The sequence below is a fragment of the Toxorhynchites rutilus genome, chromosome 3 (genome assembly GCF_029784135.1).
Source record: "Toxorhynchites rutilus septentrionalis strain SRP chromosome 3, ASM2978413v1, whole genome shotgun sequence".
Lineage (NCBI taxonomy): Eukaryota > Metazoa > Arthropoda > Insecta > Diptera > Culicidae > Toxorhynchites > Toxorhynchites rutilus.
This window is the reverse complement of record NC_073746.1, coordinates 207,988,420-208,110,644: the sequence shown is the minus strand read 5'-3', so window position 1 is coordinate 208,110,644 and position 122,225 is coordinate 207,988,420. Positions and strand designations below refer to the sequence as shown.

The 122,225-nt window shown below is 38.7% G+C and overlaps 2 protein-coding genes across 3 annotated transcripts; one reads left to right on the top strand and one right to left on the bottom strand.

The window, feature by feature from the left end:
• Positions 1-12,353: 12,353 nt before the first annotated feature.
• LOC129773885 (uncharacterized) lies at positions 12,354-59,696 on the top strand. The gene is made up of 10 exons (XM_055777545.1): positions 12,354-12,372; positions 13,839-14,002; positions 25,262-26,092; positions 27,766-27,903; positions 44,759-44,939; positions 57,969-58,340; positions 58,399-58,843; positions 58,912-58,987; positions 59,064-59,148; positions 59,204-59,696. The coding sequence occupies exons 1-10, from the start codon at positions 12,369-12,371 to the stop codon at positions 59,644-59,646; spliced, it is 2,739 nt and encodes a 912-aa protein (XP_055633520.1). The 5' UTR covers positions 12,354-12,368; the 3' UTR covers positions 59,647-59,696.
• Positions 59,697-59,780: 84 nt separating this feature from the next.
• Positions 59,781-110,049, bottom strand: LOC129775322 (NGFI-A-binding protein homolog). 2 transcript variants are annotated; one of them, XM_055779937.1, is made up of 7 exons: positions 109,122-110,049; positions 67,820-67,921; positions 66,959-67,757; positions 66,800-66,893; positions 60,887-60,981; positions 60,628-60,700; positions 59,781-60,567 (listed from the first exon to the last, which is right to left on the bottom strand). In XM_055779937.1, the coding sequence occupies exons 1-7, from the start codon at positions 109,471-109,473 to the stop codon at positions 60,346-60,348; spliced, it is 1,737 nt and encodes a 578-aa protein (XP_055635912.1). In that variant the 5' UTR covers positions 109,474-110,049; the 3' UTR covers positions 59,781-60,345. The 2 variants fall into 2 exon arrangements, with proteins under 2 accessions (XP_055635912.1, XP_055635913.1); XM_055779938.1 differs by having other exon boundaries at positions 60,415-60,567; positions 60,897-60,981.
• Positions 110,050-122,225: the final 12,176 nt, after the last annotated feature.

Genomic DNA, 122,225 nt, shown 5'->3' with positions numbered 1-122,225 from the left:
ATTACTTGCGTCATTTTTATTAGTAGTATTTATTTGAGATTTCTATGCCGAAGAACACGCCTTGAATGTATTCAGGAGTGTAAAGCTCTGGAATACGCGTGACCCCAGTGCAAGTCGAACTCGAACCCCCAGCATGATAATCACCCCGATTCTGCATTTCACCGGATTTGCATTTCGTTCGAGTTATAATTTCGTTTCCCTATTTCGAATGTTTTGCCAATTTATTTTTCGAAGAGAAGCAGATCGAACGAAATGCAAAAACAACTCGAACGGAATACAGCATGAAATTCTATCAAGTCGTTCGAAACATTTCGAATCGATCGAAATGCAGAATAGGGGTGAATGTGAGGTAGGTGAAACGCTAATCGGCCACGGGAGCCCAAAAATACATATTTGTAGAAATTGTGAAGAGCAAATCATTCACAATAAGGTTGAGTTAAAAAATATTGGACAAGTGAATATAGTCCCGAAGCAGGTTCTCTGGGTCTGGTAGGACTGGAAGAAAATCTGCATTATGAGCTTCTACCAAGCAACTAGTCTCGATGAATTCCAACAAGTACTGCTCGCAGCTGAACGTATTAAGTTCAGCTGCGAGCAGTAACGATTTAGAACGCTTCAAGAGCGCTTCTAAAACTCCATCTGCCTTACTCACCAGATATTGATTATCAACTGTTAAGATTTATGTAAGATGAGAGAATATTTCGCAATCCGCGATCATGAATGTACATGAATGGATTCTGAGACATATTACGTTCATGTTGGAAATTAGAAAAAATGAATGGAAATTTTGACTTATTATTTGATTACTTGAAACCCGTAGTCCTAACCTCGACTGAACTACTATGATATTACCGCCAAAACAGATTATTATAATATAAAATCATTTTTAGACATAACCTTCCTTGAAAATTTTTCACTCCTCAAAAATTAATATAATTTTAAATTACATAGAATACATATTTGATGCGGAGAAGTAAGTTTTAATTAACAGTTTTTATTTCCAAAGTGTGTTCAATCCACCAATTCATTGTGATTATCCCTTCCCAATAACGAAGCACAAAGTTTAATGTAGTCAATACAAATAACGTTTATTCGTTTGAGAAGACAATTCGGGTGTGTTGAACGATCCAAAACTAGCAATACATTACAGAATTTAGACGGTTTGAACAGCACGATGATAACAACATCGGTGAATTCAAAACATATCGTTACTAATAAGGCTATCAATCCTATTAAGGAACCATGTAATAGAAAATTGAAACAAACTTGAAATTAGATTTGAGCGAAAAATATGGGATTCTCTTGATATTCTTCCAAAAACTGGAGAAATGTCCACGTGGCCAACAGGGGGAGGGGTATAAGGAATGTCCACGCTTGTCCACGGAGGGAGAGGGGGGTGTCTAAAATAATGCTTTTCCTGTCCACGTCGTATGTGGACAGGCCCGAAGCAGTTCTAGTCGAAGCGAAGCCGCTGAGAGTAGAGTCGTTGTCATTGTTGTAGTATTTACAAAATCTCTCCCGTATTGTTTTGCCATCCGCCCCGTAGTTTCTGGTGGAGGTACTTTGTAAGTTGACTAGATTGTTGTCAGTTATTTCCACAGTGTCGCTGAATAAATGTTGGAGTACAACTTCTGGCAACACTGATGTGCCCTATAGTAGCCGACGCTACTGTAGCCGATTGTTTTCTCCCCATATCATTATTGTAATCTCAAACAAGAAAGCAAATACACGTTAATATGTTCGATCTTTAATTACTTGCATTTTCCGTTGTCGACGGGTGTGAACATAATTGAAAGTGATTTCGCGAGTTATGGAAGAGGAAAGTAGAATTAAACGTTACCATCTGGCGATGTTTGATGGCACAAATTTCACAGCTTGGAAGTTCCGAATGCGGATGCTCTTAGAAGATGAGCTGCTCGAGTGTATAGAGTTTGAAGCCGCTGATTACCATCAAAGCTGTCTGGGACGCGTTGGTGAAGGTATTTGAACGACGTAGCATAGCAAGTCGCATGCATTTGAAACGTCAGATTTTGAGTCTCAAGTTGGATAGTGGTTCACTGAAAGAACATTTCCTGCATTTCGATAGACTTGTGAGGGATTATCGTGAAACAGGAGCCGATATGGAGGAGCTAGATGTGATATGTCACCTGTTACTCACATTAGGACCGTCCTAAATACATGAAGATAGTACATGTTCGGGATGTTGACTTTGTGGAGTGTGAACGTTTTCGTATGGAAACTGAGAAAACGAATGTTGACGATTCGTTTTTGCGTACTGTGGCTAATGAGAAATTTATCTGCAGTGACGATGAAGAATACGTTGGAGCGGAAACGGATGAAGACTTTAACAGCTTTTATGACAAAGATCAACCGGATTTAGTGGAATACTCCGATGCAAATGGACGACCTCAACGTGAGAGAAACGTTCCTAAGTGGCATTTTGATTTTGAGATGGACTATGTGGCATATGCACTGAATGCGACGAGTTATGTGGAAAATTTGCCGAATTCGATTGCCGAGGCAAGGAAGAGAAGCGGCTGGGATAAATGGGAGCTAGAAATCAACGAAGAAATGGAAAGTTTGCTGAAGAATAAAACTTCAAACTAAAACATCACGAGTAAATGGGTGTTTAAAGTTAAAAGAGGTTTGAATGGCGAACCCGATCGATACAAAGCTCGTTTGGTTGCGAGAGGATTTAGTCAGGAATACGGATTCGACTACAATGAAAAATACTCGCCGGTTGCAAAGATGAACACGTTGCGTACAGTGGTACATCAAATGGATGTAAAAACGGCCTTCTTGAAAGGAAGTTTGACAGAAGAGATTTTCATGGTTCAACCGGAGGGTTTCATGAAAGGAAAAGACTTAGTGTGTCGTTTAGAGAAGTCTTTGTACTGATTAAAACAGGCATCACGTGCTTGGAATGATTTTTTTCACTGTTTTGTTGAAGATCGTCTGCATCTTAAGCGTAGTTTGAGTGATCAGTGTAGGTATGTATACTCGAAAAATTGGAGCAGACAGGGTGATTTTGGTACTGTATGTAGATGACGTTATGCTCGCAGGTGATTCAGTGGAAACTGTCAAGCGTTGTCTCCATCGAGAGTTTTGAATGACGGTTATGGGTGAAATCAAATCCTTTCTCGGGTTAAAGATTGTTCATGTTGTGAAATCTGGATCGATGATGATTAGTCAGCAATAATACCTGGAATATCTACTGAAGAGTTTCGACATGCAGGACTGCAAACCGGTATGTACTCCGATGGAGGCTCATCTGAAAGAACAAAACGGCATATTTGACATAAATTGGATAATTTTAAGTATGTTACATAAGGCGTCAAATTTCGATCAGAAACACGACATTTCTTTTTCCCCAACCCTGTATTATGAAGTCAATCAGTCGACCATACGACTAGCAGAGGACTCGAAGGATCTTGGACGTTTAAAACATGTTGATGTGAAATTTCATTTCCTTGGGTCTTCTTCAAGAGACACATAGGATTAGCATGTTGCAGTAGTTGAAGGGGGATGTTGGAGTACAACTTCTGACAACAAATGTGCCCTATAGTAGCTGACGCTACTGTAACTTATTCTTTTCTTCACACATCATTATTGAAAACTCAAACAAGAAAGCAAATACACGATAATATCTTCGATCTCTAACTACTTGTATTTTCTGTGTTTTGCTCGTGGAACCCATTCTGAAAACACTTTAGAAAAATACGATTGTTGGGATTCCTTCACCACAAAATTGTACAAATAGCAGCATGCCATTGTTATCGTTGATGCCGAGCTCTTGATAACCTTTTATTGAATTACAATCGTTCTGGAGATGATCTTTTTTTTTCTTCAGAAAATGGTTTCATTAGACAAACACGTAATGCAAACGCTTCATCGCCAATGAACATGTATAGGAAACGCTCAGTAGTATTAAGTAATTCTGTAGATTCCAAAATATTTAAATCACCGTGTTGTAAAAGGGCTCCAATTTTTTAGTGGTACAAAACACCACCATCAGATATTCGTCCATTCATCCCTGAATCAACCATGATGAACCCTTTAAAAAGCCTTACCCTAACAAAAGTATATTTATGTAGACTAACTTTTTGACGTAGAACTACGTCTTTCATTAAGGGTGTCAAATCAGAAAACAGGTCACGTTTTTATGAAATAAAGTTAACGTTAATAACTATTTTTGCCGCGAATGGATTTTGGCGATTCACATACTAAACGAATCGGAAATTCCCTAAGATTTGTTTAATACGTTATACATTAGAATCCCCTGGTTTGTAAATGGTTAAAATTCATGAAAACTCTAAGCGTTTCCATTTTCCCATACATTTGTTCTGTCCATTTGTGTGCTTTCCCGAATAGAGCTGGCAATAACGAGCAACTTATCGACGACCACCGAAGGGGAAATCGTAGGATTTCAAGTCTCCGTGAATAAAGGAAAAGTAGAAGAATGAAGGGGAATACTTGCCTAGAGTATAAACAGTGGATCTCGCCGAGGCAAACTTTCATTCGGCATCGGACTGTTGAGCAATCCAGTTCACTTTGCTTTCGCTGCGCTTCGATCTAAGATTGGACCCCACCAGTGGTAATTGGATATCGTCTTTTGCTTATTCTGTTCGTTAGTCGTTATTCGAATCGTGTGTTTTTCTTGCCGCGTCATAAATTAGACGCTTCGCGTAGTGTGTGATGAGCAAGAAGACGAGGAAGGCCAGCTCGAGCTCTGCAAAAAACGAACGCATTGCCAGGGGCAATGAAATTTCGAGGCAAGCGTGATCTAATGATGCACGCGATGCTGGTGCAGTGAAAAGCGCTCGCACTGAACCGAGCCTTCGCGAGTGTGACACCGCATCGAACAACAGCGAAGTATGCGATTTCGGCGCGTCGGTTGAAAATGTAAACGCCGTTACCCAGGCAGCAACCAAAACCAAGCTCCCCCCGCTGGGGGTGAAGGCGGTCGCTCTTGACAAACTCATCAGCGAATTCGCATCGATGGGTGTTACAGCAGAGTACAAGCTGTGTGGCATAATTCAGTCTTTTTCCAAGCAGCTTCTTTGGTGCCTTTGAGAATGCATCAATGCATTAAACTGACGTTATGGCGAAGCAGGCGTTAAAGATGTGCTCCAAAAAAATATTTGGGGAATACCAAGCAACTTGAATGTCTTACTGGAATGTTATAAGTTATTTGGGTTCGCGTGCTTGATTAGCCACCAACAAAGTAAATTTCGTTCTGGAATTGCTAGTAACAAAACTTCCTCTACTAAAGGTTACAGCTGCGCTTCTCTCGAGCATGAGAAAGTAATGCAACTTTTTTGAGGCCATTAATATTAACAGAAGCGTTTTTTAGAATAGCGCAAAATGATGAGAAGTGTTCATATTCCTAGTAGTTTCAAGCCACCAATGTATGGCTCTGTATGCATGCTATGGCGAACGCTTGTTTGGGGCTTGGTTTACGAACGATGCCTAGAGGTGCGATTCCACTGATGCAATACTAAATAACATGTAGCATGATATTTGATACTTGCAAGTGTTGTCATTGTTGTTGTTTCCATGCGGCGCCAAAGATATATTGATGTAGTTATGAGATGTGGAATAATGGTGCTGGTGTAACATGTATATAATCGACTGTAGCCGAGTCTATGTCAATTGCGAAAAAGGCCACTGGAATAGCGTTCGAGGTAAATTTTCAATGCATTGACATGACATAAATTGCGACATACGATCAGCTTGTGTATTGTTTTACGAGGGCAACAATGAATCATCAATCAATTATCGTCAACTGATTCTACAATGAAAAAACTATTTCAGAGATTATTCTACTAAGCAGTTGTTTCGAAAATTTCACAGCATTATAGAATAATATCCGAAGGTATAAACAAGCGACTTATATAAAATAACAGCGTAGTTCTACGTCAACAATGCGGTCGTATCTTGGACACAACCTCCTATAATTTTTATAATAGTACTCTTATCATACAAACATAGAAAAATTAGATACATTAAATTACTACACACGACGCACACTTCAACTCCCGTTCGTAGTTCTAGGCAGAAAGAATGGCCATCACCTTTGCCGAGTATTCACGCCTATTGTTGGAGTGAAGCGGAAAAAACCCAACTGCGCCAATGGGTTCATACCTTCACTATCCGACTGAGAACCCTGCCCATTGAGCGGTGCGTAGAACACTTCAAATGTCAAATTGCTCAAGCCGACGCTGCCGTTTGTCATCGATGATTTGTATTGTGATGTGGGTGTGTGATAATGTGTCGAAGACACATGTGGGATTGAACCTACCAGTTATAAGTTTAGGAGGTTCCTCACCGGTGAGCAGCGTGGACAATACATGTGGGACGATTGGCATACTCCCGAAAAAAAAAACGAAGCGAAAGAAGACGCATCATCGTTTTTGTTAAAATTTTATATTCAATAAAGTTAATGTTCATATTTCTCAACAGCCTCCTGTTCTGGAAATTATAAACTACTGTTCATCTACCCCAATTATGAATAGCCGGGAAAATATTGAAATGTTAATCAATGAACCAATGGCCGTAGCTGATTTGAAGACTGAATCGATAAGTTTTTGACTGACTAATGAAAATTACCAAGAACCAATGCTACACACTGGATAACAAAAGTGCTACGAATTTTATTTTGTGAGGCGCCCAAATTCTATATTTTCCAATACGGTGGTAAATAACTCAGCAGAAGTATAATATAAGCTCATAAGCTGATTCTCTCAGCGACTATGAAGCTCAGTGAAACAGTTTGTATGAATGAGAGGAGAGCCCACCAGCGAAGAGAAAAAATCGTTTCTCCGGTAAGCGTGTTCTCCCAGTATTTGTGCATTAATTCTTCAGTCGGTGCTCTTTTTTTCTACTTTCTCTGAGCCAACAATATAGATGCGAGATGTGAAGACATGTTTGCGTTTTGAAGACATTTAATTTTGTGAAAACATACTGAGGCCATTTCAAAGTATGTGAAACAATTCACGCTTAACTTTTCAATAGGATCTATCTGTTTTGATCAACTCTCTTTACTGACTTTCTCTTTCAATTACCACGGCCTGGCATACATATTTTGCACCAGTTTGGCCACATAGTTTGATAAACGAGGATCCCTTCTACACTCCTTAGGGAATGCTTTTCCCGCTGAGTTATTAGCGATAGAGAATGTCGATGAAGAGAATCGATCAAAACAGATAGGTCCTATTGAAAAGTTAAACGTGAATTGTGTTTGTGTGATTTATCGAACATGATTTAGAAATATCGTGATGGTTTGCTCATTTTTGTTCATTATGATTTGAAGACATTTATTCGTATCAGGCAGAGATATTTAAAAAAAATCATCTGGCATCCCTCACACACAAGCGATTTCTCTGGTGAGAATGTTATGCGGCCGAAAGCGAGTAAATTGCCCCGATCGAGGAAATGCCGTACTGCCCGATGGTAAGCTGATGTGGAAAATATCAAATTGAGATGGAAATTAATCCTTTCTTACCGTTTTCTTCATCTGAGATGTACACTGGGAACCCGACTCAATAAATATGACTCACAGTTATCGCCTCTGAATCGGTTTCAAACAACAAAAACCTTATAGAAATGATGTAGAAAATTAAATCGAAAATCGCTTCGAAAGAAAATTATTTTTTAAATTTTTTTTTAAAGTATGTTACAAATGTAAAACTTGGATGGTAGGATTCTATCATTGACTAGCACGATTGCCTATAACCATCGCATTTCTATTCTTGCTGGCTTACGAGAAAATCAAGCGGATCAAATTGCCTGGCAGGCGCGTTTTAGACACATCTCACCTACGGTATTTTGGATGGGCGTCTAATAATTTTTTGTCCAAAGAAGGTAGATTGTCATCTGGTATTTCTGTTTCCGATGCGTTATGTGCTATTTACGCTATATAAATTCTGTTTAGCATCGAGATCAGATATTAAAATGCAATGTTATAACGGTATTTGCACTCAGAGGTGTAGCGTGGTCATGATTTACTGATTTACATTATGATTTACAATATAATGGTGATTATTGGTATTGCAATAGTTGCAAGTATTTAGCTAGGATATTTTGATAAGGCAATTAAAAAAAATATTTTCGCTAGCATGTATGAAAGTTATTATGGATATGCTTCCGTCGTTTCTGTCTAAAACCATTTGAGCGGTAAATTTTTTTTTGAAATTATAGAGCTTTTGGACGTTCTACCATGTCCTAATCCAATGTTCACTATTCTACATGTTGCAATGTTCTGTGTTTAAACACTAAACCTACCGATATTTAATGTAGACCTATTCCTACCACAGCGGGTCAAATGACCCGTCTTTCAATTGTCATCTACTTTGCTATGTACAGCGAAACATACACTATTTAGCTCAATTTGGTAAGAATAAATAATTAAAAATGCACTGATGTATTTTTTTTAGAGAGTAGTAAAGGCAAATGACAATGCGATAATATTGTTTGTAAAGCAGTTTTGACAAAATTTCAAAACGGGTCATCTGACCCCGACGTGGTAGGTTTAGCGTTGAGCAACCATAGTTGTGGCGAAAACGAACCTGATTGATACTTTTGAACCGATGGAACGACAAGCAGCTACAACAAAGTATCCGATAAACACGTCTAGCATTCTGTCCACATTTCATATCCACAAAGTGCGTGGTCTTCGTCCACTGTAAATGTTTCTGCTGAAAATTCATCATCGCTTGTTGCTCGTACGTTATCCGTACTAGATAGTCATTCTAATACAGGTCGGACTCGATTATATATGTTACCAACGGATCCACCAGCATGACCCCAGTTGGCAACGATACCGAGCCATCGTCAAACATCATACATTCATTATTTGGACCCCGTCAGCAGTTAGCACTTTATTGACACCGGAACAACGGGCATTACCCTCAAGCAGCATCAGCAGAATTCCACCGATGGACAACAACTTTAACTAGGTCACGCAATTCAGCAATAAACATCCGGGCAACGACAACGACGGCGAACGACCCTTGGACTGGCATCGACAGGTATCATATTGATAGGTCAGCAGATTCATTTAGGAAGTGTAGGGTAGAATTAAGTATCGGAAAATAAAGACGATCATTATTGGTCTGAAAGTTGAACAGTGAAGTTCGTTTTCATTTTTTAAAAACTCGGCCGTAGTCCGCGATTCGTTAACTGGCGCAGTCGTGTAGTGCTGGAGTGAAGTAAAGTGTAATTTCAACGGCGGCTTACCGGAGAAGTGCAACATCTCATAAACTTCACCTCATCCAGCAGGAAAACCGAGGGAATATCGGTATCATTTTCATTAGAGTCAACGGATTATTGACTCCAAGAGAAATTAGGTAAGCGTTCTTTTTTATTATTTTTACCAAAAAAAGTGAATTATTTATAAGAGATAAGGTGAATTACCAATAGAAAACAGAGTGAATTATTAACAAAACACAAAGTGAACTATCAACAGAAAAAAGTGAATTATCAACAGAAAAAATAAATGAACCATTAATAAGGAATTAAATGTAAAACGAAAAATAAATTCGATGCGGTTCAAGTCGTTGAGGATAGAATCAAGACATTCATAGATGATTCGAGCCGTAGATTACATAAATCAAATCTAAAGAGAATTAGAAAGTAACATAATCTTCTTATTCATTTCAGAATCATGCAGCCGATTCCATATGTCATCATCTCATTTACCCTCACGTCGATGATCCTATCCCAATCCATACAAATACAGGACCTTTCGACTAACCCTGGACTTTTGACAATACGGACTAAATCCACTCTTATAAAAAACGGACACTATCATGTTTATCATGAAATAGACCTTAGACAATACCAACCACTACTTGACCGACTACAGACTATCATAACTGGACTAAAATCATTTTCAAACATTCAAGATATTGCCCAAATGTTGGTCGTTAAGTACGATGAAATTACAAACATTTATGAAAATCTTTTTCCAAAAAATAGAAATAGAAGAGGAGCTTTTAATTTCTTAGGTTCTACTTTAAAATTGATAACAGGAAATTTAGATCAGGATGATTTAGATAGGATTCATTCAGAAATTGAGCAACTCAAATCAGGTAATAGAGCACTAAACAATGAAAACAACCTACAAGCCACAATAAATGAAAAACTTCAAAATAAACTCAACAGAATTATCCAGTCAATAAACGACCAACAAACAAAAATTATGAAACAAATAATTTCAAACAGACAAACAATGTTAGACATACAAAATCATAATCAAAACTTCACATCAATTGTAAAAATTTTAAAAATATCATTCCACTTAGATCAAATTCATTACCACCTAGACAGTATTTTCGAAACTATACAACTCGCAAAACTCAACACAATATCAAGAAGATTCCTAGAACCAGAAGAACTGAAGTTTATCGTAAAACAGTTAGAAAAACAAAACATAACTCTTTTAAATTCAGAACAAGCTTACGAATTTTTAAGCATCAGGACTCTATTCAGAAATTCTAAACTATATTTTGTAATCTTGATACCGATTGTCGAACCAGAGCTTTTCAACGAGTTACTTTTGGAGGCACTTCCAATCAACAACACATCACTGAAACTTCAATCAAACACGGCGATAGTAGGTGTCAACTCCACATTTCTTCACAAAGGTACATGTCAACTTGTAGAGCAGAACACCCTTTGTGATCGTAGAGACCTCATTGACGTATCCAAAGATGAATGTTACTCCCGAATTTTAAGAGGATTTTCTGGCAAATGCGTTTTTACGAACTATTCAGATACAGATGTCAAACGTATAACTGAGAATGATGTGCTCAAAGATGTTAAAGCAGCAATCATGCATACAGATTGTCAACTCTCAGACAGAGTACTTCAAGGAACTTTCCTAATTTACTTCTCTAATTGCACAGTTACCATAAATGATGTGAGCTACAGCAGTAGAGAATCATACAGCAAACAAACCCCACTTATATTACCCCTAGATGGATTAAATATTGAGAAGACCGCCTTCGAGTCTAACATAACTTTGGAGAAGTTACAAGAACTTTACCTCCGAAACCGTCAACGAATGGAATCCATGGAAGATACAACTAAAATCCAGATATCATCAAATATTGGACTGTTTTTGATAATTATCGTTTCAGCGATAGCTGTGGGTGTTTCGAAATACTGTAAACGAACCGAAAGCACTTTCCAACGGAAATGGTACCCTAGTATCAACATAAGTAGTATCCTGGAGGATTCATCAGCCGAAAGAATCGAACCGGGACGGCTCGATCTTCAGGGGGGAGCAGTTACCAACGGATCCACCAGCATGACCCCAGTTGGCAACGATACCGAGCCATCGTCAAACATCATACATTCATTATTTGGACCCCGTCAGCAGTTAGCACTTTATTGACAACGGAACAACAGGCATTACCCTCAAGCAGCATCAGCAGAATTCCACCGATGGACAACAACGTTAACTAGGTCACGCAATTCAGCAATAAACATCCGGGCAACGACAACGACGGCGAACGACCCTTGGACTGGCATCGACAGGTATCATATTGATAGGTCAGCAGATTCATTTAGGAAGTGTAGGGTAGAATTGAGTATCGGAAAATAAAGACGATCATTATTGGTCTGAAAGTTGAACAGTGAAGTTCGTTTTCATTTTTTAAAAACTCGGCCGTAGTCCGCGATTCGTTAACTTATATAGTCGACCATTTTTTTCAACAATTATTTTCAAATCCTATACATAATCGAATCTCAAGAAAACAATTTTTTCATTAATGTATGAATGTCAAACATTAATAGAAAAATAGCTTTTTTGTGATTCGATTATGTATTGGATTCTAAAATTAACGTTGAAAGTGAAATTGCGATTATACATAATCGAGTCCGACCTGTAATTGTTTTGATAAAGAGTTATCTAACGACGATTTTTTTCTTTATTCTTTTATTCTTTATTCCTTTAAGACTTTAAGATTGAGTTAAGAAGAGTCCTGCTGGAGATATCTCTTCGGTGTCGATAATTGACAGTCATGTTAAAGACGTAATGCGAAAATTGTTATGACTGAAATAGATTGCACATTTTATTTGCACAATTTATTCACACTTCAACCCGCAAAAACAATCATGTTTTTTGCTTCAATAGCGGTGTATGTAATTACTTGTATTTTATTGTAACGCAGGCATATTTGCAGAAATATTTGAGCACAACAACAGGTAACAACTGTGTCACGACTCAGTTTGAATTGAGTTGCGTATTAGTGTAGATCATTTCGATTCTAATCCTATTTCTGCATACATAATTATTCAATATGATTAGGATTCTCGTTGTAGGGTTGGTATTACTGTTTCTAAGAGAAATAGTTTCAATAAACATGTGTAAGTGGTGCAATAAATTTCAAAATACTCCTGATACTGCAAAAAAAATAGTGAGATGTCAATGTCGAAATTATGTTTCAAACGACGAATTGTTGATAAATCGTCGTAAACCGCCTTTTTTATGAAAAACGTTGCACTAACACAACCTCTAGTATCCGAAGTGTTATACACTAATTTATTTTCGTTTGCCGGTGTCCAATTTTCGAGTCCAACCGATTGTATGTTTATCTAAATAGTTATCCGGTAATTGATCGTAACATGCACTTGACATTCATTGTGTGAACAATTCAGAACAAAAGGTGTCTGCAGGCGTGAATGCCATAAACGAATGGTAGCGGCATATCAATTGGAGTAAATCTGTTGCATTCGTCATTGATGTTGGTTATGAGTTTCTTTCGTGAGTTTTTAGCATACATTGTTCAGTAGGGCAAAACGAATGAATATGATGTATTTATAAAGTGCTATGTAAAAGATGGAGTTAGTTGAACATAGTCTGTAGTGCAGTAGCGATAGTACGTGAAGAATATAGTGCCTGTTTTGTGCTATGTTACTGGAAGAAATTTGTTGGAAGTTAATTATTTTTCCATGGATTTCTAATCTGGACAAATGGAAAGGGATATGTGCATTGCATTCCAAAACAACAACTCCATTTCCATTCATCACATTACCAAATGGTTTTACATTTCCATCATCAACAACAACATCACCGTTTACATTTATTCCACTAACGTCTACACCCATAACATCTCAAACAACATTCATTTTCAGTACTGGAACTACTCCAATACCCACATCCACTAGTATTCCCAGTACAACAGAGACTATTCCATATAGCACAATTCCTACCACGTATCCTGCACTCACATCAACAACATTTTTAACAACACAATCGAGCACACCGATCACGGTCACTACATCTCCAAATACTCAAACAAGTACTCCACCTTCATTAACAAGTACCTTTGTGCCATCGACTGGTAGTACTTATACCAATCCTCCATTGACAACGCAGACAATAACGTTCCCTCCCTTTACATCTACTTTAATTTCATCGCTTATCCCAACTGCAACCTTCACATTCCCAATCGCTACCAGTACCCTGCCCGTTCCGACACTGAGTTCACTTCCGCCTATAATCACGTTGACTGATATTTCACCCTTGCCTACCTTCCCGACCTTCCTGTCTACGATCAATCCTCCAACGATCACAAGCTCTATCCCAACCCCGAGTACCTGTCCCCCAATACCACCCGTGTGTCCACCGACTGTTCCATCATCGTCTCCAACTGCATCACCATCTCCCAGCATTGATCCGAGACCACTCTCGCGACAGTTGTATAATGATTGTCCTTGCATCGACCCGAGAGGACAGCTTTTGGGTTTAGAAATCATTCTATAACATAGGTAGATTCAACGACGTTGACAAATATGATCTATTAAATGTACCGTTTTTATCAAATGTACAGACGATCCCTGCAATACTCCCGACGGACAGAACGGCATTTGCGTTGACTACACGGAATGTGGCATCATTATGCAGCTATTAGAACAAAACGCGAAGAAACAGGATCCGGCTATAGAGAAATACGTTCTTCTAAGCATCTGTGGAGATCAAGATCGATCAAGATTGGTAAGATTACAGAAAGTTACTATTAATTAGATTGAATTTGAAACGTTGAGAGGTATAACAGTTGAATAGTTGTTATCATTAACTACGTTTTCAGTTATACAGGTGTAATTAGTTTCGAGCAGAAATGACAAAAAGATTGTGGGAAAATCAATAAAAAGGCGTTTGAACGCGAACAGTTTATCGTTTAATGCTACAAAACACAAATATAATGAACATGAATGAAAAGTGCTAGATTCGTCGAATGAGGTCTAGCATTCGAAGAGTGTCATGGGTCATTCTGATGCTCTTGATCACGTGGTTCGTCATGTCGCTTCTAAAGAGAGACGACATTTTTTCTCTCTGTATTCACTACAACACAACACTTTCAACACTGTTTGGCTGGTTCGTCACTTTACTTCCATTTTGGGAGAATGTCAGGAGTGAGAATTGAACTCGTGCTTTCAGCGTGAGAGGTACGGATGTTATCATTGTGCCAGATCGCCTCCTCTAAGAAACGACCTGCATTTCCCGGTGAAAGCAATTCAGGCTGCACAGTTTTTGACGTAAGACTACGTATTTCAGTAAGAGTGCCAAATCACGTTTTTATGAAAAAAAGTTAACGTTAATAACTATTTTTGCATCGAACGAATTCGAATTTGTTGAATTTGGTATCCATTACGATTTAATAATTAGTAAATGAAGAAAACTAACGAAAATTGAAAGCATTCCCATTCTCATGCATTCCTTTTGCACAATTGTGTTGTTACCTAGCCTGTTACTTAGTTGAAAATAAGATTCTATTCATGCATCTGAGAATTACAATATTCATATACCACTGTGAATCAAATGCAGTCTTCTTCATTATTCATTATTTGACTCTAATAAATTAAATGGAGCGTTCGCTCCATGGAGAAAGGAAATATTACAGCTTAAGTTCTTCCCGTTGAAAGCCTATTCGGAATAACAGTAACGATTAGCAATTTCTAGCACGTAGTCTTCTTTAAGCCAGCGCTCAGTCAACTGCTTTTATCAATAGCATTCCCTCTTGTATGTGTTTTGTGCATTTCAACTTTATATCACTGCGGATCAGTAACTTTGTTGAGCATGCAATGATTCCTCTACGAACACTGAGGAGAAAGTAAATATTGCTGCTCTAACTTCTTCTTTTTTCATGTAATACGAAGGCAAGAATCCATTATTGACAATGTTTTATATAAGGGGCTCAAAAAGAAAGGGGCGTAAGTAACATATTTGATTTTCTCATTTTCTCTTCGTTGAAACTCTCTTTTGGTCATAACATAGCTGCAAACGTATTCCTAGCTGTATTAGACAATTTGGACAATAGGTTAGAATCTCATCTATCGGTTTCTACAGTAAACTCAAATTGGAATATTCTGTTTCCTGTTAATTTCAGCTAGTAAAAAATACCACCATACGTTGCGGTTTATCACCGCAATACATTTGCACTATGTGAAACCTCACAACTTGCAACATATTCTGATCTACACTAGGATTGGGTGATTTTTTCAAAAAGATCGATCTTGTCGAATCGATTTTCCTAACGGCGTGGGGATCGATCCACTGATTAAATCGGTACCAAAGAATCGATCTTTGCCGAATCGATTTTTGCTGAATCGAAAAAAAAAAATGTTTATCTGCTTATTCTATATGAATGTCGTTTTTTCTTCAAACAGGGAATACAAATTTCATATTTCTATTCAAACATCAAAAGCATTTTGTTTTGGTCCTCAGCATAAAGGACATAATGCATTCATCTTGTCCCGTCAGGCAGTCGTTTTAATAAATAAATTAATTGAAAAAAGCATTATTAGATTCAACAACCGCTATTCAACAGCAGCCCCAAACGATAAACGTCCCGTCAGGCAGTCGTTTTAATAAATAAATTAATTGAAAAAAGCATTATTAGATTCAACAACCGCTATTCAACAACAGCCCCAAACGATACCGCTCAGAACTCAGGTTAGACTGATCCCATAAAAACCAATCGTACCATACATCTGTCATTTAGTCGAAGCCGATTCTTGATTTTGACGCCAGTTCTTGAAAAACAACCTTTCGGCTGTAATTGATGTCAACATCAAGTTCAGTGATCCTATGTGTACCAGTTGCGCATAGGATCACTGTACTTGATGCATAGGATCAATGAACCCCTCAATAGCTGCCGCTAGTTTTGTCTCTGTCAGCATTTGTACAGAAATAAATCGTAGAAGAAGTGATCCAAATGTTGACATTATGTTTCAAAAAATGTTAGTTGGCCTTTGGTGAGATAAAAAATCGATGTATACTGAAAAACAAATCTACAAAAAGATCGAAAAGATCGAAGGCAAAAAAATCGATTTTCTCGATTTTCTCGAGTACAGAAGATTGATCCAAAAAATCGGAAATCGGAATGGAAAAGATCGATCTTCTTAGAATCGATCCGAGATCGCCCAATCCTAATCTACACATCACTTTTTTCCTGCTTTTGGGCGGAATAGTGATGTTACATATCCATTATTTTTGTGTGAAATTCAAAACTTGATTTAATATGCTTCGGATTGTCAGATTTGGGTCAAATATGCACCGTTTTGTTGTCAGAGTGCTATATCTCTCCCGGGGAAGGCCTCGCGTGTCATTGAAGGCTTAGGTGTGCGTGTTAGAGACGGCGCCCCGAAAATGTTCCTCTGGGAAGGTGAGACTCTAATATACCTTACCACTCCGCTGTCTCCCGGGCAAAGGAGGTACACCCAAATAATGAAGCTTAGATCACGACAAATATTAAAAATGCCATCACCCGAGGAGGGTCCGAACTGAAGCTGGTCCTGGAACGGGCGTAGGAGAGAGCGGCCAGTGGCTAAAGGGCGATGTGCAAGAGCGGGTCACCAGTTGGGTTCAACCCGAAGAGCTACCGCCACACAGAAACAGCAGTCATCGACATCACCCAAGTAACGCTGCGCCCACGAGACGTGTAGCGACTGCCAGACGACAACCGTCCACACTTGTGGGTACCTCTAGGCGACGGATCATGTGGACACACGAAATGAATAAATTTGTGATTCGCGCCTATTACATCTGCACTGCTTTGGAGAAGGACATGAGCGGTCGCCCTCGAATACTGACAATGTTCGAGGGTGCGAATCCAGAGTTCGACGGGAAGGTTGATCAAAACGCGATGAACGCGATGCGTATAGCGATTGTACGCAACAATATGCTCCCCCAAACAGAAATCAACGAGATCAAGCAGCAGGGGCAGAGGGAACTAAGCTCCAGAACAAACAGAGCAAGGGATGTGTCGAGATGAAGTTCAGTACGGCTGAGCAATTCATTCGCGAGTGGGGCACGCGAATCTGTAGCACAAGTGGAGCCCACAGTACAACAACTCCTTGAACCGGAAACCCCACAGCCAGATCAACAACTACTACGCGAATCGGTAAAACTCGTGAACAAGCACGTTCTTCCACTGCATTTGATTGATGCTGAGAACAAGGAAGCTGCAACTGACAGTTTACTGTGCTGCGACCGCTAAAAGTTTAGGATACCGCGTAAGGCCAAGAGGCGGACTGGTCCAACATCTCCGTGAAAGGCGTGAGATGTTCAGCCAGCGGATCTTAAACAAGCTTGCTGCAATTGAAAGGCTGATGGCGTATAAAAGAGGCAGCAGATCGGCAAAATTATGTCGTCAAGTTGCTGTGATCATGCGGCCTACTGAACTTCACCAGCTGGGATCACACCAGTTGACGAAAAAACTCGACACACTGGTACAGCAGTTGAGCGTCCTAACAAAACGGCTGAAACGTTACTCTGACTCTGCAAAGCGCCAACAATGTTCAGAACATCTGGCACAAGAAACTGACCGTCGTACATCCAAATATAGGTGCTTCAACAAAATGCTACGTGACCCACACAGACCGATAACTTTCCTATCTAGTCTGTAAAAAATACTGAGCATAACCGCCAAAGTTTTTGTCCACTGCGAACAACATCACATCATAATAATCATCGCAGAAGAGCAGAAAGGATGCAAGAAAAATACGCATAGCTGCAAAGACCAGGCCATCATCGACGCAGCCATAGTCGGACGAGCGGTATATAATCAGTGGAACCTCAGTATGGAAGGCTTATGACTCCATACTTCATTCGTTTCTCGTCCGGGTATGGGAGATCTATAAAATTGATCCCACTGTCGTTAGGTTCCTGCAGCATGAGATGAGGCAGTGGATCACGTCTCTACACCTCAGTGATGGGAAAATGTGTTGCAATCTATAACGCTGCAGATGAATAGAGGGATATTCCAAGGTGACTCTTTCAGTCCGCTTTTGTTTTGTCGGGCATTGAACCCCCTCAGTTAGACGCTTAAAAACAAAAAAACGGTCATGGCTTTAAAATAAGGTATGGCGACGGTGTCTACGAAGAAGTGATCCATACCTTTTACATGGACGATCTCAAAGTCTACGCTGATTTACGTCAGCATCTAGGTGTAGCTATCCGGCTTGTCGAAGATGTAAGCACTGGGTCTTCGGAGCCTAATTGGTTGCGCGTCCGCTACTAAGCGAACGATCATGAGCTCATAACTCAGGGACCCTCAACTGATAATCTTTGGTGTGTTATTATAGCTACTATGTCCACGCAACAATCATCATGTGACGGTAATTCCAGTCCCTTACCGCCCATATTTTCGGTCTGTTGCATCAGTAATTGGCACTATTAATAACACAACAATGGAAGACTCATATCAATAGTTCCGCTGTGAACAGTCCAACCCAACTGTGAACTTTCGAATAATAGGAATATTCTTACGCCGAAAAAGGCGACATGTGTTGTGTATCGATAGAATAGGAATACTCCTACGCCTGAACGGCTACTGTGTAATATATAAAACAAATGTTTATCGATGGATAGGAATACTCTTACGCCTAAAAAAATGGTAACAGTGTAATATATACAATAAAAGTTATCTTAAGGGAGTATTCTAGTCTAGAAATTTGAGAAAAATAAAAAAAAAATTCTTCATATTTCTGAAGTTTAGGCATTCAAGAATATACCGTAGAATGGACATTTTGAAAATGCTATTATTTACCGAGTTATAGCGATTTTAGTGATGCGGTATCTAATCTACTACGGCCATAACTATTAAATTCAAATTCGTTTCTCTCGTAACTAGTTTTTTTTTAATCTGACGTACACGGTATCCTTAGTTCTACTGAACCGGTTTATGTCGAATTTATATGAATACAATCTGTATGCATCTCTCTATCGCATGAATCAATAAAAAACGATTTTTTTAATTTCACTATTTTAAAAAGAAACAGCACTTTTTTGTTCATGCGGTAGCGGCATCTTTACTGATTCAGAATCTGTTCGATTTTTTTGTTTCAGCTAACAAGAAGGGCTGGAATTGTGTACGCCATGGCACAACTTTTTTTTAACTCCCTCACTTCATCAGCTTGTGACTATTCTAATTATGAATATTTTTTTCCATTCAATTTTTGTTTTATTGTTAAAAGATAGGTAAACAAATAATGATATAATAGATAGTTCAAATATTCTTTGTTTTATTTTTTAGGAGCTCGAAAAAACGTCCGAAATTCGTGCCTCTACACTAGAATACCCTCTTAACATAAAAATGTGCACGAATGAATTCGGCTTTGTTACAGCTGAATTGCTTAATGAGCCGAATAAAATAAACTAGACCTCGTAGCCTCCGGATTCAGTAAGTTGTCCTTTCAGCAGATGGACACAGCGGCACTTGTCGAGGCTGAACTCCATGCAGATGTCCCTACTTATATCACGAGGTCTATGACGGCTAGTTGATAAGATATATGGTTCGTGGCAAATCCTATAAATATCTGGGATTCTGACAGCTCACCGGGATTCGCCACTCCGACTTCAAGACGGAGCTGCGAAACAAGTTCTTGAGTCGAGTGAACTGTGTCCTAAGGACTTTCCTGAACCGACCTTCAGCTTTGGAGTAGTCAAGTGGAACAAAACTGACCTAGAAGTCCTTGAGAGGAAGATGAGGCATTCAAAGAGGCCGGATTGTACCATCTTTAATCGGCACTGGAGAGAGTATCACTACCATGCAAAGACTAGGAATCGTCGACATTCTTCACTGTGTGTTGCCCAGGTACGACAACAAGGGAGTACTTCGCAGAACGCGCCAACCAAATCGCGCTATACCGGGCTGTCGGCTGTTGACCGGCATCCAAAAGTCGGCTTCACCGGGCTTCAACCATAAGACAGTATCACTCAGAATCGACAGTTTTTGCATATTATCATTTTTTCTACATTATTCACCACTTCAGGCAGTTGAGGAGGTGCTACTTCATTATGGCCCAGTATTTTTCTTGCGCAGTTCCGGAGTGTTTGGGGGGTTCAGATCTTTCGGCACTAAGTCGACATAATTCGGCTCATACTACTCTAGCACGTCCTTCGTGCAAGAGTAGCAAGAAGAAGCAAGAAGATCGTCGGACCGTCGTGAACCTTCGGGAGAGGGAGAAGCCACTTTTCAAGACAATTTTCCAAATACACAATCTTGGTACTTGCGGTAACGAAAGGTGTACTCTGCTTTCCGCAAGTACAAGTCGCTTGCCAAATTAAAAACTTCTCGGTGAACTTCGACATCTTCTGAGTCTGGAAGTTTTCGGGAACATCCAACTTATCCTTGGAAGCAGTCTTCCGAAAAACACTTACACATGTCCACGCGATTCGAAAATTCCATGTTTTTGTTTGAATTCGAACATGATTTTCGCTAGTGTTGAATGTCTATCCCAAACACGAACAATGATACACAAACATAAACATGTGAAAACAAACACGATGTTTATAATTCAAGAACATCATGTACAAACATATCACCCGAAGTCGCAGTATTCATTGTTTTCGTTTCGTTTCTTTTCATACACGGAAAGAAATTATTCATCCCAAAACATTTCTTCGTAGTACTTTTTCACAGAAACGAACTTGAGATTTAGTTCGCATTACAAAAATTGCACGAACTAAGAGGCTATGAGTTCATGCACATTTTGAAAGTCTGATTAAATAATCCTTGGTTTCGTGCAAACAAAACATTCTCTAAATAGAAAGAAGCTTTCTATGAGAATTTTTTTGCGTGCATGTTGGCAATTAAAGTCTGGGGGACCGACTGCACAGCGGGCGACGTCGTACAAATGCTGGCCAAATAAATAAATACCCAAAAATTAGTTTCAGATGCAATCTTCGGCGGCACACAGCAGAACCAGCAGAGAAATTTCAGCGGCTAAAACACAACATTAATTTCTCGATGTTCTCACAAACTGAATGAAGGAAAAAACTAAAAGCTACACTTACACTGCACTACATATGCTATGTGTGCATGCGATTGCATCATCCTTTCTTCTCCTCTTTTATAGCTCGTTTTATAGCTCGGGTCGCGTTCGTCGCGAACAAGCAGTATTGGCCATTTGTTTTCAAAGATCCAGCCAAAATTGTTGCCCCCGAGGTCGAGTGGTTAGCGTCACGCCTAACATGTCACTGCTGAATAATTCTGGTACTTTATATTCGATTAAAATTATAGAAATATTGTAATCAAAATTTGTTGTGGGTATCTAAACATCTCCGCCACGCTCTATTCAATTTTAGTACTTGTTCAAATAGCTAATAATAGCGAATGTTACATGAATTCAATATATAAATTGATGCATGCACTAAATAATGATATCAATTGTGAAAAACTCTGATATCAATCGACATTTATTTTGTTCAGAACAGATAAAGAGGTTTATTTGCCCAATATTTTAGACGAAGCACCCATTGTCATGATAGGAAAGCATTTTTTCCATGTCAACATACCAACACACCATGTATTGAGTGGTGGTGGTGTGGTATCCGATTCGCTTCTTCTACTGTACGCACTGCCTGTGCTTGGAGTGAAAATGCAAGAGAAACTGTACACCATGTTCGAACATCATGTGAAAATGGGATTAAACATCGTATGTCCACACATACTACGAATACAAACATGTTACATTTTCAAACATAGGTACGAAAAAATCATGTTTGTGTTCAAACACAAAACTGCGAACAGCAGCGTGGACATGTTTATCCCGGACGCAGTGTTTTTTGTGAAACATGGAAGACTGCTTGACAGTCACATCCAAGTTTCCTGGAATCTGGTTGAAGTTCGCCTTCACATATGTTTCGTCATCCATTACACAGCAGTGTGGTTCCGTTAATTTCTAGTCGTACAATTTCCAGGCACAGCTTTTTGCGACCGTATTCTGTTTCTCGTGGCGGTTTGTTGACTTCTAAGCATTAAACGTACGTAGTCCAGCTTGAGTTTTGGTATTCGACACAAAAGTATTGCTCTCATGAAACCTTTTTGCTTTTTTCGAACTGAGGTGTTCGCTTTCCGTTTATAGGCCACCACGCGTTCTCGTTAACCTGAGGGCTTTATTTCTGGATCTTCGCTTCCGATCAACAGTCAGACGTTCCTCGAACCGTTTTATTATACCAGACACCGTGGAATTCGCGATTCCCAACTTTTTTTCCGATGGCACGATGAGACAAATCTTTATTTTCGAAGTACTCGTGCAAAACTTTATTGCGCACGCACTGTCTTTCGTCGCCATTTTGAAAAATTTTTTGGCACCTGATGAAATCAACTCACAGAGTGTAAATAATACCCTTTGAAATATGTCTACGCAAAATTTCAATTAATTTTACCCAACGGATTGAAAGTTAGCGCAATTTGAGTGTGTGTGGATTTTAAACGGTACACCCTTTACTTGGTAATATTAGGAGATAACTGTAAATTTATGATTATTAAGGCAAATATGTAAGGCCTGTTTTTTTTTCGCAGTTTTTTTTTATTAAATCGTTTATTTTTACAGGCTCAGTTACATAAGTTTAAAGGAACCAAACTCCTGACTGTATTGTTACAAGTATATATAAACATTTTTCCTTAATTCTAATGTTAATGGTGTAGAAAACCGATTACTCGCGGTCTACTCGAGTTTAGAAGGGTGACATATTTTCTTCAGGAAAAGGAAGGGATAAAAGGATATGTTGACAATGTTCACTCTCACATTCACACTCACATTCATTACACTCAATTTTTAAGCCTATCTTATATCTAATATGTTTTTACATTTCACCTTATTCTATTGTTAATAAGAAGGGATTTGATTTCTCGCGAAGGAAAAGGAAAAGGAGAATATAAGGATATAAGGACAATCAGACACGAAGATCGATAACTTTTAGGAAGACATATATTTGGGACATGTAATCAAGGTCTAAACCAGCCAACACATCTCTCACCGGCACATTGGGCTGCCTTCCTCTAGCCCGAAGAGAGTTTTCTAAATTCGATCTGGCAACAAGATACTCCTCGCACGACCAAACAACGTATTCGACGTCGTGGTAACCTTGGCCGCAGGCACAGATATTGCTGTCGGCAAGATCAAAACGAAAGAGTAGCGCGTTTAACGAACAGTGATTGGACATGAGTCGGGAGAAGGTGCGAATAAAGTCCCGACTCAAGTCCAGACTTTTGAACCATGGTTTGAGGCTAACCTTAGGGATAATTGAGTGGAGCCACCGGCCCAATTCATCTTCGTTCCATTTGCGTTGCCAGTTAACGATGGTATTTTTACGAACTAAAGAATCAAATTCATTGAAGGCGATTTGACGCTGATAAATTTCGCCTTCAATTGCACCTACCTTTGCTAATGAGTCAGCCCTCTCATTACCCGGAATTGAGCAATGTGAAGGGACCCAGACAAAGGTAATGACATAACAGCGTCTGGTTAAAGCACTCAAAATTTCTCGTATTCTCTCAAGGAAGTACGGCGAGTGCTTTTCCGGCCTCACTGAACGGATAGCTTCGACAGAGCTAAGACTATCCGTTACAATGTAATAGTGTTCAACAGGTCGTGAGGCGACGCTGTTCAGCGCCCAGTGTATTGCTGCCAATTCAGCAATATACACTGAGCAAGGATTCTGAAGACTGTGGGAGGGGCTAAAAAATTCGTTGAACACTCCAAATCCTGTGGACTCATTCATAGAGGACCCATCAGTGAAGTACATATTATCACAATTGATACCCCCATACTTTGCATTGAAGATCGTAGGAACGATCCCCGATCGATGATAATCTGGAATTCCATGGATTTTCTCCTTCATGAACAGATAAAAAAATACAGAGGAATTGATGTAGTCAGGAAAACAAACACGGTTGGGAATATACAAAGAAGGATCAACCTGCATGGAGATGAATTCATGATATGAAGTCATGAATCCAGAATGAAAATTTAACCCGATCAGCTGCTCAAAATTTCCGATCACCAATGGGTTCATAACCTTACACCGGATGAGTAACCGAAGAGATATTAAATTGAAGCGATCTTTTAGTGGGAGTACGCCTGCCAAAACCTCGAGGCTCATGGTATGCGTTGAGGGCATACATCCCAACGCAATACGGAGACAAAGATACTGAATTCGCTCGAGTTTATTGAGGTGTGTTTTGGCAGCTGATTGAAAACAGAAACTACCATACTCCATCACTGAGAGAATAGTTGTTCGATACAACACTATAAGATCTTCGGGATGGGCTCCCCACCAGGTGCCGGTAATTGTACGGAGAAAGTTTATTCTTTGTTGACATTTTTTACTCAGATACCTAATATGGGCCCCCCAAGTACATTTGGAGTCGAACCAGACCCCAAGATACTTGAATGACATAGCATGAGTGATCGGTTTACCCAAAAGTTGAAGCTTTGGTTTTGCTGGTCTATGCTTCCTAGAAAAAACCACCATCTCTGTTTTCTCCGTGGAGAATTCGATCCCTAGCCCAATGGCCCAGGTTGAAAAATTGTTCAAAGTATCTTGTAAGGGTCGTAAGGCCTGTTAACATTTGTTAAATAAATGAAACGAATCTGCCATTTTTTTTGTTTTTGATTTAATGGCGCATCCAGATGGCAATGTCGCCAAAGCAGTTTTTTGGCTCCGCGATACATTCCGCTTGATATCCAAAGAAAATGCTGCTTTCCATGATTTTCTTGACTTCTTTTAATACGTATGCGCGGAATATTACGTGTCACTTCGAGAAACGCGTAGTTTCGATAACGGATTAGAACGTTGAATGATGGTGAATGTGCAATTTGTGTATTATATCCATGTGTATTATATTCCAGAGTCGCAATTAAAGGAATAAACGATAGACAGAAAAAAGTTCTTATTATAGTTGATTGTAGCACAAAATATCTAGAAAACTTCATTCGAAAGATAATCTTAAATGTATTGCAGGTTTGCTGTTCAGCTTTAAGGTTTTCACAAAGAACCACTGCTACATCCGGAATATTCTTTTTCACCCCGAAGCCTTCAACGACAACTGCGGGTGGAAGCACCTTAACCATAACTGATAGACCGGAACGAACAACCACTATTTTGCGACCGCTGGGACCATACAGACTTCCCACGAATGCTATCGATCGTTGCGGAATGTCCAATGCTTCGCATTCACGTGTTGTTGGAGGAATGAATGCCCAACCTGGCGCATGGCCTTGGATGGCTGCATTGGGATACCGTGCCAGTAGTTTCGACCTCACTACGGGACCCAAATTTCTGTGTGGAGGAGCATTAATCACGGTTAGACACGTGCTCACTGCTGCCCATTGCGTACAAAACTCACTTTACTTCGTTCGGCTTGGTGAGCATGATATCACTTCCAGCAACGATCCTGTCAATCCTGTTGACATATACATCGCAAACACAATTATGCATGAGCAATACAACGAAAAAACCATCCAAAATGATGTTGCGCTCATTCGCATGCTGCAAAGTGCTCCTCTCTCGGAAATGATTAAACCCATCTGCCTGCCGGTGGAGAACACACGCGACTGGACTTACTATTCACCGTTCGTTGCTGGCTGGGGTACGACGTCATTTCGAGGCCCAACATCAAATGTACTACAGGAAGTTCAAGTTGTAGTTTTGCCAACGGACCAATGCGCCTTCAACTATAGGTTGTATTTTCCCGACCAAGTATTCGATGCCAAAGTACTCTGTGCTGGATTTCCCCAAGGGGGAAAAGATTCTTGTCAAGGTGACAGCGGAGGGCCGCTGATGTTGCCCCAGGTAATTGAACGGAAATTGAAACTATTAGCTCAAATGACCTTCGTTTTACTTATATAGGTATTATTAAAGGAAAAACTGAAAGTATTTTTTGTGTTTTTTTTTTCAAATCATAGTAGGATGAATCACAGAAGAAAAAAAAAAGTAGTGTTGTTAAGGGCGATGTGAACGAAACGTGAGATGATGTAGTTGGGACCAATTTATTTTTCATGCACCGGCTGTTTTGCATTTGTAATTTAAAATTAACTATAGCATGATATACATGTCATAGATGGTGTTCGTGATACGAAAAAATGCAACGTTGGGGTTGTGATATTTGGTTTTTTTTTCCAAAATATATATTTTTATCGATGCTCATTTGGCGTTAGCCTCACGGGGCCGGGAGTTCAATACTTTGACAATTTTTCTTATTATCTATGTTAGTAAAATGTAACCGATTACTCGCGGTTGGCTCGAGGTTAGTATTACAAGTGTTTTCGTAATTGGGATGTTGCTATCTCCAATGCTCTATACGTGTGCCCGACACGGGATACTTCCTATTGGGATGCAGCTGACCATTAATCAGCAACGTCCCCCTAGTCTGTACCTCATATCTAGCGTGGTGATTTTTCGTTTTGTTCACATTCTTTTATATAGCAGCCAAATTATCCATGCTAGATTTTGTTTTGTAATGAATATTTTGAATCGAGCTGTCAGTGGCGTCGGACCACCCCCGGGCGCACAGTTTTAGGGGCGCAGAAACACCTTTACATTAACGAATACTTCACAATTCGACATACATCATATACATATAGCCAAGAGGGAGGGGGTGCAATCAAACACTTCCGCCCGGGTGCGAAAGCTCTACTCGACGCCACTTCGAGGTGTATAACTGGGATTGTCTTGTGAGATTCTTTCAATATTTCCAATGGATAGTAAATGAATAAAACAAAAATACTGTGATCTACAACACTAACACTATTACAAATATCGTCTGACTACTGTATTGTTTACATCCTCTAGACATGGCATAATGTATAGTTTATTGATCCTTCGTTGTCTTTGAATTAAAAAAAACTTCACCCGGTTCTTTGTCAGCATGACTATCATATATTTTCTTATGCATTCAGTTTCACACAGAACGATCATTTCCTCCATACGAATCAATACAGAATATGATATACTAGCCGGGATATTATATTAATGCTGTATAAACAATTTTTGTTGATTAGTAATACTTCAAAGTAATCAATCAAAGTAATCAAGTACAACAAAACCATTCACAGGGTAATAACCAGCATAATTTGCTTTGCACTCAATTCAAATTCAACTTTTAGTTATAAAACGAAATTACCAATGTTTCTATCTTGATTCAAATTGATTGTCTTTCATCTTTGAATGAACAGGATTAGATTTCTCGATTCGATAATGCGGAAGTGCGAACTCCATTACTCATGGGATTCACCGAGCTTTCACGTGAATAGTGATCAATGAATCTGAATGGGGCACGTGAAATAAATGCGTGTTGAGATCATGTGTTGACACTTCATGCAAGTTATTTAGTTCCGTAAAAAGTTATCACCAATGTGATAGATTTCTGCAATGCTGCCGGATATAGACAGATGAATCATCTAGAATCAATCTAGACATGGAACATACAACTTATGATCTATTTTACGTTCCCTTTCTCCCAACAGCTTGCGTCGAACGGTCAGTACTACTATTTCAACCTGATTGGAATCGTTTCATACGGATACGAGTGCGCGAAAGCCGGCTTCCCAGGAGTGTACGTGAATGTTAGTGCATACATTTCGTGGATCGAGTCTAAACTGAATTCATAATGGCGACAATTAATATTAAATACACAGTTGGATGAGTAATGCACTGGCGGTCATCAACTTCCAGTAGCCTTCAACATTTTTTGCTATGTTTTGTCAACTTAATCTGAATGGGTTTTCCAGCGGATACAAATAACAATCTATTCACTCAACAGTTCGGGTGACGTGATGCTGCTAAGTTGTAATATATTATAGTGAGATAGTAATAATTCAAATGAATATATGTGTATTTTAATCAAATAAAATTACCACGCAAATGAGCTTCTATTTTTTTCTTTCCTTTCAATGAAACAAAAAATATATTGTGATACGTTCCACGTGCAGTTTGTTGATGCTAAGTATGAAACACAATATATTACATTTAGTTTCGTATTTGCTATAGATTGATGTGTTTTTTTTCAGTTTTATATTTTTATTGTTTATATTTTATTTTAGTTTATAGTATTTTTTTAGTTCTAGTGACTAAATAGAAAAAACTTTCGATGTGAAAAGGCCATCCGATCTGAGTAATGTTTAAAATATAATTGATAAAATATTCTTATCACAATATCATGAATAAGCGATAATTGGTATTAGCGATAATAGGCATTTGAAACTGGAATTCACACATTAATAATTACACATAATAATGTAAAAGGTTAAAAGTGATTTCGATTGAAATTTTTCATGTTTTTGACATCTGTCAACAATATTCAAATAAAATAAATAAGAAGTTTCGTGAAGCCACAAAATTCTCTTGGCATTAAAATTGGTTAATTTACTGCCTATGAGCTACGATCTACGGATATCACTGATTCTTCGCTGTAAAACAAAAAACCACATCCAATTCGCATGGAATATTGATGGGAACTTACGGCGAGTGTGCTCTCAGTAATTCGAAATGTTATGAGTGGTTCAAAAAGAAGTTTGGCTGTGAGGAACGCAGAATGTAGAAAACCTCCGAAAGTATTTGGAAACACCGAATTGCGAATTTTATCGGACGAAGACGATGGCCAAACCTGTAGGTTGGGAGTTGAGGTCCACTTGCTCTTTGAACTGAAAATCGCTTCAAAACATCCAACGGTTTGAATTTCCGAATTGTTCTTGTACGGAAAGTCCTTCATACAACCCGCGAGTTATATTTTTCGAAAATGAATTAAAAAAGGACACTACGGCTTAACGGTAGAATTAGGAATGAATTCTGCAATCCTCCAAACGGGGTCGTTACTGCCAAATGTGGCCAAGTGTAAACATGCAACGACAGAAATTCTGATATCATTCGCTATGAACATCACCAAATGTAACTACAGGTCGGACTTGACCTGCATTTACAATTATATATAGACATATCGATTAGATAGGGGGTCTCGTATCTACTTGGTTGCGCGTTGGCTTACTAAGCGATCGATCGTGAGTTCAGACTCAGGGCCCTCAATTGACCATCTTTGTGTGTTTTTTTTTTTTTATAAATTCGTTTAGTTACATAAGTTTAAAGGAGCCGAAATCTTAAATATATTTTTAAAACTATATATATGAACAATTTTCTTAAATCTATGGTTAGTAATGTGGGAAACCGATTACTCGCGGTGGACTCGAGATTAGAAGGGTGACATATTTTTCTCAGGAAAAGGATGGGGTATAAGGAAATTATTACAATGTTGATAATCACACACACTCAATTCTTAAATCTATTCGTACATCTGTTGTGAATTTACATTTCATTCTCCTGTTTATAGCAAGCGGACCAATTACTCACAAAGGAAAAAATGGAGGGTATAAGGATATAAGGATAATCACACACGAACATCGATAGATTTAAGGAAAACATATATTTGGGACATGTAATCAAGGTCTAACCGAGCCAACACATCTCTCACCGGCACATTGGGCTGCCTTCCTCTAGCCCGAAGGGAGTTCTCTAAATTCGATCTGGCAACAAGATACACCTCACACGACCAAACAACGTGTTCGATGTCGTGGTAACCTCGGCCACAAACGCAGATATTGCTGCCGGCCAGATTGAAACGAAAGAGTAGCGCGTCTAACGAACAGTGATTGGACATGAGTCGGGAGAAGGTGCGAATAAAGTCCCGACTCAAGTCCAGACTTTTGAACCATGGTTTGAGGCTAACCTTAGGGATAATCTAGTGAAGCCACCGGCCTAATTCATCTTCGTTCCATTTGCGTTGCCAGTTAGCGATGGTATTTTTACGGACTAAAGAGTAAAATTCATTGAAGGCGATTTGACGCTGATAAATATCGCCTTCAATCGCACCTACCTTTGCTAATGAGTCAGCCCTCTCATTACCCGGAATTGAGCAATGAGAAGGGACCCACACAAAGGTAATGACATAACAGCGTCTGGATAAAGCACTCAAAATTTCTCGTATTCTCTCAAGGAAGTACGGCGAGTGCTTTTCCGGCCTAACTGAACGGATAGCTTCGACGGAGCTAAGACTATCCGTTACAATGTAATAGTGTTCAACAGGTCGTGAGGCGACGCTGTCCAGCGCCCAGTGTATCGCTGCCAATTCAGCAATATACACTGAGCAAGGAAACTGAAGACTATGGGAGGTGCTAAAAATTTTGTTGAACACTCCAAATCCTGTGAACTCGTTTATAGTGGACCCATCAGTAAAGTACATATTATCACAATTGATACCCCCATACTTTGCATCGAAGATCGTTGGAGCGATCCTCGATCGTTGATAATCTGAATATTCATGGATATCTTGCTTCATGGACAGATCAAAATGTACAGAGGAATTGATGTAGTCAGGAAAACAAACACGTTTGGGACTATACGAAGAAGGATCAACCTGCATGGAGATGAATTCATGATATGGGCTCATGAATCCAGAGTGAGAATTTAGCTCGATCAGCTGCTCAAAATTTCCGATCACCAATGGGTTCATAACCTTACATAAGATAATAAATTGAAGCGATCTTTTAGTGGGAGTACGCCTGCCAAAACCTCGAGGCTCATGGTATGCGTTGAGGGCATACATCCCAACGCAATACGGAGACAAAGATACTGAATTCGCTCGAGTTTATTGAGGTGTGTTTTGGCAGCTGATTGAAAACAGAAACTACCATACTCCATCACTGAGAGAATAGTTGTTCGATACAACATTATAAGATCTTCGGGATGGGCTCCCCACCAGGTGCCGGTAATTGTACGGAGAAAGTTTATTCTTTGTTGACATTTTTTACTCAGATACCTAATATGGGCCCCCCAAGTACATTTGGAGTCGAACCAAACCCCAAGATACTTGAATGACATAGCATGAGTGATCGGTTTACCCAAAAGTTGAAGCTTTGGTTTTGCTGGTCTATGCTTCCTAGAAAAAACCACCATCTCTGTTTTCTCCGTGGAGAATTCGATCCCTAGCCTAATGGCCCAGGTTGAAAAATTGTTCTAAGTATCTTGTAAGGGTTCTTGTAGGTCGGATTCTGTTGATCCTACGACAGAGACCACTCCATCATCTGCAAGTTGTCTTAGGCTGCAATTTTGTGTAAGGCAATTGTCGATGTCGCTTACATAGAAGTTGTACAAAAGGGGGCTTAAACATGAGCCCTGGGGGAGGCCCATGTAAGAGACCCGACTTACTGCCGAATCTCCGTGAGAAAAGTTCAAATGCTTCTCACAAAGCAAGTTATATAACATATTATTCAATAGAGGCGGCAGACCCTAAGAGTGTAATTTGTCTGTCAAAACCTCTATTGAAACAGAATCAAAGGCCCCCTTTATGTCCAAGAATACTGAAGCCATTTGTTTTTTTCCGGCGTAAGGCATTTGAATTTCTGAAGAAAGCAACGCAAGACAATCATTCGTCCCCTTGCCCCTGCGGAACCCATATTGTGTATCTGAGAGTAGGCCATTCGTTTCAACCCATCGATCAAGGCGAAACCAGATCATTTTCTCCAACAATTTCCGTATACAAGACAGCATTGCTATTGGGCGGTACGAATTGAAGTCGGACGCGGGTTTTCCGGGTTTTTGAATAGCTATAACTCGTATTTGTCTCCAATCATCTGGAACAATATTATGCTCCAGAAACCGATTGAATAAATTCAACAAGCGATGTTTCGCCACATCAGGGAGGTTTTTCAACAAGTTGAACTTAATTCTATCCGATCCCGGAGCAGAATTGTTACATGAAAGGAGAGCAAGAGAGAATTCTACCATCGAAAACTCGGAATCAAGATCGCACCTATCTTGTGGTATATCTCGAACAATTTTTTGCACAGGAGCGGAATCAGGACAAACCTTCCGTGCAAAATTAAAAATCCATCGATGCGAATATTCTTCGCTTTCATTTGTTGAAGAGCGATTTCTCATGTTTCGAGCCACTTTCCATAATTTTTTCATTGACGTTTCTCGTGACAAACCTCCCACGAAATTTCGCCAATAAGCACGTTTTTTCCCTTTGATCAAGTTTTTAAATTGATTTTCAAGGTCCAAATACGATTGAAAATTTTCAATGGTTCCACGTTTCCGAAAAGCTTTGAATGCGTTCGATTTATCCTGATAAAGCTTGGAACATTGGCTATCCCACCATGGATTGGGAGGCCTTCGACGAATAGTGGAGCCTGGGATGGGTTTCGTTTGAGCGCGAACCGCGCTGTCATAGATCAAACGAGAAAGGAAGTTATACTCCTCCAATGGAGGTAAACCATCTCTGGAATTGATGGCTAGAGCAATCGCGTCCGCATATTTTTTCCAGTCAATGTGTCTTGTGAGGTCATATGCCATGTTTATAGATTCAGAAGAATTCGACCCAATGGTGATGTAAATTTTGATTGGCAAGTGATCACTACCGTTGGGGTTCTGGATTACATTCCACTTGCAATCTAACGATAGTGAATTCGAGCAAAGCGAGAGGTCAAGAGCACTTGGGTTAGCAGGAGGTTTAGGTACACGTGTTGTTTCCCCAGTGTTCAAAAGTGTCATATTGAAGCTGTTACAAAGATCATATATCAACAGTGAACGATTGTCGTCGTACTGTTCCCCCCAGGCAGTTCCGTGAGAGTTGAAGTCTCCCAAGATCAATCGTGGCTCAGGAAGGAGTGAGCACATGTCAACAAGTTGCTTGCGGCTAACCGCAGCTCTCGGAGGCCAATACAAGCTGACAATACAGAGGTCTTTTCCTCTGATGTTTGCATGACAAGCAACAGCTTCAATCCCTCCTATAGGTGGAAGGTCAATTCTAAAAAATGAGTGGCACTTATTGATCCCCAATAGCACCCCTCCGTATCTGTCATCACGGTCCAAGCGTATAATATTAAAATCGTGGAAAGAGAGATCATCTCGCGAAGAAAGCCAAGTTTCGGACAGAGCAAAAACATCACAATTGAACTTATGAATTAAAAATTTGAATGTATCCAATTTAGGGATAAGACTACGACAATTCCACTGTAAAACAGTGATATCTCCGACCTCTCTATTTGAATTAGACATCAAGAGAGATAATCATTGCAAGGAGGGGCCATGTTTGCATCAATTGTTGCAAAATTGTCTTTAATACTGGAAGCATTGATATGACAATGGTTCTGATGGAGTCGGAAACATTAAAGCATGTGAAGATTTGAGCCACAAGGTCAGTCAACTTTATAAATCCCGATTGGGAAGTTGAACTTGACGGTAAAATAGGGACAGTTGGGGTTTTTGATGTCCCTTCGAGTGCTGGGTCGTTCGAAGGTGAATTATTCCCACGGAAGACAGGAGGAACCTGATTTTGCTTGTCCGCTGCACTCGATTTTTTAGGCATGCTAACAGAGGGTATAACCGGAGAGGCTTGTCCTTGAACTTTGGGAGTGGTCACATTTTTGCGCCGGGGATTCCCTTGGAAGATGTACGGTGTGCCCTCGTTAGCTGTATCCGCTTCCATTTCGTCAACTGGCAGCGAAGCGAAGGCATTGTTTGCGGTTAAAGGTTGTTGCTGTTGGGCCAATGGAGAAGCGCCCTTCAAAACATCCGCAAAAGTGCGCTTCGAGCGTTCCTTTAAAGAGCGCTTCTGCTTCTCCCAGCGACTCTTGTAAGTTTCACAAGAGCACGTGCGCAATATGGACACTTTTGCTCAATCGCACCGCAGGATTTGTCCACATGTTGCTCTCCGCAAGTGGCACAGCGCTCCTTGTTGGCGCAGTAAGCTGCTGTGTGACCAACTGACTTGCATTTCAGGGAAGTCATGGGCTTTGGCACGAAGAGTCGCAGCGGTAGCCTCAATTTGTCCACCATAACGTAGTCAGGGAGGAACAGCAAAAGTGACTCTAAACGAGTCGGACGGCGTAAATTTCGATTCTTTCCCTTCCTGGGAGACTTTGCCGAGTTGTCGGCATTCTAAGATTTTAACCTTAATCAAAGGCAGCTTTTTAAATCTGCCATCTCCTTCCATAATTGATTTGCACGTCAGACTCGTTTCGGTTATCACCCCCGAGATTTCTACGTCATGGGAAGGCACGTAGACACGATATTCCAGGGTAAACCTCTGGTCGACGACAATACCGTTTGCGTCTTTCCGATCAGCCACGACAACACGCAGTTTGGTCGGTCTAACCTTCGTAATTTCTGTCACGGAGGAGTATCTTGCCAGACCTTTCATGATCTGAATAACATTAAGTGCTTTTCCGTTTGGCTTAGGCCTGAAGAAAACAACCCACGGACCAGTTCCAGGTGCATCTTCAGGATAGACCTTGACACGTGGAGAGAAGATAACAGGAGGAGGAGATGACGAGGATTGAAGGGGATCGGGGACAACAGGATGGGGAGGCGAAATCTGAGCTGGGGTAGGAGCGAGGGGGGTTGGAGAGGAGATATTTGCAGGTTTTTTAGAGGGGGGCTTGCTAGAGTTAGCAGACTCGTCCCCGGACGAAACATCCTCTGATGTAGGAACGCGTTTAAGTGTCTTCGCTGTTCCTTTATTAGTTTTTTCAACCAGAGGGGAGTCATCATCAGAGATCTCCATATCTGGAGATCCTCCCCCTCCTTCTGCCATTCTGTAATTGGTACTTATAATCTAATATTTTGTTTTAATAATAATAATAATTAAAAAAAAAAAATAAATAAATAAATCTTATATCTTATTTATTTCTATTCACCACAATGCACCCCAGTGCTGATGAACTGGCAACCACTGCTTGCTTCTCAATCGGAGCGCTTGAGCGCTCGGTACTATCACACACCACTAAGAAGTGATGCTCTCCTTCACACTGCTGTAAGTGAGTAGCGAATCGCGCTGGTATTGTGTGCGTGCAACTGACCACTGATGTCCGACTTCGATTGCGATGGCGACAAATCGGCGAAAACTGAAAGCCGGCTGGCCTTGCCAGGCTTTGATGATTCTGCTTTTCTCACTAATTCCGAGTTCACACTGCGTTTTACGATATCTCGAACAGTTTGAAAACGCGCGAAAAAAGCACACCCGGGCGATAAAAAAAAATAACAGCCAACGGTAACCGAAAACAATGCTTTAACGGAGACGCTCACAGCACATGACCGGTTACTCGAAGTTTCAAAGTTATGGGTCTTTGTGTTGTTATAGAATAACTACGTCCACACAACAATCATCAGCGATGGAGATCGATCCACGGTCGAATTTATCGATTATAGACTCGATTGTATACAGTTTGAAACAAATATTTTGTTCTACATTCTGTCAAATTTATACCGACAATTTGTGTTTTAAAAACAAAATGCTTTTTTTATCATCTATGTTTATATGTATTTCGGCATAGTTGAGTTACCAAATTTTAAAATTTATTTGACATAAATTTTAATTGCAATGCAAATTTTCACACAGTATATTTGACCAATAGAATTATCCATATCGAAAATAGCCGAGAAAAAAATAAGTTAACAAGTTTTAAAAAAATCTCCTCAACGACGCTGTATTACAAACTAAATGACAGATCGCGCCTAAAATTGGCCACTGATAGTATGACAGTACACCCATACCTCGCTATACGGCCGCTCTCTATACGACATTTCGTTGAACAAAGTTGGAACCAATCCGACATAATTTGTATGCATCCGTATTAGAATAATTGATTCGTTTTACGGTTTTTTCTTAGCGACCAAGTACGGATGTATGTACTTAAGAAACAATCATTTTAAAAATCCCTAGTATATTTTTGAAAGAATATAAGTTTCAAATATTACTTATTTCAAGTCAAAATATAATGTTTTAACATTCAGGTGAAATTTCATTGACTACTATATACACACGACTAAATACAGGGGAAGGGAAATGGTGATTATCGCAGATTGAAAGCACAGCAAAAAATTGTTCAAAATGATGTTGCAATGGAACTTGAGTGTGAAAGAACTAATTGTAGAGCGGTTAGAGTGCATCAATTAGGTTGATAGATACAATCATGTTCATTGTGCGTTTTTGGAATAAAATTGATAATAACATCTTAAAAACCACCAGTTTTTTGTTTCAAAAATGTTACTTAAATTAACTAGATGTTTCATTTCTGCATCTGTTATGAAATTTCCTCACCTATTCAATGTAAGGAACATAATCGTCCTACGTAGCGTAATTGAACAGTGAACAGAGCCCGAAACAACAAAAAAGTGAAATAACTCTGTCGTTGTTGAAATTTAACTATATGCGTAGAACGATTTTCTATCAAAGATGATCTCGTATAACCCCTGAAAGATTAAGGAGAAATGTATTTTTTTAATGTGAGAAAGGTGATTTCCGACTTTGGTGGGATGAATCAAAATTCTTCTTTTCTGTTCAAAAAACAAAAAAAAATAAACGTTGGAGACTGTATATAATCGAGTCCACCCTGTATGCTCTAAATATGTCGCTCGTAGTTTTGCCACAAATGGCCAATCAGCAAATCGATCATGTGGTTCCGATGTCGACTAGCGTTCAACAGAATGTCCGATATTTGCTTCATACTTCAATCAAAACAGCTTTTGATTCTCCAATGTCGAATAAATCAGAACAGACCGTCCAATATCGTTGTTGTACCCTCATCACAGACCTCCTCACATGTTCAAGGAATGATTTCTAGAGAAGATCCGGATGCTTAAGTAGAATGTAGTAGTGCTATGTCATGATCAGAAACTATTCCGAAAAAATGGCCACAACTCAGTTGAATTTTGACCGATTCGGGATATTTTGATGTCAATTGATTCTTTTATTGATGTTGAAATAGAGATTTCAAACCGGCTTTCTAAATTCAAATTCACCACAAGATATGCATGTTAGGGAGTGAAATAACTTTTGATGTAGTTAATGGGGACCTAATGGTTCCCACAGCCTCCGCAATCTTTTGGCATTCATTGAGCAAGCAGCAAACTGGTATTCTTGTGAAATGATACAAGATTATGATGAAATGCTGCCAATGTTCTTGTGCAATGCTTGAAAGAGAAAAAAAAACAAAAACAAAATATAGACAAAACACATGAAAAACAAGACGGAAACACTGTTGCATTTTTTATTTGACACACCTTGTAGATGAAGTTATAGCATCTTTTCCTCATTCCATTTGTTTCTTTCAGGCTCATTGGCATTTTGGCTGTAACAGAGCCGAATTTTAATCGTGTACATGTCACCTGTTTATCATATCTATAATAAGCACATTACACAGTTGGCATTTTTCGGCGTAATAGTATTTATTCTATACAATTGCATATGGTACATTACATTTCACACTAGCCATTTAGGCGTAAGAGTATTCGTTCTGTTCTTCCATTGTCCAGTTAGACCGGACAGCGGAGACAGTTGATATGATCATTGTTGAGTTATTAATAGAATAGCAGCCCGATGTTTCTTGCAGAGCAGAGCAGTTGTTGTATGGCTGAATCGATCTTATTTCGACCGTGGATCGATCTCCATCGCTGATGATTGTTGCGTGGACGTAGTTATTCTGTAACAACACAAAGATGGTCAATGAGGGCCCTGAGTTTTGAATTCACGATCGATCGCTTACTAAGCGAACGCGCAACCAATGTGGCTACGGAGACCTCCTAGTTATAGCATCTTGATCAGGTGCATTCATGAGGAAAATGGGTTTATACGAAGTGTCTATTCGCAGTTGGCTTCTCTAGTTTCGGTAACAGTGCCTCTGCCTGTCTCTACCTCTTTCAAATATATGGAGAGCATTCCAAATATCTGGCCAGGCACTTTTGCATAGTTGCCCTGAAAATGTTTGGGTTCGTTTGCACTGCGGCTTTGAGAGCCACATTGGGAATTCCGCCGAGGACAGATAATGTTAGTCTTTTGCAGCCACCATTGGCCCATGTTGCGGGAAAAGCCCTTCTACTATATTGTTCTAGTTCTGATATTCGTCACCAGTCACCAGTCTATATGCATTGCCCCAATGGTTTGCATCAGTAAGAACTTGAGGAGATGTGTCCAAAACGCGCCTGCCGGGCAATTTGTTCCGCTTGATTTTCTCCTTAACCAGCAAGAATAGTAATGCGATGATTATAGTCAATCGTGCTAGTCAATGATAGAATTATACCATCCAAGTTTTACATTTGTCACATGCTTTAAAAAAAAATTCTTTCGAAGCGATTTTCGATGTAACTTTCTACATTTCTATATAGTTTTTGTTGCTTGAAACCGATTCAGATGCGATAACTGTGGGTCATATTTATTCAGTCGAGTTCCCAGTGGATATCTCAGATGAAGAAAACCGTAAGAAAGGATTCATTTCCTTTTCAATTTGATATTTTCCGCATCAGCTTACCATCGGTCAATCGGAGCAATTTCCTCGCTTTCGGTCGGATAACATTCTCACGAGAGAAATCGCTTGTATGTGAGGGATGCCAGATGATTTTTTCAAATATCTCTGCATGACACGAATAAATGTCCTCAAATGTAATCATAACGAACAAAAATGAGCAAACCATCAAACCATGTTCGATAAATCACACAAACATTTGTTTCACATACTTAGAAATGACCTCAGTATGTTTTCACAAAATTAAATGTCTTCAAAACGAAAACATGTTTTCACACCTGGCATCTATATTATGTGCTCAGAGAAAGTAGGAAAAAAGAGCGCGGACTGGAGAATTAATGCACAAATACTAGGAGAACACGCTCACCGGAGAAACGGTTTCTTCGGTTCTTCATTGGTGGGCTCTCCTCTCATTCATACAAGCTGTTTCACTGAGCTTCATAGTCGCTGAGAGAATCAGCTTATGAGCATATTATACTTCTGCTGGGCCCTTTACCACCGTTTGATTGGAAAATATAGAATTTGGGTGCCTCACAAAATAGGATTCATAGCACTATTGTTATCCAGTATCTCAAATACAGAACGATTACAGGTGACTGAAGGTTAACTAATCTACGTACTGACGTAGCTTGTTACCTTAATTTTTAAGAGCACGGTCAAGATTCCCTTAGGGGGTGCGTATTGCACACTTCTCCAATTCATACGAAGATTCCGTGAATTCTCGCATTCCTGTGTTGGATACAAATTCATGTATGAGATATCTTCCCAACGTCATCATTGCGGCTCTTCATCCAATTTCCGTTATGAAGTTTTGAAGTTGCTTGACAAAGCTCTTGATTGATGCTATGATCGCCACAGTACATTTGGTTTCTCCTGAGGCTGGCTAGAGCAACTCTTAACTCGTTCTCTGTCGTGATCTCAACTAGATTTCTGAATTCGACCACTTTCTCTTGAGAAAAAAGCTCTTGTTTCCTCAGTTTTTCCCAAAGATTTCACGGCAAGTACTGCAAGGTTCTTTTTCAGTTCGAACATAATTTCACCGTTCTGTGTGCGTCTTATTCTGCCCACGTTCACTCCGAGTTTTTTTGGGGATGGACTTCCTTTTACCTTTTGTGAAATATCCCCTTTGAATTATGGCATTAGGTTAAGCTGGGTTAAGCGGATAGAATCAAATTGGTTGTCAAAAAGAATCCAATAGAAATTTCAAGAGAGATTCAATAATCAGGAGGTGGAAAAGTGTGACTTTTCCTATAATAATCCAATACATAGAAAAAGTGTTGTTATTAAAGGTGAAAATGATCGAAATAATGATAATGAACGAACTACATTTTTTTATCAAATTATGCTAGCGTTTCAAATCATGAGAGATATTGAAGTTTCAGTATTATTGACTTCTAAACATATATAAACTTAATCATAATTCAGTTTTATTTCACGCCAAACATTAGGTGCTTATTATTCTGTACGAGAGAATACGATAGAACGATAGAAACAATGCCTAAGTCGCGAAAACGTTTGCTCCTTTTACAGGAGAAACATCTGACAGCATGCGGAAAAAAGACAGCATGGGGAAAAACATGCAAGAAATTTATTTTTCAAGCTAAATGCACTTGAAAAAAAAATTATCGACTCCGCATGACCCAGGTGTTAACCATTCATATCTTTTTGGAAGCTTCGGGTTTGATACCTGTCCAAACCGAAACATTCTGAATTTGATCTGACAGAAGATGGCGAGGTGCATCTTGGAAAGATCGAATAAAAACCGAACTTTTGTTCGATTGTATCAACTATTTTGAAACAATGTTTTTGGAACACACAAAAATGTCATTCATTTATAGGCCGGTAAAATCATTGGTCCATTCCTCTTCAAAAATGATTCCGGACAAGACGTAATAGTTAACGGTGACTGCTACAGAGTTATGATCACCAACTTGTTTGTATCATCATTGAGTGCTTATTAGGTTTCAACAAGACCGTGCAACATGTTAAACTGCGCGACCCACTGTGTGAAGTCTTTGATCTACACCGATAAGCCGCAAACGATTAATGCCTTTAAGGACAATATTCGCTAAGCTATGGCTGATATCTGGCCTCCATTGCTGCAGAAAGTAATCGAAAATTGGCCTTCCTCAAAGCCACCTCTGACAAAATCTGGACCGGTGTTAGATTCTTATGTCCCGGGTCCTCAATAATTGGCGATCTTAGTAGTTCTTCAAGGTCTCCAGATCTAACCCTAACGGAGTTGTTTTAATAGTCATTTACTTCAGCCACTTAATTGATTCTCGGTCTATCAGACAGTATGCGCAAGTACTACATGGGCTGAAAAGTCCCGGGATTTTTCAACAGATGCCGCCACTAAAAAATGAACATGATTCATTTCAAGAGGTTCACTAGCTTATGTGTGAAGTTTCATGACATTTCGTTGATTTGTTCACAATCTACAGTTGCTTAAGTGTCACTACCTGAGCAAATGTAAAAAGAGGAATGTCGTATTTTGATCAAACATTGTTTTCTGATGGGAAAAACTCCTGAACAATCAATGCAGTGGTTGACGAAATCTTATTCCACTTCTGCTCCTTCGCGAACAACAGTTTATAGTTGGTTATGGAATTTAAGATGGGCCGTACAAGCACCGTAGATGCAAATCGCTCTGGAAGGCCAAAAGAGGCTTCGAATCCAGAAATCGTAAAACAAGTGCATCGACTTGCTTTGAACGATCGTAAAGTGGAGTTACGCGAATTGCCTGAGGCCGCAGGCATTTCAAAAGAATGAGTGGGATACATTTTGCACGACATTTTGGACATGAAAAACCTGCGCGATGGGTGTCGCGTTTGCTGACCGTCGACCATAAACAGCAACGCGTTGTTGATTCAACTGCTGGTTTAGCGTTGTTGAAGCGAAATCGAGTGGACTTCTTTCGACGTTTTGTGACAATGGATGAAACGTGGATTCATTACTATTGGACCATTCCTGAGTCCAATAAGCATTCTGCAGAGTGACTGACAAGCCACGAAAGCAGGCCAAAGCGGCCAAAAGACCAACGGTCGGCCGTGGAGAGTTTAGGCTCTGTTTTTTGGGATGCACATGTCATAATCTTCATCGATTACCTGCAGAAGGGAAAAACAATTACCGGAGAGTATTATGCAGTGTTATTGGACAAACTGATCGACGAAATTAGCTCACCCACACTATTCTCCAGACTTGGCCCCTAGCGACTATTATATTTCTCCAAATCTCAAGCGGTGGTTCAAGAGAAAGACATTCACATCGAATGAAGAAGTCATCGCATAAACTAAGGCATATTTCGAAGACTTAGACGTTTCGTACTACAGAAAGGGAATCGAAATGTTGGAAACTCGCTATACCATGTGTATTGACTTCGAAGGAAACTATGTTGAGGAATAAATGCAGCTCTGCCCAAAAACCATTTTTTTTATTTAAATCGTTTATTTTTACAGGCTCAGTTACATAGGTTTAAAGGAGCCGAAATCCTTACTGTATTGTTACTAGTATATATACATTTTTCCTTCATTCTAATGTTAATAATATAGGAACGGTCGGGCTCACGGTCGACTCGAGTTTAGAAGGGTGACATATTTTCTTCAGGAAAAGGAGGGGATATGAGGATATGTTGACAATGATCACACTCACTAAAAACCATTGTTTTCATTAAAATCTCGGGACTTTTCAGCCCACGTAGTACTTACCTTCCTTACCTTACTTCTCGTCATCTATGAAATCCATTGTGTAATCTATTATCTCAAACTCCACTTCTGTATCGTGAGTTCGCGTTGTTTTGGTGAAGAGCCGACGCTGAGGGGAATAATAGCCACTGAGCTAGTCGCTACTTACACAATCGAGATCCAGAGTGGTATCTACTGATCAGAGGACGGACCAGATTTTATCCTACGACAGATCCTCCAAAAGTTCCGCGAGTATCAGGCTTCTACGCACCATATCTTCGTCGAGTCCTCTATGGCTACGAGACATGGGCGATGCTTCGAACGATCCGAGTATTCAGAACAAAATACGGCGATGTTCAGGACTCCGAGTTCCTGGAGGGAGAATGAACCACGAACTGGCGCAACTGTACGATGAGCCCATGTTGAAAAGTTGTCCAAAATCCGTAACTTTAGCGTTACGTAATTTGTTAACAGCGTCTAAACAGAATTTCCGTTTTGAGTACTGAAAACACTCACACCATTCTCGAAACACCGTGCGTGACCAGGAAGTGACTGCTTGGGCCGGTGTTAGGTTGTAAAGCAATTTCAGAGACTTTTTGCGACGTATGTTGCTGGTATGAGCTGTGTCAAAAAATAGGGTGATATTGACAGGTTATCTTCATCATAATAGATCAAACTAAAGCTCACAGTGGTTCAAGCCGGGTTATCAAAGTATCTGGACTGAAGCTGGGATTCTTAAAGAGCAAAGGTCAGGCTAACAAACCGAAATCCATAGAAGGATTCAAAAAGAACATTTGATTCGAAATCGCAGCAATATCGCCCGAGTTTGTGTTGATGGTGATGCAGCAACTTCACCTGAAGGCACTCGTTTTGGTAATTTTCCTAGTTTATGGATGCATAAGTTACGAATGTGTCACTCATCAAACCGTGGCTACAGGTTGGTTGCCAAATGAGAGCCAGTCCCCTTCCTAGCTTTCTGGGCATAGTATTGCACAACTCCAACCATTTCCATCGGGTCTCTCCATGAAAACTTCTTGTGGCGTTTAAAACTTTTGAAAGATGTTTAGGGTCAGTGGACATTGATTTTCTCCCACTTCTGGGTTTTTCTGTCCATAGAAAGTCTATTTCAAAATCGTTTCAGGACATCACACACCGTGGAATTGAGATATGTCATAAGTTCAACAACTCATTAACAAACAATCCGTAATTTTCATTGCCAGCTTACAGGATCGTTCCGCGACGCGCATTACGGTGACGTCTTTATGTAAACATATGAAATTGTCTAAACAACAAATTTCTACTATGACTTTATACACTCCTCAGGTAATTTAGTGAATGTTTTACTCAAAAAAAAAAAGAAAAACTAAAAGCATTTTTCATGTTCAAACTTCCGGTTTGGGATAAGAATTGAAAAAAAAGTATAAGTTCAATAATAACGCATTCCAAAATACATTCATAATTGTCAAATTTATTCAATAATTCCTCTATTCAGATTGAGATGACTCATCCTGGGTACCGTCCGGACCAGATGATGTGTAGGGTTTAACCCTCCTATTTCGTATACTGTCTCACAGACAGAGAATCAATAATTTCGTTTTGAGGAGGCTGAATTCAATGGCTATTAATACTAAATGAAGCTGAACAAAAAATATTTTCCAGAGTTTATTCATTTAATGATACCTTTTTTCTTTAAATAAATACCAATAACGCCCAAAAATACACAGTAGCAATATTACAGAGACATACACAGTCTGTGATACCGTTCCCGTGTATACGAGTTTTGATTCTGCACGCGAGTACAGGAGGGTGAAGTGCGTTCATGATCCACCGAATAAGAATATTTGAATACTTAAACGATGAAATGTTTTGATCTCTGAAAGACAAAATTCACCTGTTTCAGCTTGTTTGCATTTCAACACGTTGCAAGGTTGTCATGTTCCAATTAAAAAATAATATTTAGTGTACTCTTGGCATTAGAACCATCTGAAACGTGCTTTGTTGTAGTACTGTTGTACGCTTTTTGTAGAACTGCCGTAGTCGCTTCTCGTCCCTTCTGTGGGATATTACACCTCATTAGAGATTAATTCAGTTGCACAACTGTTCGCCAATTCAATTCGTGCCATAGGTTGGATTTCTATCCCAAGAAAGCAAGAAAGCATATCCAATCTATTCATAGTTCACTCCTTGTTTACTATCGGTTCGATTATCTTATGCCAATCTCCATCACGACCGCTTGGATATCCTGGGATCAACATCGTGAACTAAGTCAGCTGTCCACCTATAGCTATTTTGCATTACTATCCTGTCCTGTCCTACAAGCGGACATGCTAATTAGCCGACTTAGAGTATATGTCGATAACAAGGTACGAGTTGTGGTTGGTTGTGGTGGTGTAAGTATAGCTTCCGATTTGTGATTCGCTCATAAGGTTTTGCTTAAAATTGTTATTGGAAGAACGGGTTCAAGTTAGTCTCGCGGCGTCTGCTAGACGCGGAAGAACGTTTCGCACTGTTCGGCAGTGATTTTTCGCGTGATATCGAAACGAACAAAAAAAACGGATAGTTCAAACAAATCGTTGTGTGAAAAGTGGAAGCACAAAAGAATAGTGATGCGGCTTTTTACATTGGCGATTAGTTTTGCGCTGCTTGTGTACAAAGTGTATTCGCAAGGTATTAGAAAAAAAAAAAGCACACGGATAGTGTTAATGCGATATTATATGTGATTTGTGTGAAATGCGTACGTGATTCACCATTGCATTCGCCTCTATAATTCAAGATCATGGAAACGCATGACATGGAATGGCAAGGTCAATGTATCGATATTCGGCTTCCATTTCGCGGTGAACCACTCAACCGTCACTGTCCATAGTGGTCACAACAACTAAAACAACTAATTGTGGTGGATTATGTTTACATTTCGAGCCGGTTCGTCTCTTCATGCTTGAGATGATGTCTTTCGTGTGCTCATGTGCTTGAATTGAACGCGCGTGATGAATGTTTGTGCATAACGTAATATTTCTGTGCATTGTTCGAACACACTTCAATTAATGGGATTTTTGCAGTTTTGGTTGAATTAACGTTTGGGAGGGAGTTTCTCTTGTGCCTGGGTTCAAAAGTTATATCTAATCCAATCGGCAGCAGTTAGATTTAAGTTCTCACTCAGTTCGTATAGATGATCTATCATATAAATCAAAAGTTTAACCCGGGCAGCACGAGACAATGCGACAAAGTCAATTTATTTCGTGATTACCATTACACTCTCCCATGTGGATGATTGTGTATATGAGTTTATTATTTCAGTATGCAAAGTGCATGAACTATAATTAACGGCGATTAAAACTTGTGTGTTTATAGCAATAAAAAAGGAATGAGCTTATTGTTTACTGTTTTACTTCAAGCGCAACAGTGGAAAGATACTATTTTCTCTCAATTTTTTTTTAAATAATAAATTTAACCTAAATTTTGCGATATATCTTAATCATGAATGCCATCGGGAATACTTTGACGAGATTATCAATAAACATGACAAATCATAGCCGAATCTTTTCTCGTGTCCACCAATCGTTCGTTTACCTATTTAGGTGTTTTCAGTAGAAATTGTCAACGGATTCAAAGTTCTTAAACTTAGCGATGCCAAACAAGTGATAAACGAAAACTGTTCTGCACGATCGAGAAATATCCCTCAATATCCATAAAATAAGTTTTTCTTTCTGGAGAATTCCATCTGAATATTAGGCATGTTTTTAGAATACTGGCAGTTAATTGGGATGTCCACTACACTATAAAGCTAAAGCTGGACTTAAAAACGTGGCCTTAGAGCTTGAGCTTGGGTAAGGCTGTACACTTCGTAATTGATTATCGTGATTTGCCTTAAACCGCGAAATTCGTGCAATTGAACAATGATGAAGACGCTGACACTTTGGAGTATCGGTCTATTCTCATTGTGCAAGTTCCGAAGTTTGGACATTAAAAATCTATAACGACACCGTTTATTTCCTTATATTTGCCAGGGGGCTGGTTAAATAGTGTAGTGTGATTATCATGGAATCAATGTTAGTGTGGAGAGATGAAAACCAGGATTCTCTGCGGTAAGTGGTGTAATTGCGCGAACTCTCAACCACTCGACGGAACGAATTCACGAAAATTTGAATGTATAGTAGGGCCCCGATCATCCGCGGAATGAAGTTACAAGGTCATTGCGACTAAAAATGAAAGTCAAAAAAAACTAAGAAAAAAATGTCTGCTTAGAATTATGTTTTATCAATAATCATTAATCTATTGTTCTATATACTATTGTTCTATATCTATATATTATATATAAAAATGGATTTCTGTCTGTCTGTCTGTCTGATTCTTACACAAATTTCTGCATTACTCGAGAATTAATCAAGCAAATGAGACCAAATTAGGCATTTTGAGGTTTTAGGGTGCAATAAATGTTTCTTTGATGGTTAGACTCTCTAAGGGGGGACTGCTATACAAATGAAACACAAATTTCTGAATTGCTCGAGAATTATTCAAGCAAACGTAACCAAATTTAGCATGTGGAGGTTTTAGGATGCAATAAATGTTTCTATGGTGGTTAGACACTCCTCCAGCTCTCTAACGGTGGGCTGTCATACAAATGAAACACAAATTTCTGCATAACTCGAAAACTAATCAAGCAAATGGAGCCAAATTTGGTATGCGAAGGTTTTACGGGGCACGAAACGTTTCTATGGTGAATACACTTCTCCCCCTGTCATACAAACGAAACAAAAACTTCTGCATAACTCGAGAACTTATCAAGCACAATTTGGGATGTGAGAGCTTTAGGGTATGATAAATGTTTCTATGATGGTATGACACCCCTCCCTCCTCTGGAATGGATCCCATAAAAATATTACACATATTTCAACCAAAAATATTCCAACCAAACATGGCAATTGAAAATTTTCGGAAAACTCTGAAGGAAAGAGGGAAAATTCGGAAGATTAAATTCCCACATGTTATACAATACACGTAGTGACAAATGCTGTTAGTCCATTTGATGTTTGCGCTAGCGAAATTGATCTTTGTTCTAAACTGGAAATGGAATTTAATGTGATGAAACGCACGCATCTTCTTCTATCTATACCAAAAAAAGGATCGCCGGATATGTTGATAAGAGCAGACCTCGAGGAAGGAACTGTCCGATTTAGGACTGTCTTTATTCTATCATATTTTCTGTATCAAACATTTATTCCATGTAACGGAGAAACATGTTATTTGCAAGTGGTTGAAAAATCTTAAACGAGAATTGTGTCTGAAAATAATTTTATGTTATAATGAAGAGTTTTGTTAGAAATTCTATTTCATAGTAGAAGGTAAATTCAGCGGGGTCGATTAGAAGATCAATCAATGAACAGTTCTGCGATTGGACCCATGAACTTGCTCATAGTAAGAAAACGTGAATGTTTGAAGGTATTGATAACAAAAAACAAATTTTGGGCGGGACGAAGTTTGCCGGGTCAGCTAGTATCATATAAAATTTTACAGGAAAGTTGATTTTCTGTGGCTTCATGTCAGAATGAGGTAGAAAATAAAGGGGATTTGGCTGGTTTTGCAGCACATCATGATTTTCGAACGCGTGTTTTATTGGGAATTGATCGATTTTGACGCTGTTTCTTACTGCCAATGAGTGGAACAATGTATCTAAGATTTAAACAGCAAAAAAAAACGAATTTCTCAAATTTTAGGAGCCGATTTTGCAACTAGACGACACATATACAATGTGTCAAATAGGGTTCAGAATTAATGAAGTTAATGAATGAGCTGAATGAGTTAGAGAATGAGGTTTTAAACAAGTTCCATTATTGTTGATTTTAAAATTTGAAATATAATTAAGTTTTATTTTCAACTTATAAAACTTTGATTTTATAGTTCAAAGTTCAGTTTCAACATACTTTTTACATCGTTCTGCGAGCTCTAGCTCATCTAGAGAAATGACGTTCGACGATTCAGTTGAAGTCGTCTGAAGCCGTACCTTTTTGATTCCATTTTTGATTCCATTATCTGAGCATCAAATGCTTTAAAACTCTAAAACTCTGAGATATTGTGGTGTGCAACTTAATTCAACCTCAAGATGGCTCAAGGTGCTTTAAATAGTCGACGGCGACAGCTGATTTGAGCTGAACCGAGAATTATCGACACCTTTCAATCAAATAATGTTTACAAATCTTTTTTCTCTGGAAGAAAAGTGCAGCTGGAGCGCATCGAAGGCTTGTGGAAGTTTATGGTGCTTGTACACCATCGGATAGATTTCAGAAGGAATGGTTTGGACGATTTAAAAATGGTGATTTCAGTGTTAAAGACAGAAAGTATCCGGGTCAACCAAAACAGTTTGAAGACGAAAAAAATTGTAAGGGGTTGTATCTAGGACACGACCGCAGTTTTCGACGTAGAACTTATATTATTCAATCCACTTATTTATCACTTTGGATGTTATTTTAGAATGCATCGAGATTTTTGTAAAATCTTTTTAGCTATTTAATTTTTTATTATTTCAGTAGACTCGAAACAGTCGAGTAGAGTCGAAAGCTATCAGCACTTCTCGTCTTCTCGTCTCGTCTTCTTTATCGATCACAAACTATGAACCGTTTTGCTCCTATATTCCGCTTGAGATGTGATCGCGGAATGTATAGCATCCTTAATGTTGATTTGCTTAATGTCATCGATCTCTCATTGGCGTCCAAGAAGCTCACGCATGAGCTTTCGCTTGTCGTTGGACTTGACCATTTTTTCTATGATTCGATTATCCGGAGAATTCGATTATTCGGAGTGAAAACAAAATCAACATTCCGGATTATTGAGTCCGACCTGTACAACCAATTGTCTATATAATTATGATATTTCATGATTTTTTTCATTTAAAGTGTTCATATGAAATCGAAAACCGCGACGCTACGCGATATAAAATACAATTTATGATGTTTCAGCCAAATCATATCATATAGATGCTGATACAAATGTTCTGACAGGTGGAAAAACAAGGTTTCGAGAAAAGCGTCTTTGACCTCACCTATACTGTGATGCCTTGACATTTTTTACGTTGAAATCTACTCGAAAATGTAGACGAACCAGCCCTGGAGACTAAACGTTTTTCAATTAAAGAATAAAAAATACCCGAAAATGTAGAAATAAAAAAAATCTTTCTTTTGGATTTTCCAAATCGGGGACCCCCTGATTGTTCGAATGTTCCACTCGTTTTTATGTGGGGTATTCTCAATTCTCATATCATAACTGAATATATAAGTATCAGTTGATGACATCACTCATTGCTTGGTTTCGATATGTACTCATAGATTGACTCAGACATGTATTGGATAGCGTACGATGATAGCATCTAGATATCACGACATCTGAAGATTCTTCTAAAATGGGTCATGCGAAACATTTAACGAAAAGAATTTCTTCACTTCAAAGGGGGTATATACATACACACTATAATCATTTCGTTTGTTCGTTCACGTATGAATAATAAATTGAACGTTTTTAAAGTAATTAAAAATCCATCAATAACGTCGTTCGTATGGTAAACCAGGATGTTTAATATTCATACTTTCGAACTTTGCATTGCGTTGATGTGGTAATATTATTAAACCGGATCAATAGTTTAATCACACTGTTCACGTTTCGCACGAGAGATACATATCGTGCCAAAAAGGTGCTATTTTACATTGCTCACATTTCATTGAATAGGTCTTTTACTCATTTATAGATTAAGAATCATTATTAGCTTCCTCACACGAGCATTGAATTTCTTCGCAAATGTATGTATATCGACATGCAATACCATCACTTTCCATGGCATTGTAACACAGAAGAGTGAAGCTTGTTCTCAAAGAAGCCATTCAAATTTCTGGTTACTATTTTCGTGGCTCGCAATAATGACTCAGATATTTGTGTATTTAAGTATTAATTCTTCAGCTGCAAACCGGAGCGAATGACTCTTGGAAAAAAAACTCCATCCATAGACCACTTTTTCGACATGTTGTAAAAAATGGTTTTTTGTTTCAATCTCCGTGATAATTCCAACCCACAATTATGTGATTAGCGAAATTGTTGTTTCATTGATAGCAAAACAATAAACTGGCCCAAAACAGGATTTGTTCCCCCAATTTAACCATACCGCTATTTCGGTTGCGCTGTTCACATTCCCTTTTCTAACGTGTTATTGTGGCGGATGTAGATTCGCCTCTCACATATTTTTGTTTATGATGGAAAATTCCAAATCAACGTCAATTTATGCTTTTTTCTCAAGATTGGATTTTCAAGCGTTTGATTTAGCTTCGATTTAGTTCTTTGATGAGATTGCGCTTTCTATGTCTTTGTATTTTAGGATAGCTATTAACCTATCAATTCGCTTTTCTTCATTTGTCTATGTCATTAGAATGGTATCGATAATTACTGGAAATGAGATCCTCGTTTTCGTGTAAATAGTATAGGTTATTCAACCAATACGGTAAAAATTTTACCTATGTCGTAAACAGAATGAGTATTAGGTTGTGGAAAAAGTAATCTGTTATTATCTCGGTAGCTGATTTTAGTGACTAATATCTCGCATGATATCGATTATACAATTTCAAGTTCAGGCTCGTTGTAAAGGTGACACTCCACACTAAAAAAATCTTTTGCTGTTTTTTTGTTTTATCCATACAGTTGTGAGTAACAGGGTGTTAATAATGGAAGACAACAAAGGGAGAATTCGGAACATATTACACTTATTCTTTTATAAATACGAAAATGAAAGACAGGCCGCTGAAATTGTGATTGGTGTTAATGGTACCGATACTGTGACAGTAAAATACGTGCAATTCATTTTGTTCATTTTAATATTTTTTAAATTTCAAAAATTTAAAAAAATATTTTTTTCAAATGTTTTTTAGTGCAATACGCTAATTTCCGGTCTCTACAATCAACGAATGAACCGTTTAAAGGTAGCGATTGACTAGAAACGTCTAGAATTGACCAACAGAGGAGGTGTTGTGTCCCATCAGGACCACACAAGGCCACACAACTCCGAGAGCTTGATTGGGATGGTTTAAGGCATCCACCATAAACACCCAGGTTTTTTTACGCGGGGGATACGTACCTCGTAAAAAAAACCGCGTTAATTGGAAAATCCCGCGTGAATTCGAAAATCCGCGTTAATTGGAAAATCCTCGTAAGAAAAACCGCGTAAAAAAACCGCGTGAATTCGAAAATCCGCGTAAAAAAACCACGTTAATTGGAAAATCCGCGTAAGAAAAACCACGTTAATCGGAAGCATATCAAAAAATATTTTGAATTTTACCCAAAAATAATGGATTACCCAACCTAATATATAAGTGTAAAATCCTTTTTCGTTTAAAATAACCGTTGTTCAAATTTAAATCAAATCAAGTATATATTGGCCATTATCATCTACAACCTTTCGCCATTTTTTTTGGTAATATCATGGTTTCATCCGCGCATACCACTTCTGAGGTTTATAGACGATTTTTTTCAAAAGGCTTTCGACAGCTCTCATGTCAGCCAATGTTTTTTTTTCATCAACAGATTTATGTATAGATCGAGATAAACGGAAGACAGACCATGGAAGGTATGAGCAATACGCTGGATGCATCAGAACTTTCCAACAAAGCTCCCTCAATCTTTGAGTTGTCATTTCTATTCACTTGTGAACAGTAGAGCTTGCTAGGCTATGTGGTAACATCTCACATTGGATGACTCCTATTCAATCCAACCATACACACATCATTATTTGGTGACAGCTCAGACTGAGAAAAAGCTTGTGGTAGTTTCTTCGCCTATCCCATGGCCTTTGGCGAACGATATTTTGTATTTTACCCATTTTCAGCAGCGTGATGATTTATTACATTTATTACAGGTCGATTAGTTGTGTCTCAATAGTATATCGCAGAAATACTTGTAATATCATGTGTGTTTATTTCTGTACTTTTTAGGTCACAATAAAAAATGCAAAACTTATCTTTAATTTTTATTTGACGATAGGAAAGATGATGAATGTCGCAAAAGGGCGTATTCGCACCAAACAGGACAGTGCGCCCAACACTCCTCCTAGAGAATTCAACCTTATACACCTTCATCCGGTTTGTCCAATAGTCCCAGTCCCCTTGATCTTCGTAGCACCTAGCGGTTTCGTTACGATATCCTAGAGGCGAATGAACTGAAAAGTTAAAAACCTCTCTTATTCATCATCAGTCAGTCAGTTACGATATCCGCCACCATCTCCTCTGACGGACCATATCCCTATTCGATAGTACCAACTGCCGAAACCTCGCGGGTATAATGATTCCGCGTATCTATTTTCTTTATTCTCTTCTTGTGTAACGGGCACAAAGGGCAACGAAGAAGTGTGACGAGGGCTGTCTTCGAACACTATGATTGGCTTAATCTGTTCTTCATTGAGCACCTTGAGCAGCATCCGTAGCCATATGACCTCGTCGTACTCGTCGTACTACTGGCAGCAAGACTTTCCTCATTGCTATTTCCAGCCCAGTTGGCGTCGCAGTAACTAACCAGTTCGCACTTCTCCGTCGCGTTCTCCAGCTGCATCCTATAGACTACTATGTGAGCAATGTCAGGTCGACTGTTCGTTGCGAGGTTTAACAGGGAACCGATAAGACTGTGATAATCTTCGTTGTTCTTAAGCTTCTTTGAGTCCTTGGGCAATTTGATATATCCCGGGACCATTGGGTACTTCAAACCATTTGCTCTTTCTTTTCGTAGCGCTTAACGAATTTCTTAATGGCGCTGTAGAAAAAGATTTGATCCCTTCGTATTCGGAGCCCCCGAAAGCAAGATATGTCGCCCATCTTAGATGCCAAACTAAACTGGAAACTGGAAAAATCTCTGTGGCTATGGGAAACTGGCCAACAGTTTTTCAGGCAGAAATAACTGCAACAATAGAATGTTTAAATGTCTGCCTCAAAAGAAAATATAGACATGCTAACATCTGCATATTCTCAGACAGTCAAGCGGCCCCTAAAGCTCTAAATACTATTGAATGCTCTTCAAAAATTGTATGAGAATGCATTTCCCTTTTACGACAATTAAGTCAGATAAGTTCGGTACAATTGTACTGGATTCCTGGCCATTGCGATATAGAGGGCAACGAACGAGCAGATGAACTTGCCAGGAACGGCTCAAACTCACCATTCAGTGGTCCAGAACCATTCTGTGGACTTTCTGACTGTGTGTTGAAAAGTGAGCTGAATAAATGGGAAGACCGGGAAGTGCCAGCCAATTGGACGGCTGCAAAACTTAAACAAGCGAAAAAATTTATTACGCCGAGTATCAAAATTACTCAACAGCTGCTAAGCCTTAATAAGAAAGACCTCAGCACATTCACTGGTCTTGTAACAGGATACTACCCGAGTAAATACCATCTTAAAAACATAGGTTTAGCACAAGATAATATTTGTCGCTTTTGTAATGCCGAAAGCGAAACCTCGGAACATTTGCTCTGTAACTGCGGAGCTCTAACTAGACGCAGACTTCAACACCTTGATAAAGCTATTCTGGAGCTCAAGGAAATATGGTCTGCGTCGCCGATCAGGATTATAAATTTTATCAAACAGATTATTCCTGATTGGCACCTATCTCGCTATAGCTTTCAGTCTACTCCTTCATCTACAAGTAGTAGATAAGCTTGAAGTGTAGTATAAAAAAGGGGTATACCACAATATTTCATAATAATGGACGCAGTGGTTCACATCCAACAGGGAAAAAAAAAGATATGTCGCCCAACATAGTGATCAGAATCTTCTCCTGCAACTTTCCCTGGATGCTCGTAATTTCCTCCTCATGCACACTAGCCCGTCCATGTTGGAATCCGAAATCTTCGAAGATGAAAAATGGAAATTGACCTTCTTCCCAGTAGCTTCGCTTCGACTAGGACTACTTAAATATTCACCGTCAACATGACTGAGATTGAGGTTGACTGGCAAATCACAAATGGTTATTCTAATTGACGTGACTAATGAATACGAATCTGCCTCTCCATTTAACCTGACTTCAATTCACACTAAATACTACTCCCCCTGACACAAATCTTGTTACCCGCGTACACAATCTCGTTTTAATGACCATATAAAGTGTAACGAAAACTTGATTTCTACTGTAAAAAAAGTGGTTACACCAATAATGGACGGCTTCATTGTTTACCCGTGAACTCAAACCAACGAACATAGCCAGTTGCCAGGTATACTATGAAGGTCTTCGCGTTAGTATTAATAAATAGCGTGCAGTTTGGGAGGAACTCGAAACAAAATTCTAGTTCACTTTGTCTGCGAGTTAGATTTTGTGAAAAAGACATACAGGAAAACGAATTTATATCAACCAAATTTGTCAAAATTTGTCAGTGTTTTTTGAACACAACACTGCAGGCTATTTTATGTGTTTTTTTTTATTTCTAGCTTATCCGTAGTATATGTCAAACCACGTTGAACGAATTAATTTTGGGGGGAGTCACTTCTATATGCAATGAAGTCTTTTTGACGGAGAAGAATGAAATGAGATAGTCGAGTCGAAGAGTGAGATAGAAACTGAACGCCCGAATGACTGTTGAGACATGTTGACGGAGAAACTGCTGGAAGAAGCCGAAAATCATTTCCAATTTAATACTAAGGCGAATTTCTTCATAGCCTCCTGACTGACGGGATGGAAGTCAATGTCAACAAATGTTGCGTAATTTCATTCAGCCGCTCACGAACACCGATTGTCTTCGACTATAAAATGGCGACGACAAGTTTGAAGCGTACGAGTGTCGTAAAGGACATGGGGATTCTCGTAGACAGTAAACTGCGGTTTGCGGAACACATCGCCTCAGCCACTGCGAAAGCATATTCCATGGTTGGCTTCTTGAAACGAAACACCAAATGCGGTGTTCAATGGGTGTTGGGTGAAAACGCTGTACTGCTCTTTGGTGCGTAGTGTGTTGGAATACAACAAGTCTGGGCCCCGTTCCATGTCGTCCACATAAATCGGATAGAACGAGTCCAAAAGCATTTTATCTGTTATGCTCTTAGAAATCTCAACTGGAGAGATAGAACGAATCTACCAGGGTACGAAAACCGTTGTATGCTGATTGACCTGCTAACATTAGCAATGAGACGAGCACTTCTTCAGCGATTACTCGTCTTTGATGTCCTGACTAATCACATTGACTGTGCTAAGTTATTGGCAAAACTCCGCTTCAACACACCTCCTCGAGTGAGGAGACAATCAGAATCCACTGGACGTCTGTTGCAACAAGTTCAACGAAGTGGCTCATGTGTTTGACTTTGTGTATCCAAAAACGTGTTTAGACTTAGACTTAATAGATGAAAATGTCTGTACGATTTTTATGTCGAAGATAAATAAATAATAATAAATAATGATGATTTAATAATTTTGACTATCCTCAGTTGAATATGACTTTGCCGAGCCCTGGTCTATGTTTTGTGGCTTCATTTCCATTTTATTCCGTTTCGCCGCCGGAATCTGCACTCACACTTCGCAACTGAAGATCCGGAAATGGACCAATGACTTCTTGTTGTACCAGTGCTCGAACGGACTCATACCGATAGAATTGACTGGCAAACGGTGCTGGATATACACTCTGTGCAACTTCTATAATACCAGGGGTTGATCTTGCTGCTTTGTGCAATTGTAAACAAACAATTCTTCATGTTATAGTGTGTGTTGGTATTGGTGACTACCATACACTGCATGATTTTCATATGTGTGTGAAAGTGCTGTGCGTAAACGAATGTTTTTGTATTTTTCAAGTGTCAAGTTTCTATAAGATCAGTTACATTTTTCCGTTGTTTTATTTGTTTCGCATTTCACCAAAAAATGATGGTGACTGAGAAATTTTTCGTCGGATTGGACGATCCCTTTAAGTAGTGCTCAACTAATTGACGAAGCCTCAAGGATATGGTAAGGAGGAGAGAGTTCCACGTCAATCAAAGCTCTCTGACCGGGATAAGCTTCGAATAACTCAAAATCGCTTATGCAAATAATGCAATATTTCAATTTAAATATTACTCGGATGACAATTCGTCAAGTTTTGGTAAAAAAATCCTCACATAGAGAGGGTTTAAAAGGTTAAAGCTCCTCATCTTACACATCTCACATCGGAAGACGTCTGAGTTTTGCCAAAGCTCACATGAGCCGACAGTGGGACATGGTATGTTGTGACAAAGAATGTTTCCAAAAGAATACATTTTGCTATATACCATAACGAAAAGTTCTTCAATGTATAGGTTATCTTCACTGACGAAAAAAAGTTCAATTAGGATGGTCCTGATGGTTTCAACGGATACTGGCGTGATTTACGGAAGACGGAACAGTATTTTTCAACCAGGAATTTTGGTTCTGCAGCATTTGGTAAATAGTATTCCAACACGAATTTTCCAGGTTATTAGCCGAAATGGCAAGGTTGTCAATTATTGACATGTAAATCAGTCGATCGTTTTGAATTTCTCATTGATAATACTTATGAAGTTTTAAATGGTCTTAAAGAAACTAGACAGCTGAAATTATCATACTTAAGCACAATAAATAAACAAAAACTTTTTTGGACGAAATTGACTTTAAATATACTTTATTCTAACTGTTTGTGTTGCAACGAAATAGAACTAGGGTTGTCTTATAGAAATTGGACAGAGTGTAGGTTGCCATCAAAACAGCTTCGCCACAAAATCGCTGTTTCAAGTTAGGCTCCAACAGTAAGTACATCATCATCTTCTTTAGGTAGCGATTTTTTCTTTTCGCTACCCAGTTCTGTTGTGGGGAGTACCCGTAAATTGACAGAAAGCCCGTAAATTAACACAACATTCCATTCCCTTGGAGGAAATCCTGCAGTTCCACTCGGGTTTATCCACCGCCCCTATCGAATTGCAACATGCAGGGTGTCTTTCCCATTTGAGTTTTGAAGTTTTTTTCCTTCTGCATAGTCGTTGATTGGAATCACCTGGATCACATTGATATCGCGAAGTCCCAGTCTACAAAGCCAGGTGTGCTGGCAGTTCTCGGTGTGGGATGATTGAACACCCAGCAAGGCATGCTCAGAGGTACACAATCGGTACAGACTACCATGGCGCAAAGCAATCACTAGACAATTCAAAACCTTTATTTGCAAGTGTACTTAGTGAAATGGAACCGCTTGCCAACTTTCGTTTCTCCACCAAATCATGATTTTTGAAGGCGTTTTTTCTACTTCTTCATTTATGGAGAACGCGAAATACGTCCAAACGTGTCGATTGCTAGATCACGATATGATAGCACCACAACGATGTTGTGCGATTTATCGAAAAGTGGTAGCCTTGAAAAAGTCTGTTTCTAGGTGGGTTTTGCTGCAAACAACGCGCGAAAAATTTAAAAAGCGTACCGAGCATGAACGCCATCGATTACGAACTGATCTGCATTCGACGTATTGTAGCAGGCGGTTGCGCATCTCAAAACTTATCGACTTAAATTTGTTAACGGTTAGAAATTTAGTGAAGCAAACTTAAATTAAGTTTGAGTATATTTCGAGTCAAGCTCTTCCAACTTATGCCGCTTACATTGACTACGTTCTTCAAAAAATTGTGTCTCAACCATAATTACTCAAATGACGGAATTTTTCCTTTAAATACGTTTTCTAGTTAGTCTTCAAAATATTGATTGTAATCTTTTTCATCGTACCCACAGCTCAATCATGCTATACACCTAATAGAGCCATTGGAGTTTGCCAAGCTCTACCCTATTGCCCATCATTAGTCCGGCTATATCAGTATGATCGCTCGAGACAAACCGTAGATTTCTTGGTTGCATCACAGCGGAGTTGTGGCAACCGTGTTGCTGAAAATTATCCCGTACTTTGTTGTACTGACGGAGTGCGTTATAACCAAAATCCAACCACTAGATCTCCGTTTATTGAAGTACCAACTACCACCACTACAACAACGACGACGACTACAACTACCACACCCAAACCCACTACGACCATCGCTCCTGTTGTAACACAACCAACTCGTCGATCGGATTGCACCGGTCCGGACAGAAGACCAGGAAATTGTATAAGTAAGTATTGTTGTTGCGCGTGTTGCAATGCAGTTCCTAAACACGGTGTTCTCTACAGGTTTGCGCGAGTGCCCCTCACTGTTGGATGAATTTCTGCTCCGCCAAAAAGAACCTCAATTCGTCAAATTTATCCAGGATTCCAACGCAGTTTGTCAATACGTGCAGCCCAATGTGTGTTGTCCTCTTCAGGGCTCGGGTGGGACCGTGATCCCAGCACCACCTCTACCGCCACCGCCTTCTCCGCCACCAGTTGCTCCCGAAGTATCACCGAAGCCTAAAAACACTGAATCGTACAGACTCTTGACACCCGACGAGGGCTGCGGCAATAGTACTGTCGAACACACCCGCATTGTTGGAGGTGGTCCGGCTTTCATACATGGTTGGCCGTGGATGGCACTGATTGGGTATAAAAATACGCTCGATGAAGTTTCGTTTAAGTGCGGGGGGTCGTTAATTACCAAGCGTCATATTTTGACAGCGGCCCATTGCATTCGCAAAGATCTGTAAGTTTTAACAAAAGTTATTTTTTTTGTTTTCCCGATAAAAACCAATGATTGATTTGAACAAACAGTTTCTCCGTTCGTCTTGGCGAGCATGATACATCCACTGATACAGAAGCTAGACATGTTGATATTCAGGTTGTGAAGGTGAGTATCACTGTCATTTGTCATTCGCTTAAGCGCCTCATTTATGGCGATCATTTTTAATCATTGCTCAAAACAGATGGAGACGCACCCTGCGTATGACAAGAAGGACGGACATTCGGATATTGCGGTGCTTTATCTTGATGAGGACGTCGAGTTTAATCGTAGGATAGATAATTTTTTCTGTTGCGTTATTTTCCATATGGGTTTGATTTTTAGGTGCGGTGCGCCCAGTATGTGTACCTGTGAATGAACCCGTGAGAAGTCGAAACCATGCGGGATACACTCCGTTTGTGGCCGGCTGGGGACGAACCCAGGAAGGGGGCACATCAGCAAACATTCTACAAGAACTGCAAGTTACCGTCATACCGAATGATCAATGTCGCGGATTGTATGCCAAAATGGGGAAGGCTTTCAGCGAAAAACAATTCAACGATCAGGTGATGTGTGCTGGCGAATTAAAGGGTGGGAAGGACTCTTGCCAAGGTGATAGTGGAGGTCCACTGATGTTGCCAGAGCGTGTTGGTCTTGATCAAATCTACTACCAAGTTGGCGTTGTGTCCTACGGAATAGGTTGTGCCCGAGCGGATGTTCCTGGTGTGTATACACGAGTGGCGCAGTTCGCCGATTGGATCCAGGAGAAAGTTAGTGAACCATTTTAGGGGGTAATGTGATTTGTTGGTAATAAAACGATATTTATAGCTTTGTTGTACTCAAGAGTGTTATTATTCACGAAAATCATCTACAACTAGAGATTCATACATACATTTTATTCAGTTCAAAATGTTATTCGTGTAAAGGGGAAACTGTATTACAGCTACTATATGATACACAGCGACAGATGTGCAATAATTTATTTACATATTTCATCGGTAATTGCTCTAAAATTAACTGAAACTAGAAAGTATAACAAATCGAATGAAATGTTTATTGGAAGGATTCGTACAGTCTTACGATTGCTTTGTGCGATTGATGCTGCTACAACAAAATTTAGGTAAATTACTAAACGAAAAGCTTGGCTAGTCTATTAAAAACGAAAGTCTCGAAATGATTTATCAAACAGAACAGAAAAGAATAAAAGATAAACAAAACAGTCTTTAAGTTGAAAGCTGCAATGTGGAAATTCACCATTGTCGAAAATTTACGTTAAATTTATATTATATATTTGTATATTTTCATACTCCCAAAGAAAGTTTAACTTTTCCGAAGTTGTTCGACTAGTACTTATTCGCATATATTTCTTTGTTAAATCACTATCATTTGAGCATTCATTAGGATGAAGGTTTAGTTAACTTGTACTATACTCTTTTTTTGCGAATTGACTGGGGGTCCTTATCGCACCTAAATCTTCCACCCGTTTGTTATAAGTCGGGTGAAGTGGCTTCTCGCTTGATCGTAATGGTTTCACTCAGAGCCGGACTAAGGGCTAGGGCAGGATTAGCCACGGCAATGATATGTCCACCGGATGATGATATAACCTGTACTCCGAGAGAACCGTCATGCTGTATCAGGGATCTCATCGAATGGCGCGGGTTGTCCAGGAAATCGTTGTGAGCCGCATCTCGGTCTATTCCATTTCCAGTCTGAAAGTAAGTACGGGATTTATGTACGTGGAATCATACTTAAAAGTAAATCGATATTACTTGAACTGGTGACGAACTTGAATTGCTAAAACTAAATCGAGAATCTGTGTCATCAAATTCGGATCGAGTGAATCTGTAAGGAAGAGATACGACAACGTGAGTACGGTGAGCGGCGAACATTTCGATAAGCGATAAGCTAGAGGAACTTGAGCTACTCTGCTGGAAATGAAAACATTTTCGCAGTTCGCAGTCTCATCCGGTGTGAACTTCATCGCGTCATTTCGCGAAAGAACTACCCTTTTCCACTAAACATACTCACGAAAATTTACTTGATTCGGTCATGTCGAATGGTTTGTCGCCCATGTGCTGGTATAGAGAACCAGCCGAGAGGTCCCTGTTATCGTCGGAGTTTTCCTGGCAATTAAAGAAAGTAGTAAACGTATTGAAACGGATCTTGACGGACACATGTGAAACAGTATTTATTTCATGCAAACTGAACAAGCGATTCTAATGCATAAATATTCTACGGGGTTAGGAAGCAAAAGCGTTTTTGAAGCGGTATATCTAGCACTTGTGTGTGTTTGTGATGGAATATTAGGAATATTAGGATTTAACTTATTCCACGTATTCCTATGTGCATTGAAGAAGCAAAATTGTGTGACGATATTTAGTCGATTTACCCGGGACCAGGGCTCCATCAACTGCCCGCAGTGACGCATAAAACAGAGAGGTCACATTTGTTGTAACATATTGTATGGATTTCGAATTTTATTTTCACATTAAATTCCCGATCTACTGTGACGACTAGTGAACAAGTTTATAAATTAAACATACATTTGTTTCGATTACCTATACACCCGATTTTAGCTTTTCACAAATTTTATTTGTACCCTTTTTTGTATAGTTTTTCGAAATCATTCATTATTATTGTATTATTTTTTTTCTCGAATGTATGCAGCATGCACAAATTATAACGTTTTGCACGGCACGGTACGGTTTTTGTAATACGAGAATCGAGTGTAGACGAATCGGACGTTCGATTTGTTCGTAACAACATCTCATAAACATATCCCTTGAAATAATTTATCGACGTGTGAAAGATTTCGTAGAGTGGTGGATGTATGTCTGTTTTACAGATTTGTACTTTGTACTAATCTTGGTATAAAATTGCATCTAAGAAAGAGCATGTTGAAAATGCTTCTAGGATGAAAATTTAGATTAGGAAACTAGCTTATAAGCTTATTGCAAGCACACTGTTTACAGTTTGTCGAAATCGTTTGAAACTAGATTAAAACAGCTGAGAAGACGGGAAAGCGGAACAGTGGAACGGATTTGAGGAATTATCTTAATATTACGAAGGAGTGTAGATCTTTCGGTTAGCAGTATGGTTCGTAAAACAAAATTTTTGCTATCTTTCGTGCATACCTCAAAGCATTGACAGGCAATAAAGTGAGTTAAGGTGAAAACTGTGTCGAACCGCAATGATAAGCAGAAGGTGGCTGCCAAATCACGCACTCGTTTGTCGTATCGCGAAAATTGAACAGCTTCCTGGTTCCTGGCATGTCTTTTCATAGTACCATCCAACGGAATTAGGTTGGAAATCAATCCAAGATGAATAAAAAGTAAACTATCAAATATGGGACAAACTCAGTTAAATCGGTTGCAGAGAAGCTGAACTGAACTCAAGGGTTCGTCGCATTTCTATACAGCCCAATTAAATAATGACGAATTGTGATTATATGAGTAACCAGTTACGGTCCGAGCACCCAATCTAGCGGGTGCCAAACCTAGGCTGCCACCTCAATTGATCCACCAGCTTCTTCCCAGCTTCTTCCACCAACCACCAGCTTCTCCACCTTCCGGAACAAAGTACATCAACCCTTCGTCGACACAAATCAGTGCCCACTCGGAGCAAAACACCAATATTCACATCCAAGTACGGATCCGTTGAAGCAGACGAGTGCGCACCTGGTAAGCCTCGTCGCCTAACTCCAAAAGACGATGGTGAAGATGATGCATCTCTTTATGCAGGTCAACATTTACCATCAGTTATCCTGATAGGAACATCCGCTCCTTGGCGACCACGAAATTAGAGTTCATCGAATCTCTGCAAAATATTCAAATCGACATTGGGTTACTAGCCGAAACGCACTACAAGCCATTCATTCATTTCAATCTGTCTCATCATGCCATCTACAGACTTGACCGAGCCGGGGCTCCCAAAGGTAGCCTTGCAATAGCCATTCGCAAAGGAATCGAATTCAAGACGTTGCCCGACTCCCGCTTATCTGTCATTGAGTCCGATAGACCGATCATCATGATTGTCGTGTACTACCCATCCCAGTGCAAGATCTCTGACGGGTGCTTGGTGCACTTCAAAAAGGACATCCAGAGGTTAATTCGACTTCACCTGTGGAGACATTACTGTGTTCACCAATCTGTCCATTGACCACCTCCGGTGGTGTTTGAACTGAATCAAGCCATCAACTAACGACAGCAGTACACAGGCGGAATTTTAATTTCATTTTTGATTTCAGCGGTTCGTGGAGGACTGCATCGACGAGACCCTGGAACCTGGACTGTTCCACGACAATTGTAAAATTTAAGTTTTAAACCCTGGACGCAAAAACCATAATATGTCGTTGGGAATTGTGTCCGTTCCAAAGGACATGAAATCCAAAAAACAGCGAGTTACGGAAAACAAACTCGCTCGGACCACCCAGAACACCCTCAACCTGAAGGCTTCTGGCTTTGATGGGTCACACGTTCTCCTAGCGAACATCTTCAACCGCTGTCTGGAACTAGAATAATTCCTCGCCGCCTGGAAATTGTCTAAAAAGGTACCTATCCACAAGCCAGGGAAGGACTCCACGAGCTCGTCACGTTGTCACACAATCGGCTTCACTCGTTGGCGAGCAAATTGTTCCAGACAGTTGTATACACCAGGTGGACAAAGTGAAGGGTTCCAAAGATCTTTCGGAGACCACAGCCACGGCCTTTGGTAACGTCTAGAATGCTAGCCTGATTCAAAACTTTCTTCATGGAAGAACGTCACACGTCTTTGTTGCTGATGCCTTCTCAGAACCATACAGTGTCATGTCCTGGTGTCTCTCAGGACAGCATACTGGATCCGATGCTGTATAGCTTATGCACATCGGGTGTTCCGACATCAGGTGGAGAAACAGTCTCCGATGATTCGGAAATTAGCTACAAAGGAGGAAGGATCGAATCCTACGTTGAATACCAGTAGACACGTATAATTCGGGTCAACGTTGACAAAACGAGAACCATTGTGTTTCCGCACCGGAATTCAGACCGACTGAAGCCAACCTCGAAGGTGAAGGAGCAAGGGTGTGAATTCGAGTGGGCACCCGAGGTTCGGTATATTGGACAGACCCTCGATAAGAAGCTGCTCATTAGATCTCGCAATGCTTCAAAGCAATGGAACCTGTAGATACGAATGAACAGTAGTCCAGAAGTTGGAGATATCCTGCAAAAACAGATTTTGTAGAATACATATCCAAGGATTATGCTCACAAGGCCACGCATTGTTAGTTATTAATCTGAACCTGGTTACATCGTTTTGTACTGTACTCAATTGTTTCCAGGGACGAAGAGTGGCATTTGGAGGGAATATAATTGAAATATTCCATCAGATTAATGCACGGTTATAAGATCGTCAGGCCCTGAGATTCCTTTTTTGTTCTTCTGCGAACTGTGTACATGAAGTTTACACGATGGATGTAGTCACTTTCGAGGACAACTGTTCGAGAATATTCAAACTGTAGTGGCAGACGTCGTGCTTCTAAAGCACTACATCGATTATTACTTCGACAGCGCAGATACGGAGGAGGAAGCTTCGAGCAAAGGAGGTAAGAAAAGTTCAGGCAATTCACCGAAGGTGTTGAAAGACTAGGATTACCATGAGACGAGGTGATCAAGTTTCTAGAAGTAATCCTTTCTGAACGGAGAGAGTGCTTTCGATATAGTGACAGCCGGCGGATGATTTATTTGTATTTTCTACTGAAATGAGTGAGGATTTGCGACCGTTGGTTCAAAATTAAGATTTAGAGTTGTCTCATTCTCTCTTGTGTCATGATTTGTAGCATGTAACAACAAAAGAATGCAACTTGTGGAAATTACTTTTGTAAGATCATATTTGAATGAACGAAAGCGAGTTATTCAGTGGAACGGTCAATTGACAAACATTGGTATATACAAAAAATAGGGTGGGCATTTTAAAGAAGGAAAACCAAATTTTTGAGTAGTGAAGTAGCAGCATTTATTTTTTTTTAGCATTGATGGATTTTGTAAATTGTTATGAAATTATATAAGTGTTATAGCTCAGTCTTTGTTGATGGTTGAAAGTATGGAATGATTGAGAAACGTTATAACCGACCGCAAGCCCGGGAAGAGATCCGCTCATTGCTCTATGATGTGGTGTAGAATTCATGAAATATTTTGTAACCTCAATGTTTTCCTCCGTCATCATATCACCGTTTGAAGGTTATGGGTGAAAAATATCCTCACATAGTTTTGCTTCTATGTTTGCGTTTGCGAAGCCATGCGTAGTTGTAATTCTAATTGCGTTCTTCTGCGGTCGCACGGATCAGACACGTGCCATTCTGTCCACGAGTTGACAGAGTGAACCGAAGGTCTTTAATTGTAACTGAAAAGTTTCCTGTATTGATACATAGATGGCATCGTGGTGAGTTGATAAAGTTTTTTTTTGAGTTCAATCGATCTGACAGAGAGTTTGTACTTCTGGGAATTCATGGAAAAATGGTAAGGTAATGGTCAGAACTACGTGTTTAATGTATTCAAAAAATATGAAGTAATGATTTACGTCCAAATTTCAACGCATTCCAAAATCTGATAAATAGTAAATTGCTTCACAAACACGGATGACTCATTTTGACTCAGTTTGTTTTGAATCGTGACAAAGTTGCCATATTTGCACATGTCGATTGGATATGAGTCGATCGGATTACTGAATATAAAAGTCGAATTCGATTGAATCGCGAGAACCGATCGAATTTCGAATCCGATTGGATTCCGGATTAGGGTCGGTAAAATGGGAATGTGTAACAACTTAACGGCAATGTTTGGATCTGCTAAGCCAAAGCAGATCACTGGATGGAATGAATGAAGCTAAAAGTGTACTATTATGAAGAATACATAAAAAAACGCTTCAATGCTATGCTGGAAACATTTCTTGCCCTGTAAACTGTAAACTGGACTATGACATTTTTGGCGGCCACCGCCACATGTATAGAGTTTCTATAAAATCGGAGAGTGATTGAAATTGATTAGCTAAAACAGGGAACTTCTTAGTACATCTCCGAATATTGTTATGCTACGGGCTTCAACTATATTCAACAATAAACTTAACTGGGAACAACAATTTAATATTGCACACAACACATGCTCTACAGCTCGATTTTTTTTTCTAATTTCTCAAATAGTAATTCGAATTTGAGTTTACAATGTTTAGTATCACAAAAGATTACGTTTGTACAAAGTTTGTTTCATAGCGAAAAAAAGAAAAATGTTTCTTTCTCCAAAAAGCTGAAAACGTTTTTTGGAAAACAGAAAGTTTTTTCATTGTTCTTTTTATATTAATATTTTCATCTACTGGCAATTTTGGGAATTGCTTGTTTGAACTCGATAACACAGTTTGACAGTGATTTCATGCACAACTCTACTTAAAAATCATATAAAACTACTGCACGAAAAACGAAAACAAAGAAAAAAAAATCTATATAAATAAACAATGTGGTAAACAGATAAAAAATAAAATAAAATAACAATAAATAAAAGGATACTTAAAGGCTGATCATGGTAACTATGCAAGACAACGAATAAACAGAAACATAACGGAAGCCATGTTAATTTCGCAGCGTGAGAACTATATGCAAAGCGGGAAGAACTATGCAAAGCGTCTAGCGTCTTGCGCCTCGTCGTGGAAGGTCCACTTGCGAGTTCCTGCGCAAACCGTTAGCAGCGGAAGCGGAAGCTCATAAGCACATATACTGCGTTGCTGTTGTTGTGGCAATAGTAGTAGGTGTTGTGGAGGAAAGCTGCAACAGAAGAAACGAAAGCGTAATTTCGAGAGCCGAAAACATGGTGAGCTCATCAATCCGAAAACCGAAAGCATAATAATAACGCCAAAGAAAAGCACTCTAAGCAGCGTTGGATCGAACGATCATCGTCTTGGGTAAAGTGTATCTACCTTTCCGAGGTCGGAACTGGTGTCACTTGAGAGACGTGCTCGCTTCATCTGCTGGGCAGCATCCACCTCTTCGTGTCGACCGGATTGGGATTGACTGCAAGATAGAGAATATATTGTTAGTTGTCTGTAAGTTGTTTCGAGCATTGAATGTTTGCTTACCAGAAGCCGGTGAGACGAATACTGGCAGAATGACCAAACCCACACTCTTTGACGACCTGTCTGGCAAGCGGGAAGAGTTCATCGCGACGCGTGAGCAAAGCTGGAACACATTTACATATCTGTGCCGCTGCTTCGTTAACACACAGTTCGTGTAGCGTCAGAGGCTTCTCCGGACGCCGTTTGCAGTCAAAACGACCGTAGATAGCGGAATACTTCCGAATTTCCTCCATGCGGCGCGGATCGCTTTCGTTCATTGCGATCACTTGCTCAAGATCACGCGTGGTACGTTTTTTGACATTCTGTTGCCGGGGCTCGAGGTGTCGCGGGATCGTTCGAGATAGGCGTTCCGCTGCTAGGATTATTTTCGTAACTTGATCTTCGGTTAGGCTGGGATTCAGCTGCAGCGAACTGGTTGTGGTCGATCCGATCGATCCGATTGGGCTGATAACGTTGCTGCCAATGCTGCTGCTTAGACTAGTGGCAAGATGTCCTAGTGAGGAGGGCTGAAAATTTGTACTGGACGAAGGATTGCTCACGAAGCTAGACGATGGAGTGGATGCAACTGAGTAATTCCCAACGCTGCGGGCTATCGATCCTGCCCCAGGGCTGTACGATAGGCGGGCTGGTGGTTCCACATTATTGAGAGGGGTTTGAAACGCCGCTGGATTCGTGACCCATTCCTGGAGTGCTTTCTGCAATCGTCGCACATGCAGTGGTTTTGATGCCATCCCAACTAGTGCCATTATTTCCAGAAACTCCTCCTCGCATGCCTCACATAGTTGTTGCAGATCGTCACCACCTGAAAAGGATGAATACGGTTAATCGGAATCATTCAATGTTACATTCAATGCTTCAACTTACCCATCTCGAGCAATGTGTCATAGTAACTCAACAAACTTGCTCTCTGTAGCACTCTATACAGCTGAAGTTCAGCTTCGTTCGAAGGAGTAGACGTTTCCACCACTGTAATGGGAATAAATAAATTCGAGATTAGAATACATGTACAATTATTAAATTTGAAATATTCTTCGGAAGAATTTTAATGCGTGTTTATCATTCATAACGGTCTTGTTTTCAAGCCATTTATTTTCTCTTTCTCTACCATTCCGCTTTGGAAAAAAAGTATTCTTATATCAAGATGGAAGGGAGGAAACGGGAAAAAATTGCGCTAGACGAGGAATTATTTTCAAACATAAAAGGATACCTACTGCTGAAACCGTTACAACCCTAGAGAATTTTACAATAACTTATCAAGAAGTTTAAATAGTTCAACCCTTCGAATTTGAGAAAAAACATCATCTCCTTTTTCGCAGTTTCCTTCTTGCGTTTTCTTCATAGAATCGCAACAAAAAAAAAAAGAATACCGCGCACGCTGTTGCTGTTTCTGGTGGTGGTGGTGGTGGTTGAGGGAAGGGTTTGACTATGGAGAGCACTTCCCACAAGACAAATTACACCAAATTCCCAACAAACACCAACACAATGCGTGCGAGTGCTCGAATTATTAGAGGAGGCTGGAAATGTTTTTTTTGGCAAAGAGGGAGAGAGGGAAGAAAAGTCTGTGGGTCCGAAACCACACCTCCTTTAAACCCCTCTCCGTTGTGCTGCTGCTGCTGTTGGAATGAAGAATTGCTGCGAGGGTCCGGGATCACGTGGATTTGTTATTGAGAACCTAACAGAATTGGAAGACACGACAGGGGTGAGCTATCATCGAATGGGATTGAAGTTTGGCGGCGGAGCTCCCAATCGCACTTTGTGTGATTTTAGAAGACGAATAGAAGATGGTACATTGTATTATTTAAAATGACCGAACTTTGAAATTGAGCATGAGTGACGGGATTCATCCACCTCAAGCGATATTGAAACTTTGTAAGTGTGGATACATAAACTACGTTTATGACGTATCAGAACAAACAACTTCAAAATCGTCAACATGAAAATATCAATGTGTCCTGTTTTATTATTGTTATATAATAGCTTGTTTTCTAAAAAAAATATCTGAACCTTTGAAAGAAACTTTTTTACATTGATCGATTCTCTTCTTCAACATTCTCTTTCGTTAATAACTTCGCGGTAAAAGCACTTCCTGATGTGTTCGACGATCAGGATTGTAAAGAGAGCCTCGTTTATCAAACTATATTACCAAACTGGCTCAAAATATGTCTACAAGGCCGTGGTTATTGAAAGTGTTAGTCAATGAAGAGAAGCAGATAGGTTCTTTTCAAAAATTACGCGAGATTCTCTGTTTTTGCAAATATTTTTGTAACCATGTCCACTTAGCTCGCGTAAAGTAGCTGATAAAGTTGATCGGTTTCCTAATCCATAAATAGTCATAAGACCTACTCTTAAAATGTTGCAGAATGTATGAAATGTGTGCATTTCAACCCTTCGCGGTCGTTTGTCTGCTCTCAGCCACAACAGCGAAGAATCTCACCAATCTTACACTTTATTCAACCATGTATCAGTTTACACTTTTCCTTATCGAATTTTAATGTCCAATGAACCTGTTCACTAGTTAATATGGGACTTCTATGGATGATAGATAACGGTACTTAGTTCACTGAACGCTTTTTTTACGCGACTGATGCGTACGCGCAAAAAAAATCGCCTCAGTTCGAGCAAATTGCTTAATTTCAAGAGAATCGCGTAAAAAAGGATTGCCCCATCACAGGCGCGCGCTTGTCACAACCACACTCTCACACGCTATTGACAAATTTCTTTATTTCTCTTTCTTTCCCAACGAAGCGACGGTGGGCAGTGCCAAATAGCACGTAATTTCGAGAGAATCGCGTAAAAAAAAACGCGTAATTTCGAGAGTAACGCGTAAAGAATCCAGTGTATTTGGTAAGTCAAGTAGTACCAGAGAAAGAGCAGTAGTACACACTTGCTATTACACAATGCATTGGTTCGCTGATACGAAAAGTGTTTTTGGGCGGAAACTATCTTCGACAACTGCTTCGAACTGCATCAATCAGCAAAACTTACATCCTTATTGCTTCATGCTATGAAAACAAAACATCACACATACTACATGAACAAAAAGATAACGCTTTCAATATCCAATCGTATGTGTTATCATTCAAATTCAAATTTCATGATATTTTTTGTCGTTAGCATTCTAAGCTGACTGTGCAATATAAGCACCCTTATTCCGGAATCCGATCGGACTTCACGACTCGATCGAAATCGTTTTTTGCATTGTATAATCAGTTTGGTTTTTCTCAGTGCATTGTTTTTGACAGAACGCGCTTGATTTTTGCCATATGTCAAAATTAAAAATGTGTAGTTTTATTGCTCGTTTCATTGGACAACAACTCACAAATCATTGAATTAATTATCAAAATTAATGTTCTGTAAAAATATGTTGTTGTTTTTCTTGTTATATCGAAACACTAAAACACTAAACACTAAACTACTTTTAAATACACTTATCGATGGAGCAGACTTTTTGTTGAACGAATACGTTAATAATCAATATTGCCGTATTTGATCCGATTGGCAGCCACAAGCATTACAAGAGCTGCTAGTTCTTCCCGAAAAAATAGCCGAACAAATCATTGGTCCATACTTATTCAAAAAGAAGATGAGAATAACGTTACTGTCAAAAGTGATCGCTATGGTGCAATTATTTCCAACTTTTTACTCTCGAAAATACACGAGCTAAATCTGGTTGCCATTTGGTTTCAATTAGATGGTGCCGCATGTCACGCAGCACACGAAACGATGGACTTATTGCGCAATGAATTTGGTGAGCAATTCATCTCTCGTTTTGAACCATTGAATTGGCCGTCTAGATCGTGCGATTTGACGCTGTTGGACTATTTTTGTGGGGGTGTCAAATGTTTATACCGAAAACCAGCAACATCACACTTGTTATCGGTGAAATGCGAGCCGATATGCTACAAAAAGTAACTCAAAATTGGACTTCATATGAAGTAATCTTTAAAAAATAAGTGACAAGAATTGATTTTTAGCTCCCAATAAATATTTTTTTTTTATATTTTGTGTTTTTCCCTGTAAACTAAAAACTGCCTTGGTACAAAACAAACGTCAAAATAATTCATCCGTATTGATGAACTTATTTCTTTTCAGATTAGTAGGCCCAAAAAAAAATTATAACTTGATGTTTTTGAATGCTTAGAAGACGTAGAGCTGGCTCTTACTCAACTATGTATAAAAAAAAAACCGTAGTGTTTGACGGAAATTACTGTCAGACAAAATTTTTGTCCATTTTTGATTCATCAACACTTGCAGGAAATGTATCACTCTATTACATATAATACATATTTGACATTATTATTTTAAACGTGAATTTTTATTTTCGCTTCACAGAAATGGAATACCCAGTTTAATGTCGCCAATGTCAAATTGCGTGGTAAGGTTACCACATTTGCACGACTCGATTTGATTGAATCCGAAAGAAATTCAGAATGAAAAACTGAATTCCATTCGATTAACTCTGATACGATCGGGTCCTAGAATAAGGGTGAAGATTTAGATTTCTTTTAAATTGATGACAACCGGTTTCCAAACAAGGCCGAACTCCTCCAGGAAATGCTGAAGATTGAACGAAATTTTCGAACTTCCACTGAACCACACTAAGAGCGTATATAACCACATTAAGCATTTGTTGTCAGAATAGGTTCACTTGTTTACAATCGCGTCGCGAAACTATCCTGAACGAGAATAACGGACCATCAGTGTTTGAACGCATTCTGCGTCTATTCGTGATTTGACCAAGAAGTTCAAAACCAATGTTGGGATGATTCAGCGGATTAAACAGATAAATGATCTAAAGACCTATAAAAAACAAGAAGTGGCCAAACAAATACCGGAGCAGCAAGATCGCGCTAAAACACGTGCTCGAAAGCGTATTTTGAACAATCCCAACCAATGCATTCTCATGGATGACGAAACATACGTTAAAGAAGATTCCAGAACGCTGCCGGGACCTCAATTTTACACCAAAACGATTGGAGAGAGTGTACCATTAGCGGATACGACTGTTGGAAAATGTTGCGATGGAAAATGTTGGCCAAGAAGTACTCGTTTGGCAAGCCATTTGCACGATTGGCATGTGATCGTCAACTTTTTTCAAAATGTTTGAAGAAGACATCCCCGACTGCGGCCAATTGAACGTTACTGGGCAATTGTCAAGGCCAATTTCAAGAAGGAAAGTACAGTGTCTAATGATATGTCAGAGTTCAAGAAGAATTGGTCTGTAGCGTCCAGAAAATGCACAAAGGCTACTGTGCAGAATTTGATGAATGAAGTTAAATCTATGGTTCGATCATTTTTTAGAAATCAACAATAAGCTTATTTTTTCATTTCATTGCTATGTAAATTTAATATTCTTTAATAAAATTCACTTTTGTAAACACTTTCTGAACGTTTTCAGTTTTATTTTGATGTTTGGAAGTTTAAGACTACTTTTAAATACACTCCTTAATAGAAGTGGAATACAAAGTAAAGGACTGGTTCAAGAATGTACGATGAACGCTTTCGAACAAATTATTAGTTCGATCGGCACGCAAGAGACTGCAAGATGTCCTTCGGATCGAATTTTGATTTCGCGTAATGGCCAGACGAAAAATCTAGCCAGAAGACAACAGAATGCTTGTGGCTACGAATTATGGGTAGAAATCGCATTTTTACTGAATTTTTCGACTTGAATTGGTGTTGGGCCCTGGCAAGGATTTATAGTCGAATTTCACGTATGTTTCGTCGTCCATTGCTATGCACTTCAAAATTGTGAACATCGTATCGTACAGCTTTCATACTCTGGGCCTGTTGATGCTTCTTGTTATGAATTTCGTTTTGGCTACTTCTGCTCCCTGTAGGATCACAGATTCAAACGTTCTTTTGCGCGAAAAATGTTTCATTTCGACGTACAAATCTTTTTTGCCACATCCCGGCTTTTGCTATATGCAACACATTATGCGATTATTCAAACGAGGGCTGGTAGGTCCTTTTTTTTCAGTTTTGGTTTCCGGTCTTTCCTCACAGAACTTCCTTATCGCTATTCACACGGCTTCCATACTAACGGCTTCTATTTACGCTAGCTTTCTTAGTGACACTCTAGGTTCTGTACTCCTTTTGTGCACAATTTTTCAGCGTTGTTCTGTTAAAACCCCACATATTTTGAAAAAAGAAACACTGGTGGAACAAATATACCGCTGCGAGATGAAAGTAAACAATAGAACACAGCCACAAAAATGACTAAATCCACTTTATTCTGCGCGGCGAATGATGTAGCTCAAGTCACGGTGTTCCCGAAGTCGAATGGCGTGACTATAGTTTGTTACTAGAAGAGATTTTAAGTCATGTCCTCATATTTTATCGACTCGGGTTATCAAATGGGAGCTGAAAAGAGAGGCAGCTTCCATAATAAAGTTTTTATTCTGCTCCGCGAGTGAAGTGAAATACCAAAGTTTCTTGCTTTATTCTGGAAGCTAGTTTGATTTCTTGCAGAATTATGCGATGGTGACGGTCTGTCAGCTTTGTCTTGCGTTCTCCACCGGAAGTTGTTTCTAAAGAGTTTACTTGAAATTCTGAAGCACGCACGGAACAGAACATCGTGGTCGTTTTATTACTTCTGGGATATCGGACTGTAACTGGGATTTTTTGTCGGAAACGGACAGTTTTTTCTTTACGCTAAATTTTGAAGATTTTACCGGTTTTACAGCTGTAAACACTGGAATGCACTTCTTTGCGATACAACAGGTGCTGTTTGTGCTGAGCGGTGATATCGATATCCTCTGTGTAGCGAAGAGAAACTTAAATTCACTCACCTGCTCCGTCATCGTCAACGAGAGCGCTCCTCTTTGGTCTATAATCACCATAGTTCTAGATATGTGCGAGCGCAAGATAATGGAAGATCAGTTTTTTTTCACTCAACAATCGGTCGCGCTAGAGTGTGGAAAAAGAGCGCACAAATTCTCTATAGTGTAGCGGAGAAATTCACTTGAGAGTACACTCTGATGTTTTTTTACTGTGCACTCTGGCGGATGAGCACAGGTAAAAGAACAGAAGTGGGTTTCAAATATTATATCAATTAGCGCTCTGGTTCGCTGAAAAAAGTGAACCGAGGTGAAACATGCGCGTGAATTATATATCGAATAAGATTGCACTCTTGAGCTTACTTTTGAGTGTGCTCTTCAGTGTACTCCTCATTGTGGCAGTGTGCGGATTAGCGCGCTTCAGTGCTGGCCACAGGTTTTCGCATACTCGAACTCCCAAGAGTGAAGAAAGTGTAGGAGAGTGTGACTCACTCGCACCAAGATTTCTCCCACTGACTCTTTATATAATCGCCGGTGAAAGGGAAAAGCGTATCATTTCTCGTTGGTGAGTGATGACTGTGTCCTCAGTTTAGGCACGAAACTCGCGCGCGGGTGTATCATTTTAGTGAAAATACCACCATAAAGTCGTTCTACCAATTTTCATACAAATTGTCGTACTCCTCCTATATTTATATTGTAATTTATATACGTATTTATTATAAAGTTTGGTTTGCACGGTGCCGCCTCGTATCATCCAATTTACTACAGTTGTTCTGTCCGATATATCGTAGCTAAACAGCAGGGCCCGACATTTTCGAAGAAAAAAACATGAAAATCGGTTACTTCGGCATGTATTTGTATTCCTCCGAAGTCCTAGTCGAAGCGAAGCGACTAAGAGGAGAGTCGATTTTTATGTTTTTTTCTTCGAAGATGTCGGGCCCTGCTACTCAGCATGCTGACAATCCTCTCTTCTTCTCACGCTAATAATGTTTTGTTTATATGTACAACAGTAATATTTCATTAAAATATTTTTTTTCACAAATTGCCGAAGGCAAACATAATTTGAATTATTATCTGCATACAATAAAACAAGGGTTCGTTTTGATAACAATTGGCATGCTCGAAATAAGTTAATAAGACGTATCATACTATCTTATATCGCTTTCGAAAATCATAATTCGTTGCAATGTCGCTTTGGTAACATTGCATCTCAAACGAAGGAAATGTAATCCTGTTTGAACTTAAATTTGCTACGTAAACTATCATTTATGATAGCTGAATGGAGTTAAGGGGTTATTCATTAAATTATTTGACAAATTAAGTTTTGTTCTATGGCAGCTGTAAAATTTGTCAAAAGTCATTTAATTTGTTTTTTTTTAAGTTGCAGGCTTGCAACTGAACAATGTTTAGAACTTGTTTATGATTTATTCTTCAGAAGCGTGAACTCTACCGTGGTCACGATCCAATTCTAACGAGCAGATTTGAATTTATTGCGCGCGATCTTCTCTGATCGCGCGATTCAGAGACTTTGAAGTGATGTCAGTTGGTCACAGACTCTCAAATACTTGAGCACCTGAAAATACCCCGTTGTAAGCAGAAGAACCGAAATCAGAAATAGTGCTGCGTTTGTTTTCTACTTTACTTCTGAAATAAGAAATCAAAAACCCTCAGCATATCTGAAGAAATGATTATTTTACTTCGATATGTCATTACGGAGCACAAATCGTCCGAATATTTTCTGTTGCAATTCACGTTCAAAGTATGGTGGCTGTGAATTGATCTCTATATCTCTGATACAGCTATTTGAAACGATAGCGCGCGAAGTGAGCCTATAGAATGTCCTCAATGGACGTTTGGTATTGACCCCAAGCTAAGACGATTGAATTCTATCTGAATTGATTGAAAGAGGTGAAAATCCACCGATTGAAGAGCACCACCGAATTGAATTGGAAAACTCACTTCACCGAAATCGAATCCAAAAAAAAAAATCATAGCTTGTGATGCTTTGGCACTTTGTGTTACGAAAAAACCTGTGTTTACTCATTGTCACGTCAAGCACCGAGTCGGCGTTGTTAACTTTTTCACGACTCAATTATGCCGCCGAGTTCTGCGTTGGCTGGGGTGTGAGTGTAGCACCCTTTTGCACCCCACACCACAGGTCACAGAGTACGATAGGATACGTGGTGTGGTGAAAATCGCAAAGTAAAGGGGTGGAAAATTTATTCACTCTCCTTCTAATCAGATAATGCAGAATATTTGGGAACGGGCCGGCAAAAAACCGGTAATGCGATAAATTGTTTGACGATGTTTCAACAAGTTTGAGTCGATTTTTTGCCAATTTGCATTTGCATAAGCAGTGAATATAAAAGGACTGTTAAATTGGTTATATGATCTGCTTGCAACCGTAATACAGAGAGAAAGGATATAATTTTGTTTGGAAAAATTATGATGACTTTTACCATTGTTGGTTAAGTGGGTTGTGTTTTTTTAGATCAAACTATTCGGAGTGATTTTTTTGTTTCTCTCCGAAACCTCACAAATAATTGACTAATCTGTCAACCGACGATTAATCCTTTCATCGTGCAACGCTCCATCAATGCGTATTTTTTTTCAAATTTGGTTTCATTCATTTGTTGGAATGGTCAAAGCTAGACTTCCACAGACACAGAAACGAAGTGAGGGAAACATAATTGAACCCCACACACGCACGGGAAGAGAGCAAACAGCAACCAATATGAAAGGGTTTTCTTGGGTCGACTTCCTCTTCGGAAGAAGGAAGAAGGGTGAGGAGTTTTTTTTTCATGTGAATCACTAGTTGCGATGGAATTTTTTTCTTGTCCAACTAATATGCATATTTCGTTCTAGACAAATATCGTCGCGGCTAGGCTAACAGAGACAGGATAGTTTTTTTGTGGCTAGAGATTTCTTCACTTTCGCTCTCGTTCGCCCGGAGATCCTTTTGTATTAAGCCTTTTTACGCATATCTAATTTCTTGTGAGGTGTTTTTTTTATCATGTTGCTCGGGATGAATGATAGGAGAATGATCATCCCTTAGTTGACGTGGTCGAGAGACGACCGGGACACCGTGTGAACCGGGATTCTGTTGAATCTGGAGGGAGTTTTTTTTCTTCATGATATAATATTATCTTCCTTCCGTCTGGAGTATTTTTAGGAAAAAAAGTAATCTGCATTCGCTTAGTTTTTTTTGTAGTTTCAAGAAGATACCAGGACTGTGAGAAAGTTCATGACTCGAGATATTGGAGAATCTGAATCCAACAAAATTAAAACGTGATGATGATGATTGTGGCCCCCTACGATAGTTTGAACAGGACGAATAATATTATGACTACTCAAAATGTCACTTTTTTCAGTTGTGACTATTTGTTAATGAAGGCGTATCTACATTTAACGAACTTTGTGTTGACCACCAGGGAATTCAATGGGTTCACCAATGTTGACTAGGGGAACTAAAAATGTAGACCATTGGAATGGTGGTTGTCTTCAAAATGGAATCCCTTCAAGTTTTGCCGACTATGGCTTCTCTTAACACGTTCTCCGCTCAATGCGACCCGGCTGAGCTTCTTGCGAGGTCCAACGTGCGGATAAATTATTGAATGAAGGTCAAATTATGTTTGCAGACAACTTTTACATAATCTAACCTTTTTTTTAATTGAAGACGAACTGACAACAACAACAAATGCTAATGTCATATAATGTGGATTTCGTAAGAAAAAGTAGTACAATCCCTAATATAAAAAATCATAAAAACATTAAAATCATTAAATCATAACATTGAATGCCCAAAAATTATATAAAAGAACAAGTTCACTTTAAGATGATCTTGTCTGGACCTTGGTGTATTTCACCAGTAAAGAAAAAATCACGCGAAGAACAAAGAAAAAAAGGTTAACATTTTTATGTTTATGACATCAATAAAAATACACAATATAATATTCTCACGGTAGCGATTTGATTACTTGATTTGAGACTGATGATTCATGAAATCGAATAGTACTGTTTACTGAATGTAACGTATAAAAAGACGGGTGGGTAATGTCGGGGACATAACCGGAGTGACGTAGGACTATGCAAAGGGGACAGCTTTTGTTAAATATATATTTTAAATATATTGTTTTATTTTCTTCACCTACGTGAATACCTACCTATCTACCTGAAAAATGGATTAGTTTACTGTTTACTCTTTATGAATATGTTAATGGTTCTGAAAAAAACCTTTGGTGTTGTGTTTTTGTTATCACTCGATATTCCCATCTTGTTCGGCTAAACCTTCCTGTTTAGCGATTTGTTGTCACTCGCCACAGCTTTCACAGTTGGAAAATTTCTTCCCATCCAGCTTGTGACATATTTTACAGTAAATTACATTCAATGGCACGTCGCATTACCACCACTCAGTGCCGGATTGGAGGTAATTTTAACCTGTAATTGAACATTTGCGATGACAGTGGTACAGTGTCGACTTTCAATGTGGGATCATAATTTGGATCTCTATGTTTACAAAAATGTCCAACTAAATAAGTCACATTACATGTCCGTCCAATTAGCTAAATGTCGAACTAATTGTAGATTACTGTACTTTCAATCTGGAAACAATTTAAGAATTGGTGGAAATTGAATAATCAGGAAAGTCCCCAACTATCAATAAGCTCAGAACAACTGCCAAATTCACATACTCATCAAATCCTGGCAAACAAATTATGAAAACATCAATTTGTGTTTTATTATTATTTTGGATAATGTTTTAGAAAGCATTGAACTTTATTTCCTAAACTCTTTTTTGGAAGGTTTAATGGCCCTGAAAAGCGCCTTGTTTTATGGAATGGTTCCAATTTAGAAAACTTAGTACTCGTGGTTTTGAAAACAACCATTTCGAACGCCCTCGATGCCGCCTTGTTCTGGATTTGCCACCAAAGCAGTTTGTATAAAGAACAAACTTTTTTCTTCTGCTACCTGATGCCGTTTTGCGATTGCGTTTGCCACTCGCCATTCGCTGCAACTGCCTGTTGTCTTGATGTCCGTCGAACCGAATGTGTTATGTTCCGAATGCAGGTTTTCTTATCGTCGCGAGCAGCTTTGCCAGCCAACTCGATCACTCCGGCGGCCGAAACTATATAACGCCGGCTAGGTGGACTGGTACACAGGTACTAACGCGCTCGACCTAGCTACCTTTTCCGGTGCAATTGGCGGATACACCTACGGGAAATTGCAAACCACCACGGTTCGAGCGGGATTTTGCCTTTCCCTTCACTTTTCCTCCTTTGCCATATCCAACCATGGCTGCTTGTGTTGGTTTGTTGATGTGAGGTGATGCGAAACGATGTGGTGTACGGTTCGGATGAGAATGATCGTTACGGCAGCGGAGAGGGGATTTTTAAGCTGACTGGCTGGCTCGAGAATTACGCATGTGTGAGACTGCGACCAATGTTTCCCTCATTTTTTTCTTTTTCCTTTCCAAGGATATCATTCTATTTCGCTGCTGCTCTGGTTGCCCGTTTTGGTCGGTACGATTTGAGGAGCACAAAATGGACCAATCAAAAATGGGCACATAGTGTATTTGGACAATGCTTGATATTTCACAATTATTCAATTATTTATCTCAAGAAAAATGAAATGTTATTCGTTATGATAGATGCGTAGATATATTTACTATCAATTGATGCAAAAACCTTTGCGATCTATTGAGAAATGCTCGAGTTATAAGCGCTCCAAATCTTGCATTTTTTCCTACTTTTTCAGTGCCTAGATTTCCATTTCACCCCCTATATCTTCCGGTTAGACGTAGTCCTACGTCAAAAATACAGCTCACATTAACAGTTTTTTGTTTGATTTTTTAAAATGACAACATAGTTGGTGATTATGAAATTTTCTTTTAACTCGCATATCGGTCAGATCAGATATTAATAGCGGTACTCCCAGTAGGGGAGCTGGGGGTGAGACCGGCACATCTTGAAACTCTGATTAAAAGTGGTCTTGAATACTGTTTTTGATACATGAAATTTGGAAAATTGGAATTTTTTTCGATGTTAAATGATTTGAAAAAGCATTGAACGTTGAGATCTGGTGTGATCTCCAAAAAAACCTTCTGGGACTTAGCCTGAGTGCAATGAAGGTATGGGAAAAAAATAATCATCGAATTTAAAGTACCGACCATGTATATTTTGTTTTTTGGCGCAAAAAATAATTTGTGCAAAATTTCAGCTCAATCGGACATGGTTTAGGAGTACTTCAAAATACTCAAAGTTTTGATTTTTTAATCCCTCCGACTAAGTCCGGAAAGGTCGATTTTCGGCCAATTTTTTTAAAGATAACATCAGATATCGACGTTGTATTTTCCAGTTATTTGGCATCGAAAACATTTTTTCGATTTTCCAAATTTCATGTAACCAAGTTTCGAGGGTCAAAGAACAATTGCCGATTGAGCTGAAATTTTGCACAGGTCATTTCTTGGGTCAATAAACAAAATTTATACGGTCAGTTTTTGAAATTTGACATGTCCATTTTTTGTACATTTTCTTCTTTCCTTTTATATGGCACTAACGTTCCTAAAGGAACTTCGCCGTCTCAACGTAGTATTACTTGCGTATTTTTTATTAGTACTTAGTTGATATTTCTATGCCAAATAACACGCCTTGAATGCATTCCGAGTGGCAAGCTCTAGAATGCGCGTTTACCAGCCGGAAGATATCGGCCAGAACGGGAATCGAACTCGAACCTCCGGCATGATAATATGTGACGCTAAACACTCGACCACCGGAGCACACTTTCATATTAGTATTTATTATTTTATACGTTTTAAATCACATCGAACCCTATTTCAGATGCCTCGGATTCTGTGCCCAGCCAAGGATGGAATACGTATTTGATGCAAGAAATGGGTTCATGAGACAAGCTATACGGATTTCGATATGACGTGCATTTATTGTTCTTAATTTGTTCGTTGAGACTAACGGATGTGTATTTGTTTTTCTTGTGTGTTGTGTGTTTATGTGATTTGAACTATTGAGCTAATGTGAATTTAACCCTCTAAGACCCAAATTTGTTATTTGTCTAAAAGAAACCATTCCACTTTTATCTCGAATTTCCGACTTTCAACATGAAATACTCCTAGCAGAAAGCTGCCAGCATAAAACCAATGTCTATGTGTGATAGATGAAAATATTCTAAAGACGTTCTAGTGGGGGTGAACATTGAAAATAATGTCTGAATAATTTGAAAAGAAAATCCGTGAAGCCCGTCTAAAGGCGGAGTTGGGTTGTGGAGGGTTAATGTTTGATTTAAATTGTTTGATAAGATTAATTGGATATATACCTTCATCACTGAATAAAAAATAAAGGCCTTGACAAGAGTACCCAGCAAACATTAAATCGTACGAACAGCAATTATGGATATTCGTCCATAAATACATTCAAGACACATTTGGATGATACATGATGCATATAACTGGCATACACACATAACAGTGGAGGCGATATACGTATATGCCTTATTTTGTACGCGTATAGAGCGGTATATAACGATATACGATGCTTTTCACACTGATATGCGATTTGATCCGACAATGCTGTATAAAATGAATAGAATGCGCGTACGTAATACTGCATATCGCGATACTTGGATGATCATTATGCCGATATACGACTTGATCCTTCAATGACAATGATTAGGTTTTTGTAATTATAATCACAAAAAATCTTAATAAATTTACAATCTTTTTTTTTGTGATTTTATGTCGAATCCTCCGTACTTATGATAGCTTAAAAATTTACAGTTACTTGTAAAATTACGCTTTAAAAAGCACTGATTCTAGACAATGATTCTGTGAGGGAAACATAGTAATATGTGCTCTCAGATCTCACAAACAATACTTTCCCTTATGTGGCCGGGCTTACAACAGCGTTTTGCTGTTTGTAAACAGTTTTTTCTCGGTATTGTGGTTGGATGTCATTCGGATTATGAACTCGTCTGAAGCCAACTGAAGCCTCAACCAACAAAAAGTAACCAGAATCCGGGCACGTAAACTGTTCTGAAGTGAGGCGCTGACGAAACGCGATGGATGTGTGCCAATTTCAACCAAATTCCGGGAGTCAAAAGCTATAAGGGTTCTGATTGCGTCAATGTATCTAGTAGATTCAAATTTATGTTCCTGGATAATGTCACGAAAAAATCATGATTTGACAAAGGGTTATGTTTCTGTGGTGAGATAAACAGAGTTTTTTTTACTGGATAAGATCATGAATTCGGAAGTATTCAATAGAGAGTGGCTCAACATGCGAATTTCACATGAATGTTTTTTGGACGATAATGAAGCGGAATTAAGTCAGATGGAGGAATGATAGAAACGGCTGGTCAAAACCGTGACTGAAGAAGATGTACACTTGCTGATGAGTGTCATCAACAGAAAAGTGACAAAGTTTTTTGGAAATATCGATGAATAATTTGTTTCAGTTTTTTTCAATCAATGCAATGTTAATAGAAAAGAAATGATAGAAACGGCTGGTCAAAATCGTGACTATATCTTTGAATGTTATTATATTCTCAGAAAGTAGCGATTGCTTAAAAAAATGCAAACAATCGAAAGTGTCCTCTCCCATTTCTAAGTGATCTGAGCATTGAATCAAACAAATGTAACATCAATATCGAACTGTTAAAACAACAATACCCAGTTAACTTGGGTTTCGGAAGCAACAAAAAAAAAGTATAACGGAAACTAATAAAACTTATTTCAAACAGTACAAAAAATTAAGATTCCCACAGAATCATCACATTTACATATGAGAATAATTAAACAAGCATTGAGCAGAGACCAGAAAAAACCACCAAAAAAAAGTTGAAACAAAAAAAAAGTGTCCTTCCAAGGTGTGCAGCAGCAGCACTCCGTTTCAGCTGTGCTCAGCCGCTCCGCATAGAAAGAAGGTATTACACGTCAAGGATACCTAGTTCTAATCTCTTTCCTCCGCTCGAGAGAGTGTAATCGAGGATCGCGTTGAATCGGCAGACAAAACAAACAGAAGCAACAACATACATACATCCGAGAGAAGAGGAACAGCACCTTTAACCCTTCTCCCTCGCCGTGTGTGAGGACCACGACAGCATTGTTCCTTGAAGCTAGAGGGGTCAACTGGTTTCTCTCACCCCTTTCTTGCAGGAAGACACAGTTCATCTGGGTCTGGGTCCGGGATCGGCTTAGCGCGAAGTATTCACATCATCGTCGACACGTAAAATTTGAATAATCAATCGCGGTTGTTTTTTGTCAGGTTTTTTTTGTCTTTAAGACACTGCGGCGCGATGAGGATGAGTGAGAAATTTCCCGAGGTAGCTAGGCTCTGGCATAGGTAATGACGAGGTCATTGTGGATAATTTATGCAAGCGGAATGAGTTTTTTGTCTTTCGATGCCGTTCATGTAATCAGTTATATTTTACGGGAGCTGGGAGAAATATGTTGAACCATCTTAAGAGAGAGCTTTTTTTTCGTCACAAATCGTGAAACAGAAATCGTTCCCAGAACTTTCGGCAGCTGGAGTGTTACGATCAGACGAATAAAAAAAAAGATGCTCCTTAAATATTGTGAATATCTAAACAATTTTTTGTTCATGCCGATATATGTTGCTGCCGGCGTTTTCGGTGGCTCAAATTAGAACGTTTTTCTAGTTGATCATATATGTTTGAATTAGTTATCATACCAAGGGAATGTGTAGACGATGGCCGACCGAGACCGAGGGGAAGTTTAATAATAGGTTTCGCGAACATTTGGCGAATTCTTGCATTCTATCACGCTACACTAACTTTGTGTTTTTTCGTTGCTTTCACGATGGGAAAATAACTGTTCTACTTTCTTTTTGTGCACAGGTCCTGATCTGCGAAAACCGTTATCTTCAAGAAGCAGATAATATGCTGAACTTTTCTGGGTGGCGAGTGTTTTTTTGAATTGATGCAAAATCTGTGTAAGCCAATAACCAATTACACAAATAAACACAAAAGAGAAACAGAACTGGTACTGAAGCATCCGAAATGAATACCTCTCTCTCCGGGATAATTACTCGCATAGGAAACCAATGTCGGCAACATTGACATTGTGTTGCTGCCAAAACAGGTTCCCCGGGTGCAAAAGTCATAAGTACCTGGTGCAACGAATTGCACATGCTCACGGCTAGTTTTCACTTTCGACTGCTGCTGCTGCATTATCAGGTTCAAGGAAGATGCAAGGGAGAGAGAATTGGAGTGAGAGATGCTGCCAAAAGTGATGCTTCCACACGCGACAAATGAGTTTCGATAATAGAAGCGAAAAGGTAATCACCCTTAAATTGATCGTCGTACAGAGCACAAGTCTTACCTGTCCTCGTCCTTACCTCGCAGGAAGCTGCACGTGAAGGCGAAGGGCGAAGAGGGTAGCTGCCGCGTTCGGATGATGATTCGCAATTTCTTTTCCCTAAGAAGGGGAAAGATTGAGGTGGAGAGGACATATCTTTTGCACTTCCTCTTGCGGTGTGCGCAAACAATGTAAATAAAATAAAGAGAATAAAGTATTAAATTTTCTCTGATTACAACTCCTCATCCATGTTGAGATAACAATGCTACACGTGCGTATTGGGTATTGAATGGGCAACGAAAGAAGTTAATTTGCTTTCGCCTAAATTGTTGGGACCCCTTTCTCGAATTTGCTGTTTACTTTTTGCGCACCGGTACGGGGACACAAGGTGATAACGGCACGTGCCATTTGCCATGGTGCTGGTGCAGTTTCGAGTTACGGTTGATTCTTGCTCCTCGGTTACGCTAAATTGGCACTATATGGAGTTGTAATTTCCCGAGGTCAAGAGTGTAATTTTTTAAACATTAATTGCGTTAAATTGATGAAAGAGTTATGGACATCGGGTAGCTTGTACCGTTATGTTCTCAAGGCCAGCGGGAAGAAAGTGGAAAAATGTGTACGTTTAACAGCATAGTATTGTAACGGACAGGAACAAGATAAACCGGATAGTGGAGAGTATATGAGACAGATCGGTACTTTCACTGTGCGTGTTCTTTGGTGAGCTGAACATCAGTGTTCGCTCATAATTTATTGCAGAATTATTGACTATGTCTTGTATTCCGTATTAACATGGAGTCATTTGATATTTGCATCGAAAGAGAACATTTACTATTACTCTAAAATGGAGCAACAACAGTTCATAATTTTTCCTTGTTTCCTTTTTCGATCTAAAATAGTAAGACTAAACTGGAATTGAAATGAATTTTCATATATAACAATCATTGAGAGTAACAATGCCACTGAGAGGCCGATCGCGAAGTGAAATTGTATCAGATCAAAATGCAGAAAATTTTTCTGTGTGTGAGCACGATTGACTCTGTCCCGTCGATTTTATCTAGAAAACAAACGGTAAACAAATGGTTTCCACATAGAAAACAAAGATTTATTGTCTGAAATTCAACACTCAGTTTTATCATAGTATCGATCCGACAAATTGTGGATGAAACGTAAAAAAGGTCTTCTTTCGTAGCAAACGAATTATCAGGACTTACTTTTTCAAGAAGTGAAGAGTTGTACAGCAAGTGCAAGTCCCATTGATGCAAATAATTAAAGGACGTGCCGAAGAAATGCTACGATCGTTTCCTCGGTCAGTCTTCTTCAGTATGAAATACAGCAATATTTTAAAGCAATCTCACTTTTTGTTGCAGTTGTAAAGTTGATCTTTTGCTGTTCAATTGCTTGAGCGTTGTTCAGGCTTCAATTTTGACGTTTTCATCAGGCTTTTTATAGCGATTTGACCGTGCAGCCGATGTTGATGATTCATCTGAACTTCTTTCTTAGGTTGCTCAGAATAACGGGCTTCGTTAGACATCCGATGCGTTTTCGTAGTAGATTTCTTCAAATGGTGACAAAAAATTAATACAGGCCGAAAATCGTATCTTTTAAGGACAAATGGTTTTCAAAGCTATGCTTCTGTGTGAAACTTTTTTTGTTGTTAGTCGAAATTTACTACCAGAAGTCGCAACAAAAAATTGCGTCGATTTCGCAATTTTGCATGCTGTCGGTAAATTCCTAATTCATATCCACAGTGCTGAAGGCAAACAAGCAAACGAATACAGGTAAACTTCGATATAACGTACCCTCGTTATAACATACCCTCGATATAACGTACATTTTACCTCGATATAACGTACACTTTTTAAAGTCCAAATAATTTTATATATATTGTTTTTCTCAAAGAACAATAAATTATTTGTATTTTGATACTGAAGCTTGATTTGTACATTCAACCAATCTCGAAGTTCAACTGTTTTGTGATTCCGGTTTCTAAATGAATCAAATTTTAATCAACAGTATGAAGGTAAACATCATGAGAAAAGTTGGTTTCGTCTTCTAGTTTAATTTATTCATTAACCTTACTCAAACAGTATTGTGTTGCTATAATATAAGCTACATTTCTGAGTTCTTTATAAATTAATGCTAGCGTTCAAAATAGGGGCCCATCAGACATTTTGGCATGAACTGAAATTTCAGTACTATTGAGATGCTCTAAACTTAATTACAATTCCATTTTACTTCTCGCCAAATGTTAGGTTTTCCTCATTTTCCAAAGTTTTTCCGTATTCAATCTGTGCTGTTTTTCATGAAATTGAAGCGTTTTTTCATCTTGGCAGTTAAATATAACCGTTGAAACCGTCAAAGAATTTATTTTTTTTGAATAAACGTTTCTTGCAGAAATCTAAGCTAACAAAAGTTTTTTGCTGGCTCGTCACTTTACTTCCAATCAGAAGAATGTCGGAAGTGAGAATTGGACTCGTGACCTTTAGAGTGAGAGGTATGGATTTTACCTCTACGTCAGATCGCCTCCACAGCCCGGCACATGTTGTCACTAATGGAGATAATTTTGAAGAGAATAAAAAGAATAGTTTACTAAAACAATTTGTGTGTTAACAAAAAAAAAGGACAATGGAGAGGTACTGTTATTTATTTATTCTAGTATTTTTTTTTCAAAATTTCAGACAAACATTAAGAGTGTGTAGAATCACAATAGACATAATTTGTTGAGACATATTCATTTATTTACATCAAGTATTCTCAAACTATTCCGGGCAAGAGATCCCTTTTCCAGAATAATGTGATACAATCGACTCATATAGCCAAATTTCTATTAAAAATTTATCTTTATCTTATGCATACAAAAAACTTTCCAATTCAAAATCTTTGCGGTTGGTTAGGTGAGTAACTTGACATAATTTCCTCATAAAATAGATATAAAATTCAATAAATATCAAGTGTAATTAATAATTAAAATATTAGTCATTTATAGAACAAGTTGGTTCACGTAACGCAAGTATCTTGTCAACCCCTAATAAACCTAATGACCCCTGGTTTACATCAAGGCGTAATAAGCGCCTCGCGAATAACTCCTTGGCGCTCACAGTGAAAGTTTCGAAGTATCTGCTAGTGAGTTGGCTGGAACGGATGAATTATTCCAAATCCACGGTGTGTGATGTTCAGAAATCATCGACCAAACTCCAAAGGCAGTTGATCCAAGAACTCATTCGAATGTGGTGACTCTTTTTCAACAGAACCCGTAGTTGGCATCGAGAGATAAAAAAGGCAGGATCTTCAAAATTCTATGTCCAGCGCGGAAAAGGAAAGAACTATATTGAGAAGTTTCAAGACACAATTATAAAGAACCGTAACCGCAAAATATGGAGGCGAAAAAATGCTTGAGGAAGCTTTACGATAATTTGCTCATGAAAGACGATTACGTCGTTAACTGTGAATGAAAAGGATGTCAAAAGTTCCCGGAAAAGTTACTTATTTGGCAACTAATGTGTACTTAATGTTGTTAAACGTTGGTTATGTGCAATCCGAATCCCCACTGCAATCCCCACCTCTGTCCTATCTCAACCTCCTCGTGTTGGGTATAAGAAAACTTAAGGGGGTAGTACACTATTTCTCGATGAAAAAATAAAAAAAATAATTCTGGCCCAAAATGTTCTCTGAGATGTCTACTTTACTGTAGTTTTTGTCCCAGGTTTGGTTTTGATTTGATCCCAGATGCTCCGTTCCAAAGTTACAAGCCAATTAGTGGACCTAAGTCTTTGCGTAAGAAGCGCGGATCCTAAATTTAAAACGCGTTTTTCTCGAAACTAAGTTTTGCAAACTGGCGGGAGTTCTATCTCCGGAACGGTTCATCCGATTTTGATGAAACAGGTTTTGCCAGATTCTCCTCCACTAAATTTCCTGTCATCCTACGTAGGATTTTTTTTATTTTTTGAAAAATAAAATTTTGGTGAATGTTTTTGTCTCGATATTTGAGGCAATAACGCATTGTTTTTACAAAAAATGTTGCCATTTCGTCAAAAATCAATATTTTGAAAAAAAAATCCTACGTACGATGACAGGAAATACATCCAAAATTACGTGAAAAAAATCATTGGTTGAAATCGGTCCACTAGAAAAACTTGTAGAACTCCCACCAGTTTGGAAGGTTTTGGCTGCAAGGGTTCAACAAACCGGTTGCGGCTATTCAGGGGACAGTCCAATTGACACCAATATATTTTTTGTTTGTTAAGTACAGTAGAACCCGTTTATCCGCGGAATAGTCGGGCTAGCTCACCGCGGATAACGCTGTAAATGACTAAAAATGAGCTCCAAACACGAAAAAAAGATATTTCGGCATGAAAACTATGTTTTATCAATACATAAATCATTAAACTATCTATCTACCAGGTCGAGTACACCAGTGATCAGATAATGTGAAAGCCATGACCAAAACAGAAGTGTATGAGTCTATCATTCACCGACAAATTCGGGGAAGGCCTATAGATTTACTATGGAGCTTGCTTTAACGGATAATCCGCACCCCGCTCGCGGATAATCGGGGTTCCACTGTAATATATTGCTAATAAAACTGTGATATCAGATTAATCATAGTAATTTATTTTCTCGAGAAAATCACATACTTTTTATGATGTTCATAGTGTACCCTTAATGAAGATTGGGTTTGCACTCCGGTGGGATCCTTGGTCGTATGCAGACTGCGAAAAAGAGACTGCATGCGTCTGCATGTTAGGGGTGACTTGCAGCATCGTCTGATCTGGAACGGGCGGTTGGCCTATGAAATGCGGTGTTTTGCCAGCTATACCTAAGACGGTAGCCCCGTCGCGAGGCTAGGCATATAGGGGACCACGTGAGATAGCATGCCGAAAGATAATAATTACTATGAAAAATCTTGAGAAAAAAAATATACCGGGAACTTGCAATTTTAATTCTTCCCGCTGAATATTTTTCAGTTTATTTTTTATTTTTTTTTTTTTGAGTCAGTATTAGGATGAGTTGGGGTGATTTGGACCTCCCCTTTATATCGAAAAGGACGCCTCAACTTTGAGTTTTTATAATGTCACCTCCCTTTTTTGCTGAAATGTATGTACCTAACGTAAAAAAACTTTGGTAAAATTCAACAGGTGGGGGTAACATGATCGGTATCATGAACAAAGCAAGCACTTTAATTGTAAGAAAATGAAAGTTTTTCGATAGTGGTTTTAAGGGTTTTTTCCGCTGATTAGACAAACTTTTGCGCAGTAAACTTCTGTTCGCCTGCAGAAGAGGAACCATTTGATGCAGCGAAACTGTATGTTTGATAACAATAAATGAATAAATTGCATTTTAATTTATGCATGCTGTATGGGGTGATATGGACACGTTTCTGTGGGGTGAATTGATCATACAGGTCCGAGACTCTTCTTTGGTATAATTGATTCTAGATGCCACGGTATTGCAAAATAGGATCGACAGACAACGTTGGAAGAAGGAGAAGCTCCAAAGAGCAACACAGGTCATCAAGGACGGGCTTTCGTTGTACAAATCATCGAAAGTGTTTGAAAATGCTCGAACAACAGTGAAAAGATTAATGCAGAATTCTAAATGGTCCGAATGCATTTTTTCTGATCTGGCTTCTGGCCAATACACCTGGTATCGATCCTAGAACACTGTTACTGATTGTAAGATTATCCTGAATTACTTTATATGTTTATGTTATGCATGTTTTTTTTCGATGGAACACACACATGACCAAATCACCCCACATTAAATTGAAATGTCCCAAAATCATCTCTTTTATTTTTTTGTTTTATATTTTGTAGTTTGAAGCTTGATATAACGATTAAACATTATTGATTGAGAGAAAACAAGTGTAGCTCAGTGTACAATGTGATATCCGTCGGTCATCTGGTCTTCTTACGACCAGAATTAAATTCAATGCATAATGTTCGCTTTGCTCTACGTCTTCTCAGGTGGACGGATCCATTTAACCTGCCTAGTTTGAAGAGCCGCTGCATGCTTATAAATCTGGAGTTACTAGAAGATAGAGGCAACATGGTCAAAGCATGATTCATAAGAGACTTCCTGCGAGATAATACGGATTGGCCTACTCTGTTCAGTGCTCTAAGTATCAATATGCGTCGCCGCAGTCTCGGTACGCACGCGTTACTCAGTACGGTTAGGTGACGGTCAAGGCCGTTATATATTATCCAGCACGTAGCGTAATCGGCACGTACCGACACCGGCAGACAAATACATGATGTATTTATATCATCAGGCATAGCAACTCTGTATGGACCGGCAGCACAGACGGAGCGGAGAAATGCTACTGGTGATTGAACCGATGTCGTACCGAAGAGCGACGAACGCCCCCATACCACGAACTTCGACGTTTGATTTGTATGTATGGTACTATTCGCCCGTGTAGTTCGTGCCCGGCACAGGCAAAATATTCTTTTCGAGAATTCCTTTATGCATTTGTCTGAAACGTGCTGTGTATGCATGGAGCCGTTCCGCTATATGTATTTGTTTATTTATTTGTTATCAACAGGCCAGAACAAGAGTGCCCTAATGACATACTTAAATCTAACTTAAATTCTACCTAATATCTAAGGGCATTAGAAAAAATCCTTTTCAGATGTGAACGGGTCAAGTTAAAATCGTACGAAGTGTACGAGCGGTTGAAAACTCGGCACATACTTGGAACGGGTTCATTATACCCGTAATTAGTGCGTGAAGAGGGGACACAAATGAATGTATGCGAGCGCAAAGTTCGTGTCGTTATATTAAAATTAATTAATTGGAGAAGAGTAGAACAGTCGATGTTTGAGAGGATCAGGTCTGATACGAATATCGCTTTAGCGACGTCTCTACGTAGATTTAGTGAGTCTAGTCCAATTAAATTAGAGCGATCTTCATAATTTGGAAGATTTGAAGGATTGTTCCAAGGAAAATTTCGCAGAGCGAAACGAACGAATTTGCGTTGAATAGCTTCGATTCGCTGAACGCTATTTTGATAATAAGGCGACCATACCACACAAGCATACTCGAGGATTGAGCGGACCAACGAACAATATAGAGACTTTAAACAATGTATGTCCCTGAAATCTTTCGTAACGCGAAAGATGAATCCTAGGACTCTGGATGCTTTACTGGTGATATAAGCTACGTGTTCTTTAAATGTTAACTTAGAATCGAGAATGACGCCAAGATCTTTGATGGCCATAACCCGGTTCACAATGACATTTCGTAATTTATACGGGTAGGCAATAGCTGAACGTTTCCGCGAAAAGGTGATAATTGAGCATTTTGCTGGATTCAAAATCATCCCGTTGATGTCACACCATTCATCAAAAACGTTGAGTTGCTGCTGTAGGTATGCTGCGTCATCAAGACAATTAACGGTGCAAAATAGTTTGAAATCATCTGCTTAAGAGAGTTTGTGGCACTTCAGACAGAAATGAATATCGTTGAGGTAGAGTAGAAAGGTGTAAGGGCCAAGGTGACTTCCTTGAGGTACGCCAGATGTAACTCGAAATGGAGAAGATACAGTGTCACCGTTTTTCACTGACATCACACGATCGGTCAGGTACGAACGTAGCCAGTTCAGAAAGTTGCCATGAAATCCAAGACATTGTAGTTTGGCGATGGCAATTTCATAGTTTATTTTGTCAAATGCAGCTGAGAAATCTGTATACACAGCATCAATTTGTTGGCGTGACTGTAGAGAGCGAGCGATGAATGAGGTATACAATACTAGATTTGTGGATGTAGATCGTTTGGGAACGAAACCATGTTGTTCATCAGCGATGTAATTGCTGCAGGCATAGGAGATGTAGTCCAGAACTATCAGTTCAAAAAGTTTGGAAACCGAGCAAAGGCTAGCGATCCCTCTATAATTATTGACATTTCTTTTGCAATCTTTTTTGAAGACCGGGAAAACAAAAGAATTTTCAAAAGTATGAATACACATTTGAAACACACGCAACAATATTTGTCTTGCATGAAACGTGCCGTGCCGGTTACGTTACGTGCTTGATAATATAATATTACCTTTACATTGCTTTTAGTTTTCTACGGAATTGTAATCGCACAAATCGTACGCAAACGTTAAGGCGCGTCCACATTATGCCGAATTATGCCGATTGGCCTGTACCAGGCTCGTTATCGGATCGGTATCGGATCGTTATCGGATGGTTATGTAATGTGGACGCCACATCGGGTGCACGAAGTCGAAGCCCCATTGGATGTACGAAGCCGTCACGAACACACGAAGCACAATGTCGTCAACGCTAATTTACTTCGTTTCGTTTTGGTTCGACTTTCTCGAACCGGACCCACTTGTTTCGGGTTGGGTTCGGTTTTCGGCACGTCGGCAAGCCCGGGCGGTACGTCCACATTTAGTCGGCTTTACCGGGCGACCAAGACCGCTCGGTGTAATGTGGACGCGTCTTTACACATTATCATGCCGGGGGTTTGGGTTCGATTACCGTACTGGCTGGAAGGTTTTTCGTCAAAGAAATTTCCTCTGACATGCATTGTGGTCGTGCGCATTCTAGAGCTCGCCATTCAGAATACATTCAAGGCGTGTTACTTGGCATAAGAAATATCAACTAAGTATCAATGAAGACGCAGTTAATTCCTACATTGAGACGGCGAAAGTCCCACTGGGAACGTTAATGCCATTGAAGAAGAAGCATATGAGCCATTGCGGAGTATGGCTTGTCTTTTTGATAGGTTGCGATGCCATGCCAACTTTAATGTGTCGCGTGCAACAAATAAATATGGCTTTTGATGTTCTCTGTGTTAATTTATGTTTATGTGTTATGTGTTATTTCAATATCAAGGCCACTGTCATTGGAGTACAATTTTACAAATTTAAAACAATTTTAAAAAAACAAATACAAATACAAATCCTCGTAATGAATGAGAACAAGAAGATAATGGGCCTGATCACGAACGTCACTTCACGGTGAAAACGAAATGATGTGCATATAACCTTGCATACAAATCAGTTCGTTTCCACGATTTTCTTCGGAAGAGAAGTAAAGTAAGTAGTCCCGGTTCATTAGTTGTTGATTCTGATAGGTAGGAATAGGTGGAGTCCCCTCCCTGATGTCGGTGATTGGCACGAAAAATAAGCATACCGTCATGTTCATGACATTTTATGAATTTGTTTATAATTTCCAACAACTTTCCGAAATACATCGTTATGGTAAAAATATATGTTTAGGAGTTACGTTGAAAAACATTTGAAGACATGTGGGTTAATACAAAACGTAGTGGTATTAAAAAATATTTTTTTATCTTAATACAGACTTTTAACATAATATTCGTGTTGTACAATCGAAACACGAACATTATTTATTTATCAGGCTCTTTAGCATTTTATCTGTAACAGAGCCGGGTTTTTATCGTGTACATGTACATATGTTTATGTTTCTATAAATTGTAAATTACACAGTAGAAGTAGTAGCCATTTAGGCGTTAGGTTTTCTGTTCCATTACATTATGGTAAATTACACTGTAGTAGCCATTAAGGCGTAAGGGTATTCTATCTGTTCTTCCATTGTTCAGCAGACCGGACAGCGGAGACAGTTGATATTGATCATTGTTGGGTTATTCATAGAACAGCAGCCCGATGTTTCTTGCAGAGCAGAGCAGTTGTATGGATGAATCGATCTTTGTTCCACGTCGATCTCCATAGCTGATGATAGTTGCGTGGACGTAGTTATTCTATAACAACACAAAGATGGTCAATTGAGGGCCCTGAGTTTGAACTCACGATCGATCGCTTAGTAAGCGAACGCGTAACCAAGTGGCTACGAAGACCCCCAACTAGAAATATTGTAAATCGCTGAAATAATCGGTATCGCTGCACTAGAAATAATGTTAAGTTAAATAGGTAAATTTTTCAAAGGTAAATATGTGTTATTCCTCATGTAATTCCTCATGTCCTATAAAGTTGGAATCGATTCGTAGTTTTCACGGCCCGTTAAAGGGTTAAGGTACCTCTGTGTATGTATATAAAGTTACTCATCAGTCGAACAATCTTCCTTATAGAGTGAATACCAGTATACCACAATAGACTGCAACAAAATTTGCTCATGTTGTAGTCCGTTTCCGAAAAACGGTAAGAAATGTTCATTTCAAAAACGTTTCTTAACCGTGTGAGTGATTGAGAAACCTAAATTAATGGGATGCAATATCCTTTTCAATACACGTAAAAAGGCTCTTTTGTTCCAAATCACATCAGGATTCATTATTTGTGGCTAAAATTGATTGTTCACATACAGAAATTTTATGTTTTGATAATTCCTCAAAATTCGATGTTCCACAAAGTTCGTCAAAAACAGTTTTATCATCTTGGACTAAATTTTTGAATTTTCTAGGTGAGTACTATTTTATATGAAAAACAATTAAAAAATACATATTTTAAATGTTGCGAATTAAAGTTTTTTTCGTAAATAAAAAAAAGAGTACTATTTTTTTCTCAGTATAGATTTTTTCCCCGTTTGTAGGGGAGAGCGAGGCAAGTTGGCGAGGGAGGCAAGATGACGAATCGGTAATTTGACCCGTTGTAATGAAGGTAGCGCCACCTACTTTTTACTGAAGATGTATCATAACAAGGCCAAACTTTGTACTCGGTAGCTCTGCCGAAAACGTTATCACAAAAAAGTGAAAAATAAAAATGAGAAAAATCGTGATTTTGTTATTTTTTTTCCCTTTTTTCAAATTTCATTATCCACTTTATGAGAAAAGTTAAAATTTCAAAATGATTTCACAAATAATTTATATCTCAAAAACTCACAATTTTTGAGATATAAATTATCGAAAATTTGTCTTACTAAAATCGACACGCCCTTTTGAATAGTTACACTCGAGTCGAACATTTCCCAATTGCTTTGGAAAACTCATATTTCCGATAATAATAGTTCATTGTCTATGGGTTCATCGAAAGACCAATCACGTTAGCATGAATTGGTATCACATCGCTTATTATTAGTTAGCGATAATTAACTGAAATAAAAAGGGTTTCAATTTTATAGCAGGGTAGCAATTGTATAGGTTTAAGTTGAAATGAATTCTAATGGAATGGCAAATTAAAACATTTGCGATTATCGTGCTTCTGACAAAAAACATCTTTCAACATTTTTTTACACAATCTATGTCATATAAAAATCATCTGTTCAGCATGCTCATGTATATCACTAAAACCATGATTTCACGAAGGAAACAATTTGTAAAAAAATACATAGCTGAACTACATCTTTCATCAAAGAAAAAAATGTATCGATAAAATCACGTTCTCCTAGACCGTTATAAACACACAACGGACAACATCGGACATATGCTGCGTTTGAATCGTTGATATTCAACAGAAAAAGAAGAACATCTTGTTCTCAATCTGCGTCTCCAAGCATCTGGACATTTTTTTCGCTCGTTGCGTTCAGATGCTTGAATAAGTACGTACAAAAAAAGTCTTGTAAGGTAGCGCAGCACAACACGCTCCTCAAAGAAGCATTTATTTAGATTAAACGTTTTTCCCCCGTCGATTTCTTACAACAAACCAACAATGCGCGCTCACTCACTGTTGCATGGGTCTCTGTTTCCAGCCGCTGTCCTTAAGATCTCGTGTATTCCGAAAAAAAAGCGGACCACAAGACGAGGAGACGAGGTAAAATCAAAACCAGCAAAAGGACACTGGTGAATACGAAAGGGTTTTTACATACTACAAGAGACAAGCAATAACTCGTTGGATATGGATTCAAGAATCACGGCATATAGAGAAAAAAAAAGAAATGAACTTGGTATGCGTAAGAAACGAAAAGCAAGTTTTTAACGGCTATCTTTCATGCATTATGCTATGTAAATGCTGCAATCTGTACCAAAGTTGATCAATCAAGCACCGTGTTGTCACTGGAGTTCTGGTTGATGGTGTCCAGCCATTTGTTAGATCGATGACCTTCCTGGACGATACAAGAAAAAATCGATATAAATGAAAAAAAATGTAAAGCTTCTTGTGTGTCATCTCTACGCTGGCGAATCGTCAAGCAATTAGAAGACGGATAAAAAATCAAACACCGTTTGACCGACAAAAGAATGGCGACAGAGTAAAATCGTATCATAATAAATGTGAGACGATTAAAAAATATGCGAAAAACGATGAGTTCTTGAGCTGCACCGCGAAGAAAACTTGGTAACGTTCGTCAAGGTTGACGATATGTCGTTTAAAGGAATGCGTTTTTTTTCTAAAGCATCTGTGTGTCACCAAGAATAATAAAAATTAGATTCGGAAGGTTTGTTTATCTCTAAAATCAATGGCTACCGATACTGAACCAAAATTTGATTTCAGGCATGATCTCCGAAATTTTTAATAACTTCAGAGATAAATAAAAAGTATACAAAAAGGTACAACCGTCCACAGCATTTATAAATGTATACAAAGAGATTCAAATCCCATCTTCGTAAATTCTTCGCAGCTACCCTTTTAGCAAACAACGTTTATCAAGGATCAAATTTCAATAATAAAAAACACCACAACTCCATTATTCAATTCCACTTCAGTGATTAATGCGGTTGTTTGCTTTCCAAAATGGAAAAAAATCTTCCAAAATGATTAGCTGGATTTTGTGTAAGTCCCAAGATTTCAACTGCCGTCAGAGTGAAAACTCGCACTCCAATTCTTCCCTGACAGCCTATTCCTCTCTCCGTCAGCGTCCATCATAACTTTTCGCAACCCTATTTCAAGTTTTATCACACGTCTTTTCCTTTTCCGCCATAGATCTTCTTCATTTGTTTCCCCTCCACGCAGGCCGCCGTTTGGTCGTCATCGAAATTGTTGGTTGTCCCGCGGAAAAGGGTGCTAGAGCTCTCATTCAATTACAGCTTATTTAATTTAAGATCAAAAATCTCCTGCCCAAAACGCTGGTTCGCCAATCGGCAGCGATGGTTACTTCTGTGCTTCGGTTGAACCCTCCGTTGGTTTCTTCACTCTTTTACAAACACAAAAACAAGCGCGCCGATATCTCGGGAAATCGCTTGCCACCCATTCCTCCCACACGAAGACACGGGCACGGGCATAATTAAAAATGATAAAATTTGTAATTAAGGGTGGAACTGCCGATGCTTTTTTCACTTCTGAATCGTGGACGTTCCTGCGGATGGACGCGGCCCTCCTCCTGTCAGTCAGACTACCAGCGGTTTCGCTAAACTCAAGCATCTTTTTATAATTGTCAGAAAATGGTTCACAGTAGGAGTTTACGCACCCTAGTTTTGTTTTTTTTTTCGCACTTGGCCAATCTAGGAAACGTTTTCTCATTATTTCCATCGGAAGATCGAGAGGAACCGCCCCCATTTTGAGGTGCCGGTAGCAGTGCCTAATGAGTTAAAATTTTTGGACAAAAAATAACATATTTTTCTTCTGGAGCTTGTTCTTTTATATTCCCGAATTCCGTATCTAAAATGGTGCGCAAAATTTCTGAAATTCTGGAACTATCTCGAATTAACTCAATCCATAGTTTGATAATATCCTGACCGGATATAGTCCCGAGCAAAAATAAAATCTCGATCGACTCGATTTGAGCGATGTTCAATCGTAAATCAAACGTATTCCGCAATTCGCGTTGGTACTTCATATTCCATTTGTGCGAAGCGAAATAGATGACATGACAGAATAAACACATTGAGAAATTCCAAATAAAATCGACAAATGACAAAATATGAGTATTTTTGATTCGAATGAAAGTTTTTGTTCCGTTGAGATCGTTTGGACTTTTTTTTTGGTGCAATCCCGAGCTGATGTTCAGTCTCAGAGAAAGAGATGTCGGTTCCCATACATACAAACATTTTAAAGCATTTGGGAATTATTGTAAAATTTCATTTGAAACATGAGAAGCCCACCATTGGAACCTATAATTTATAGAAAGGAGTGTATGGTAACAGATGCAAATCCGCGCAAATGTTTTTGAGTGGACTATAAGTTTTGAGGGTGGTCGAAAAGAGGTTTAAAATGATGTTTTCTACGTTAAAAACGGACAACAATGTCAACAAACAAATCACAAAAATCATTGCTTGAAATCTGAGAGTCCAAAAAATTAGCGATCTAGGGATGAAAAACAGCGAATTGCTGATGCAATAAAATAAGCAAATTGGAAAAACTTTTTAATAAGTAGGTTATACAATACGAACATGGTGTCGATAATTTCAAAAATCATTCAGTGTTTGCGCATTATGAAATTTGTTCTAAATATGGTAAACAATCATGAAAAAATCAGTTCTAACGTAAAACAAATGCATTAGTTTCAAATGTTAACGGAAATCGATTTTAAAATGATTTTGACTGAATTTTCATAAATATTCTTTTCCGTATATAGAGGGGCTAGTTGGTCACATAACAGTGAGGCTAGTTGAGCATACGAATAGCACCGTTGTAAAAACTGCTCGTTTGAGAGCAAAAAAAATGTTTAGGTAAGCCGCGTTTCATCATGAAAGCTATAAACAAATATAGAAAGGATTTGTTTTTCTGCTAAACCGTGTGTATTTGAAACGTGACAACCTGATACCAACCACCGCACAAACCACGTGCAATATAATTGTCATATTTGTATTTTTTGCTGTAAAATTTTCATTAAATATAATGAATGCTAACATTGAATATCAACAACTCACAATAATGCAACGAGTAATGTAACATACCTGGAGGTTATTTCAATACGCTTTGGGGCGAACGAAACAAATGTCAAAACAAACGCAAGAAAGCAATCGGCTGTGTGTAGAGATGTCGGTTAATCGTTCGATTAATTCAAATACAGTAGAACCTCGTTATCCGTGAAATAGTCGGGCTGGGTCACCGCGGATAACGCAATAAAAGGGCAAAAATGGTGCAAACACGAAAAAAATTAAGCATAGTTTTCATGTTTTCATGTTTTATCAATACAGAAATTATTGAACTATCCATTTGTAAGGTCGTGTACATCAGTGATAAGATAATGTGAAAGCCATGATCAAAACAAAATAGCAAGACTCTACCACTCACTGACAAATTTCGGGAAGGTTTATAGAATTACCAGGGAACTCGCGGATAATTAGCACCGCATAATTTTGTATCGAATAATGAAAAATCAAAATATGAATACACGCTTAACTTATCAATAGGACCTATCGGTTTCGATCGATTCTCTTCATCGACTTTCTCTACCGTTAATAACTCAGCATTTCCTGATGTGTTCGACGATCTGTATTCAAAAAGAGAACCTTGTTTATCTTGTCGTCTCAAAAAAATACCGCAAAATTAGTCTACAAGGCAGTTGTGATCGGAAGAGAATTCCGATGAAGAGAATCGATCAAACAGATAGGTCCTATTGAAAAGTTAAGCGTGAATAACTACTATCACAGTAATCGCGATTAATGAAAAAGAGAACATTTTTTTCAAAAAATACAGTGCGAAAGGTTTAACCGTCATGGTGTTTTGTTGAAATTTATCGATTATGCTAAACCATTTACGGTTGAGGCATAAAAATGATTTCCTGGTGGTGGAGGAGACTGAGAAGAAGAAGCGGTAAAAAGCGGATTTGAAGGAAGTCTAACCTCTCGCACTAGAGTGGTAGTATTCAAATACAGAGTGGCAAGGAAAATATACCAAACTGGTGGTCTACCATTCTATAAATATACTTCTTTTGAACTAGTACTTATAGGGACCAAGCAAAAATTTTCAAACAAATCTACTATTTCAACAACATTTGAAGAAGAGGTAATTATGAACAGAAAAATAAAAATATTGTGCATCATTTTCATGATGTGCTCTTTTTTCAATCGCCCGCAAACAATCATGAAATGGTAAATTGATCGATATACTGAAATACCATTTCATTCAAAAACCATTATTCTGCACCATGTTTATTTTAAAATTATATTTAATGTAACTTTTAAAATTACGACATCATAATATTTTTCATTATAAATGTCTGTTTATTTTGATTACAAGAAATAAATATGCACTCGATTAATCGAATACTGAAAGACAATTATTCGAATGAATCGAATATTTTAAAATGGCTCAACGATTAATCGATAATCGAATAAACGAAAAATTTGGACATCTTTAGCTGTGCGCTCCAAAGTTCCGGATTCTGATGCCAGATCCATGGAAGAGAGACGAAATGGCTGGAACAGATTGCCTGACTAAATTCCAACAACGGAATTCCACGCTATCGGTAAAAAGCCGGAAGCTCCTATTCTAAGCCGAGCCAGACTTTCGAAGACTTTTATGTAGTTTTCAGATAGAAAAAAAGATAAGAATTTGAAATTTTCAATAATTGTTTTTTTTATTTGACAACATGATATTTGTTAACCGTTTTTGTTTTGATTTAATTAATTAATTAATAATGAAGGAAACCTCTAACGAAAAAACGCTTTTTATTTGACCAAAAAGAACATGCTTATTATATGATAGACATGCCCTATATATTGAGCAACTTACCCCATGTGTGGGGCTAGATGGTCAATTTATTCTGAAATATAAAGACGTTAAATAGAAGACAATTTTAAAATAATTGATTCTCTGGTTGTTTTTTTATTGAAAGGGTAAAAGGTAAGCTTCATTGTGGTACATAAAATTCGAACGGAAAACTTCGTACGGAAACAAATTTATTCAAAAATGACCAACTAGCCCAGCCCTACCCAACTGCGTTGTAGAATATTGAAAAAATGGAAGGCTAGTCTAGGAGAAACACAATAGAATAAATGGATTGTATCGAAGTCCATTCCTGAATGATCAGAGGTTCAAAGTAATTTTAGTAAAACGATAGTTCAGATAGATTAAAAGAAGATTTTGTAGAATAAGTGGACAATGATGTAAAGAATAAAAATAAATAAACTGAAAAGGAGGATCAATGAATCTGTGCCAGTTGCGTTACGTGCATTTTTTTCAGAAATGGAGTTTCTAGAGTGTAAGGAATTTGTGAAGTTTTCTTTGTCTGCTTGGTGTGTATGTGTACAATTCGATGTCGAAACCCTAAAATGATAATGACAATTGTAAAACAAAGCTTTGAAATGGAATGCAATAAATTTTGCGAGAAAATTTTCAAAAATCATAAACAGCTTCGAGTCGGTACGTCATCCAAATTTTCTTCACTTGAAAAGAACAAAGCAGATACATATGACAATGTTTGATTGTTTGATTTTATTCTCGGTTTTTTCACTCAATAAAATTCTTCAATAATATTATCATAATAGATTTTTTCTTTTTGGCTTATGTGCTCCATTTGTATTTCCGAACTATTTGGTCACTCTATTTATAATTCATTTCTGAATTCTGAGTATAATAACAATCAACGGAACTATACGTTTCTATATACCGTTATGTTGTAGCCATTTTGTTTTCGGAAAAAATATCCTACGCATTTACTGTCCGCTCTCTCCGGTCCACGATTGAAATTTCCGAGCCACGAGTAAAAACAGAATCAACCCATCAACGAATGCAACACTGATTGGTTCGTACAGACGCGCACTTATTAACTATTTCCCACCCTTGCAGCTAGCCATTACTGATTTAGTAAAATGTAATATTTTTTTTCTTCTGCCCATCAAATCCTAATTTGGAGGGTCGCGCGGCGCTTTTCCACGCATTGATAGAGGTGAGTGGCTTTTGCGGAGAGATAAAACGGAGGGTGATGACCTATCTGTATTATTTTTTTTCGTTCGTTCGTTTGCCAATGTTTTCGGTGTGCTTTTAATAAGGATCGAATGGTTGTGAATGGGGAAGGGGTTACTTTTGGGTTCTACAGCTTTAGCCCTTTATCAACTGACAGCGAAACCGGATGCACCACGTCGCCGCTGCTGGTCGCCTCTGCGCAGCATCGTTATGCTGCGGTCCAGCGCGGTATATGTGACCGTTAGATGATAGTTTTTTTACGGGTATTGCGCCAGATTGTGGACATCTGCCACCTGGACTAACCTGAACAGTAGTAGCATTCGAAAGATTCATTTGAAACTTGTTCGACCTTTTTTTTACTTTAAATGAGTGATCTGAACGGTGAAATGTGACCCTTTTTAACAGGATGTTTTCCATGCACAGAGGACAGAGGACATGTAATGTTAATTTCTAGACCTTTGGGCATTGTTCGTGACCACGTGTATTTTTCGTTGCCCTATTTACAGTTGAGGTCGTACGTGAGGTCGTGCGTTTTATTTTCGGTTGGAATTAGATCTGAGATCAACAAATGTATTAACTGTTGATGAATTCAATATGCATCTGGAAGAGGTGCCAGTTCTAGATTGTACGAAACATTCAAAATCATTTGATAACATTGCTGGTAACTTGGTTGGATAAGAATCGTATTCTACGAGAATGATATAGAAAAAAATCTCTTTCAAAAATAAAAATAATAAATCGTGTTATTAAATCGTAGTTTACATGGAATGACATTAAAAAATTCACTACCGTAAAATTTTTGTATTGTTTGTTTTTCATTGTCGTGTCCCTCGGTTTTGACATTTCATTGTTTACTTCTAAAAACACAAATAGTAGAATCAAGCGAATTACTGCTTTTAGAAGCTGTGGAAATATAAGCGCAAAAAAGTTTCAATTCATGTCCGGAGCCTTACTGTGTGTGATTTCAAATGTAACGAATCGCAACGGAAAATAGTTGACAAGTATGGAGTAAACCGTGGAGCAACTGAGAATAATATTGTTAACACGTTGACTGCCAACTACGAGATAACTCGTAGATTGCAATCTTTTTAAGGACGCCAACTACGAGTTATCTCGTCCTATGTTTACTTACCATTTTTATGAAAAAAAGCAACAAAATTTTTTTTTATGATACCTATGTACTAGAATTTGAGTTTTTAATAATATAATGTGATAAAATCAAATTACCATTTTTGGCCAGATTTATGAAAATTGCCTTGGCAGTCAACGTGTTAAGCATCAACTGCATGGCAGTGTTGCTGATCCATGCTGATTGCGAAATTGACACTCATTTAAATTCATACATTTATCAATCAATTGATCTGGATTCAAGACGATCAGTTGGGTCTACTGGTATAACCAAATTTTGAGCAAAACTTCACTAATTTTGGAGATCAACAAAAATGGGTCAATTCATAAGAATAACACCACCGAACAGAAACAGAATTAAAGAGAAATCTACTGCACTCGTTCTTTCTCGTTCTACGCGTCGTTGGTCAGACGTTGTCTCATATATATTGCGAGCAAATAGTCTTCAAGTATAGTGGAACAGACGGTTTGATGTTAAAGGAAGATATACAACGAACTTTAGTATGAGCGCTCAAGTGGGGACAAAAAAAAAAGCCGAAATAGCAAAAAAATAGCGCCAAATGGGAGAAGAAAAGCACCAAAGCTAAGGAAAGCGGTTCCAGAAAAAAACGTCACTACACTGAAGCAAACTCAATGTTACCAGCAATAAGAACCAGAAAAAAAGCGTCCTGAATGTGTGTGGAAGGGACGATGCAACATAGAGAATCGTTAGAAAAAAAAGCATGGAGTTCTGTATGACGACAGAATTGGGGTTGTTCCAATTCGGCAATTATTCATTTTCTGTTAGGAGAAGAATCGAGGACCAATTTTTGCTTTGACAAAAACTAGTTGTAAAAAAGCAAAGTTTTATGATCTTCATCGAGATCTTTTTTTTTCCTCTTCATTCAGATGTTATGAAACCGGAATTTGCCAACAAATGGTTCTAACTGTCAATGTAATACTCATCTTAATGGATTATTGGCAACATTGCCTTGTTTTGGCATCTAGAAAAAGAATTCAACTCAAAACAAAACCAGTTTCATTCTGTAGCATTGGTATGAAGAGTTTTGTAAATGTAAATTTCTTTGCCTGGAAAGTACTATTTGCGGTCAGCATTGATATTCTGCTCTTATTTAAATAAAACTGTTGCAGAATCACATCGAGTGCTTTTTGTAGATTACGGTGAACAAGATCACTAGAATTGCATGAAAACACCATTGAAAAACATGCTGAAGACATTTTTGTCGGATGAGTCGATATTCGAGATTAAAGCACGAAACGAATAAGGTTGGTATAAAACCATGAAAAAAAAACGAATGAAATATTTTACGTAACGTAACTATATACTCACAGGTTTGACGAACAGATAGAAAACATATTTTTGGCATTCAAAAACAATATTTGCTTGTCGTGTTTTGTGGCGAATATATATGATCAGTACATGTTGATCGAATTTTACCTGTTAAAAAGTGTCAAATATTTGGCTTCGGTCAAAAAGTGTATGAGCACCCTGAGTAGAGGAACAAACATTTTTACCTTTTACAGCGCTGCTAGTGGACGGTTTTCGAAACTTTTAGCTCATATGTGTTGGGAACGTCAATAAAAACAACAACAGTTTTTGTTTGTCATTCCGTAGATCGAATGTGTTTTGGAAAAACTTATCATGTAAGAGGAAAGAAGAAATTTTTGATGTTGGACTACAATTAACAGGAAACTACATGTAAAACATGGGTAACATGTAAAATCTGAACACTGAATATGTAAGAAATAATGAATGATTTCGAATGCTTATAACTCGACTCGATTTTTTGATAGATCGCAAAGAAATATTTCTGCGCATCACAATGAATTATATATTTTTTTGACAAACTATTGAATAATTGCAAAATGAATCTCATGTTTCGATTGGTTCAATTCCCTTTCTCCAAGTTTTTCCTTCTAAAAAGAGCAAGTAAAGTAGCACCAAGATACAATTTGATTATAGTTATACCTTACGAAACAACCGTAGTTGCCATCAAGCATCATCCTGTCTAAGGGTAAAACTACCAAATAAGCGGCTTAATAACTTATTAACGGTTGTTAGCATCAAAATGCATTCTCAGAATATGCACAAAGAAAACTGTACAGTACTGGGTTTGCATTGTCGTGCGGAAGCAAAGAATAAATATGAATAAATGTGAAGTTAACTACTAACTTAGATTTCGGTTCAAGAGACAACTTTAGAACTTTCAAATTACCTCGTAGTCACCGTATGTTTTGTGGTTGCAGTTAGCTAATATGTGTAATTCATTGCGTAAAATAATTCTACTTCCTCGCCGTAAGGCGTTTTTTACCGGGAGAGCTTATGTAAATTTATTTTGTGTTTGGATTTATTTGCGCCTTTTTTTGATTGACCATTCAATTTGTGCGAATTCTTACATTGTTTCCGGGTAAAAGCGGCGTCAAAGTGCAGCGTATTCCAAGCCGGATTTGAAGAAGCTATTTTCTAGCGGTCAGAGCTGTGTTCTTCGGTTGGAAACTGAAGGAGAACATTTGTGTCGTTGCCGTTGCTATCACCTGCGGCGATACCATATAGGGGAGCCGCGGGTAAGACGGACAGTGGGGGTATGATGGACAGGTGGTTGATTTGTATAGTTGTATTATGAATTTAAAATTTCTGTTGATGGCAAACCCTTCTACATGCTATTCCATAATATTTAAACCATCCTGTGACAATGAATACTGATCAAAAGAGGAATAGAGAGACAAAAGCCGAAAATCGAACATGATTCCGTGTGTGGATGTAACTTTTGCGGCTTCGATATTAAACATTTTGAGTGGTATAATTGCAAAATTGAATTCGCAAACTGTCGAATCACGACATATTTCGGTTTGTGAGTGGACAGAGAAGCGATATTAGGTATGTACGGAAAAGTAAATTCATTCGTAAGTGGTAAATTTAAAATATTGAAATAATTGCACTGGGGGGTGAAATGGACAGTCATATCCATAATCACATCCAATGCATGATGAAAAGTGAAGCGAAGAAAGGATTGAACTCTTTTTTATATTGCTTTCTCTTTTTGTTCTATTTCAGTTACTGGATGCACAAACACTGGGAGAGAGTGAAATTGTTCCACTCGCGAGCAATAAACCTCTACGCTTCGTATATTATGAACCTGTCCATATCCCCCCCACTACATGTCCATTATACCCGCACCGATAAAAATATTGTAATTTTCGGCTTGTTTTAATTTCAGTAAAAAACATGGAAAAACACATTTTTATAAAACATTTGGCCAGTTATTTCGAAAACCAGTATATTGAACTGTAAGAAACTGCTTTTAAATTTTTGAAAAACATGAGTTTCCAAAGATACAATTGAAGGTTTCCTTAACATGTCCGTCTTACCCCCATCTCCCCTAACCGAAGCCATTCAAATTTTCTGTTGCCGTTCTGCGAAAGGTGCTGCATAGTGTATTTTGTTTTGTTTATTTTTCAAGGATGATGTTTTTGGGAGCGATGGAGATGTAATGTTGGCTAGATATACTGAAAAGTTACTAGGATATTAAATAAGTTCAGTGTTCCAGGGTCGCTCTACACTGTGAGTAAAAAAAAAGGAGAATCGGGTCCAGACTCTTCGAATAATTCTAATAATGGAATATTGGGTAACTGCTGCAAGAGAACGCTGAAGGTTAAGAGTAAAGTGATAAAAATTATCACTTAGATGAAAATTTGAGGGATGGAATGATCAAAACAATGGACAATGGAATTTTGCGCTGGAGGCGATTTCGTGTAGGGGTAACATCCGTACCTTTCACGCTAATGGTCACGAGTTCAATTCTCACTCCCGACATTCTTCCTTCGGGATGGACGTAAAGCCGCGTCCGAGTAATGAACCAGCTATAACATAGAAAGTCACTATAAGACAGTGAAAAAAAAGAAATATTTTGCGTTGTTCAACGAGCCGAATTACTGGAAAATTTAGGAAACGCAGCGAAACCATGACAAATATGATATCTTTTTCAATCCGAAATACACGCAAATGTTGTTGTTCTATTATTAAATGGTCTATGCTTTAGGATATGGGAAGTCTTCTCATCCAATGGTACAGTAAGTTACCTCTAGTTCGACATATCGACTCACTAAAAAATGAAGCTTATTTGTGATGTTTCATGACATTTAGTTTATTTGTTCACAAATTACAGTTGTTTAAGTATCACTATCTGAGCATTCCTGAGCAATAAATAGGGTGTTTGACGAAATGTTATTCCACTTCTGCTCTTTCGTGAACAACAGTTTATCGGTGGTTTAGTAAATTTTAAATGGGCCGTCAAACACCGCAGATGCACCTCGCTCTGGAAGGCCAAAAGAGGCTACGAATCCAGAAATCGAAAAACAAGTGAATCGACTCGTTTTGAACGATCGTAAAGTGAAGTTACGCGAGTTAACTAAGGCCGTAGGCATTCAAAAAGAACGAGTGACATACATTTTGCACGACATTTTAGGCATGGAAAAGCTATCCGCGCGATGAGTGCCGGGTTTGCTGACCGTCGACTAAAAACAGCGGCTCGTTGGTGCAGGCCGTCTGCAGAGTAGCACTGAGGCATATTTCGAAGACTTGGACTCTTCGTACTACAGAAAGGGAATCGAAATGTTGGAAACTCGCTATACCAAGTGTATTGCCCTCAAAGGAAACTATGATGAGGAATAAATACAGCTTTGTCCAAAAAACGATTGTTTTCATTAAAAATCCCGGGACTTTCCATGTAGTACAAAGTTCGAAGGGCACCGATCCGGGCGCAAACATAATACGGTGGTCAGAGTTCGGACAACAAAGCTGTACAGGAATTGGCTCAGAAAACTGTCCTGCATTGTGATGGATGATGATACATGAATCAAGGCCAGACAAAAGATCCTTATCTGGCAAGCGATATTGTGGATATGGAAAAGTTAATTAGCATCGCATCTGAGACTGTCAACGGATAAACCTTCAAACCGAAAGCGAGTGCTGTCTCTATCCTGGTCTCATGGAGCCTCGTCGTAATTCAGACAGGATTTGGTTTTCTGAATTTGAACTCCGAAACTTCGCTATATCATCAAATTTTGGGCCGTCATGAAAGCAAACCTTCGAAATACCACAGAAGTGATTTGGAATGTATTTGAGTTGAAGAAAGTATGGTCGAAGCTGTTTTGAATTACTTGTTTAGACATCGTCTTAAACATGATGGGGTCAAGTCAAAGGTGTGGGTGTTCGAGACGTATCCATGTAACAGTATTTTATTTCCAGAAAGTTTGAAGTTAATTCTGAAAGGATATTCAGTACTACAATAATAATATTTTAGAAATAAAGACACTATCCTCAGCATGCATTCTTTGGGGACAACCCCAGAAGAACATGGAGCCTCGAACACACACGCTACTGGAGAGAGTGCCATGTACGACGAATTCAGGGCAGTCATTTTTTGCTGCTGCAATTCCTCGCGCGTCACAGCGATTTGCAAAAAGTAGTGGAAAACGGAGAAATTTTCTTCTATTCTCGCTGTCTTGCTTTTTTTGCTCTCCTTCAGCTTCGACCGACATATTGGAGCTTTATCCTGCCAGCTAGCGAGCCAGTATAATCTATAAAATATCGTAGCATAAAATACGATTCAGTGGGGAGAATAGTCGTCAGCGTCGGGGATAAAAAGTGTGGTTGGGCGTTGGATGTAGGAGTGATGGTTTGCTTTGCTTCCACCGAGATGCTTGGGTTCCGGTGGTCGCGAAGAGGGCCACTTTCCTCGAACTGCCAGCTTTGGCTGCTGCTGCTGCTGCCATTGCTTTTGTCAGGGTGCATATATGGGAATAGGAACACAAAAAAAAAATGACGGGAATTTGTATCGTGTGGCTCCTATCCGTCTGAGGAGCGCAATAAAAACAACGCATTTCAGAGAGTTCAATTTGAGCTCATATCCCGCGCGATACAATACAGGAAATGAGAATGTGAAGGAGTTAAGCGGAGCTACTCTTGGAAGTCGCATTGAAGAACACACATATAGGATGATGTATTTATATTTGCTCTCACATGTGGCACTGACACTTAGTATTAAGAAAAAAAACAATCTGTCCACGGTTGCAAGACGTCCTTTCCAACATTGTCACTAAACGTTTCTAAATTATCGTCATCTTCTCACCGTAGTGTGGAAGGGTTTTCATTGACAAGAAAATTCACCCAAGTCACCATTCACCTCAATCATATCATGGTCACTAACCACTTTGATTTCAATGCACCAATGAAAAAACACGATTCCAATGTCTCGAATTTCACACATGATATCTAAAAGTGCCACTTACTTGTACCGTTGTTATTGCGACCCCAGATCTTCCGCGGAGGGCTCAGTATCGGACTGGGAACGCACGAAGTGGTCGCCGATGCTGTCGTCGATGCTCCGGTCGATGCCTTCACCGGTGTCGCTGTCGTAGAACCGGCCGCCGATGAGATGATTTTTGGTTTGTTGACACTTGCGGTCGTTGAGCTAAGATTATTGTCGGAAAGACTACGTACACTAGCACTAGAACCACCCCCTAATAAGCTACTACTATCATCTACCTGCGCACAGCTCTGTACTATTACACCACTTGATACCGTCGTTGGCGGAGAAATTGGCCTCTGTTCCATTACCGATTGCAAATTTACGAGGCACATTTAAAGCATGGCTCAGAAGAAGTGCGATCGATCGCCCTACTATTTTGATTAGCCCTATTACAGCCAAATTGCAGAAACCCACCACAAATTGCAAAAGTTGCAATAGATAATAATAATATGCTTGCTTGAAAAGGAATCACTACACAATAAAAAAACCTAACAGCGACTAAATGCGTCAAAATTTAAAAAGCTTTGCATAAAATTGCATTAAATAGCGACAAAACTAAAAATTGCCAACAGGAATTAACAAAATAAATTTAACTAATTTATCCCCAACAAAATTATGGCGCCTTCAAATTTCTGACGCGCGCCTCCGTCTCCTACACACGTGTGACAGTTACGTAGCTCTTATCAATGTTTCACCACAAAGTTCGTCACGTTTTGTGTTTATCACAGCGCGCGTAATCGATGGTGCTCCGGAATATACTCTCGCTCTCTTGCAGATCACACTAATTAGGAAATTGTGCTAAACTATACAATGCCACTATATTCCGTTCGCGAATCGAACACACAGAGTTTTGAGGTTGCGTTGTTTTCTGTTTCAAAAAAATAAGATTAGCTCTAATGACAACAACTTTTCAGATCGAAGTCAAAAGAATATCTGAATCGTCGTCGTACGAACGAGAAATGCTCGAGTGAAGGGAACATCAACCGAAAGCATCATCACCCAAAGCATCAGAGCGCTTTCGAAGTGGTGGTAACCGGTACGTGTGTTCACCGCGTGGTCCTCGAAGATTTTTCTCTCACTCTCACTCCAAAGAGTTAAACATTTAAATACCACCGGGAGTGTTGTACCCAATTGAGAGTGGAATGAAAAACTGAGCGCGACTCTGAGACTCCGCCTCAATGTTTTTTTTTCGGTTCCTTCTTCTGTGATATGCTTGGAACCCTTAACATAAATTTTACAACTAGTTTTTTAACCCCTTCCAATGATCGTCATCGATGATAGTGAAAACATTGCGATGCTTCATATTGCCGCCGTGTCGTCATCAAAACAGGGGCAGTTTTTTTTGTGCTGTATATTCCTCCTTCGGGCGCGCGTAAGAGAGTAGCATAAGACATAGAGGAATCCTTATGCTTAGCAAAGGGTTCACATATCGGGATTGTAATTAAAAAGGTAAATTGATCGAAGGAGAGAAAAAAACTCGTGGCAAGGCTTATGTAGACCTGATTTTATTTAACAAAAAATTCTTTTGCATAATTGGTTCTATCTAAGCACTTTCGGTGAATTCCAACGGACTCGCATGAACAAAAAAAAAAAAAAATGAACCGTACTGTGAGAAAGTATTGGTTATGAATCTACTCGAAAACTTGATTCATTTCTAACGAAGAGTGAGGGAATACATTAGATGCATTTTTGAAATTATGATGCAATCGTTGTGAATGCGGTCCATCGATAAAGATGATGTTACATTACTATAAATTCAACGCTGTTCGAAACAATATCAATATCAAATATCAATTTCAAAATAGTATATTGTGCTTGATTGTTACATTATGTTGGTGATAATTGAAATTAAATAAACTTAATTTCAGAAGATCAGTTGTAAAATTTAATTGATAATTATTTTCAGATGTGACACTCTATACACAGTGATCTCGTGGTCGAGTGGTTAGCGTCACGAGTGGTAACATGCCGTGGATTCGGGTTCGATTCCCGTTCTGGTCGGGGGAATTTTTCGTCAAAGAAATTTCCTCCGATCTGCACAGTGGTCACGCGTATTCTAGAGCTTGCCACTCAGAATGCATTAAAGGTGTTTTATTTGGCATAGAAATCTCAACTGAGTACTTAAAAAAATGACGCATGTAATACTGCGTCGAGACGGTGTAGTTCCTCTAAGAACGTTGGTGCCATTTAAGAAGATTCATATGTTACGATGTTCTCTCAAGTACTTGATATTCCTCTTTATTCTGTGCATCGATTGACAAAGTTTACCGCTTTATTTCGGAAGCCACCTCACGTTTTAGCTCCTAGTTAATGCCCGATAATATATGAGGACACGGCTCCAAATCTCGTCTAATGTCAAACTATGGTCACGTCATTTGCCTTTGGAAATACTGTGACTTGAACAAACTCACGTCAATCGCCGCGCGAAAAGTAAGCGATCGATCGTGAGTCCAAAACTCAGGGCCCTCATTGACCATCATCTTTGTGTTGTTACAGAATAGCTACGTCCACGCAACAATCATCAGCGATGGAGATCGATCCACGGTCGAATAAAGATCGATTCGTCCATTCAACTGCTCTGCTCTGCAAGAAACATCGGGCTGCTCTTCTATAAATAACTCAACAATGATCAACAACTGTCTCCGCTGTCCGGTCTAACTGGATAATGGAAGAACAGATAGAAAACTCTTACGCCTAAATGGCTACTGTGTAAATGTGTACCATATGCAATGGTATAGTAGGGAATAGTCTAACGCCGAAAAATGGCAACTGTGTAATGTGCTAATTATAGATATGATAAACATGTGACATGTACACGATTAAAATTCGGCTCAGTTACAGCTAAAATGCTAATGAGCCTAAAATAAAAACAAAAGGGATAAAAAAAAATCGCCGCGCGAATGTTATTCGTTCATGTCTTCATTATATATGTTATGTTATGGCAATATGTTTTTAATATATTTCAACGATGTTTGCATTTCGCATTTGCATGTTCCCCCCACCGGATGATCGAAAACGTGTAGACGGATAATCTGTTGTTATAATTTGGTTGCATAAAGTAGGACATTTCTCAGTATAGAAAAAACGTACAAAAAAGGATGTCATTTTGGTTTTTGTTAAATGATATCTTTAAGGGAAAAACACTTGAAAATTATTCGTCAGCTGCTCGGATGAATTTTTGGACTTTTCGTGTGATACAAGGAACAAGATAGCAAGCGCGGTTACCAACAGTACTGTGCAAAAAATAATGGAAAATTCATCCGAACAGCTGACGAATAATTTTCAAGGATTTTTTTTCCCAAATTTCGTATTTTTTCGGCAAACTTCGTCCCGCGCAAAATGGATTTTTTGTTATTAATACCTTCAAACATTCTTGTTTTCTTACTAAGCGAACGTTCATTGGTCCAATCGCAGAACTGTTCATTGATTAATCTTCTAATCGAACCTTTACAACTTATTTGTATTTCCTGTATTTCATATGTTTGATACAGGAAATTGAATAAAATGAAAACATCTCAAATCGGACAATTTTTTCCTCGAGTTTTGCGCTTACCAACACATTTAGCGATCCGTTTTTATTTATATACAGTGATAGACATTCGTTTAGCCGCACTTGAAAAAAACTTGAAACACTTACAAAACAACTAGGAATGTTCTTTTTATCGGAATACTTATTTGCTGTAGTGATAGTATATTCAAGTCAATTTTATAGAAAGGACGTGCGTCACAATCACACACACACACACACAAGGTGGATATAAACATTCAAACGTCGTTTTTTCCCGAGACATACGTTCAGCCGCATGGCATATACATCGAGTTTTTGCATAATCACCAAGCCTTTATCTGTGTTTTTTGAAAAACACAATGTTGGGAATGTTCAATTTACAAGATAAATATTAGATGTGCAACGTAAGAAGTTGGTCAAATTAGTGATTTACGTAGAATTTAAAGGAATGGCGAAAGGTATTCTATTGACGGAAGAGGGACGGAAAATAATAAAGATATTCAGTGAACAAAAGTTTTCTAATCGCTCGATCGTAACAAAAATTGGTCGATCTGAGAAAGTGGTACGGAATTTCTTTAAATAGTGCCAGAAATATGGGATATAATGACCAACAAATGGGAACACCAATGTTACTTTGCGTCTTAAAGGTCGAATAAGACACAAAGTAACCAGGAAACGATGTCCTGCTCGTACATTAAGGCAGAATCGGTTGTTCCAGTAACGAAGAGGCATATTGCGCGCATCTTGAACGGAACACCAAACATAATGTGGTAGAAACTTCAAGGGAAGCCGAAACTGACCGCCACCCATAAGCAGAACCATCTCATTTTCGCCCGGCAATACATGGAATGGAAACTAGAATGGAGGAATGTTGTATTTTCCGGCGAAAAAAGTTCAATTTGGATGGTCCGGACTGTTACAGTTGCTATTGGTACAATTTAAGTCAATGGCATTTTCGTGAGATCGAAGCGAAACTTTGGGGGCGGAAGTTAGACAGTGTGGGTAGCCGTTTCCTATCACAGCAAGCTTCTTATTTGTTTCATTTTCACCCGAATGAACTCCAAAAAGTATCTTCAATTACTGGAGGACGTTTCCAAGCAATCGAAGGCATGGGTTGCCGAGAAGGACATTACGCTTCTTGAATCGATGGCAGTCGATTGCAATCCTATAGAGAACCTATGGAGAATCTTGGCCGAGATGGTCTCTGCAAACGGATGACAATTTGACAACATTTCCAGTCTCAGGGCAGTAATTCAGGAATGTTGGGCTATAATCAATATGGCAACACTTTAATAGCTGTCTGACTCGATGCCAAATCGAGTTTTCAAAGTGATCCGAAATGGAGGTGGATATACTAAATATTAGCTATCGATTGGACACGAAATTTTCCGCACAAATTTTCTTTTATTGAAATTTTAGGATGCGGCTAAACGAATGTCCACCCTGATTCCACACATTTGAATTACTTAGAAAACAAAAAGTGAATTTATACTTTTTTTTAGAATGAATTCGATGAAAATAAACAATAATTGTCTTTTATGAGCAAAACTGTACAAAGAATTGATTTATTTTTAAAAGTATTGAGAAAAAATAGGATGCGGCTAAACGAATGTCTACCACTGTAGTTATATGATATAGGAGTGCTTTTTTTCAGCTGATAATCCATTTCCACTTTGGAACAAATTTCGTTAGCGCAAACATCAGGTGAACTAACAACGCTTGTCACGATCCCAAAATAATCTTATCACGATGTAATTGTAGAACATAATGGAATTCATTTTTCTAAATTTTCTCATTTTTCTTTAGAGTTTTCCGAAACTTTTCAATTGTTACTTTTGGTTGGAAAAGGGTTGGTTAAAATATGTGTATTATTCCCCTCTCCCTTCTTCGGACCATCAAAGAAACATTTCTCGTACCCAATCACCCTTTCATGCCAAATTTGGCTCCATTTGTTTGATTGGTTATGCCCAATTTGGTTCCATTTGTTTAATTAGCTTGATTAGAGGGAGAGGAGTGCCAAATCGTTATGGAAACATTTCTTGCCTCCTGAAACCTCCATATTCCAAATTTGGCTTCATTTGCTTGAATAGTTCTCGAGTTATGTAGAAATTGGAGTTACATTTGTTTGGCAGACCACTCTAACCCCACCTCCATAGAGAGGTGGCTATCGAGCTACCATAAAAGCATTTCTTGACCTTTAAAACCCCCAGATATCAAATTTGGTTCCATTTGCTTGATTAGTTCTCGAGTTATGCAGAAATTTGTGTTTCATTTGTATGACAACCCCCTGTTAGAGAGGAGGGAGGGGTTGCGTACCAAAATAAGGACCTTCCCCGGCCCCAAAATTTCACGCCGATCGGTTCAGTAATTTCCAAGTCCATAAGAATCAGACAGAAATCCATTTTTATATATACGGATACCTCGCTTTACGGCCAAGATACGTTTCTTGGCCGCTAAGAAAAAATCCGTATAACGAATCAATTATTCTAATGCAAATTCATACAAATTCTATCGGATCGGTTCTAAATTTGTTTAACGAAATGTTGTATAAAGAGCAGTCGTATGCCGAGGTATGGGTGTATATAGATTTATCACCGTCTCGCATTGTTTATAATTCCACATTTAGTTCTCGAGTTATGCAGAAGTTTGTGTTTCGTTTATATGGCAGCCCCCCTTAGAGAGGCGGAGGAGTGTATTCACCATAGAAACGTTTCGTGCCCCGTAAAACCTTCATATGCTAAATTTGGCTCCATTTGCTTGATTAGTTTTCGAGTTATGCAGAAATTTGTGTTTCATTTGTATGAAAGCCCACCCTTAGAGAGCGGGAGGAGTGTCTAACTACCATAGAAATATTTATTGCAGCCTGAAATCTCTACATGCCAAATTTAGTTTCGTTTGCTTGATTGATTCTCGAGTGATTCAGAAATTTGTGTTTCATTTGTATGGCAGCCCCTTTTTAGAGAGGGGGGAGGAGTGTCTAACCACCATAGAAACATTTATTGCACCCTTAAACCTCAATATGCCCAATTTGATTTCATTTGCATGATTGATTCTCGAGTAATGTAAAAATTTGTGTTTAATTTGTATGGCAGCCCCCCTTAGAGAGGGGGGAGGAAGGATGTGCTTGAATTATAAACATCGTGTTTGTTTTTGATGTGAGAAACGCGTGTGATCTCTACATGTTTATGTTTGTGGATCATTGGGCGTGTTTGGGATAAACATTGAACACTAGCGAAAAGCTCGCTCGTGTAGAACAAAAACATGAAATTTAAACATCGCGTACACATGTGCAGGTGTTTTTCGGAAGACTGGCTACCAACGTATTCGTAGAGCATTACTATCTTCACTCACTTAACTAGGTTCTTGTTTGTTTGGTTAAGGAGACGGCTTCAGTTGTATGGAGTCAATATATTAAATATATAATAATAGATAGTCTATATATGGATCAGTAGGATCGAAACCATTCAATCTCGGTTCACATAATTCACACTAAGATTACTTCCTTGGACTAACCACACTAGTTCACTGCCGTATAAAGATTGTACGAAGCCAATGCATTAGGCGACGTGGTCGTTCGAATCGTACGAAATCGTGAAAGTAAACAACTATTGTATTGATTACATTGGAATACATTGATTCCCTCTGCTTGGAGCGAACAAAATAGTTTGCTTGTTTTCGTCAGTTATCGCACAATATTATTTTTGTATGTACTCCAATCCAATGTCACCGTACCCTTATTTGTTGCGAAACTACTGTTAAAAGCTACGGATTTCTCTCGAGCAAGCCAATTTGAACGTACCGTGCAATCTAGGGAACTCCTGCAGTTGGATTTCAAGCGAACAGATTGTGGAAAGAAATGAATCGATTCATGTGACGTTGAATTTCGTGAATTCAACTATATGTTTCATATGTTCGAGTTTTTTCGATCATTAGATGCATTCAATAGTTGCTTAAAACTTTTTTATTTGTACACGTCATAGTCGGTGTACTATTTGCTATAAGTTAAAATTTTGATGTAGAACTGCACTGCGCATAGTTGTCCCATGTTCCAAAATCGGCAACTGAGAAAAACGTCATCAAAGTTTTGTACCATATTTGTCTACAAGAAGCTTAAAGCATTTCAGTTTAGCAATACACTGGGTTTTTTATAGGCAGAAAACTATTGTTTCATGAAATGTGAACAGATCTCCTCACTTGAATCAATCAATCTTGGAAGGAGGCAAGTCTGCCAAAATCGTGAGAATTCCGCTCAATAGAAGAATTCTGGGCGATTATGGAGGGCAAGCTTTTGAAAGCAGGGAAGGTTCTCAAAACGGACCAGGATTCGAAGAAAGAGAGGATGAAAGAGTGTAAGAAAGATGGTGCACGTATTGCACAGGAATTGATGGGTAGCATTAAGTCCATTGTGCGGGAATTTAGCCTAGGAGATGAGGTTGAATAAACCAACTTTACAAAAGTATAGCCAATACGTGTGTATTTATTTCCTGAGAATTCCAAAAATATCCGACTCAAAATAAATTTTCGGTTATCATTATTTTTGTTTAACGTCTTTACGTCTTTCAGTAGAGATGTCTAATAAAAAATAAACAAATGTTTTTTATGAAATAATTTTAACGTTAACACTTTGCCGTTCGCACGACCGTTCTTGACATTATCGTAAAATTATATTTTTTTAAATTTCATCAATCTCATCGTAGGTTCTTATAATTTCTCAACCCTGAACTCATACTTCCATGAAATTTCGAACATACGTAAATATTACAAACCTGTACGTACATTAAAAAAAATCTACCTTTCGGTCTGTTTTTTATTTCTGTAAAAACATTTTTTTTATAAAACATTTGACCGATTAATTCGAAAAACAGCACTGTTTCGACTAATACTCCTAACAGTCTCAAATTCCGAACATTTCATTTTTGAATGTAAATTTACTGAACTTGATTGTTACAAATAATTGAATAATGGAAACCCCGAAATTATTTGAGGTATACATCATCTACAGGTATCGATATAGGCTATAATTTATAATAATAAATATTTGCAAAAAAGTTATAGTCAAAACCAGTAGTAAAATGTTACCGTAGAAAACAAGCATCGTTAGTTTTTCAGATTTTGTAGTTGTTTTCACTATTTGGTTTGCTGTTTTAAGGTTAAGCGCTAGAAAAGGCGACAATCTACTACGAAAGGATGAACAAGTAATCTTTAGTTGAGGAATCTTCACTTGAATTAGTATTAAAATAGTTTTCGTAATATGAATCAAATCCAATACATGATTTAAATTCAAATTCCGGGCAGTAGATGTTAGAGAAGATGATGTTTATTTGTTGTTTACAGAAAAATATAGGAATAGCTCACTATTGGGCAAAGAGAACATTCCAATTTTGAAGCCACAATAGAAAAGGACCTAAAACCATTTAAAAAAAAATAATTTGTAAGGCATTGTCCATAAATCGTTGACCACTCACGCAAACCAACGAGAATGAAAGAGCTTCAACACGGATATATATATATATATATATATATATATATATATATATATATATATATATATATATATATATATATATATATATATATATATATCATAGCTGTCACTATTCTGTACGATTTGAAAAACTCCGTTAATCGCAGAGATGCTGCCAGAAAACCTTTTGTTTTGTTATTCACTGAAGAGCAAGAGCTCGTGAGTTGGCTAGAAGATATGACCGCCGCAGGTCATCCAATCTGTGAAGGGATATTTCAAATCAACTTGGTCAAGTACGCTAAAAATCTGAGTAAAACAGAAGTATTTCAATCCGGAATGCCATCACGAGTTTGGATTCGTTAAATGACTTCCTACCATCTCGAAATGAATGGCGAATCTTGTATCCAAAAGGCGTTGGAAGAAATGCGTTCTGTATATGACCAACGTAATCTATTATTGGTTGGTCAAGAAAAAAATTGAGCTTCCGGTAGTTGTCTTAGTCGATGGGTGTCGTTCCCATGCAGCTTTCGACACGATTCAATTCGGTAAAGATCGCGGCATTGTTTTGGTCTGTCTGCCTCTGAACTTTGCTCATTTTATTCAGTCACTAATCGTTTCATTTTTCAAACCAATGGAAGCTACCTGGGATACTAAAATTAACGAGTGCTTTGTTGAAAATGGAGGTGCACTGATTTAAAAGCGCGGTTCGCTCCAATGCTTAACAAAGCCTTACAGTCTAGAGTCAATGGCAAATATAGACCAAATACTGATCAATGGATTTTCTTGTTCTTATTTTCAAGTTCAATGTTAATCTCCATGCAATGGTACAAAGCATCGGTTTTCATGCCGTCTTATGGAAGGCGCTTGTGTATTTTTGCAACATACGCAGCCGGGTTTAGACGTTGTCAGTTACTCGATCACGAGTGAACGTCAAACGATCCGAAGAATTACGAACGCACCCATACCACGAAATTTGACATTTGTTTTGCATGTATGGGGCTACTCGCAGCCGAGCTACTGCAAAGTTTTTTGTTTCTAAACGGGTGAGCATACAACTGAGGTATACGACTTGCGTTACGTAAGGGAGGGGGAATAGGGTCCAATACTTGCAGAACAGTACTTCGTCGAATATGAAGATGTCAAAAAATGGATCGGAAATTTCAATTTGCCTGATGAGCGAAATGTGTAGGATCAATCGGGGATTATTTTGAGTAAACATATTTTCAGGATTGCCTGAAAATCTCCTTCATCGAGAAAGCCGAACAGTTTCAGCTTGCATACCTGGCAGGATGTTGATAACCATTTGCTGCGAAACAGTCGATTGAACCAACAGTATGCGTTCGATGTGCATGTCAAAATTGGAACTGAGTGCCTGAAGTTCATCAAATCTAATCAAGTAAATTTGCTGTGCGAAAAGTACGAACCCTTGAGAAATGCAAAAAGGGACATGTGAAATACAATGGTCGTTTGACAACTTTTTTGTTTTCTTATGTCGGAATTCCACGATAAATGAATGAAATGATCAAGCCGTTTCAGAGAATTACACGCCTTGGATTTGGAATAAATCAACTTTTCAACCAATTCACGCGCGGTTAGTCCGGGATTTTTATGCGAGCGTGAAGGATCGTTTCGCGGTGTACTTGTTCCGGTGACGTCATGATATGAACAAATGAACTTATCTTGGCAGCAAATGTATACTGTGATTCTATACACTCTTAATATTATTCAGTTCTTCAAATTTCAACTAATGAAATAAATATATTTCTAAACGTGTTTCGGAACAATCTAAAATTCTCGCTAAATGAAGAATGATTTCTGTACATCCGCGCTTTAAAAACCATTTGTGAATTAATTTTTTTGTCATTTTTTTTTCTGGGATAAGAATCCCTTATTCAGAGAATTCATGATTCAAGAGAAAACAGTTTTGAAAAAGACTCTTATAGTCGATATGACTTTCGTTTTCATGCGTGAATATTAATCGAAATTAATTCCTTGTAATAACCACTCTCTCATCTATTAACTTTTAGGAATAACTTAAAGAATGTTTTTCCAAATTTTCTATAGATTCGCTAAAATCGAACACTGTTTCCAAAGCAACGATAAATGCTTTACTTCATGTTCTTCATGATTTGAGCATCGACATTTGCCGAGAATTAACAGGAAAGGTTCGCTGCTTTGGGAGAAAACGCACAAAAAGGATACGGTAGCAGCAAAAACAAATGACTCTACATTACGAAGATCACGTGATTAAAATAATAAAACACAAAATCAATTATTTACTTTTTTTCTGCTGACCGCATCGCTCGACCTTTACATTTTACGGACGATTCCCGCGATATCTGGACGTCGCCAGAATAAGAAAGTCTTTTTATTCCCTCGGCCAAATAATTCTTCTTCGCTTTTAGACACCGGTTAAAATTATTTTGGGGAAAACATTAAAAATCATAAGGTGCAAAAACTCAACTGCCTCGAGCCACCGCAATCGAACGCAGAGTCGTTCAAAAGCAAACGAAACTTACAAAATTTTGCCAGGGAAAAAGTTGCGCGAAAAAGTTGGCTGGACAAAATTCTGTTCTTCTGGTTTTTGTAGGAGCTGGTTCTGATTTCAGCTTCCATGTACGGTTTATTTGACATAATGGGAAAGAAACGTCGAAAATAAAAATATTCGAAACATTCATCATTTGTTGATATTCGCGCATTCCTTCGACTCGAATGATTCCAACGAGACTAGGCGTTTGGCTGTGGATAATAACTAATTGCTTAGTATATATTACTACGTGAAGCTTTTGCTGTACTTTTACACCAGAAATAAATTTATTTACAGAAAGTGGGAGGTGTTTTATATTCAAACAAGAAATTGGTGCGTTGCGCATGAATGTCTATCGGCCTCAAAAGAAAATTCACTGAAGTGGCAAAGAGATGAAACATTCTTTTTTCTTCTTTCCTTTATGGCACCTTCGTCTTTTTTTTGTCGTTCTCAAAAGTAACGATATCATATCGAACCCTTCTCGCCACAATTCATTTACGATGCTTAGTCAGGTTGCTACCGGTTCGTTATGTATTTTAGAAATAATTTCTCCCATCACTTTTATTCTCCACCAAAACCGCGGATAATAAAACTTCCTACATAACTCAGTTTAAAAAACGAATGGGAAAACATTTGAAAAATTTTGTGTTCATCGCATTCTGCTCGCATTTCTGGAAAACAAAAAGTGAACAAATACTCTTGCTCAATTTATGTATTAGCTTCTTGAATTGCGTTAACGTTCCCTGTGGAACTTTTGCCGTCTCAAAGTGTACATTAACTAGCGTCATTTATTAATACATAGTTGAGATTTCTTAAGCCAAATACCACACCTTGAATGTATTCCGAGGGGCAAGCTCTAGAATACGCGTGACCACAGAGCAAGTCGAAGGAAATTTCTCTGACGAAAAATCCCCCGGCCAGAACGGGACCACTCGGCCAGTCGTTATATATATATATATATATATATATATATATATATATATATATATATATATATATATATATATATATATATATATATATATATATATATATATATATATATATATATATATATATATATATATATATATATCTATATATATATAGAGAGAGAATATTAACTCATCGGCTTTAATTTGATGTATAAATCATCCGAATCAGTCTAGTAGTTTAAAAGTTAGTATATTCAATATGTTCCAGCTTACGAACGTCATTAAAATTTTAGGACGAATTTGAACAAAATGCTCAAAATTTGCGATTGACACCCTCCATCAGAGCCTGTATAGTCGTTTCCTGTACGTTTTTCTCATTTTGCTTTCCACTTCTTCATCATTTCCGTTTCGTCCATTCAGAACTGTTTGGTGGGTTTACGACTATCGGTACACAAATCACAGAATTAGCATACTACTTCTTGACGATTTTGCAGTAGCAACATGAAGCCAAAGGCTGTTCTTGTAGGCACTCAGTTTTTTAGATATCACCGTATAATGCCATTGGTCACAAATGGTTCATGCTGTGTGCCACAACTGCATATGACCTGCCATATTTTGGGTATCTCTCGTAACTTTATGCTCGTAGAACATTCATGAAGGCAAACCGCTCT

Excerpts from the sequence above, each read along its gene's own strand:
- LOC129773885 (XM_055777545.1), top strand. Across the intron at positions 27,904-44,758 it reads GGATCGAGTCTAAACTGAAT|ACGCGGAAGAACGTTTCGCA; the intron begins TCATAATGGCGA and ends GGCGTCTGCTAG. Across the intron at positions 58,988-59,063 it reads TTGATATTCAGGTTGTGAAG|ATGGAGACGCACCCTGCGTA; the intron begins GTGAGTATCACT and ends TGCTCAAAACAG.
- LOC129775322 (XM_055779937.1), bottom strand. The coding sequence starts at position 109,473 with ATGTGCCTCGTAAATTTGCAATCGGTAATGGAACAGAGGCCAATTTCT. Across the intron at positions 60,701-60,886 it reads ACCGAATCAAGTAAATTTTC|ATTCACTCGATCCGAATTTG; the intron begins GTGAGTATGTTT and ends TCTTCCTTACAG. Across the intron at positions 60,568-60,627 it reads CAAGTTCGTCACCAGTTCAA|ACTGGAAATGGAATAGACCG; the intron begins GTAATATCGATT and ends ACTTACTTTCAG.